This window comes from Danaus plexippus (assembly GCF_018135715.1).
Source record: "Danaus plexippus chromosome 13 unlocalized genomic scaffold, MEX_DaPlex mxdp_15, whole genome shotgun sequence".
NCBI lineage: Eukaryota > Metazoa > Arthropoda > Insecta > Lepidoptera > Nymphalidae > Danaus > Danaus plexippus.
Window position 1 is genome coordinate 5991215 of NW_026869849.1, and position 139269 is coordinate 6130483.

General features: G+C 30.7%; 4 protein-coding genes across 4 annotated transcripts; 3 read left to right on the forward strand and 1 right to left on the reverse strand.

The window, feature by feature from the left end:
• Window positions 1–30277: 30277 nt before the first annotated feature.
• On the reverse strand, window positions 30278–102808 carry LOC116770062 (uncharacterized). The gene is made up of 6 exons (XM_032661406.2): window positions 102354–102808; window positions 33269–33454; window positions 32727–32914; window positions 31928–32144; window positions 31440–31668; window positions 30278–30983 (listed from the first exon to the last, which is right to left on the reverse strand). The coding sequence occupies exons 1-6, from the start codon at window positions 102586–102588 to the stop codon at window positions 30515–30517; spliced, it is 1524 nt and encodes a 507-aa protein (XP_032517297.2). The 5' UTR covers window positions 102589–102808; the 3' UTR covers window positions 30278–30514.
• LOC133320220 (mucin-2-like) lies at window positions 92528–96206 on the forward strand. The gene has a single exon (XM_061527873.1). The coding sequence runs from the start codon at window positions 92963–92965 to the stop codon at window positions 96155–96157; it is 3195 nt and encodes a 1064-aa protein (XP_061383857.1). The 5' UTR covers window positions 92528–92962; the 3' UTR covers window positions 96158–96206.
• Window positions 102809–103694: 886 nt separating the features above from the next.
• LOC116770064 (GTP-binding protein 128up) lies at window positions 103695–108520 on the forward strand. Its single transcript, XM_032661407.2, has 7 exons — window positions 103695–103876; window positions 104000–104120; window positions 104613–104788; window positions 105882–106121; window positions 106693–106861; window positions 107304–107556; window positions 107991–108520. Exons 1-7 carry the CDS (start codon window positions 103835–103837, stop codon window positions 108091–108093), a joined length of 1104 nt encoding a protein of 367 aa, XP_032517298.1. The 5' UTR covers window positions 103695–103834; the 3' UTR covers window positions 108094–108520.
• A 1974-nt stretch (window positions 108521–110494) lies between these two features.
• Window positions 110495–113734, forward strand: LOC116770405 (centromere protein S-like). The gene is made up of 4 exons (XM_032661868.2): window positions 110495–111150; window positions 111416–111573; window positions 111743–111809; window positions 113484–113734. The coding sequence occupies exons 1-4, from the start codon at window positions 111076–111078 to the stop codon at window positions 113643–113645; spliced, it is 462 nt and encodes a 153-aa protein (XP_032517759.2). The 5' UTR covers window positions 110495–111075; the 3' UTR covers window positions 113646–113734.
• The last annotated feature ends 25535 nt before the right edge of the window (window positions 113735–139269 follow it).

The window sequence follows — 139269 nt, forward strand, 5'->3', positions numbered from 1 at the left end:
CTGAAAATAGCAAAGCTCACACAATATTTTATGTAACTTATGTATAGACATAAACAAAGTTTGAATTAAGGTAGGCTTATTATTTTGTACTTATGCATTGAATCTCCAAACGTAACACTCTATAACATCTCCTAAACCTTATATATTTTTTAGTCAATTCAAATCCTCTTTTTATTGCCGTAATCAACTCACAGGTAACTTATAGTGTGCTGTCGACTAATTGCCACTTTCACTCAAAGGACAAAATTCAAAGCCGTTTCCTAACTGCACACACAAATTCTGATCGAGAAAATCAAGTTTCAAATAGTAGTTACAAGTCTTCGCCTAGAACACTCCTAACAAATGTTTTATTAAAATTCATGTTCATTTTCGTTTCTATTAATCATTAGTATTTTTGTGTTATCTTTAAGATTTTCTTTTTCATATAAGTATACTCTATTAATTTGTATCTAAACAATAATTCCAATAAATAAAACACATTTTGGTAAAATGAAAGAACTACCATGCAACGAGTTTAACAGATAATTTTATATTTGTAGTTTTCATGTAAGAGATATCTTATTATATAATAAAGATAGACTTTATTAGTACTATATATATATATATATATATATATATATATATATATATCTATCTACAAGTCCCAATAATATGTTTGCATATTTTATGAACAATATTAATTTTACAATTAATACTTATAATTGAATATTTATCACTTATGACGCTATTTCACTTGTTTCTTTATAACACTAAAACATCTTAACAATTAGTTTGTCTTTGTCTCGTTTAATAGCAAAATGTTTCTATATTTTCAATTGCTTCGATGCTAAAACTGCAATCAGAGAGGATTAAGATCCGGTGTCAACAGAAGTGTTATATAACAGCCAGAAACGATACGTCTGGAAAATTGAAGGAAAATATGTCTTACGTTAAAATTTTAAAAAGTAACAGGTCATATTACTAATTTAAATTTATTTGGTGTGATATCACTTAAATAAATTAAGCTATCTTTTTAAAACCTTATTTATTCCGACAGTAAATTAGCATATCTAGCAGAGGGGGCTACAAATAATACTTTTTTATTTTACACTCAATTATTTGCCGTCTAACTGAAAAGAAAAGATTCAATGAGGGACAATTGTGAGACAAAAATTAAGTGACAAAATATAAATAATTTGAAAATAATAAAAATATACTCTAAGTACTCCCAGTACTATTTCAAATATAGGTTTATACATACTTAGTAATTTATTGAAAAAAATTTAAATGTTCATAATAAAAATAATAGCATATAACATTGATTAGTGAAGAAACAAATATATTCTTTACATATTTTTAGTCTATTTCATTTGTTGTTTCTCAGCGCTTTTCTTGAAACGCCGAATTTTATAAATGGAACGATGTAATGGATGAGAAAAATTGTTACGACACGCTTTTTCCTACAACCCTACTTCTAGAGCAATATGTTTTCTCTGAGAATAAAGAATTCTAGTCCATCAAACAATATCGTACCCTTATAAGATAACGGTTCAAGTTATATGCATATAATATATTTATAACTGTTATATTTACTATTATTATTTCCGTAGTACCACAACGTAGGTAACGAAGTGCAGAAATATCAACTTTTCTTTGAAGTTACATGTCTTGTCGTAATTCAAAATTACTTATGTGATATTAAAAAATAAAAGATTCAAACAGCTATAATTATATTTTTATATTGTATACTTTGTACATAATTTGATATAACAAGTAAATTTAAATCTGTTATTGAACTTCGGTTTCCTTGTAGAAATATATGGTACAAAAACATAAACAACTTTCCGTTTTTTTTTTACAAGATTTTATCACGGAAGCAAATACGACGTGACACGAGTACTCTATTTGGAAAAGGATGAGTGGTAAATAAAATGGTTTGGTATATTTTTTGTATGATTTTTGTTTACAGAAACTTTAACTTTCTTATAGGTTTAGAGAAGTCGTGGTGGCCTGAAGGTTAAAAGGCCCGCCTCATACGTAAGCGCGCGGTGTCGAAACCTGGCAAGTACCAATGTGATTTTTTCCGAGTCATATGTACTTTCGAAGAGTATTTACACACCACTGGCTGGAGCAGGCTACAGCAAGCCTTGGGGTCTAAATAGCTCCAAAAAAGTGCTGGTGCAGAAGGCATGGGGAAACCACTGCAACTATCTCTTTCCATAAAAGTCATCATGTATCACGGACGACTGTTACGTGAGGACCACAACGAGTCTGCAAAGACTCTTGCGACGATGAAGAATAGATTTAGAACAATTATAAATACCAATGTTACTTCGAAAAATTTTCGTATTATATTCAACTTTTTATTACTTCTAAGAGACAATGTTTTAGGTCAAAAAAAAATCTAGCTAAATTTGATGGATTTCTAATTTACACATTAATCCAGAGAAATAACTAAAAACAAGGATTCTATTATCTTAAAATAATTAGTCATATACTTCAAAATATATAAAATTACACTATCAACGTTAAAAATACAAAGATGCAACACAAATACTTAAGTTATATGAAATAAATAGCACTACATAGTAAACCATGTTTCAATTACTCATTAATCTTGGAAGAAAGATACGTTTAAGGCAACTGACAATTGGCAGGGAAAGACGTGAACAATCAATAAGCGGTGGAGCGTATTCGACGCTGCGTGGAATTAAACAATAAAACAGTTTCACGTGAAAAGAAAAAATACAATATACTTTGTAATAAACGTAATTTCGATTTTGTATCATTATTTATAAATTTTCCCATTACTTACAAATTTGAGATGCGAGTTTCAATTCAAACAATTGAGAAATTATTACATTTTCACAGTGTCATTACACTAAGGTTTTTTTAAATAATATTAATAATTATAAATAAGTTCCGTTGGAGTCCTTTACGAAATCCGTATATTTTAATTATATAATTTCTTAAAACAAATCTGTGTTTGACTGACAGACGGAACAATCTTATTGAATTTAAATGAAAGTAATATTTTTCGGATAAACTACGCGTGCTTTATTTTTGTAAAAAGCTACATACTCCGGACGTTTCGGTTACTTTTCAGCAACCATTATCACGGGCAGACGACATTTCGTCTGGACGTAGTATATCCGAAAAATATTAGTTTCATTTAAATGAATAAAACTCGCGGAAGTCTTACATCTCATTAGTCTTATTAAATGTTATGAATTATTTTTAATTCATCAATTTTACACGAAAATACTATTATAGTTCAAACGTAATATAGGAAGTAAATTTCTAAACAGAAAACGGTTGTTACTGAAACGAAACACAATTTTTCATTTAATTTTTGGTTTCGTAAATAATGTACGTATAATCCTAATAATAGTTTATTTTTTTGGTATATAATAAGTATTTTAATATAGAAAACTAGAAAAGCGCTGGGAGCCTTGAGTTTTGTTTTTATTTTATCTAGGGCAAGTGAAATGGAGCATGGATTGATAGGAATCATTTTCCTTCTCTATCCTCAACAGTTTTCATAGGAGTATAAAACGATTTTGAAGTACATGTAAGTCTTTATGTTAAATTATCCAAGTGTCTTGCATTTTTTTATTATTGCTACATCTGTACAGAGGCAGCAATAATAAACACTCTTTTGTTGTGAAAACATTTTTAATTATTTCATCTTTTCTGATTTTTGCGAATGGATATTAGATTGAAATCTTTATTGTATTTAGGTTGGAAGTGTAGGTTCCTGAATAAATTTATTAAATTTAAAATACTTGACTTGTTAATATTTATATTGATCTATTATCTATATTATAATATGGAAGTAATTTTTTTCCTAATTTTGGTAGTTTTTTTTTTATTTAAGTCTTAATTTTCTTGGGAACTATTGTCATAGACTAAAAGTTATGTTACATCAAATATAACTGTTTCAAAAATTACACCATCTCTAAATAAGACATATGTAATATGTACTGTCTATTGAAATCTAAAGAAATTATTTTCTTTTACCGTGGTCGTGTCTTTGATAAGTTATACAAAATGTCATCAGTTCTCATCACTCTCACACTCAGCTAAATTAGTTTCCTTTAAGTTTTTTCCTTTTATGAATACTTATATAAGGTATATATGTAGCTTAAACCTGACTGTTAACTTAATATTTAAAACAGTCCTAATAATTCAAATACAGTTTAAAAGTTAATTTAGTGTAAAAGTTACAAGTCCACGTTTAAATTATATACCACCCCACCAAAATTTATCCAACTTCGCCCATTACTTTCTAAGATAAATCCCAGTCACTTCATAAATAAAATAAAAGTTCTGTATTGAATACTATGCTTCTCTTCTAGTTAAAATATAAAAGAAGAATTAAATATTCTTAATTTAAAGTGATAACGTCACTTTTTAATAGAAACTTGATGACGAAAATGGTTTTTTTCTCTTGAAATTTTTACTGAAAAGTCATCATATATATTATATTATATATTAAAAAATTTCTTATATTATGTAGATTTATAATAATGTTTTATCCTCACTTTGATATTTTTCGTGTGAAAAGCTGTTTAACAACTTTTCAAGGTTCTTAATTAAGGCAAAGGCGCAAGAATTTACACCATAGATTATTAAATAATTAAGTTCAGACGGAACAAATTTTGTATAATATTATACCTGAAAAAAAAATTATAAGGATAATGTTTAAATAAAACTATCCTTTTGGCTCTACTTGGCAATTTTATTATTTTAGATTTTATAAGACTTTTCCACTTGTTTGCAGGAACCGTGATCATGGGCAGACGAGATGAGTGGTTTATGTATATCAGAAAATGATAGTTTTTATTGGTAATCATGAAAGTTTTAGATGTCATAAAACAAAATGTTATTAAGACTGAGGTTTTAAAATTATATAAAATAACTAGTGATTTTTTTCTATGCTTCTTACTTTTTATATAAGGTATTGAACACTTTGGCTTGCGCTATTTGTTACTTAAACTAATAAAATTTTAATGTTGCGTATTTTTTAGGATAATTTTGTAATTTTTTTAAAACCTTTTATATTTCTTATATCTCTTGAAGTATCTTACATGTTTCTTAAGCAAAAACACTGCACAAACAAAGACACAGCCAGACACACGAATAAAAAAATTAAAAGGTATTATCTTTTTTGTTTTCTTGTAAAATTTATAAACAATTATATATAACGTAAGTTTATTTACATTAATTAATTTAATATTAAAAGTATAAAGCAACTTTTTTGTTCTTTTCCTTTTTATAACGTTTGTGGATTTATGAGGAACAGATTGTTTTCCAATTAACTGTTAATGATTAGAAAAATATTTTCAACACCAGCGTTTTTGAAACCTAAGAAGATCCTATTGTGCCCTGGAATTTATACATTTTGTTCAGCTTCTGACACATTGAAGGATCGGAGACGCTATTCTCTGATATCGACAGCCGATACCGGCATCTATTGCCTGTTCTTAACAACAGGTAGAATGTATGTCTCTTTTTACAGACGACATAATGTAAAAAAACATGTATAGTATCACAAATGTCTACTTAGATAAAAATCGTTACTATTTGTTTCTTGCATATACATAAAGGACTATAAACTAACAACTTCTCTGCTATCTCACGCCTTAAATGGCTGTGTAAATTTGTATTATTTTTTTACAAGTTACATAAATGCGAAACTGCTGCTAGAAATTATGTCCCTTATGTAGATTATGTAAAATTCTCTCGAATGAAATAACAATGAACATTTATTAACAAGGATAAATGAACAACCAGGAATTTAATACTTTCTTATATCACACTCCAAACCAATATTTTTAACGATGTAGAATTCCTCTATACTAAAAATAAATATCTATAAAAGAAGTACAAGCCCAATAAAATTTTAGGAGATACTTCAACAAGAGGTCTTGTCACAAAAGACCCATTTCTGACAGGCATCTTATCAGAAAACCGAATAGATGTTTTTTTTTTAAATAGGACGATCAAAATACGTGTATCGGTAACTTTTTAGTGTCGTTTTTACATTACATGTACGTTTTGCTACCTAATATTATAAGGTGTGCTTTCTTTAATGATCATTTTAACTTTAAACAATAGATTTTTCGGATAATGAAGTTAAAGGATTAATTATTATTTGTGAGTTACTTGAGATAAAGTTCATTTACTTCATCTGATACAAGATCTCATATATTTAACAAATTTAAAAGCATAATATTGCAAATTGTATTAACAGCAAAAATTATAATTTCAGTCATAAGTCAAAACCATCGACATAAGTCTTGATTATTAAGTAGGTTTTACCAACTTTTTTGCAAACTATTGTAGCTTATACTTTTTTCCCTATTTGAAATGCTATCTACCAAACTGTCTTTCACAACTTCATGCTTCAGAAACTCACCAACCCTACCAAAATTATTCTAGCAAAATCTCTTCCTCGTATTTGACTACACCAACCCAAGTTAAATTGATCTAGCAGTGGACCAACTTTACAAATTTAAGAGCTTTCATAGTCATATCATTCGATTCATATTAGACTTGCTTGAATATGATATCATATCTCTATATAGTTGTTAATGCAAGTGCACCCGCATAGACTTTTTGGCGGAAACTTTGAGTTTCATAACCCTTACATAAAGTTGTCAGATAGAATGATCTTAGCTTTTACTTTCTCAATTTTCGTTGTCTTTAAAAACAATCTGTGCAGATAAATAAATTACTTTGTACGATGCCAAATTAAGTAAACTTAAACTCGTGTTTAGGTCCCTTAAAAAATATCACTAGGTTTAATTGCACGTATCCTTCATGAGTACACAATTGTGTTAAATATTATTTAATATAAAGTATTTATTATTATTATCAATGTAATTTTACTTTGGATTAGATATCACTGTAGGTGATACAACTGTTTCTTTGTGTTTTGGATTGTGTTGAGGTGTGTTTTTGGTTGTTTGAGGTGTGATAAGATGAGTGATAGGGAGGATGATGGTGGGGGGTTTGCCCGGGGGGGAAAGCCGGGCATTTTAATGGATGAGTGTTTTGGAGTTGACGACCCGATGTCGTCGCGCCCAGAATCGGAGTTGGGTGCCAAGCGCTTCTTTTCGGAGGTGTCTGGCTCCGACACCGAAACGGGGGGTGGCGTAGTTCGAGGGTTGGATATGGTGGGAAAGCGGGGCCGCGGTGGCGGCCTTGCTAGAGCCCGGAAATACCTGCGCCAGCGGGAAGAGGAGGAGTCGGAGTCCGCCTTCGACTCCTGCCTTGAAAAGAGTTTGAGAAAGGAGAGGGTCGGGGGAAAGAAGGCAAAGGGGAAGGAAAAGGAGGTCCCTTTAGATTTGGGATCGATGGGGGCAGAGGCGATGATGATCGAGGCGGAGAAGAGCCTCGATCTTATCAAGGGTCTGGTAGGGAAGAGTACCAACCTGAAAGGGGGGTACTCTTCCAAAATCATGAAGGCCTCCGCCTTCGTAAGGGATGTCCTCGACGTGCTGGTGGCGCGCACTGAGGCAGAAGAGACCCGCCGTCTCAGAGCTGACATTGGTCGGCTCCAGAGGGAGAATGCGAGCCTCAAAGAAGAAGTGCGCGCACACCGGCAACAGTTCGAGGAGATGCGCCGGGAAAGGGTGGCGGCGGTACAGGCGGCTACTGACGGCCAAAGCAGCCGGGACAAATTCCAGGAGATGGAGGCCAACATCGCCAGGTTGGTGGGCAACCTGGTGGATGGACGGCTGGCTGCATTGGAGTCCCGACTCAAGCGGGAAGAGGTCATCCGTCCTCCCCTGACGGGTGACAACTCGGCCGTCGCCGTGGCCGCCAGAGTGGCGATCCGCCGTGCGGCGGTGCAAAGGGAGGCCGGTAAGACGGCCTCGTCACTGGCGCCTTTGGCGCCGGTGATCTCAGAGGCGGATTTCCCTTCCCTCCCTGCGCCTTCCAAAGGGAAGGCCAATAGGGCAAAGGGAGGGAAGGAGGTTGTCTGGACCTCATTCGGTCCATCCACATCAAGTGGTAGGGCCGACCCGGTTGCTGAGGGAAATGGGGCCAAGGCGGGATGGACGGAGGTGGTTCGCCGCAAGGCCCCTAAGAAGAAGGAAGTGGTGCCGGTGCCAAAGACATCGGCGCCACAGCAAAAGAAGAAGGCGGGCCCTAAGGAGGGCCCTAAAAAAGTGACGCTCCCGCGCTCACAGGCCGTAATGCTAAAGTTACGGCCTGAAGCAGCGGCCAAGGGAGCGTCGTATCTTTCAGTCCTCCTGAGGGCCGAAAAGGAGGTAGACACCAAGGAGCTGGGCATAGGGCCCCTGAGGATCCGTTCAACGGCAACAGGGGCCCGCATCATTGAGGTGCCCGGCTCCACCAGTGCGGACAAAGCCGACGCTTTGGCCGCAAAGCTGAGGTCCGCACTGGCGGAGGAGGTGGTGGTGTCGAGGCCCGTGAAGTTCACGGACGTGAGGGTCACGGGCCTCAACGATGCGACGACGGCGGACCGGCTGATAGCCGCAGTCGCGCGAGAGGGGGGCTGCACCGAGGCCCAGGTCAGGGTGCGCAGTGTGCGACCTGGGCTTCGCGGCACAGGCTCTGCCCTGCTGGAGGTGCCGGCTATGGCGGCCAAAAAGCTGCTGCAGCTGGGCGGTATCTCGGTAGGGTGGAGCCAGGTGCGGCTTTCCTACATGGAGGCACGACCCAAGCACTGCTTCAAGTGCTTGGGAATGGGGCACGTCGCAGCCGCGTGCCCCAGTCCTAAAGACCGCAGCGGTTTGTGCTACCGTTGCGGCGAGGAGGGCCACAAGTCCGCCCAGTGCTCCGCGTCACCGCGCTGCGCTGTGTGCGCGGACGCGAGCAAGCCGGCGGACCATGTTATGGGGGGTCATTCGTGCCGCCCCCCATCCACCCGTGGGAAACTCCCGGCCCAGCCACAAAGGGCGGGGGTTTCGAGGCGGGCGTCGGGAGCTGAGATGTCCGAATAATGGCTGGACATCTCAGTTTCCTGCAGGCCAACGGGAACCACTCCGCCGGGGCTCAGGACCTCTTCCTGCAGTCTATGGTGGAGTGGGCCGTTGACGTGGCGGTCATAGCGGAGCCGTACTATGTCCCTGCCCAACCTCATTGGGCGGGAGACACGGGCGGCTCCGTGGCGATCGTCACGCGGCCGGGCGCCGTGCCCCCCCTCGCAGTCAAGGCGAGGGGCCACGGGTATGTGGCGGCGGTTCGGGGGGAGATTGCCATAGTCGGGGTATATTTCTCTCCGAACCGCGACCTGCCGGCCTTTGAGAGATTTCTCGACCCTCTCGGGCCGGTGGTAGGGCAGTTAGCGCCTCTCCAGGTGGTTGTGATGGGGGACCTCAACGCCAAGTCCACGGCGTGGGGAAACCCCCTCACAACACCCAGAGGAAGGGAGCTAGAGGAATGGGCGCTCACTGCCGGACTGTCCCTACTGAACACGGGGACAGTTCAGACGTGCGTGCGACGGTCGGGAGGTTCAGTGGTGGACGTCTCGTTCGCCACTCCGACCATCGCACGCAGAGTGGAGGGGTGGAGGGTTGAGGCAGGAGTGGAGACGCTTTCGGACCACCGCTACATACGGTTCGAAGTGTCTGCCACTCCTTCCGGTCGCCGGAGTCCAGCGTCGAGTTCCTCGTCGTCCCGGGAGAGAAGTCGGTTTCCGCGTTGGGCCCTATCAAGGCTCAACCGGGAACTGGCTGAGGAAGCGGCCGTTGTCGGCCGCTGGAGTCTCCCGGGGAGTGCGGAGTTGGGGGTGGACGAGGGGGCTAGTCGCTTTGGGGACGTACTCCATAACGTCTGCAGAGCGGCGATGCCCCCCGTTGGACGTCCACCCCCACGGGGTGCGGTATACTGGTGGTCGGACCACATTTCCGACCTCCGGGTCGCCTGCAATGGGGCCAGGAGGGCATACACCCGCAGCAGGCGACGCCGACCCCAGGACGAGGAGCGTGATGGCCGGCTGTACAGGGTCTACGTGGCGAAAAAGTTGATCCTGCAGCAGGCCATCTGCCGAGCCAAGGAGGCAGCCTGGCTGGAGCTGGTGGAGGGGCTCGATCGAGACCCCTGGGGCCGACCGTACAAGCGGGCGCGGAACAAAATCTGCGCCCAGTCGGCCCCCATCACGGAGGTGCTCCAGCCGGCTGTTCTGAGAGGGATCGTCGGGGAACTCTTCCCCGACGCCCCGGCGGGATTCACTCCCCCTAGAATGGCTCGGCAGATGCTGGAAGAGGGCGACCGCGTTCCGCCCACCGTCACGGAGTCTGAAATGGAGGCGATTTTGGCTCGCCTCCAGAGTAAGAAGAGCGCACCGGGTCCGGACGGGGTGCACGGGAGGGTTCTGGCTCTCTCCCTGGTGCACCTCGGAGAAGCCCTCAGGGAGCTGTTCGACCTCTGTCTGAGGTCCGAGCAGTTCCCGAGGGCCTGGAAGGAAGGCCGGCTATGCCTACTTCCGAAAGGCAGCCGGCCTCCGGACTCGGCTTCTGCGGTGCGACCGGTGGTTGTGCTGAACGAGGCGGGGAAGGCTTTTGAGAAGATTATAGCCACCCGTCTCGTTCGGCACCTGGAGGAAGGCTCGGGACCGGGTCTTTCAGAGTCCCAGTTCGGGTTCCGAGCCCACCGGTCAACCGTTGATGCCCTCAAACGCCTGAGGGCAGTGACGGAAGAGGCGGAACGCAGAGGAGAGGTAGTGTTGGCGGTGTCGCTGGACATCGCCAACGCCTTCAACAGCCTCCCACACAGCGTGATACAGGCGGCACTCGTATACTTCGGAGTGCCCCTGTATCTGAGGAGGCTGTTAGGCAGCTACCTCTCCCAGAGGAGGGTGGCAGTCGAGAACCGGAGGGGGTCCATAGAGTGGTGGACAGTCGACAACGGCGTTCCACAGGGTTCGGTATTGGGACCTGTCCTATGGAACGTCGGGTATGACTGGGTCCTGCGGAGCCGCCTCCTCCCCGGGATGGGTGTCATATGCTACGCTGATGACACCCTCGTCTTATCCCGGGGACGGAGCTACAAGGAGGCGGCGCGGCTGGCCGAGGTCGGAACTGAGCTCGTGGTCAGCCGCATAGAGAGGTTGGGGCTTCGGGTCAGAATCGACAAGACCGAAGCCCTCCTCTTCCGCGGGACTGGGCGGAAAGGACCCCCGCCGGGTGCCACCCTCCTCATAGGAGGAGGGAGGGTCAGGGTGAGCCCTACCATGAAATATCTGGGGCTCACCCTTGACGGAGGGTGGACCTTCGTGCCCCATTTCAGAGAGTTGGGGCTGAAGGTCAGGAGGACGGCAGGTGCGCTGGGGAAATTCCTCCCGAACCTCGGAGGTCCCAGCGCAGCTTGCAGGCGGCTATACTCTGGGGTCTGTCGGAGTATAGCCACGTACGGTGCTCCCGTTTGGGCTGATCGCCCGATGAGCCGCGGGGTCAAGGCCCTTCTGCGCTCGGCGCAAAGGGCGCCCGCGGTGAGGGTGGTTAGGGGGTACCGTACGGTCTCCTGGGCCGCAGCGACGGCTCTTGCCGGCGATCCGCCTTGGGATCTTGTGGCGTCGGTTCTCGCCGAGGTGTTCTCCTACGTCTCGGGTAGGAGGGCTCTCGGAGAGAACCCTTCGACAGAGGAGATCCGGGCGGTTCGCCGGCAGGGGGAGTCGCGCCTTATGCGGGAGTGGGGGGAGGACCTGGCGGGCCAGCCGTACGGTAAACGTACAACGGCTGCGCTCCGGCCGGTCCTAGAGCGTTGGATGAGGCGGAAACGCAAGCCCCTCACTTTCCGTCTGACGCAGGTTTTCACCGGGCACGGCTGCTTCGGTGACTACTTGTGTCGGGTGGCCAGGAGAGAGCCGGAAGGAGGCTGCCATGAGTGCGGCGCTGCGGTGGACTCAGCCCAGCACACCCTCGAGGTGTGCCCGAGATGGGCTGCGCAGCGCCAAGACCTTGTGGCGGCACTCGGCGGAATGGACTTGTCGCTTTCGAGTGTCGCTGAGAAGATGCTCGAGAGTGACAGGTCCTGGATGGCGGTGTCCTCCTTCTGTGAGACGGTCATGTCCACGAAGGAGGCATCTGAGCGGGAACGGGAGGTTGCGGCTGATGCACCCTCCCTCCGCAGACGACGGGGGGGGGCGCGCCGGAGGCGATATTCGCAACGCCTCCAATAGCGCCCCTCCACTACGGGCTGGGGTCGGGCTGGTAACCCGGCTCCTGTGAAAGCCCGGCGTCGTCGGGGCGATCCTAATTGCCGGGATCGCCTCCTTTCTCCGAGGGAGTAAGTCCGGTCTTTGCCAGGACCGGCCAGTCGCTGGTGTGCCCTGTCGCTGACAGATCCGGGGTGCACCAACATAGCGGCCGATGGCTTTCGCAGTGGTTTTAGTGAGTAGGGACCTGCCCAGGTCGAGTCTCACACATCCTCTCCGGCCCCACCAAGGCCGGTGAGACGGCTCGTAAAAAGAGTTTCCCTGCGTCATCAAAAAAAAAAAAAAAAAAGATATCACTGTAACTGGGATGATTGTCACTTTAGACTACATAAGATTTCGAAATTAAAAATGGAATTTGGTCGGAGGCAAATTCAAGTATACACCATTAAACGTAACCCTCTGCCATTTTTCATACGATAAGAAATAAGATCTACTAGTTAAAAGAGATAGGAATGCTTTGAAGCCAATATTTAATTTAATTAAGAAATTAATCCTAAATCCAAAATCCTATTCTAATATAAATAATAATTGATTTTAAATTTTACGTTATTCAAATAAATGTTATAAAAAAAACCGGACATTGTGTCTCCTCTATTCTACACGACACTGGCAGGATATATTGTGCACGTCTTTTCACGGATGAATGCCATATTTAAACCACCCTAAAACCGCAAATTCGTCCAAGATTTGCAAAATTGTAACAAAGACTTAGGTTTCTCTCTTTTCCAACGGTATTGCATATACACGCATCAAAACATATGCGCTCACTGATAGAAACGACCATCGGTTCCAACGTAGAACTTAAAGGAAACATTAAAGATATCAGACAAAAATAATGAAATTTTATGTCACTGCATATCGACCCTAAAATAAACGTTTCTAAATAATACTGTGGAATCGAATGGCATAATTTTATTAGACAGTAAATTACGCCGTTTGATTGGATTCTGTTTGACTTTAAACACATCTTATCATCAAAATGTTATCAAGCCCAGCTGAAATATGTGTTCGTCAAGAGATTTAACACTTGAAAGTATTGAAACCTATCATGTGATTGAATCACATTACATTAATATGTTTTAGTTTAACTTATCACGAGCTTCACGTAACGACTATCGTATAACTCGGTTCAGTGTACTGGCAGTTATTGAAGTGCACATAAATGTTTTCATCACAGCACAAAGTTTTGCAATTTACGTCAGCGTTGTATGAATGTATACTTAGCCAGATATGTAATGGCAGCACTAAATGAGAACAGCTTACCAAATAGTTTGATGGACAGTGAAATAAAATAAAAAAATCATAGAAAAGTATTTTAGATTGATCTTACATAAATAGGTGATTATCTTTCGCAAGATTTATAATCTATGTAACGAAGAAAGCATGTTCAGTTTATATATACGTTAAATGATTTCCATAACGCCATTTTGAGTATTCAACTTGAATTTTAATATTGAAGTCAAGATAGGAACAATCAAATTTTGATGTCTAAAAGCGTTTGATTATATTTTGTAAATGAAAGCTCTCCGTTATTCATACGATTCTGTATTTGGCAGATTTCAAGTTACTCATTAAACTTTAATCAAACCTACAAATCCTGAATCCAGCGTTATTTTCTTCAAATACTTTTCATTTATTTTAAATTTTCAATATTAAATTACATTATGAATAGAAAATGTATTAAATGATCTGGAAAGGAATATTTGTAATATTTAAGTTATAAATCAGAGTACATTTTATCTATGTCTATTATCTAGTTTGCGTTCTGTAAGCAGTTCAAATACCCGTGAAATTAAATCAACTACAGTGTAAACACACCTAACTATCACGATCATACTGTGATCAAAGCTTATCTTAATATAAAGGATTCTAAACGAGGCGCTATAAATGTTAATGAATAGAACAATTTTAATAGTTCCTTTATTAGATTCCTAATAAATGTACCTTACTGTATTTTTTAATCTTTAACTCTAGACTAGTTTGTAAGGGGTGACATGGTTTTTATTTAACGTAATATAAATAACGTAATATATTTAACGTATAATAACGTAATATATTTAACGTATATAAACGGCCTGAGAGGCTATTTTAGTATCAGGGGTCTTGGCCATAGAATTTGAGTATGGTAGCTTACTGCAGTACAACATTGCAATGTTCAAAGAGAGTTAAAACTTAATAAACGATAAAATAAAAGAATTTAGTTGTGTTTAAATATAATTTTAATTTGGAACTCTGTCTTTACAAAAAGAGTAATCTTGGCAATAAAAAAATAAAAGTGAGTGTAGCAGTCTTGCAGTGAAAAAGTGAGTCGAGCAGTGAAATGAATGATTGCTAGTTATAAAATTAAAAATACATAATTTTCTATAAAACAGAAACTAAATACATAACTGGCAAACTTTGTGATTATTGTTTGACAATGAGGGTATAATAGTTTATACACTGCCAGCACACATGTGTTTTAAATAAATTTGGGCGGGCAACTGACACGAGATTTTTTGTGTTTCCTAAATTAATGTCAAAACACTCCCGGACGCAACTATCGGAACCATTTTTGCCTTTCCACTCACTGGAGACCACTCGTATCGGCCATTGGTCAATATCACTTCATTGGCTGTCAATATTTTCTGAAGGTCCGAAATCCAGTCTATCTTTTAACCTGCACTGTCAAATGAAGTGCTTAGAGAGTGTTGGAATTATATAGGATAATAGGATAATTCCGAAAGCGGAATGAAAGAAATATGCAGTTTGCAACGTTGATATCATAACGGCATCAGGATAATATATATGTATATATACAAATTGTTTCTTATATTACACTCACTATCGTGAATTCCTCGATAAATGAAAAAAACCTACGAGTTGTATACAAACCATATAAGTTTCCAAAAAACCGAATTAATAAAATAAGGGAAATTCTACGAACGTTTATTTATAAGTAGTCGGAATTGGGTAATGGATATATTAAAATAGGTTTACCTCTCCAGAGTCCATTTATTGCTTATTTTTGGCTTAATATAGAAAACGCTTGAAATAATTCCCGCCAATATTAGACGGATGCCCACTTCTTTAAAGTAATTTAAACAGTGACTTGAAGTCTGGCACAATAGTCTTCAAATAGCTTTGTAGCGTGTTCTTGCTCTAAATGATGTGACCTAGTCCCTCGAGATTCAATTTTCTGTCATATTAAATTTTCTTGTGTTATTAACATTAAATGAGCTAGTAATTATGTTTATAAAAATATATTATATTTAATATCATTAAGACTTTTGAAGTTGTCGTCTGGATTAACTTTACAAAAGATTAAACTAGTCTGATGATCGAAAGTCTTATAAAATGTGAATTTTAACCTAGGTAAGGCTTTGAAATATTAAACAATACATATATATATATATATATATATGAACAATGAGCAGATATGCAACAATGTGGAACAAAAATGATATTCTTGAAAATATGAACGAGAGAAAAATGTGCAATGGAGTGTAAAGCAAAATATCTTATTCGCTCTATTTAAAGCAGACCAAACTCAATCAAATCCATTTACGCACTCAGGTAAATGTTGCTTGTAAATACATAAACTTAAGAAAGATCTTATATATCAAAAAATAGAAGTTGGGACTGTCTGTGACTGATGTACTTCTTATGTGTATCGAATAATAAAATATTTTCTGTTAAAGATGCGATGTACATTACAAACGCTGGATTTGTATCTTATTAATATTATCCCAAAATAAAGAGTGTTTAGAACTCTTTGTAAATTGTTATATAATTTTTATAGTGGTAGAACCTAGCTACGATCAAGTTACTGCAGCTTGAACATGGGCTGTACATACATACTGTTTTTTCCTTCATATCTAACAAATAGTAAAATGTGGTTTAAATTCATTTTGTATCTTGTCAAGAGACACTCCAATGTATGGCAGTGACCGTTATATGGACGCCTAACAATTTAATCAAGCTCACAACAATATACAGTTAACTTCGATACTAAAGTTACGAACGAAACTTGCTCCAGCTCAACGATATAAAGACGTCGAGACATGATGAATTTTTAAAAACAGCGAGGACAAAGTCACACTCATTGGGGACACTTTAAAATTTATTTTCTTCCAACCATCGTATGTTTTTATTTAATTAAGTTGTTGAACTGTGTTGTTATTTAAATTTTGTTGTAACTTTAATATAGTGTTATAAAGTAATTAGAATAAATGACATGAATTATTAATCATTAAATTTATCTCGGCAATTGTTGTAACACAAAATAATTTTGCATTTGTTAAAAGCAATTTTTCGTAAAATAAAAAGTGTGCACATGTTTTTAGTAAAGTTTAAAAGGATTAAGATACCTTTTCAACACCGATAGGAGTGGAAACATCAAATATTTACAGCCGCACATAGGTAAATTGTTTTGTCATGAAATGTTAAGAGAATGGAACTACTCGTAACTTTATGAATCAAAGTCTGTCTTATTTGTTTTTATTAAAATCACTCTTCAGAATTACTCTAGTAACATATATATATTTCAATAACAACATGCCAACCAATTATTTCAAAGTTTTTCTTAATTGAAAAATTTGTAATTTGACCTTATATTAAAAGTTACTACAAGTAGTGGAAAATTTATTCCTGAAAATATATTATTACAATTATAAGTTGGTTTCACAATAATTTTATACTTGATTTTATTTAGGAAACACACGAAATGTTTTTGTCAGCGAGGACCCGAGACGGTTATACCAATTTGGAGGTATTTTTCTAATATAACAATATAATAAAATGCTAAAAAAATAAGTAATATCCGCTTGAGATACCTATATTTATACATAATAATGTTATCACGTGAACATAGAATTAAATTATGTTTACCAATTATAATTAAATCATGGCCTGCTAATAAATCAGACAAGAAAAATGTTAATAGTTAGAGGAGAAACTAAAATTGGAGACAACAAAATAAAGATGTGTAGAGTAAATATAAATTAATATAAAGTATACGCTTAAAAGCTCCTTTTTGAATTTTATAAAGCTTTAGTGGAAATTTCATTACGTAATTGTCTCATTTTTATGTTATTTTATTATTTCTTTTTAACCATAGCATTATATATGTACATAAACCCAAATGTATAGTGAAAATTGTTTGAAAATAATTGTTTTATTACTGCTGCTTTTCAGAGAAACTCTCGAGGAAATTAAAGCAACATTTTATATAAACTACTATATAGCATGAGTTTCAAAATAACAGTACTAAAAACAATTTTTCACTGTTATTTTATAAAACTATTAAATTTATGTGTCTAAGCTGTTACTTAAATATTTGTTGATTTATTGTTTAATTCATAATAATTTTGATGAATTTAATATGATAAGTTTGAACGTCAGGACAGCTTATTTAAGCTTCTGATTCGTGATTTCAAATTAACTTTGTTTTCATTAAAACTCGTAGTTATTTACATTATACTAAGACGACTTTTTTAGTCTTTCTTCTTTTTTTATCTATTATTTATATTTGTTTAACGTTCGAAACAGTCTATATAATTTTATTTAAATAAAAACGTTCCTACATATTTTGTTATTTTGGAATCATAATATATGTTACGTACGCGCTACGTCTTATAAAATTAATGAACATCGCCGGGGCAACATCGTTGTATGGATAAGATATCATATAACAAGTAACGCCGCTGTCTCCGCGGAAAGAACACCAAGCCGTGTGAACCAGAAGATTCCTGATACCAAACAAGCTATGGAATGGCATTGCTATCCTAACATCGGGACAATCATGTAGTCTTAGGTATAGGTTATAAGTTTTAATATGTAATTTTTTATTATAATATACATATAAAAATGTTTCGTAGTTTTCCTGGAACTTCCGGTTGCCACCTTATATAATTTATAAGCAAATATCTTCGTCGAATCGTTGTCTGTAAATACAACATTTTTGTAATTTATCCGATTTATAATATTAAAATTACTTTTTTAATTTAAGCTAAATAACTTAAAAATGTGAATGGAAATCTTAAACCAATAGTAATTTAAGTTAAAAGCAACACTATCCGTTAAATAATTCAAATGATGGATAGGTATTGCACATGTACCTACTGAATTTTATAAGAAAATTAATACTATTTTATTAAAACAACTGTTTCTGAGAATTCTATTTGCACAAGCTAAACCTTTTAACATGACATTTTTAAATTCATGTGGTGTTCGTATTTTTTAAATATAAACACATATATTAAAAAAAACATTAATTTATAACTCCATTGTTATTTTAAGTGTGCAGTGATCAAGTAATAGTTATTTATCTATATATATATGTATATATGTTAGATATGAAAGTGTACAACAATTATCAAACATGCACGCAAATAGTTAAATAAAACATCCCACACTATTCTTGAATATCTCAGTAAACTGTGGTCTAATAATAAAACAACAATTTGTTGAAAGAAATGTGAAATACACACGTCACGAGTATAAAAGCCGCAAAAGGTTTTGCTAAGCTTATAACAGAAAGGTTCCAACATTATGTTTATGGTATTTATTGTAGTATCGAAAGCTTAGTGTTTCACTTTCCCTTGGCTTCTACTCGTAATATAAAAAGAAAATCTTATAACCATGGTTTAAAATATACCTTATTGTATTAAATTGTGATAAATTAAATATTTTTATTTTATATTACATAAGAAATACTTAAAGTTAATATATATTAGCGGATGAAGTTATTTCAAATACGAAGCTCAAGAAATATAATAAAACATACGTTTTATAGAAAATGTCGAGAGACTAAATATAATATCGACTTACACCCAACCCATCACTGTTATTCTATTCCATATCAACCATCTCATGTAAGCATCGTTCCTGTAATGACTACACATAAGAGTCGTTACCTTTAGATTAACTCGGTTTATCTTTGAAATCTGAGATAGCTATGTTAATTGCCTCTCTACTATCAAAAATATACGATTTATGGGTTACATAATGAAAATTCTTCGTGTGTTTATGTAGGAGTATACGAATTTAGATTTTCTGTATAATGATTTCTTACGTTATACGATAGATGATATTTATTATATTAATGTGACTGTTACTAAAATAACATAAATTCCTTCAGTAACAGAATAGTTGATTATGTATCGTGTCCCTGTTGGAAGATTTAACTTGATATCATACGTCTTTAAACATGGAACTTAGGAAAAATATATGTTATATTATTCATTCCTTAAAAAAATTTGTAATTGAAAAAATTTCATATGAAAAAAAAATTCAGAAAATTTCTATATTCACTTAGATAAATAATAATAAAAGATAGTGGTAGTTGGTTGGATTTCTTTTATAGTTAGTTTCTTACTACAAAATAAGAAGTGCTAAAATCGAATGTTAATTTACCAAATGTTAATACTAATTTTATAGAACAAAAATTTTATTTTTTGCTTTTCGTGTGACTGAATTCAACATAATTAGACCAAATGTGAAAAATAGTGGGCGAAGTGATGAAAATGATAAGTAACGTGTGTCCGTATGATATAGCCTGTGTAACCGAGGTTTTAAGATCTTGTTACATTATCTTTTGTGCTCACAAGGTCTCACAAGGGTCGTGTTGGCTTGAGTGAACATTTTTGTGTTAATTTCGACGTCGAGCATAATACTGGCTGATGTAGAAAAAATAAATTTATTTAATATATTAACTAGAGATACTCTTAAGTCTTATAAGACGGGTAAATTTCATCTTCGAAATTCTATAAACTAAAGAAAAATATATATCATATGGTTTATTTTATAGCCTACCAGTGACATATGGCTAGTTGCATACATACACTTATATTACACTTAAGGTATCATATACAAAGAATAGGTTCTATAGTCATAGATTTAAGTTTCTGAATACATTATATTAAGCAAATAAAAAAATATGTTGTAACGGTTTTAAATGGCTTGAATTACTATTTATCTGTAACTTGGTTAAGGCTTTTTGTGGGAGCAATAACATGAATTTCACAAAATAAGAACACTCTATGAACCTTATCTTATTAGAGAAAGCCGATTTAGATCTCCAGGATTTCAGGAAAAGTGCTTCTCTGACAAAATCAATGGACATGATATCAAAAATAGTTATATGTTTGACGAAAAACAGAAAGCAAAAAAAAAAGAATACATGTATTACTATAGATCCTATCAAAACACGCGTTTTTAAGAGGAAAACTTTTGTTATATTTGTAAAATATGACATAAAAAGAAAGAATATTTTTATACACTGCGTAAAACTTGGACGAAGTTCTTCAATAAGAAAAAATACTATATTATTACTATTATTTTTTCTTACGCATTTGTCTGATACCAAATGAAACATTATAATATATGTAGATTCTATCATAATATTTAAGTACAAGTCTTCTCTCAATACTGTAGTATTTTATTATTTCTGAAAATATAGTGTTGTAATATATTTTAACCTTTTATTGACACATAAAATCTCTTACAAATTGAAAGGAAGCATATTTTTACAAGTTGATCCAAAGGCAACCTAGTTTTTTTAAACGATTAGTACGTTTATTAATATTGAATCAAAAAAATCTTTTTAAGGACCTGCCTTTATGGTCACGCATAGTGTGTAAAGGCTAACAACCGTTTATTTATCTGTTCTTTACCTCTGCCAACGTTTTACGAGTTGGCATTCTCGTAGTATTATTTTTCAAGTATTATTTCCTCCTTGCTTTCCGTTCAACTAAACAATGTGCTCTCGAATGTAATAATATCGGTTGACAATCAAATATTCACTACCATCAGTTGTATACGGCGAGGGAAATATTTTGTTGCTATTAAAGCTACAATTTCTATAACTACAGTGACTCATCAAATCCTGATATTGATAAAAAAATATATAGAGAATGAATAGGATAAACCTATAAACTTAAAAAAATTCACAATCTATGCCTTACATATGTTTTCATGTTATATAAATTGAACATTTACCTAGACTTTGATTACTTCGTGACGTAAATCTCACTTTTAAACTCAACATTATTGTCCGTTCTATATAAGATACCGTTACTTTATTCTCGTTGTCAACTCCGCTCTTTACATAAATCTTTAATCTCGTTTCTCATTCGTAAGCTTCTAATAATTAATTTACTCTTAAATCCACCGAGTTGTAAAAGAATCGTCTTATCAAATATTATTTCTTATTGATTAATTCGTTTGCTTCTTTAAGTCTGGTTTATATCTTCTTAAGTGTCTTTTTATTGATATATATTTATTAAAATATAAATTACCGTTCTTATTACGAGTGTATTGAGACTGGAATCGTTTGTAATTTACACTTTCGGGCGACTATTTAAACTGTCATCTTGTGCTTTGGCTCGTGCCTCGTACGCGAGTGTAAATCCCGGGTCAAGTGTTAGTAAGAATGTTATCAATTTTAAGGGAAAAGTAACATATTGCAATTTCGAGCGTGAGCTTCGCTTAGATTAGCTGCATAAGTATGTTTCACATATTTATGCTTAGGAAGGACTATAGTTAAACGTCTTTCTCGGTCAAGAGGCTAAAGATTTATAAAAACACTGAATTAGATCACAATAAAGATTTGCAGAGTTAACTTTAGGCCACATAATACAGTAGGATCTTCTGTCTGGTTCGTTATTAAGAATATTATCTAGGAATCTTCATAAATGTAAGACATTAAAGAATAATTACGAGGATTTCGCTTGAAAATTTCACGTAATTGAATTATTTGCAAGAATGTTAGAAGTTTTTTAGGTTTGAACACACCATATCTTATAAATACATCCTGTATGTATGTATATATTTATAGCGTATAGATCTCTAAATTTATAATTTTAGAAAAAAATCATTCTGGTATTAAGAATATTTAATAAGATAGCAAGACTATTTCATAAAATACGTTGAACTATCATTTTTCCTGTACTCTAATCAAGTTTAATTTGGTCCATGTCACCGACTTTTACCGGGGGTTGTTACAGCCTTTAGTAATTTAGCTAAAAGAGGCCGTGTCAGCTTAATAGGCTATTTACATGTTAATCGTGATTTCACGCAGCTTCGAAGTATCAAACCTTCAAATATCTATTTTCATCAGCACCTACCCTACAGCACCCGAAAATTGCAAACGTAAAATAAAATACCGTAAAAGAAAATAATAAAAATAGACAGGAATGTACCAGGAGTTAATTTACTTATTTTATTTTAAATTTTTTTTCTATAAAATGAAAGTGTATTTTTCTATGATATTCTTTTAGGTGATAAAATTCTAATTAAAAATTTAAAAAAAAAATCATTATTTCTTAAACTTTTTAAAGTATTTGCATCGATACAAATCACGAATAACGTTTTAAATAAACATTATATCAACTGTCACGTTTATTTCCTTGTTTCTTACTGAGATAAAATAATTTTATTTTATTTTCCATCTATAAAAAACAATACAAAATTTTAACACATGAATAAAATTAATCATAACAATATTTTTTTTTATTTTTGTGAGTTTAAATATGTCGAAATATTTTAACACAAAAATAATGTTTCTACTAACTTTTTTTTTAAAGCATGACTCTACTTAGTAACTATACACAAGTAAGTAAAATATAACGAGTGGTGCGTAACAATTCCAGAAGTAGTATTGAATTGAGTTTTTATTTATTTTAAGTATCTACACTTATCTAAAATAAGAAAATATCATTCAAATTATGTGAAAATACTTTTTAAGCGTAACTGATGAAACGTTATGTATTTATTGTCGAAATATTAAAAAAAAAAAACAACTTACCTGTCTTACCTGTCTTTCCATTGCTCTTAATAATAAAACGGGACGAACATTTTAGAGAAACCAAGAAAGGCACTTAAAAACCTTCATTATTTATTAAGGCTTCGTTCGATTAAGTTAATCTTATATGAATTTTCTGTAGAATTAGTTTGTACGAAAACATTTCCTTGATATATAGGTACATCATTAAAGATACGTATCATATAAAGTTATAAAATTAAGAAACAAGGTTTAATGTAAATGAAACAAAAATTATTAATTATATTAAAATTTAAAAGACTATAACATATAAATATAAACATACATTTCCGACAGTAAATATATGAGAAAAATGTAATATAAAATATTTCAAGTTAAATCATTTTGAACTTTAAGTTAAGTGTGACACTCTGAAACGCAAATTCACGGTTAAAATAATACTTTCCGATAGGTGAGCAAATTGGTTCGATTTCTGTAATGACGTTGGTATTTGACGTTCGTACGCAGGTAAGTGTAAAACTGAAGTGGTCAATTAGAGGCTGATTAAAATCGACTAACGAATAAATTATTGAATTTTGGTTTAATATTCTTCAATTTATTTATCGGTATTTAAGTGACTTTATTGGTACGAATTTTATGCTAAATAAAAAATTTAAACATTAAGACATATATATTATATACTCGTGTATATATTTCCCTAGATAGTTATAAGACAAACAATATTCCCTATGTTTTGAATACTCTTCTAGAAATATATAAGTAATGTCAAAAATAATTAAATGAATCAATATTTAGAGTAAGTACCTACAGATGATACAATCGATTGGAAATTCAATATCATCTTTACCTTGGAAGCTATAAATTTATTCAATTGAATTAATAATTTACTTCATTAAGCTCAGTCGTCTGATATCTTATCCTATTCCCTGTGTATTTGTTAAGTAATTACAAAGTTTATTGACGAAGTAGTTTAGTTTACAAACAAACCAGCAATGTCTAGTTTAATCATTCAAGATTTAAATTTGACGAAGATATGAAGAGCCATGATAACGTTAATCTAATGGTTGTAGATTTGATAAGTATTTTTGAACAGTTCATAAAATATAAAAAATCACGATCTGATTTAGGCATAAATTGCGCAGAATGCATGAAACTAAAACAGTATTTTTTTTAATATTTGATATTAATAAATTACACATGATTTAAATTAAATGAATCTAATTGAATACAAAATAATTAATTAATAACTAGTCTGGCGTGACGAGGTTAGTAACTGAACGTAATGCAACTTAGCGGATAATTAATATTTAAGAGATTATTTTTCGAATTTCCAGTTATTTCCATTTTAATTAATATAAAGAAAATCTTATTTGATAGGTATTACCACGCATCCTCACCTTAATAGATGTCCATGAAAATAACATATGAATATAATAAAAGTTGATAGAACACAGAAATAAATAACTGTAATAAAATAACCACAGTATACGCAGTGTAGCTTTTTTCGTTTATATAACTTTCATGTCTTTGCTTTGAAAGTGAAAAATTAAAGAAGTTGTTAGATTATCAACTTTATTTTTAATAGCTTTTGTACATTTATTTCCTATCAACTTAAATTTATTAATTTTTTTTAAATATAAGAAAGTATTTTTGGTTATAGCAAATTAAAATTATATGTTTAATAAGTGTAGTTTAAGTATTCTGGCATGTTTATAAGCATATAAAGAACTAATTACATTGGATTTAAAATTGTGTTAATGGATAAAATTATTCTTCAAATTGTTCTGAATTATTTGATTAACAGAGAATTATCCTTATCTGAAATTCATAATATCATTATGTATCCAACCGGATATTACATCAATGACAGTGTCTGGATTGACTCAATGAAAATATATGTTTTATTAATTTTCAACCAAATTTTCAAAATCAGTTATTAATAGAAATATTATTTAAACTGAAAATGTTTGTCATGTTTATTACCACTATAAATAATATTATATATATATGTGTAATTCGTCCTTTTATTTTATTTTTTTTAATATTTTTTTAATATAACTTTCTTATTATACGAGACACATAAATGAATTTTATATACATTCGTAAGCATGAGAATTAATTATTTTGCTGAAAAACTTTCCTCAAACCGGTTACCAATGAATTTGAAAGACAACGTAAAATACAAATTAAAAAGTAAACTGTAAGAAAAAAGTACCATACTAAACTTACGCCTTCCAGATTTCTTTAAAAATTATTGATTTTTTCTGGAATCATAAACTAACTCAGGATTTTTTTTGTGTCTATAACATTTTCTGTGTACTCACTTATGTTTTATATGAAAGATTCAAAGAACATTAGACTTAAAATAGTGGTATCACCTCGTTAAGTCTTATCCCTTGAAAGCTCATTGAATAAAAAAATATATCGCGGAAGTTGTAAGTGTCCTGCAATATACTCGATGATTTTATGATGTAAAATACCATCTATAACATTTACCTGGTTATAAGTAAGAAATCTTCCGATCTCAATTACTTAGACTAAAAATATTATTCTTAAAAATAATCTTAAATGGTTTTTACGGAACAGAAAAACTACTTGTACTTAAATTTAAGTTTTAAATTAATATTTGTTTTGTTCTTTTATATGCGACTCTTGATTTGAATGTATTTATACCAATCTAACAAAAATACTATGTTTCCTTTACATTGGTATATATTCCCAAAAATTCAAAAAACATTTATTCCAGCATCATTACAAGTATGAAAAGGACAACTTTTTTAATTTTGAACATTTAAAAAGATATCTTCTTTAATGCCTTAAAGATAACCAAAAGCGCATAGGTGAACTTAAAAGATTTTTAAATCATTAAAAATATGTCGATTTAAACTTACAGAAATCATGAGCGGAATCATTTAACAGAATCAATAACATTCCATCGTAAAGTCAGATCCGTCTAAAATAATCGTTTAAAACATGAATTTGGAAATATTGATATCGTGGCTAATAAATACGTAAACCTCATTGACATCGCAAATTTTTTACTTCTAGTAATGTAAGAAATACATTCCATTATAGCAGTTCTAAATATTATGATATCTCATAAAATCTTTGAACTTAAATATAAGTCTAATAGAGTAATGTAACTGGTGTTCATAATAGTATTGTTTATATAGAAAATTACACTAAATGATTTTAAATATTATTGTCCCTCTTGTAAATAGAACTATCGGGGGGTGTTTATGAAATATGAGAAGAGTTTTACTTAACTATCGAGTTCATCGAGTAACCTAGAGGGTTCAGACAAAGTTTGAAATGGATTCAGCATTGTATCCGACTTGGGCTACACTAATGAATTCTATTGTGGAAGGGCACACACCGCATCCGACGAAGCAACAAACTGTCTCAAAACGACCAAAGGTTTCCTTACTTATTATTGTTTATCCCAATAGTAAATATTTAACATCCACAGACAAATAACATTCCAATAAATGATATTAAATTTGCTTCATTAGGCTTATTTTAAACATGACACTAGAACATTTCACTTTATCAGAACACTAAGTCACCATTTTTTTTTCACGATTTTATTAAATTACCTTTTTGTAATTTCGCTAAAAGGGACCGTGTCGGGTCGGACGAGCATTTATATGTTAATTGTGATTTCCCGCATCCGCTCTAGAAATGGTCGATACAGAAATACCTGTTAAGGAAATAACAATTCTGGTTTTAAAAGCTCTTTTTAATAAGTTCAGTGCTTTATTTTTACATATTACTTTTTCCTAACTTTGTCAAAATCTGATGGAAAAATATAGGACATTTTTGTTTGATTAATAATATACAATATGTAATCAGGAATCATTTATGAATTTGTATATTATTATGGAGGGATGTTGCGTCTGTCATTGAAGGAATGACAGCCTTCCAATAACATCGATATACAGTTTACAAATGACAATAAAATTGTAATATTTCAATCCAACACAAAAATATCTTTCCCCTGAATTGCTGTTGGAATATTTATTTTTATTTTTCGTTAAATATTTGCTAATAAATGTAAATATTCAAAATATTAATTGAACCCAGAAATCATTTTTAATGGATAACAAGAAGAGAAAGTTAATTTTTTAAGCATAAAAATATTTGTGACTTTTATAACAATCAAAATTATTACAATTCGACATATATATAAATCTATATATATGTTTCATCTAATAATTGCAATCAACGACACGTATTTTTACTGTAATAAAAAGGTCGATCCAATCAAAGCAGTAGGTTCGGACCGTATAAAATATACAGCATGTCCCCGAGTTTTACAAGATCATATTGCCTTTTGTAATTCCACTAAAAGGGGCTGAGTCAACTTGAGTGAACAAATGATATGTTAACTAAGTTTTACCCGCGCTTGAGATAGCGATAATAATTATTATTCCGGATGCTATAGGTTAACAGAAATTATGTATAAAGCAGAATTTCCCAACCAGCTTTAATATACGTATGTGTATAAGAAACTCCTATTTTAAGGAGGGTAGAGCAGACAAAATGCATTTCAAAAAAAATATTTATACGACTTGGTAAATTAATTATTCTAAATTACCAGTCAATTTTGGTTCCACGTATTTCAAAGAATCCAAACCAAGACAATTGATGAAAACTTTGAGGAGAAAACACTATTCTAAGGAGACATTTTATTAATGTTAAGACAAAATTAATTAACTTAACTCTTGTCACCCAATAATATCTTTGTATAGCACTTTATATACTCTGTCATAAAGCGCTGTCTAGGTTTCAAATTAAATAAAACAGTGAGCTATTATAGAAAAATTTATTTGTTTGGAAAAACTATTGTAATATAACATTTTCCAAACATCCGCCACAGTTTCTCAAGGTGCAATTTAATTGATGAAAGGGTTATGTTGGCGTTGAGGACCTCTCTGATTTGAGGTTTTCCCATATACACCTGGGACTCAAACAAACCCCATTAGAACTAACGGGGTTAAACGCACGCTTATATTTTCGGCATATCGTGCGTTTTCTCGACAAACGATTATGAATCGATCGCTTAGTGAACCAGACGTTTCATAACATCCACCCCATAGTGAATGATCTTCTAAGTACCACCATTATAGCTACTGAAAAATGAGAGAAACGGACTGTACGTTATCAGAATAGAACGCCCTTCTTAAAGACCAGTTTTTTTTTTATAATTTAGCACTTACTTTACAATATAGTTATTTTTATAACAGACTATAAATGACACAAATCTAACGCACGTTTTGGTTTCATCTGAAAATTGAAAAGTAAATATTATTTTGACGATTTTATTGGGAACGGCCAATTCAAACGTTAGTCGTGTTAGCACCCGCAATGTGTGATAAACGGAGGCCGATCTGGTAATGGGATTATCGAATGGTTTCCCATACTAAAAGACTCGCAAAAAAAAACTCCCTACATCGTTAAAATCTACATTTAGTTTCATCTACGAGGGTTGACTCTAATGGAGTAATAGTATCCTCTCGCACAAGATTTACAAAGACATTTTTTCATATCAAACATCTATATAAAATGAGACTTAAGGAATCTTATATTTTCGTCCCTTATTCCATTCCGTCTTCCCAAATCCTAACATCCGATGGAAACATTACGTCCTTAATATCAAAATGTAACCATATTCTTTCTTTTTGAAATTTCATTTAATTTTATTATATTTCAAGTTAAAGTAAACACAAGCAACCAAGGAACGTACATGAAGATTAGGTCAGACGTAGATATGATACATACGGTTGTTACATAAACGATCATCTAATATTCTCAGATAAAAAATAATTAGAGAAATTTTAAACATGCTAGTTATACTTATCAAATTAAATATTTTTTTTATATTCCAGTTCCTGTGGTAGGGGAAAAGCAATAATTTCGAACCGATCGAGTTATACCTTATGTAATCCATGACACATGTTTCACGGTGCACTGAATCTGATATCGGCTGTTTGGTTTACTGATGAAATGTTGTAGGTAATATGGATATATATTGTACGTAGAACTATTAAATATCATCATCATCATCATCCTATCGGAGCCCACATGGAGAAGGATAGAGCATTATTCACCACGCTTGCTCAAGACGGATTGGTGATCTCAAACTTATAATTTGAACTTTTATGTCCAGGTTTCGTCATAATGTTTTCCTTTACCGTCTATCAGTGGCATATAAATACTAATAGAAAAAACATATGACTCGGAAATGCTCGAGAGGCGGGCCTTGAATCTCTAGGCCACCGCGACTTAAGTTTATAAATATATAATTACGACTTTGGTTAAATAATTTAGTATATTACACTGTTCACGAATAAAACATGCTAAGAAAACAAGTTACCTATTCATTTTTGTGTCTAGTCAATCGGCTGTTAATTTTAATCCCATAATCCCATATTGCTGCGTAATAGAATAATGGGATCTTGTTCATTAGTCCGAACAGAGTTATATATGTGTAAAGACTAATAAGTAATGTATATAAATTTGCTGATTTTAGTTCCGTTTGTATGATATCTTTTTATGGATTTTAAAAATCAATCTTATTGAATCATTTATTTAAAATCCTAGGGCTTTCTGCGTTCTGTTTTAGAATATTGATTTAAAAATTTATTATTACACGTTAAAGTGGATTGTTTTAATGCTAGTAAAGTTTATGTAGATTAAAATGCACTTAGGAAACCACAAATTTGAAACCAAGAATTTGTAAATGGAAGAAATGGAAACCAAGAATTAGTATAAAAACAGTAAAAATTTATTTTAACCTTACTAAAGGTAAAGTAGATATACCTGACTTAGCTGTTGGCAAATAATGGTTTGTCATGTTTTTTTCTCTCTCACAGCACAATCGTACGATAAAATTATCTTTTTTCATTTGATTTATAAAAAAGCCAAGACTCAAATCTAATGTGATTATTCTTATAATTATTATATTATTAAAAAAAAAAACATTTGATTATATACAAACTTACTCAAGACAGAAATTCAAGTGTATAAAAACGTAATAATCTTATTTTTTACCTTTTCATTAAAAAAGCGATAGCGTACGTTAGTATTTCATTATACGTATACGCAAATATAGAAAAGTAAAATAAACAAAATAGTAACACTTGATACTTTTAAATCTCTGAAAATTCTGCGTAATTTTTAATACGTCATAATATAGATTTAGACGATTTCTTGGGTAATGTAGTTAACGTGAAAGTCTTAATAAAAATACTCCTCATCATTAGATTACTATACATTTTATTGTACAAGAAATAAAACAATGTTACAATTCACACAATTTTATTGTATCATTACAATTTCAGCCTTGCTTTTATGAATATGTTTTTATACATTATTTACATCACAAACATGTTATAAGGAAAGGATACGGTACAAAGTTACATTCAACGCAATCATTTCGATTTATTGCATATTTTTAAAATAATATATTATATAGATAACATTAAGAAGTGGTACTCGACGGTTAAAGTGTCTCAGTACAACAATAATCATAACATCCTTAGCCGATTGTCCGCAGAGCTACATTCGCTCTTCTGGTAATGTCATTGTCTCGATAGTCCCAAAATATTGGCTAACTGCGTGCACCTAGACACGACCTCGTCCTGCACCAAGCTGAACGACATCGCTATCAGGATGAGCCCGAACACGATGTAGGCACAACACGCTATTATCTGCACGTATTCGCTCCTAGAGTTTTCGCTTCCTTGTTTAGTGAGGAAGCTGGTGGGCACGAAATCTCCGAAGCCGATTGTGGCCAATGCGATGAAACAAAAGTAGGCAGCGTCGAGGAAACTCCAGTCCTCCCACACGGAAAATATAATCGCTCCGACGCAGATGTACCCTAACAGTAGGAATAAAACGATACCTATTGGAATATGACAGTGTTCCAGATTGGGATTCTGATGATTAACTGTCTTAGACGAGCTGCTCGGAGCTGGACAGTTCTTAGTTTTGTGATGTTCCTCATTCCATATCAAAGGCACTCTTGATGGCGTGTCGTGTTGACATATTCTGGAAATAAATCAATACTGTTATTATTAATATGTTTCTACGTAATATTTTATTATTCTAATAAATTAATCTCGACTGTAATTCAAAATTACTTTATATTAAGAGGTTTTGTATTAATAACTTTGTGCCGCTCGTAAATCAGCCGAGTGATTTGATAATCTAATAAAAATCTGAGTTATAAATGACAATTATTAAGTTATTGTCTTCATTGGTGTGTAACATCGAGAAAACACTAGAGTAAGATTTATGTTTCCAAAAATAGCGAAAGATTAAAGCATTATATTTGTAAGAGAAATCTCTAAAGATTATGAAGAATTATTGATAGCTGTAACATATTAATATAAGTTACTGTTAAAGCTCTATAATATAACTTTTCTATAATATAAATTTTCTACGAAACTCTTCTTCGAAACTCTATAACATTCAATCACATAGTGAAATTGTATATCATTTCACCTTTCATCAGCGTCTTCGGAGTCAACTTCCTCCTGGTTCTTATAAACTTCTCCACACTCTTCCGCTATGAGTTGTTCGATGACTGCCCCCCTACTGCCTCTCCCTCGCCTCACCCCCGCACCCCTCACGCCGCTGCTCCCCGCATGTCCGTGGACCGTTGCCAAACACTTCTGACCGGTACGTTTTCTATCTAGAGTCTGTGTCTGAAGAGCTGATGATGTATGAGGTTCTGAAGATAATTAATGCGTCATTATTTTAACCGTCTTGAATAATATGAATTTCGTCCCTCTGATAGATCTTATCCATTCATAATCGAATACAGTAAGAGCCGTTAATCTTATTGAGAACTTTTAGATTATTTAGCATGACCTTTATTTAAATATTAAACTACTAATTGAGTTACTAAGTATATATTTATTCCTACTATAGTAAAGGTAGCATATATAAAGTCTGTTATGTACTAAATTCCCAGCTATAGAAAACAATACCTTCAACAACGGCTCTTCGTTTCCGCCCCAAAGTAGCCGCCCGTGGACTAAGAGGAGCCTTCTCGAAGACCTGGCAGTATTGTCCACGATCTCCTGCCCTGGCCTTGACCGTGCCTAAAGACCTGTGGGTTCTTGGTGGGAACGACGTGTACTGATTGTGTTCCAGCGGTTGGGGAAGTAGACGCTGTTGTTCATGTAACTGGAAGTGGTTCTCCAGCTGTATATGAATAACACCTGTTAGACACTGTCAAGCTATAAGACGTATGGTTGAAGGAAGGCTTATTATAAGATGTGTTTTTGATTACTTTAGCGTGTTATCTGTTTGAGTAAGTTTTATTTGATTTTGCGTTACATATAAAAAATTTAAGATTTTTTTTTAAGATTTATCCATTTGATTTCAATTGATTCGGTTTCCAATTACTAAATAATAAAGATTAAAGACCCGAATACATAATAAAAACAAAGAATAAAAAGTAATTATCATATAAGAAATTGTATGCTAAAGAAATAATTATATAAAAAGTCAAAACATTATTTGCAATTATATTTTTTCTACCACGCAATTGTATTATTTTAAGCAAGATGTCGCATTATTAAAAATACTTTTTTTTATTATAGCGTTTTAATCAGATTATTGTTCAGTATAATTATTGAAGCATATTTTCCGACATCAAAGCGAGTTTTAATTAAATTAATAAAGCAGCCTTATAAAACTGTAAACATTTTTCAATTATATTAATAAAAATTATATTCCATGTAAAGAATTGTGATATATGTTAAGCCAATATAGTGAGCTTACCTCGCCATCTTTTCTCCACGTATTAGGTACTTTGTCTCCAGTTGCTCGTAGCCAGGCTAATCTCGCCAGTCGAGCTAAAGACGCTCCCAGACCGGCCAGACATGCCAAGGTAAGTGGCACGCCAGCCGCAGCGTACGCTACTGTCGCCAATCGCCCGGCGGCCGTTCGTGGCGATACATTACCATATCCTTTTGGGATTAAAAGACTTCGTTTTCATACCGTAGATTCTTTAGAAAAATCTACTATAAGCTTCTTATTACTAATAGAATATCGTCTTTTACGGCATCCCTAACATAATACATTATATTTGTATTCCATTATAAAAGAAACCATGTTGAAAATGATTGATTGCGTTTTCTTTTACAAGCAAAAACAAGATACATTGAAGATGTTCTTATTGAATAATAAAGTATTATTGTTTATTTAAAATCTTTACATTATATGGGTTTATTAATATATCACATTTTTTTTTATATTACTATAAATTTGAAATAATTTCAAAACATAAACCATTTAACTAGGAGTACAGAAATGGGGCTAACCTATTGTAGTTATAAGAGTTATGCAATAGATGAGAGCTCCGGAGAATGTCCATTTTGAGTCAGAGGCTAGTTCAGCGGAATAGGCATCTGTCTGTCTTGCAGCTGCCACTATTGATGACTCAAACTTTCGTAACTGCTCATGCACGAGCCTTGTCCAATTACGTTCATACAGAACGTTCAGACGCTCTGAAACAACGAAAGGTATATGTAAAATATACAAAAAAATATTTATCTTACATATTGCTTCTATCGCAATATACCAATATAATCTATTGAAGCATGAAATTTTTAATCGATACGGTTCTATATTAAACTTTTAGTTAATGATTAAAAACTGTAAAGAGTCAGTATTATAATTTTTATCTATTTACCACAGTTTTTGCTCCATTTTGTTCAATTTCAAAGTTAATTCATGATATTATTTTTTTTATTAAAAAAAGTCCGATAATTTAAATCCCGAGTCTTTTTGATACTTAATTAAATAGTTCACTATAGCTTGTTTCCAGGGTGAAATATTTGACAATTATAGGAAGAGAAGTATAATGAGAATATTTTAGGTAATAAATATATGCGGTTGTATGAAATTTGTTTTTCACTGTGACAGTGACGACATCCATCAAGCAATCTGTACAATCTGCACAATCGTATGGGTAATTAAAGTCTCATTAAGGAATGGCGTTGTTTTAAAATATATTAAATTATAAAATTCCAAAAATATATTTATATCTTGGAAAATATGTCTTGTAAATTTTTCGTTGCTAAAATAAAACACAATTTTATATTTTTTATTTTTTTCTCCTTCAGTATATATCGAGAGTTGTTTACAATCCTCATGTTTTTCAAAGTGATTTTATTACTGTTATACCCCTCCCACATTTAAATTTGATTTTGATCATATAAATTAGTATCATTATAGGATTGTTTTATGTATTAATACCTCCTGTTGGTTACCGACATCGCACTGATTTATACAATATCGGTAAGCCCGAGTATATGGGGATAGTAGAAGCAAAAATATAAGGATCCCAACTTAAAATATAATACTGATTATTATGTCCCAGGAAGCCGTCTCTACTGTTTAATATAATTTAAGTATTTTTGAAAGATCTCCATAATCAAGTACTGGAAAAATTTTTGAAACCTCGCTTCATCTTGCTGTTGAATGTCACTTCACCTTTCTTCAACACATCATTTGTCTTTTGTCATCGTCTTTTACTCATTCCTAGTATTATATGTAAAGTATATGCCTAACTAAACGGACAATGCAACAATTAGTTAGAGCAGTAAATAATATTTAGTTTTCGATTGCGTAAAAATTATCGCTTTTCTATTTACACAGTTTGTTTAAAAATAACACAGTTCTTCGACAATATTGAATTGTTTTGGCGTAAAATTATTTCTTCTAAATTAGAGTTGTTTGTCATCAAACATTTATTCAGGTTGTTTTTGTACCACTGTTGGTGTTTCTCTGACAGTTTGGCCCCTTTTTGATTCGTAAATTTTTGTTCGACCAAAGATTGAATCCAAAACTTTTTGACCCTGTTGCTTATGTTTCCATTATTATTATTTTAGCGGATAACTTGTTGTGTGATCATTCACGTGTATCAAGAGGATGAACGTTAAAATTATAAAATGTTCTCAATTATTGATACATAACAAAAAAGTACCAACATTTATAGTTTTAAAAAATTAAATTCATTTGTAATATTATTGTAGTTATTTTAATGTATACAGAAGATAAGATGTATATAATATATTAAAATTATGCATATTTCTCCATACTTTTTTTATATCTCTATGATAAAAATTAAAACAATTTCTTAAAGTTAAAATAGACGCCAAAATAATTAGAAATTATTAAAAAAAAAGTTAATTGGTCACGAATTAAATTTACCATGAAACTTCTTAGCATAAAAACTTTATTCATGTGAAAGGAATATTAAATTTAATAAATATAAAATATTAACAGAAATATCAATAAGTATTATTATTGATTTATTTATTTTCTTAAACTAGAAAAATTATTGGAAAACAACAATTGTATATGAAATGGAATTCAAGTCAAGAGGGACAGTAAAGAACCCAAATTATAGTTAACAAGATCTTATTTCTAACAGGCTGTAATGTTAAATAAATAAGAAATAAAAATAACAAAACTTTATGTGAAAATTTATTTCATTTAATATTAAAATAAGTGCAAGATGAGATCTAAGACTTTCACGAGTTTTATTCATTTAAATGAAACTAATATATTTCGGATATACTATGCGGATTTTATTATTTTAAAACTACATAATCCCGACGTTTCGGTTACTTTTCAGCAACCGTGATCACGGGCGGACGAGATGTGATCACGGTTGCTGAAAAGTAACCGAAACGTCGGGATTATGTAGTTTTAAAATAATAAAATCCGCATAGTATATCCGAAATATATTAGTTTCATTTAAATAATTGCAAGAACTATGAGAAAAAATGTCCGTGTAAAGGTGTTAAATAGAGGTTGAGAAATAACTGCTTTTGTTTTACAAAGAGCATAAAATGTTTTATTAATATAAAAAATACGTTTAGATACATGAAAATTACATAACGATGAATATAAAAAAATCTTGGATCCATTTTTGTAGCAAATTGTTTGTCATTTGTCAGTCACGCGAAAGAACGCTTCCCTTTTGTTGTTTGCTTCGACCAAACCTTCTTACAAAGTAATGCTACCGTTGCATTATTTACAAAGAATTATTTCGCATATGTATATTTTGCTTCTTTGTATCCTTTAGTTTTTATTTTTCAAGTATTTAAACTGATAATTGCAAGTCTGATTAATGTCAAGTATAAGAACCATAACTTTTACTATATATGTATGTATTATGTAAATCATTACCACTAACTTTGATGTAAGTAACCCGAATTCCATTTTTTATCATTGTGTGTAGATAATTTTATAAATTTCGTAACTAAATTAAAGTTTCACTAAGGTCTTCTGAGGTTCAATTAAAAGTTGGGAATGTAGCAAATAAATCCGTAATTTTGTGTGTTGGTACAAGAACAACTTGTAAGAATAATGTTTGAGTTACAATTTAAAATTTGATGATAAAATAGCAATTTTAGAAGTAGTGTTAATTATAAAAAATATTTTCCTGTTGAGTGTTGAATATTTTTACTCCTATATTTTATTCCGATTTAAAAAAATGTTGTTAATAACAAGATCCAATTTTATATCTCAAGATAAATCACGTTCCTTATTTAGTCAGAACGATTAGAGTACCAAGACGTAATTAAACTATTGACTGCATATATCTATACACATTGTCAATTTCCAAAAAAAAGATCATAGGATTCAGAGGTCACGTATTCAGTTACCACGGTATAAATATTGGCAGAGCGAGACTCCAATAAAGATTGTATCCAGACAAAATTTCGGTACAAAAATTGTCACACTAGCGGCACGAACCATCCTATCTCTGTCCTAACAGAGGCGATCTCGATTGAGTTCGTGATTCTGCATTGAAGTTTGTGTATACCTACATAGTGATGTTGTTAATGTGCGAAGTACTTTCAGGATTATATGAAGTCTTCAATGATCCGACAGATCGAAGATAAAACAGGTTGAAGGTCGTAAGCTTGTTTGTATCACTTTATATTTGTCCTATATATAATGTACCGCACATTTATTTATGCCTTAACGTACATTTCACATTACTCTCAAATGAAAGTCCTAATAAATTGTTACTGTAACTTATGTACTATTTGACAGAACCGAAACATTGAACGTAATTAGAGTTGATAAAAATAAAGTGCTTGCTTTCAATTTATTTAAGTAAAAAACCGGTTTTTTCTTCTAAATTTTACGAGTAAAGGCATAACTTGTAATCGTTCCGCTGAAACTCGGCGAACGGTCTATAAAATGGCGTTTCATAGTCGCTCGTGAGTTTTATAGTTTTGAATTAGTGAAACGGTTTGTTTTTTAATCAACAAGTTACTTTAAAGATATAAATAAAAATACTTTTAGTTATCATTGAAATAAACAACACGAATATGCATGAAGTAGTCATAGCACTTTTATATTCATGTGATTATTTATTCACAGAGATTTAACCTTTTTGATTTTAATGGTCTTAGATTGACCGTAATACAATATCTTTTAGCCACAAACTACTGAAACTGAATCATAGCATGGAAGTATATTTTTTCTGTAATAAATATAAGATAATATCATTAAAGATTTACACATACTTTGCTTTAGTGTTATTCATAAACTAAATGTACCTCTGATTAAACTAAAAGAAATATAGAATTTAATACAAAACATAACTCAATGGTTAAGAGAAAGTATTATTTCTATATAATATATTTATGTATAAAATAAGAAAGTCATAATACTTAATAAACATGTCATGATACGCAATATTTCTTATAAATATTTCGAGAACCCTCAGTTGAAGCGGCAGATATCAATTTCATATCTGCGGACATTCTCTTTGTATGAATTCAGTAAGCTCAATAAGATGAGAGGGAACGTGACCAAAGAACTATACTAAAATATCCTGTGATATATCTAAATAAAAACAAAGTAAGCTAATATATGTATAATTAAGTGCTACAAATAGCACATTAATAAAATCACGAATAAAATTCAATTGACGTATAAATTGCAGCTTTTAAAATATTCAAATAGCGTACAAAATAACGAAACAATTTTTCATAACGACTAGAAAGTGTAATAACGAGTATATTCCACCGATAAAAGTTCAATGGTTATCCATAAATAAGCGGCATGAAAGTTTAAATTGCGTGCAACGTTCTATACAAATTGTGGCTCACAATGTATATGAGGCACCATTGTTGGGATAAGTTAACTCTTCCATAAGTTTGTTATGTTATGAATATTGACGTTTAATTTTTTAACATTGAACGAGTTAATGTTCGGAAAAATCTATCAACCACATTCAAAATTTCACGTTCAATTAAAAGTTGGACATGTGGCCGTATTGAATGTTCACGTTCAGCCGGGATGGTATTATTATGCCACGACAATTTCCAATAAAACATTTTCGTTACTGAATCCGTTTTTAATTGAAAAGTTAATCAAGTTAATACCGAAAGTTTTGTTAGTTAATTGAAAATCATTTTATTACTAAGCAGGGATCATTATATTTGCAACATACTTAAAAAAATATAGTTCTTAATAATTTCAACGAGGACAGTTTTAATAACGATTAAAACAAATATAAGTTAAATAAATATTATATAAAATATACTTTTGATAAGTCTACATTATATTAACCTAGTTTAAGTCCGAATAGCTCGAATTAAGATAAAATTCATTTCTTATTTAGTGGTTTAGGAAAACCTCAATTGGAATAACGGTTGAACAATAACTTAATGAGAAAAATATATTTCTCTCGAAATCATTCTACTGTAATGGAGTAGATAATAAACAGAAAATTTGTATTAATGACACCTATAATTCAACCAAAGTAATCGTTTATTTCTCTTATTTTAAATCCTTTATTATAAATTTTGAAGTATTCTAATACAAACCTTATGTATAGAAGCTTTAGATTGAAATTGAAATGTTAAGTACAAAAAATGTGTATTAACGTGTTTGATGTAAACACGGAAATTGTTGTTTTCGACACAAGGTAAAAGGTAAATGTCCGGCAGGACACAGTATAGAAAATTTTGATAGAAAATTGATGTTTCTCCAATATAAATGTAATAATATGAGGTTAGATTGAATATTAAACAGTAGGATTTTGGAATAAAATACAATAAGATTTAGGCAACAAACCCAACACATATATTATTTTATCAGATTTTTTTAAACCAAAAGAAAATACTCATTTTACTTCTTTAATTTTTATAAGTATTTGATTAGCGAAAATGTAACGTTTTCCTAGAAATTTTATTGTTTAATAAAAAATATATACTTATTAAAATAAGCGACTTCATTTCTACTATAAATGAATATCATAAATATTATAAAAGCTTATTTAATTTACAATCCTTAGATATTTAAAATAGGGTGAAAGTAACATTTGTAACTTAGTAATTAATGGATTGTTTTCGTGATGTCTCTGTACCAGACGATGTTTAATTAGTATCGGATAAAAACACAAACCGCTACACGGAGACACACTCACGTTTGATAAGCCCTTCTAATCCAGTACGTCAACCCGTGTTCCGATGCCAATCAATCGAACCGCTGGAGCTTTCTCAACACAAATACGAGGTGCTTGGCATTCAGCCAACTAATTATTCATGTGTATGCAAATACACAACAACAATTGCTCTACCATTTACCCTTTTCTGATTAGTTTTCATTATAATCACAATTACGGTTTTCATGTTAAGTATATTTTTTTGAAACAGACGACATTTTATATGTAGATCGGGACAAATGAAAAATATCTTAATTAGCAGGAGTTCTAATTATGTGAATATATGATATTATTTGGAAAGACAAATACATTTTATTTGAATACTTAATTTAAAATGTATTCAATTCATATATAAGACTAACTAATATCGAACCTTATCACCAGTGATAAGGGAACCCCATTATTGCGTTATAATTAAAATAATTCATTGCTAATTTAACATTAACTTGACCTTTTAAATTATTTTAACATCAAAGAGAATTAGATATAAACAAACTTATTTTCACGTTTGTAATGTTAGGTTATACATGTGTAGGTAAGAGATATTATCAAAAGTTATTACAAAGTTGTATTCCAACAACATGGAGTTCTGCTTACAAAGCCATGTTACACTAAAACATATAATTCTTGTATTTAGAGTTTATGTGTTAAGTCTGGTCACACTACAATGTCTGGTCTACTAAGCAACTTGGAAAACCTCGTACCATTAGTTACTTATATTCATAGCAAAAGTTTAGACATTCAATGTTTTATGCGTTACAACTTAAACTTGAGATATGTACATAATGAAAATAGTTATTTACCATACCATTTTTACTATAAAATATTGTGCTAAGATCCTAAATATTAAAAATCGTCAAAGATATTTATTGAAACACTCTAAGATGTTTAGGAACCGAGAAATAAAGGATATTATAAGTTTAAACTCAAAATAATTTGAATAAACCTGCAGTTAAATAATCTAGAAATTAAGATAAAGTGGTAACAGAGTCTTGTAGGAAATCAATTAAAGCTAACACATCTGTCTGCATTACATCGGAAGATTGTTTCGATTCTGTTCATAATTAAACTGCGAGCTGCGAGGACGGATTGGTATTGGGATTGCCACTCACATACAAGTGCCATTTTAATAGTGAAAGTTTAGATTGACTGATGAAAACGATAGAACGAGAAAGAATTGGATGCATTTGTACTGGAAGTTATAGTTGTCAAAAATATCAATGTAATAGTTATTTCAAACAGAATACAAAGTGACATAAAAGATCTCATTCCTTGCCTTAAATTAAAAACGTTAAATTTGACTAAGGGGAACTGCTTAGTTTTTAATAAAATTAGGTGAGTTTATTTTAAACAGAACGATTAGTGGGACTAGTCGTAAAGTAGATTTTATTCTAAAAGAAAAAATTAGCAAAAAGAAAAAAAATATAATAGAATACATAAAAAAACGAAATAACTATTTTACGAGAGATATTGCTTTATATGGAAAACATTAATATACTGACTGACCTATTTGTCAATATAGCGACCAATTTTATTGAAACGAAGGAACATTGTAATTATTTTCGAGCGTCATGATTTTTATTTAACTAACTGATATTTTGTTTCAATTAAAACGTCTTTGATCGGAATGTCTAGCTTTAATTAAATGAGAAACATTTTGCAAATGTTATTTAACAATCAATACAACGGGAAATATATTTTCATGTGTTCAGAGCATAACATATCCTATACAATCATAAGTATACAATAATTTGAACTTTTTAAACACAAGTCAGCCGAGCGTTTTACATGGCGCATCTGTAAACTCTAAACTAAAAGCATAAAGTTACCTCTATGAATATAAATGTACAATATTTTTAAAATGTTATACAAGTCTTGTGCTTAAGCAATTGTGTGCTTAAAGTGCTTAAGCAATAAATTTATGTATGAATACACGAATGTAATAAATCTAACCAGCGCAACTAATGAAACGAGAATGCAAATACGCAAATTGATTCTTATTCCACTTCAGAACTCCTGAACAAATCTGAAATTCAAGTACGGAACTGCATTACAAACAGAGTCTGTAATCGAACCTACGGAATAAGTTTAATATGTATTCCGACTCACTTCTTAGATCTTAATACTAGTTTTGTTATATATAATTTTGAAACAACTGATTTGTTTTTAAAAATAAAAATAAGTATGTTTTCTAAAATTTGTAAAGGAATCAGACAAAACTATAATAATATGAATATTTCCACTCTAATTAATTTATGTAAACTGTGACCATCCCAAAAGTTTCTCCCTTATCTATTTAGTGAATAACTAACACTCTATTAAAGGGAAGAACAATAGGCATCATCGCTTAATGAGGGTCTCGCGTTATTGATCTTACCCTTTTAAATGCCATTCTATTTATAATATTCAAACAATCATAACAACATTTTCAGGCTGAATCGTTCATCGCTTCAACAAAATAGCTCTAAATGCCTACCTACTACAATTAAAATAATATCTTAAAGTTCAAAATAACATGTAATAAGACTTCTCACTTCTACCAGAAAGCCACATTGAAGCTTTGTTCGGGGATATGGTTTTTATTCTTGAACAATACATCGGCGAGTATTCAGAACTTGGGGAAATTGCAATCTATGAAGATGACAATATATATTGTGTTAGCATTGATGGACGTTACAGTTGTATGCAACCTACTTTAAAACTTTGCAACTGCTCGGAAATCCAGAACGCAATAAAAGCTTTATTGGATCGTAAATGGAGGATTTTGTGGAAATGAAGTGAAAAAAAATGTCGAGGCTATGAAGACAGGGAAAGAAAATATTGCTGCATCTAAATAACCATTAAAACGTTAGTGTATATTAATAAAAAATATATTGTAAAAATATATATAGTTAGTGCATATTAATTGAATTTAGCAGAAATATGTGATTTATTTACACAACTTTATATTTAATATTTGATACGAAATTATTTTATACATCGCGAACTAAAATAATAGTATCAAAGATGGTAGAGCCTAGCTGTGGTCAAGTTACTGCACCTCGAACATGGGCTGGCTCGACCGGGGAAGCACCACCCTCTCACAGAGGATCGGCGTGAGGTAGTCTTTAATTGCTGAATTTCGTCAGATAAGTGAGAGAGCCGGTTGCCCTTTCCCTTTTCCCACCCTTTCCTACCCGTCACCTTTTCCCTCCCTTTCCCACTTTCCTCCTTCTCTTTCCTAATCGAGGGTGAAAACACATCCGCAAATCTGTACTATCTACCGACGGTACTACCTCCATCAGGTAGGCCATCTGCTCGGTTGCCCCCTTTAGCATAAAAAAAGCATCTTCAACAATAGTGTGTACATACGTATCAACATATATTTACTATATGCATCCATCAACAATTTGAAAATAAAAATATTAAGTTTACAAAACTAAAAAAGTATTTGTTCAAAATATATTTTATTAAACAAATGTTTAGCTATTGCTTAGTATCTGTTGATACAAAATAAAATATAATGTTTTGTAAACCACAAAACATTCTTATATCTAAAACATAACGTGCCCGCTACAAACAGGATGGGATTTTCTAAAGCCTCGGACGATCAATTTCTGTTAAAAGGAAGACAAACCTGCCAATTATCTTCAACTAAATGAATAAACTTTTATAATTGCAACTCTAAGTTTAGAAAAACTATGAAAACAAAAGTATATCACCTAAGATTACCAAATCACTTCTGAAAAAAAAAATACCGGTGTATAGACGATCCAAAATGTAAAAAAGCGACACCTATTTGACAATGAATTATCATTAACTGAGTTTGATTTATAATATCTTAATTAAGAACCACTATCAAAAATAAAGATTAGCACATAAACTAATTATATCACAATGGTGTCATTTAAATTCTAAAATTTTTTTTATGAAGAACAACCCCTTGGTGATTGAATGTACAAAAAATATTTGTTGATTCCATGGAATATATAAAATATATTGAAATAATGGTTTTATTCAATCTTTAGCCCAGCGAATAATATAGTAATTTAATTCATTTTAAGAGAGGAATTATGATTTATGACCCCTAATAACCACTGAAAGTTCAACTTAATGCAAAATTTACGCTCAGAAGTAAAGTTTTATTTCAATGTATAATAGAGATTAAATTACTTTACGATCTTATTTAGCTTCGCTTATTTAAAGTTACGAGATCCTGAGGGATTGTAAGGGTTGTAAAAGGACAATAAATATTGTCCTAACGCTCTTTTGGGAACTTTTAACAAAATGTTTATCGAAAAATTTCCTGTTTTTTAACCGCGACACATTAATGATATTTATTTTTAATTAAGAGCGGTTTATAAGAAGTCACATTCTATATTACTGGATTTCATTCAGCGTTTATATGTAGAGTAAATAGGATATTGAAATACCATTATATTAAGTAATAAAAAATAGAAATTAAATTAATAAAATTTATTTAACAACAATAAACGTTAAATTCTACGGTTAGGAGTACACAATGAACAGTAAAACCTTCTGCAATGGACGCTGCTCTACTCATACCTTTCATTGTTTTCTATAAAACAGTTTCATCATAAGTTCTACAGTGAAATGTAGCGCGACAACAGAAGTCAATAAATTTATGGCGAGCACAAAAGGCCTGAATGTATTCAGAGAGGAGTGTTACATTGCAACAATGCTTGTGAAGTTTTTTAAATGAAACGCACTATAGATATTACTTTATAATTTAATATAATTATGTAAATTTCAATACTTAACTAACCTGACGGTATAGATGATTTTTTAGTGCTGCCGTCTATCTTAGTCAGCAGCTATTACTAAGTCTTTCGACCCCAGGGTCTTTTGGGATGTAAAAATAATTAAAATCAAATCTATTGAGAAAAGAAAATCCGTAGTAAGGGGAAGTATCGGAACGTTAATGGTGGTATTTCCCCCAGCTCTTATTTGGACTACAGTCAGTTAATCCCCCGGGATTTAGTTTACCAGCCACTGTAATTATAACAACGATAGTACAAAATGGTTTAACCAAATAAGATAAAAATGATATAATATTTCTAATAGGCATTCCAATTAATTACCGAATTATCTTTCAGAATTGCAGACATTTCAGAAACGGAACTCACTCGGAAATATTTTATTCAAATGAAATTACAAATTCAACACATCAAAGCAAAATTTGTTTTATATTAATATAAATCTACATTTCCCTGGTGTATTTCAGTATGAACTACGAATCCTGTCGCAAGCATTTTCAATAATATATGCTATGAATTTTTAAATGAAAATCGATTTTACTGTCGTTATTAAAAAAAACCCACAATATAAAAAATAATATAGAAATTTCCGAAGCTTCTGTCAGTTATTAAAAAGAGTGTTTTAAGTCAGAACCTGCTAGAGTAATTGAAAGCTCTGGGGTACAGAATCGTTTAAAATAATAAACTTACAATATTTATTATTAAAAGTCACGACAGAAACGAAAATTTATGAGAAGTGAAGTAATAAATCACAAAAAAAATGTTTAATAACAAATAACATTAACAAAAAACTACTTTAAATTTTTATTATTGCAACTTTGTACTCTCCTCTTTTTGTGATCAAGTGATGATTTTAAATGTATTGATTTAAATCAGTTTGAATGCAATATAATCATTACCGTGTATGTAAAAGCAGAATATAAAACAAACAATCGAGTAAAATGCCACCATGAATTTTATATGTGAATGTACTGTTCTATACAAATACTAAATATTAAAGGGAATAATAGATTTTATATGAGGACCTGAAGATTTGAAATTTTAAGTCTACTACAACTCCAATCCCGCAGAGAATTAACCGCTCGTTCACACGAGACCTTCGCTCCATTTACCTCTTAAGTTGATGTTTTCCTTAACTAATGAAAGAAAAAACAATAAACCTATTAAGTTATTTTCTAAACCCATCAATCAGGTGTGGTACAAACTCAATTACCTTCATGCTAAATAAAACGTTAATTTGTTCATACTTTATACTGTAATAAATCAGATCAATATCTAACAAGCTTATGCGTGAAAAAATGCTTAACATGTTTCCTTATGAAATAGAGGCCAAACACGACCGAAGTTTGATAACAGAGTTTGTTCATATAACATGTAAATTAAGTAAAAAAATATTTGAACCATATATATTATAAACCATTTTCTCCAGTCTGCTTAGTAAGGTTGCAATCGATTAATTGTATGACCCTAAAAATAACATAAATACAATTTACTTATATGTTTTATGTGTACGAACTCTCAATAGAATACGATTGGTACTTGAACATCTTATCCTTACTTGAGTATCTCAATACTTTTATTAAGCGTCTGCACTGAAATGAGTACAATAATTAATTATTTTTATCTGTACAAGTAGCAATGTTTCATAAAAAGAAAACAAGTAGATTTGAATTGTTCTAAAGGACATGAAATATTTATAATTTAATTCTATAGAAAAACAAAATGTTTTGTGCTAAAACAATATTAAATACAAAGTCTTACTTACTATTCACTTTTTTTAACTAAGTTATTTTCTAAGATACCTCTTCTTGCTTTTCTTCCGTAAATCTACGCAATTCAATAAACATGACTTGTTGGTTATGATAACAAGATATTAGTTAGTTATTAATTAGGGATATATAGACTTAAAATAATTAAGGATCATTTACAAACACATTAATGATTAAAGTAAAGTGGTCATTTCTTTCCTTTATTATTAAGTTACTTCTATATATTATATTGACTTATTACATAAGAAAATAAGTTATAAGTTACACTACATAACCTCTTTTCTTATGTAATAAATGAATAAACGAAATGTTTTGTGTTTAGATATATGAATCCTGTAGTCCAGTAAAAAATATATACTGCGACGGGCTGGAAATTTTAAAAGCTATTAAGTGTGACAACATCCTTGAAGTAATAAGGTTTTCTAAAATTTTGAAAATTTTTATCTACTTGTAATGACGGAAGTAGCATTAAAATTTTAAGCTTTTAATTCCGTATTTCAAATGCAAATAAGGTTATTTTAATTGAAAACGTTATATGGGAGCGACGACAAAAAGCGCTTACGCGATGCGTCACTTCTCATAAAATATGAAGGTTCTTATTATAAAGCATGTATAATTTCAGTATAACATATTCCTGTGAACAAAGTGAAGTCATTTCCTTTTGCTCGTTCTATCAAAGAACCATTTGTAATATGTTTTATTTTTGTAATACCGGTAAAATTTATTGAGTAAATTTATGATTAAAGTTAATAAACGTTATTGTTTATAGAATATTTATAATTAAATTCCACTTCTTAAATACTAGAAATTTTGTGTGATTTTACAATTCAAAATAATATATCAATAATGTAACGTTTATATAAAAAGGCACTAAAATAATGTAAGAGCTAATTTGATAGCTAATATTCATGATAAGAATATTGGAATAGAATTAAAACTTGTATCATGTATGTACTTATCAGAATAAAAAAGTTCTATATTACAATGCCATGAATGAAGCAGTATCTAACATTCGTACACACAGTACGATTATCATCTCTTGTGTGATAATTTACATATGTTAACATTTGAAAATTAAGGTAAAAGGCTGATTAATAAAAAACATTATAATGTATACTTAAGTAATAGATTTTAGTTTCTTAAAATCAATATACTTATCAATGATTATCATAAAATTTAAGAAGAATGCCATCGTAATAGATACCATATAAAATAAAAATTATATCTACAAAACCCTTCAAAATGTCTATATCATGACCATCATAATAATTAAAAGCGAACTTTTTATATTACACGAAGTTAGAGAAGGGGAGTTATAAAATGATAACTTTGTGGGAATCACGCCAAGAAAGTTCTCAGCGGTGAAATTTTGATTAGGTGAGATGAAATAAAAACTTTTCAACTTTCCCCCAGACCAATTAAAGGGTCTTCTTACCAGTATGATTAATGTTATTTATAAATTATTTATACATATAAAAATATTTTAACCTTAACACGAATGAATGGTTGACAAAAAATAGTAACTGTCTATGTAGCATGAGGTTTAAAATATTATAGTATTTATTTAATTAAAAGGTATTTTTTGATTACATAAGAATGTTTTCTTAGAGTAATCTTATGATAGTTCAAAAATAGACAAGAGAGTGATAATGAAGGTTTGGTGTTGAAAGATTTTACTTATTTAGGTATAGTACACAGCACTATTTATACTATACTTAAACAGTAAGTATCACTTTCATTTTAGAGCTATGATTTTTCAAGAGATTATTTTATTTTAAAAATAATACATTTAACTGACCGCTTACCTACAGATGTAATATTACGATAAAGGGAATAATAATAAATACTAGTTTCCTTAGCACTTAAACGAAGTCAGTTTTAAACGATTAAGTTGTCGTATGTACTGTGATTATAATAATGGACGAGGATTTATGGAGCCATTACCTTGTATACGTGATCAACAGTGTTTACTGAAATTATAGTGTATCTGACCAAAAGTTATTTATTCTCGTATACTAAAACTGTATTTGGTGGTATCAAAGTACTTGAATTATATATGAATATTTATTATTCATGAGGATATTTTGTATATTTACGCGTAATAAACTGGTTTTCAACAGGTTTCCAAAATTGTAGTTTGTCGAATATGAATACACGTATTCCATTTTCAAAAAAATTTTTTAGTATCATTCTAATACCATGAATTAGATAAAACATTGGATTCGAAAGATGAGAAAGTATTAAAAGATTCTCGAGCTCTTTTTATGATATATAAGGAATGACCAAAGGACAACCTCTTTAATATATCTTTGCGTGAGATGCTAGGGAATATAAAATTACAACTTGACATTGCAGAACATTTCAAATAATCTTAACACTTTTTGTCTTTTTGTTTTCTAGCAAAAGTAAAATAAGTATTCGGAAATAAAATTCGACCATTGCGTCTAAACGATAAATTCATTACTTATGTTATTATAATTAAAGGTTTTTGGGATATTATTGGAAATTTAAATATAAAATACAAGGATGTTCCTTCGGGATATTAAAAGCTAGCTTTAAGTTAATTTTTATTTGGCCGTTTTTGTAAATTCTTTTATAATGGCTTCAAATAACCGTACCGGCTATTATTACTCAGTATAATGCTGGCTTAATCGAAGTTGCGTTACATTTACATAATAACCGACATTTAAGCTTTTATGTTTTATATATTTTAATGGAATTTTTAAAAGCCTATTTCAACAATCCTTGTTTAACAGGTGAATGTGCATTTTATGAAGAACGGTATTTAAATAAAGTAAAGAATTACTTGATAATCCTTAAGTAACTTGTTTATTTTACTTCTTCATAAATACGTTCATAATCGTCGAAATAGACTATTTTAATTCATATAATTTACATGATAAAATTTGTAATTAATAATCAGATGTCATTACATAAGCTGCCAATTAGTTCATATTCTATTTTATATGACTTTATACGAACATAACATTTTTATTTGTTACTGAAGTTTCTTTGTAATTTATTCCACAAATCAAAGGCATAGACGGACTTAATCTTGTAAACACCACGACTTAAATCTTTTGTCAGTAGAGTCGTGTAATTTTTCACGTCGAGTTTTAATAGCAACATAATTATAATAAGCGTGTCCCCGCTTTACCGACGAAACTTAATGAATCGCTACTCGTTTAATTTGCAAACCATAACGGGGACGTTTCAGAAACTTTATAACGAGTTCATATAACTTCAACGCTTCGTCACTTGATAATTTTCTTACCTTTGTAAAGATACAAATATGGAACCGAAGTTCACACCCTAATTAAGTGAATGAATTCAAAGTGCCAAGTTTGAGTCTCGATGCTAGTTCCTGTTGAAAGTGTTATAAATTAATAATTAGCTTAGTTCTGCAATTTGTCAGCTTCGAAATTTATACATTTATAAACTGTTCGTGTGGAATTTAGATACTATTTGTGAGTTATTCACTGTGTACACACACATATGATACAATTATTTAAAGAAAAATTAAGTATTTTTAAAACCGTTCCATCCTCACTTTAGTTTCAGCTGGTTATAAAATAAATGTATTTTTCTTTTTTATCTTACAAGTATGTTATAAAATATTCAACAATATGATCTACTGCATTATATTATTGTTCAAATAATTATTTTCCGGAGTTATAATATACATTTTAACTACTTAAATTGTTCTTCATACACACTATATATATCACATATTTTTCGGATTATTAAACGTATTTTATTATTTAAAAAAACCGACGTTTAAGTTTGCAGCAACCGTGACCGCGGGACAAAACTTCGGGAGTATGTCGTTTTTAAAATAAAAAAAAATTAATAATAATATGCGTAGTAATCCGAAAAATATTAGTTTCATTTAAATGAATACTCGTGAAAGTCTTAGATCATTATATATATATATATGTATATATATATATAATCCCATATTTTATCGTATATAGGATACATATTAATAATAGTGCCCCCTAGAAGTCCATTGCATGCTAGCCATCTAAATTTGAAGTTGTCGTCTGTCTGTGACTTGTGCAAACACTCTCCTTCCTCTTTGAAGCAGCTTTGATACATTGAACATGAGGTGTAACTTACGAAATTAAAGTCTCGATTAATTTATTATATTAGGTTATATGACATCAGTTGTCATTTTCCTTTTAAAAACTATGGTAAATAAAATGTTGTGACAGTATACTGTTGACAGCTTCGATTACTTTGCAAAATTGATGTTAAAAATATAAAATTTCATTTATGTTCTTGTTTCAAACGTCTTACATTTTAGAAAAAATCTACAAAACGGATAGAAAACCACAACGTATAATACTGTTTAGAAAGACATATTTGGACAAACTTCTTTTTAAAACTAATATTTGACTCACATTTTTTAAGTGTTTCTGACAAAAGGTAATGCTAATTACGCTACCAATATTTTCATCTTAAAAATTACGAGAATTAAGACAAATGTAGGTACCTCTCTGAAATGATTTTACCTTTAAACAAATTTCTGTTGTACCTCAACATATTATATATGTATAAGGTGGAGGGCTCGTAACAACAAAAGTTACACTCTATTCATCTGGGGAATAAAACATACAGCAAATAAAGAAACAAAAAGTACGGATAATAATAAAAAAATACTGAATCATAGAGATCATTTTAAATAGAACAAAAGAATTGAATAAAGTTTATCATGGTCTTTGTCTTTCAATGCGATGTTTATCCAATGTAGATTAAAATCTTAGGTTTCTTAGGTTAAATTAGTTTTTAACTTTAGGTTTACGAGTATGTTATCATGCTGAAACTATATAAGTATAAAACTATATGAATACATAATAACGTAGAGTGACCAAAACTATATAACTTTATTAAATGATCTGTATCAATAAAATAATTTCACGTTTATTGTTAACTATCAGTATTTAAATCTAAAAACATAATTTACAGTATAGCTAAGAACATTTTTCAGTTTATTACCTTTTAATGAGGAGCATGAAAAGATTTACATACAACGAGAAGGAAACTAAAGCAGATTAATGTCTATCAATCGAACTAATTGACATAAATCCAGAGATAAGGTTAAAATGGGAAGGAGGATACCGTTAAACAAATAAATGCAGGCCTTAACATTGGTCTATAAAAAATTGGTCTATAAGAAATATATAATATTAAATTAAAGAAAATCAATAAGTTAACTTACAAAATGTAATCATTCAAAAAATAAAACTTATTTAATTTCATTAAAAGAGAACTTAATAAATAAAATTATTATATAACTTTGCACGGATATGAAACTTAAGGTGAACTAACATTTTGTCGTCTCAAGGAAAATTTTTAGTTTACTAGATTTTTCTATCAGGTTCTGTCACATATTTGAAGTTTTCCATTTTAAACATTTATGTAGCAAAAAGTAGGTAGTGTTCCAGCTTTCCAGCTAACAAAACAGAAAAATAAAATCCACAGAACTTTTCAAGTTTGACTAACAATAAAGCCTTTTTGTATATTCAGATAGCAAATTCTCCTCAACAGAAATGGACACAAATAATTATGTGTAATAGAAAGTCTTGTTTTTAAATAATCTATTTTCTGGATAATCTTGCTTAGCTCGTTACTTAGTAATATTCCCTCAGAAAGTATAAAAAACATACGAGAAATCTAGAACAAAGTTTAATCAATCCCAAAAACAGTATAATTACAAAGATATATATATCCGTCCAATGCACTGATTACTATAATCGTAGAGGGCTAGTGGCCCAACATGGAAGAGTAATGAACGTTTGAACAGAAAAAAGCTGTCAACGTGCGTTCTGAATGCTTTTCTCAAACAGTCAAAGCACAAACAGATATATTATACTCCTCTTTATGGAAGTTGTTTACTTCTACTGGAAATATTACAATTTTATACGCATTATACAACACTTTATTTACTTAACGGCAAAGTTATTAGAAATATTCACATCTCTATGAGATGGTATTTTTAATAATAAATTGTAATCGATCATTAATTATTAAAGTCTCTTTTACAATCTAAAAGCAAAACTTCGAAGGGCTAGTAATATACATAGAGTGAACTAAGATCAATATCTTATTAAAAGCGAGACGAGTTCATTTAATAAGCTTTTGAAAGAAGACGGCGAAAGGGAATGTCATCGGTCGAGGAAACTTGTAATATTTATTAACTTTACAAACTTGTCGCTTTTGCTTTGCCTTACTTTGATTTATATATTGTAAAGTAAAATGAAAATATTTTAAAACTTATTTCCATTTCACTGTTATTCTGTATATGGGTTTAGATTGAGTCCTATGAAACTAAAATTGAATACTCAATGTATGAACAAAGCATTGACTGACAAGTTGTACTCATATTTAATTTATATTGTCATAACAAGTCAATAGTCATTTGGTCAACTGGTACTATATTGCTTTTTTTCCGTTAAGAGAATGGCTAGAACATTTACTTATATTTCTTGTTTCGCGTTTTCTTACCTATATCAAAATTTTCTCAATTCATCTTTTATCCCAAGAGTATTGATTTAAAAGACCCTGAGAAGAATGTAACTATATGGGCAAAGCCCATTGGATGCGCTGTTTGATTTTATTTCATTTAATTAATTTGAAATTTCGAAGTAATTCTTAAAAAAACAAAAAAAAAATAGTTTTATGTATAATATTTTAAGACCATGTTGTTGGCCTTCGACTATGCTTCTGGGATCAATTTCTTTCACACAAATATTTTCAGTTTTACATTGTCTTATAAAGATGAAGATTCAAACTATTTACTATAACATTTTGAACACAAAGCGCCCTTCAGACAAATTGTAGCTTTGCATAGAGCATCATAAAGAAAAAGCTCTTTGTTACATACAAAGCTATCGAATTTCAAGTTGCCTCTCTACAAGACGTGAGCAAACACACTCTAGACAGCGCTCACTAACTTTCTAACGTCAGTTAATTCAGATTCATTCTTATAATGTATATTTGAATGACAGTGTAAGTTACTAATTCTTCTACTATTACTGCTTAGTGTTAGTGTAGTTAGTTAAAACAAACAGTAACTATAAAACTATTTTTACTATGAATTTACTTGTAGTAACAAAAACATTGTATTTAATACAATTTATATACAGATAAATAACATAAAACATTTTTTTTTTCATTTGAGTATTTCTACGGTAAATACGTTTGTATCGAATAACATTGTAATCACAAAATATATTTCATGAAATTTTCAGTTAAAAACAATTTCTCATTTAAGTCGTAATAATAAATGTCTGAATGTCATGATTTTTTCATTCCAAATATAAACTTTATATATATATTTTTTTCATATTTATTTTCAATCAATATTCTGCTTTGTACGAAACCGTATACAAGTTTGTTTTGTTATCCTTCACAAAATCGTCTATAAAGTTGTTCGACTTTCAAAAGAAAAAAGAAAATTAATAAATACTCGTCAATTAATAATATTTTTCCTTAAGAAAGGAAAACAAATGAATATGTTTCAATATATCAAATTAGAATAAAGTACACCTATTAGCTTTTACATATTATACATTCATGGTTTACTTCGTTGCTTGGTTCGTTGGTTACCTCACATTTATTTTTATGCCATTTAAAATTCATGTTGAAAATATTCTGAAACTACCAATTTGCGGATACTCTCATGTGTAAAAATATAAAATTTCAACAATAAAATAACGTATTACTTTTATAGAGCACTTTCAAATAAAAAAATCAACAAATTTTATAAAATAAATCAACAAATATACGAAGAATGGGAAAGCTTTACTTCGAATGTGCTCCTGTATTCTTTAGAATATAACATAATAGTAAATTTTAATTATAACTACATATCTTAATAGAAATTATTAACTTATAAAATGGACATAATTTTTTTTTTAATTCTAATAATCTATTTTTTTAACACGCCGAACTTTTAATAGTAAAGGAATACGCCGTAATCGTAAAAAAATATGAAATACATTGGAAAAAGTACAATCAAAATACGTACATACCCCAGCTATGAAAAAGCAATCAGTTTTTAGACACCACTTTTAGAGAGAATGTCTGTGTCTGTATGATTTATAGCCTATAGGTGAATATGTTCGCGTAGTTTAAAAAAAACAGGAAGAGAAACGAAATCTAGGCCTTTGGTTGTTATAATTAACAAAATCTTTTAATATTTGCTCTCACTTTTTTCACTTGTTAATATGAAAATTTTCAATTATTAATGTCCAAACATTTTTAGCTGTTTTTTAAACATTTTTTGTAGCATTATAAGTAAATTAAGTCCAACCCATGTTTAAGATACATGTTACAGCGAAGATTTATAAATAAAAATTCTTCTTAAATTATTTGGATGTTCCCTTAATTAGGAGATACTTTAATGTCATTTTCCTTTCTTGATTTTAATATTTTAATAACTAATTAATTTTTAGGAAACATTTCAGATCCGATTCCTTTTTTATAATGCGTTTATTTTTTTTATAAAAGATCTTACTCATGAAGCATTTAACTAATTACCCTATATATTAAATACGCAAGACTAGAAAAATACTGTAAGCAATATAAGCTTAGATTGATTTCTACAAAAGCCAAATAATAATTTAATTACGCATTAAATATAAAACTAAGTGAAAACATTATTTTACAAGTCATAAAAAAGTTTCATGGGCAAATCGTTTATTTTCTAGAAAATTGTGTTCTGAGACACTGCTCTGAATTAATTTGAAATTCCTAGATATTCTCGGAAAATGGGGACCAAAAACTGATGACACTTTTATCATTAACCAGGAAGTTATAATGAATCTAACGTTTTAAGCAATATTTGTGACATACTCGAAGTTTGAAAAAATAACATATAACATATTTTCAAAACTAAAATAATTAACCGCATTTTATCCCTTAATTTCTACGACTGAGAGCAGTTGCTTAAGATTTTTATGGTTGTCAAAGAACACAATAATATGTCCTTTGTTGACGAATACGTAAATTTTGTTTTAGCCTACGCCTTAGCTTTTTGATTTGATTAACCTTTATAACGTTAATTCAGTCAGGCACTCCAATTAATTATTATCTAAATTTTACAGTAATTTATAATTGAGATTCATTCACATTCCAGAGAGTCTTGCATTCGATACTGATAAAAAAAAGTTTAAATTAAATCGTTTCCTTAATGTTGCCTACAACACTCGAATAGTTGAAATTTATCCAATAAAATCTCATTATTAAGCAAAACAGTGAAAAGTAAAGTATATTGTCAAAATATACTTTAATAAATATGAAAACACTTAAATTTTAGTATATATACCGAGTACAGCACAGTACAGTTTTCATACAGTTTGTATATGTATACATATAAATAATATTTTTTTAGAATTTTTTTTCTTGTTTATACCGCTATTGTTAAGTCCACTAATGGTATATCAATTGCTTAAGGACCTCGATTTGGTTATAATTTGTTTTGCTGATTTATAAGACAACAAACGGTATATAGACGACAATAAATCAAATTTCTTTCATCTCGGCGATTTATATCCAATGCGAAAAGCAAATTCCTAAAATCCGTCACTCTATCGGCTAGTACTTCAACGGTACTTGAAAAGATTGGATCGGAATAGGAAATATGTCGGGCTCCCACCGCTTTTGTATTGTAGAGGTAAATGCAAGTCGGTCTACTTTAATATTTATTTTATGCTAAGCGATCTTTTGGTTTCACGTATATTCAGGTAAGCAATGGCATGGAAATGCAGAAATATACGAATAAAATAAAACATATTTTTAAAAAGTACCAGTCTAATCGAAGAACTATTTTATATATTTACGAGACTAAAAATAATATATTTAAATAAATAAAAAGGCGTCAAACCACTTCTCCCTATTAAGTTAGGAAAAGAAATTTATATATATACCTTTTAAAATGATGGTGAAAAGTTTGGTCTTTTTCAAAACGGTGTAACAAAATACCATTGATTGTGCTAAAGAAATATAAAACAATACTAAAAAAAATCCATACTAAACGATATTATTATGAAAATATTGTACGCGCATAACATTATATTTTTAATATTATATTAAACATGAAATAGGTCCTTAACTAGGAATAGAAGATTAATGACAAAAACACAGACACTGGTTATAGTATTATAGATTAATTGGTGAAACGACTACACAACGGTATACCAAGACCCAGATTCAATCCTACTCGTGTAGATTATTTTTTTATATATGTATATATTTTTTTAAATGAATGTTAATTCAAGTTTGATCTATTATTGTCAATATTTGGTACAAATATTATTTTGTATTTGAACGGTCTTAATTAAAAATTCGATGACATCGAACCAGATAAATGTCCTTTATTAAAATTAATGCGGTCATCGAGAGGCCACCGGCGCTTAAATCAGTTCTGTTGTAAATTTAGCTAAAGGAGGCGTAAACTCAGACGGACGGTATTTTTTTTTTCATACAATGTTCTTCAAGATAAACTATTTTGTTTGCAAAAAAACTATTTGATTTATGTAGCATTCCTAAAAGCAGTACCTTCATTAGATTAAATCTTTCAAGATATACGTGCGTATATAAAAAATATGTAATCTAATAGTAACTACCTTTCATCATATTAATAAATATCTGGCTGTATAACGTCTGAATGAATGAATTTAATAATATCCATCTTCAATGTTAAATGTATTCCATATTAAAGAAAAATATTATTGGTTATAAACAATATATGGCACTCCTTTGTATGTTCATAATCTCCAAAGAATCAACTTAGGTTCTCTGAGGATAAGGATAAGTATGCAACAAACTTTGCAACCTAATGCCTAATGATAGATGTATATCCTTATAAATAGAGCCTGTTCTTCATATAACATGTATGTATATTTAAGCTAAATAGAAACTTATCTTGTAATTTTTTAATCAAAATCTATTTACTCGTGGGTAAAAGTAATTCTTGTAATAACTTTAATTATTAACGTTTAATGGTTGCTGTAACTTTATAACATTCTTTTGTAGGCCCCACAATCGGTTTTTTTTTTGTGATAAGAATAAGGCCCTTTATAACTGTTTCACCTTTACGTATGTGAGGTTTATTAAGTAAAAACTTTGTTTTTCAATAACCAATATGTTTCATAAAAACAAAAATATTATGCCAGTTACATGACAATCTGATCAAAGGTTTCACAAAGGATAGAAGATAAAATATATTCAGATATAAAGAATTAATACAAAAAAATCAACTCGGATAATATAATAAAGAGTACTTTTTGTTTCATAATATATTAAACGTCGATTGTGCCGGCCATCTCAATAATTAAATTAATTATTCATTACATATCCGAGTTCATGGAAAATGCAACGCGGCAATTAAACAGAAATTCTTTGGATACTAGAAACTAAAAAAATATTCTACAATTATTAGTCTGCAGAATTCAATATACTTTTTTTATATAACTAAAATTTTAAATTTCGAATCAATTATTTGTTAACCGTCTTAAAATTGTAGCCGTTTTCACTCAATATATTCCCATTTATAAAAACAGTTAACGAATTTAAATTACAAAAAGTATTTGTTTTCTTTTTTTTAAGAGTAGCGTTAAAGACGAGCCTTAATTGCTATTTGGACATGTATGTTTACAACAAACAAAAGGTTCATTAATAAATAAAATACACGGAACAACTGGTGGACATGGGATTTTAACAGAAATGTTGAATTACCCTGTCGGAAGGGACTAATGCTGATTAATTATTATTTGGTTAAAATAACACACATAGATAAATGTATGTGTATTATTTAACAAGCTTATATATTATATAACTTTATTAAAAGCTTCATTCTAATAACATTTAATTATAGTTATTTTTTCCTACATATTTAATCATTTATTTCTTGAAACATAATACGCTTTCATATCTTATTTAAATTGAAATGTTATACATTAATTTTAATTTATTAAATGCAAATAAAAATCACGGGGATTAATAGAAGAATGTATTTTATCGGAGCAAAATTTTCTCCACGAACATCTCTCGACTCTAGATTTAATAATAGTTCACTTTCATTTATACAGTTTTTTATAAAATTAAAATCTATAGAAATGCTAGCTTGACAAATAACCAAATATGATAATGTATAATAATAAATAATAACAGGTGAATAATGAGAAAGCATGTATGAGCATGAGAAATTGCATATGTAGTTTTGTCTAAACATTTAAATTATAATTAGATATTTTATAAGAAAATGTGTTCAAAAGTAGTGGCTTTTAAAAAATCTGGTTACTTTAAAAAAAACTGTTGTACATTATGTAGAACAAGCCTTATTAAACAGTATTTAATTATTATTCATCTATTTAATTATAAAAATACATAAATAAAATTAAAATAACGTAGATTTTTCACATTAAAACAAAACATTGGATAAACACGACTCGTGTATTGTTCAAATATTTGACGAGAAACCTTCGACTTCTTTATAATATCAATACAATAATTTTCTATAATACATCTATATGGCTTCTGACAAATGTTTTATAATTATGCGAAGGCACAATAGCGAATAAATTCAGAGTATTCTCTATTCAGATTTTTCTTTGTAAATATATTGAACTTCGTAACGACGAATTCTAGACATACCTCGCCTTTATCAAGTGTTAAACTTAAACAATAATATTTATATTTAACAAACCTATAAATATTTAAGAAAGTATATCTGAACCCCTATTATAAAATAAATACGATTGAAGTTTTGGAAATAGTATAAATTTTATAGAAGTCTTGCAGATGAAAATATCCTTTACTTAATTTTCAATTCAAAATTTATTAAAATTATTGTAAAGACATTATAATTTCGTCATCTAGAGAACAGAACAAAATTGAAATATTTTTCATCATTGTAACATAACATTTGTATTTTTTAATGCCATATTGATTACTTAAGGAAAATTTTCCATGTATCGTTATAACAACTTTTAAGTTCTTTACTTCATCTGTATTATTTTCAAAAAACTTAGTTTAAGACATGAATTAACTAGATATGAAGTCACAGATCTCGATTTTAATTATAACATTTAATTTTATAATATAAAATCATTTTGAAACGATTTCTTCACCCAATTATTAGTTTATCTATGGGTGGTAGAGCCTAGCTGCGGTCAAGTTACTGCAACTCGAACGTGGGCTGGCTTGACCGGGGAAGTAGCACCCTCTCACAGAAGATCGGCGTGAATTAGTCTTTAATGACTGCGTTTCGTCCGATGAGTGAAAGAACCGGTTGCCCTTTCCCAATTCTTAACCTTTTTTGTCATTTCCTTATTCCTACCCCTCCCTCTTCCTAAACAACCAAAATTGGCAAGGCAATGTCCCTGAGCAAATGTCACTACTTCCCACTAAGTAGGCCGTTTTCTCGTTTGCCGCCTTTTATATATAAAAAAATAAAATTTATAGTGTTTCTACCATTGCATGTGTATATACATGTAAAAAAATTAAATCTTAGGTAGGAAGAGGATCTTGGACAGTGGAGGTGAGCGTTTAACGTGCGTTAGATAGGGGCCCCTTAAACCTACACCTGGGTTGCAAGTCCCAGGCACTGTTAAAGCTCCTATCCCTGCAACGCGATGGACCCGGCTCCCGCACGGTGGATCCATTGAATGCTAAGAAGTTTCGTCTCTCATTGTAGTCTTATAACAATTAGTCAACAAATCATTCAGACTCTTAACAAAATATACAAATTGAATAAAAAATACTTTCTCTTTTTATAATTGAAATTTATAATGTATTAAATATTGTTTTTATAAGTAATTCATCATCATCATCATCATCATCATCATCAGCCTAACGGAGCCCACTGCGGTGCAAAGACCTCTTCTCACATGGAGAAGAGTATTAATCACTACGCTTGCTCAAGACGGGTTGGCGATTTCAATCTTATAATTTTGAAATTACAAGTACCTTTCATTTATTTTGGATACGAATGAAGAAGAGCTGTTAAAAGAAAATTACATTATGTTTGTATCTCTAATTTTGTTTTAAAACTTGGACAAATATCTACTTATTAGTCTTTTATGGCTATAACATATATTAAACCTTTTAAAATAGACAAAACTTTTCAAAAGTTTAATAAAATGAACGATTTTGTGTAACAATTTTATAAAAATTTTATCCTACTAACTCTATATACTCTATGTATATATATTTCTAGATTATATTCTGATTTTAATTATAACTGGACCTTTCCTAGGTTGAAAGATAAATTAAAAGGGAACGTTTTGGTTCCTTCCAATCATGCCAAACCTTAGTTTGAAACTTATTTAAAATATATTCAGAAGATGTGAATGAAACCGGCAAAAGTCCCTACTATTACCAGAACGTATTTTCGTCAAACGATTGTCGGCTGTCGAGAAATAACCTATTTTTGAAGTAGTTGTATTGACTTGAACATACTATTTGACCATTCAAAACTGACTACTCGAACAAAATATTTTTTATGCTTAATTTAAAATATATATATTGTTTTGTTACGAATTCACTGAATATGATACAACCGCTTCGTTTATGTTGCAAATTTTTATTGTCTACAATTTGGAAAATCAAATGTTGCGTCACTTTTGTATGAATAAAGTTTTGCAAATAAAAATTGTAACAATAGTTCCATCAATATCTAAATTTGAATGACGAAAAATTGTGTTCTGTTTTACGTTGAATGCAATAATTTTAGAGTTACGAAATAGAAAACCTTTTAAATTTTCACAGCAACAAATTAAAGCGTATCGAACTTAGAAATTTCCGTATTATATGCAAAAAAACATGATGCTATGTAAATTTCTTCAAAATCCTACGGAGTGAGAGAGAGAATTATTTATTTTTCAAATTAACATAGTTCTATTATGTGTTTTTTTTTTATAATTTTGTGTATCGATAAAATAGTACAAAATATTCACCGAAGTGACTTCCGCAAATTGCTACGTTGCATTTTTCATGAGCTGGAATATAAGATGAGCCACTGATTTAATTATCGAGGTGGTGTTCACGATATAATTGAATTCTTAAGAAATAATAGTTAAAAACTCCTTTCCTTATCTTTTTCTTGTATATTAACTATAGTAATTATGTTTTTGTCTATTCTATTAAAGCTTTTTTAGTAACCTATTTCAATATATTAGGGAAATTTCTCAAGAAACGTAGTCCAGGGACCAATAACACACGGAATTAAATGGACCATGTCAACGTTATTACCGATAAGTCGTCCCATGGAAAATAGGACTCGTTCAGCATCCATTGAGATGGATCTTATTACCAAAATTTACCAAGTAATGTTTTTATCTTAAATGATATACAAATAAAATGTCTATAAAGATTAAAAATATATTCTTAATAAGGACATTTGTACTTATAAGAACAGAGTGAATTTTATATAATGAATAATTCAGAACTAAGCCATCGATATTAAAGAAAATTTGACGAAATCCGTTCAAATCAATTTATGCGAAAACGTTGAAGAGCCCGCTCGTTCAACGAGGCGTCGACTTCTGCGAATGATTTGTAAAAACGAGAAAGTAAATTGTTATCGGCGCGATCCAATTATAAAAACCGAAATGGTCTAAGAGTGTCTTTCACAATTTATAGCTGCCTTCAATAGTTGTAAATATTAAAAAATACTTTCCATAATTTATGAATTATAAATAATAAATCTTGACTTATGAATATTAATATTAATTTTAATGTTACTTTGATATTAAAAGGAGTATTTGAATATGCACCTGTATTACAAGATCAAAGGAATTCAATATATTTCGTATTCTGGTCCAATCTATTTGGAGTGCTGAACAATCGTTATAGATTTACTTCTCCTATTGGAATCGATAAAGAAAACTCAGGCTATACAGATAGGAGCTATTACTGTAATAGAAAAATGTTTAAGCAATATATTTAGAGTTCAGTGTCAAACTACAATAAGAGATTATTTTAATATATATTGTCGATAAAGAATATATATATTGTTTTATATTATACTGTATATATATAGCTATTATTATTACTCATTTAGATGAAACTAAGTTTCCCAAATACCTACTAAGCGCTTTTTATTATTTTATATCTACATGATGCCGAACTTTCGGTCCCTTTACAGCAACCGTGATCACGACCAAACAAGATGAAATTTTCTGTCAGAAATTCTATTATCAAGTTAGTTTTATTAAAATATATTCTCATAGACTGTATACGATTTAAAAAAAAGGAAATATTCATCATTCCTGCGCTTCAATTACTCTTTTTCTCAATAATATTTTAATTCCACTCATACCCCATTTCATAATCAAACGAATTATATCGTCTTTTACTCATATATTCACGTAGATTACGTAAAACTTGCGGCATTTCATTACGTTTGCGTTTCTGTCTAGATTTATAAAGTTTGCATGACATTCGCAGAATGTATTTTGGTAATGAGGGGTCGTTCATGGCGAGTATAAAACATTACTATGCTATGTCGCCTTTTTGCTGACACATAGCTTTCATTATCATTACAAAAATATTCATGGATCCTATAAAAAACTGCTTTGTATTAAGCATAACATAAAGTATATTTAAACATATATTTCAATAACTCTATAATGTATATGTTATAATAATAAAATATAAAATTAATTTTGGTAAACAAGAAATAGGTTTATATAAATTTATATAATTTGATAATTATCTAATTAATTTATTAAACAACTTAAAAGAAACTTGTATTTCATTGAAAAAGTAGCAGTTATTAGTTATAGAAGCGCTAGTATTAAAATAACTAACAATTGTTATTCAAAGCCCTTACAATACAGTAAGTCTCTTAATGGAATACCTACTTGTCTACAGAGACGTGTCTGCACGCGATCCTTATTTTAAGTCAACTTGGCGTTTTCCTTTTGATTTATTACTAATACTATATGAAAGGAATTTAGGAAATTTGCCAGAGAAAAAATATCAAGATAAATATATAAAAATATTATAAAAATTAACAGTTTTACAAAGGAAATATAGACTTTAAAATTTCTCCCCTTAAATTTTCAATGTTCGGAATAAACCAAAATGAAAACAATTTGAAACTCCATTCTAAATTTTAAAAAAGGGCTTAAGATTAACCTATTTCTTTATTAATGAATATTTTTGCATTTGCTTACAATTTTTAAGCCATGGTTGCGTTTCGTACCAGAAACCTTTAATTGAGGTAGAAATTTCTAAAAATATTTATCTATTTTGACCAAAAATATAAAACTGTTAAATGCATGCATTTACGTTAAGAAAGTTGTTTTTAGTTTTTGCAGTCTTCACAACTTAAAATTACCAAATAAGAAAAAAAGGCATAACAAACAATGTTATATGTTTTAAATATATATAGAAAAGCAACTTTTGGGCCACAATAATAGATTAAAGTGAATGATATTTATAAGTAAATTCTGCACAATTTTTGTGACACACACACAAATACAATGTACATATACACATATACGTACATGTGTGTATAAGAGAAGATTTGAAATTGCCTAAGGACGTACTGTATGTTTACCGCAGTAATCATTATGCCATTTATATATCAGTCAGTGAGAAAGTAAGCTTGAAGTATACAAGCTAAAGCTGTGGAAGTAATTTTAGTTAGTTGACTTACTTTATCTCATATAAATACGGATATTATATCTGTTATTGTACTACACAAAACTAACGAATATCCTTTTAACAAAGACACTCGCAGTAATGAGTATTTTTTTTATATGAATAATTAAATTTGTAAAATAAAACTATAACACTAAAGAGAAAACTAAGTTATTAAATGAGTTATACAGCGTGGTACGCTGCCCAATCTTTCATCTAGACTGATTCTTACAAGGCTTTTAAGGGAGCACTCAAACTGGGGCAAAATAAACTTATCGCAAATAAACTTGGACGTTCTATATCAATCTTCTTATATACTTTTAATAATTGTGCATTACTATAATATTTATATAATTTTGAATTGAATTTATATGTATACACTTCTCTTATTAACGCTGGGAGAATATTTTTTAAAGTCTTTTCAAATTAATCAGCCCATATTACAAACAACTCAAAGGAATTTATAATATATTCAATTACTAAAATAAATCATTATATATTTATAAAATACTTAAATGTAATGCTATAACATAACAGTTCTGCAAGATTTCTTATCAGCTTATGATTTCATTGCTTAATTTCTTAAAGTAATAAAATTCGGGTGTACTCTAGAGGTGTTTATCCTATATTTAGTGACAAATATATAAACACCATAATTACTGTTCCAAAAATGTGATTTTATTTTTATGTTATCTTTATATTTTAAATATTTTAAAAAAAAATTAGTTTCCATCTTTGTTAACACCAGCATAATGAATCCTCCACAATTCAACCTTGATCAAACATTTAACATCCTTTGATATGTAAATTATATGCGTTTTAAAGCGGTTAGATAACCATATTTCAAAGCTCTAAGCTTTCGACAAAGGAGTGAAATATAAACAGACAATGTATTTACTTAAAAATATTTCACCTTATCTTTCTAGTGACCGGGATAATATACCTTGTAATCAGATGCATTTATTTAAGTAATTTTAACAAAATATAGACAACTTTCTAATAGATAACCCATTTTTTTTAATAAATTTTTTTATTCAGTCGTACCTTATGTTAGTAATATAAAAATTTACGATATACATAATTTCTATACGTTTCCCAATAAATACAATAACTTAAGTATAATGAGAAATCTTACTTTTTGAACTGTTAGTTAGAGTAATTGTTTTTATTTAATTCAACTTAGGGTATTTTATTTCAATCGATTTAATTGTTGTGAACATAATTTTAATTAAGAGATATATTTTTATTACTTTAAACCGCTGTAAGAACTTTTAAAATTTATTGATATACTTATTTATTCACGTTATTAAATTTTCTTTTATATAAAAACTTTAAACGTAAGTCATGTACCTATATTTGAGAATTATACGAATACCTGATATTTGAGATATTTCAATAATATTTTAATACAGAAGTCAGCCCATATGTGTTTAAAATGTGTAAATTATAAATAATGTTGATGGTTAAGCTAGTCAGTTTATACGTGTGCGTTAGATTGTGTTTGACTGTGTACGTGAGCGTGCGCGTGTGATGAATATTGTGTGAAAAACAAATACAAAGGAGGACGGGCAATGAGTTCTTCTTTTCGATTCCTTACTTAAGTATAAGCTCTGGAATGGTTTTTGATTAATATTATTAAAATTCTTCATAAAATATTACCATGGAAGTCCATTTTTGTTAAAGAAACGTTGATAAAATTACAAGTTAGATCTTTATGATCTGTTTTGTGATTTTTCAGGGAACAACAAAATATTTTTTTTGCTCCGTTCCATCATGTATACACGTAAAATACCATATAATATGCCCAATGCCCTGTTTGAACCAATTGAAAGTATGAGCACAGTACACATGTACATAACGACATCTGCTGGCTCCATAAACAACATGACACATCCCTTCATTGTTGTGGGAGTGGGGGCAGTGATATTTACTGAATCAATTACTGCTTCTGAATCCAACACTGTATGACAGCCCCATTCCTTGGCAAAAATGAGCCAGATATCTAGGTGTCACAGGCGCACCCTGATGCATGAAGAACTCCGATCTCCATAGGGACCTCCAACTTTCTACGATAGCAACACACTTCAAGATGATCTCAAAGAAATTTTTCGAGACAGCGATTATATATCCCAACCCACTAATAGTCAAAGCGTCCAACTATTCCCCTTCTCCAAACAACCTGATATGTAAGAGGCGTCCTAAGGACGCCCTTTTGGACCCTAAGGACAAAACAAAAACCGACAACATAAACATGAATACCCTCATGACGCACAATGACAACACCAACACACACGGGCTTGAAAACGAAGTCACGCTTTATTCTCGTCGCTCCAGCGTTCTGCCATCGTGGGGCGTCATTGTAGAGAAGGTTAACGTTACGTTACGTTAACGTTACTTCCTTCTTTATTGAATGGCACTGATTTTGTAAAAAAAATATCCTTTTCCCTGGGAAACAGTTGTGTTTTACATATAAATATATAGTGAACCATTTTACACTAACAAAGAAAATTAAGGGATCCAAAACAATAATCTAAAATTTTTGATGATTTTCAAATAACATATAACTTGCAATGTAAATGAATATCATAAAGGTACTTTTTTGACATTTCCATTTTCATTTTCGTGTGAAGTCTTTAAATGAAAATTGATGATTGTCTCTTCGTTAATCGATATCTCAAGTACCAGTAGTGACACAAAAATTTACCGTAGGTTTTACGTACTTTATGGGACCCTCTACAAGATCCTCGCCTCCTCCTCTTGAAGATATTTTAAATTTTTAATATGACTTTGAAAAATCGCAAAAATAGAACTTCCATAAAATTACAGGCCACATAGAGACTATCAGGAAAATGAGTTATATTCAGTCTAAAGGGTACAAGTTATCATATAAAATATTCTCTTAAATTGTGTTTTTTTTTTCATAAGTTTATATTATTCTGCCTGCAAACACCACATTATGTGGTAGTTTAAAGAAAGTTATATAAAATATAACAACTAGATAGGTATATAAAACATGACTCTTGATATTCTTGGATTTATCATGTTGGTCTTCTAATTAATTAACAATACCATCGATTTCTTCAGAGTTGCTAAAATATACATATAACATACTGTTTATTTTATTTGTATTAAGGAAGAGTAAGCTATTTTGGAGAAAGTCATAGCCAAATACTTTTTAAATATAAGACATACGGTTTGTTCAACAATCATTACTTTTATTAGGCCAATGATTGCAATTTTGCATAGACCATCTATATTTATGAGAAATAAAGCTATGTTTAAGGTCGTCCTAACATTTACCATGAAGGAAAACTTATCTTCAATATCAAAACTAAGATGACCCAGCAAGACCAACTCCCAAAATAAACTTAATGTAAGTGAATCCACAAACTAAACAAATATCTATTAAGCCAGTGATTTTGCAAAAATCTTAGTGGTTGCTCATTCCTACCCTCATATGCTCTTCAATTAGAGGATACTGGTAACCACTAAACAAGTGTCATATTAAAAAGCCGAAATAACCACTTCATAACTTTTTAATATTTTTAGACTTTTTTGACCGTTTTGCCTTTCTTATAACTTTTCAAGACACGCAACTTATTTTTAATAATTAGAACAAATTTGTTTCATGACGAGTATCAAGAAAACAATTGATTTATCATTCCATAATCTGATACATGAAGGTTGTAATAAAACCTTTACGTGAATAAATTTTAAAGTGGAAAATAAATGAGGCGAATCTCAAGAACCAACAACTTAATAAAACCCAAAAAAGGAAACCGCCAGAACTGACAATGCTCAGGTTATTCTATTAAATCCCGAAAATTGGCATTAAGGAAACAAAATATAACATTCCATTTTGAACCTTATATTTTATAAATACGGATCTTTACATAATACTCAAGTTAAAGTCCTTGAGTGGAGTGTCGTTATATTATGAAGCCCGGACAGAACACTCTTTATCGCTGAAAAAGCTAAAGTAGACAATTTCAGTTTTTGTTAATAAAGTAGTGACATTGTTTTATTATTCTGAAAAGATCAATTGAATGTTTAAACTAACTACATAACTGAAGATCGTACAAGAATGATGATACAAAGTCGCCTGGTTAACGAGATTATTAAATTAAAGAACACTTTATCTTTGTTAAATCTATAAGGAAAAACATCACAAAGAAGTGTCTTTGTTAGTCGGTCCCGGGTGACGTCTCAGTTTTAATAAAAGCCTTTCTTTAGTTAATTGAATGTCTACTTTGAAGTATAATTAGAAGTCTTTATTATATAAAAAAGGATTATCCTATCATGTAGATAATGTAGATATTGTTTGCGTTTAGATCTCAAAGCTTTATATATAATTAATTTTCGAACAGTTGCCACTGGAATACTTTTTACAACCAAAGAAAAGTGTTCAGAAAGTCATAATAAAGTTAAACTAAAAGCTTACGAGTGCTTCTCTTCCATAAAACGTTATGGATACGTCATTACATATCTACATTTACGGCATCCATGAATTCTATTTTATTGAAACGTGCTCATAAAATTGCGTGTCAAATGGCCCAAGGAATACGATGGGTCGGACTAAAACTTTTTTGTCCGACCGTACTTATCCGTCTTAGATGGATTTTATTTTCTTAGTACGAATATTTTCTTAGTTCTATTGGTAAATAGGAGGCATCCTTAAACGTTATAGAATACTCCATACAAAAGTTATAAAAAGGTATTTGGAGTCGAATTTGTTTAAAGTTTTCATGATATGTATGTATATCGAATCTTTTTAGAAATCACGCCAAGGGTACGTAGTTTAATATTTTTTCATTATCTCACTAAGTTATTGCTATTTTATAAATAATAATAATCAAGATATTAAAAAAAACTAATTTTTTTTTCATAATGAAAATGTCATAAATTTCACTACACTGTTGGCACCGTGTTTGTTTATACAAGTATTTCAAAGTAAATCTCAAATCACTTAATTTTCCAACAAAACACTGTAATGATCATCCGATTCCCTTTAATAAGACGGACGGGATTTCCCCGTGATTTCATTACCATCCCCTGAGTAAATCGCCCATTTAGATGTAACGAGCGACATTTGCAGATCTCTTCATCTCGCCGAGTTTCTTACACATTTTTTTAGTGTCTGTGTTTTCAGAATATAAACATATTTCGTAGACTTGAGGAAAATAATTTACTCTTCAAAAGCTCATAATTGTGCATAACTTGAAAATGTCATAAATGTATAATTTAAAATATATTCTGTGTCGTATTGGTTATCTTGTATTTTGGGTCTTTTTCTAAAGCAGTATAAATATTTGTATGTAAATCGCACAATTTTCATATATTATTTAAAAAAATGGTATTACTGTGTATATAATGTTATTTTCATCTCGATCACAAATGAAATTACACGTGGGAGAAAGGAGACGCCACTGACACAGCTTCAAATTTACATGATATTTGCATCACTCTCATACTTTCTTAATAACATTATAGACGCGAGGCACGGCTTGTTGATATGTCAGTTGTTATACTGATATTCAATGGATCTACCTTATTGCCAAGACAACTTTATTTTTAATACACCTCACCAGTTAATAAATGTTAAAAAAAAATGTAACAAAATCACAAACTACTCCAAAAATTAAATACATTACCTTTTTATACATAAATAAAAAAATTCATTCTGTTGAACTCATTACATTACAAATACTAATATTATAGATTTTAAATCCATAAATCATAAAAGAATCTTTGAAATCAGAATTATTTTAAGACCGTATCCTTGTTCTATTGTAAATTTAAGTATTTTCGGATGCGGTTTGTTTAAAATACATCCCCCCCAATACAATTTTATAAAATTTGTATTCTATATTCAAATCAAACCTCTGTACACTACAATCCAAATTTATTTTTTGAAATCTAAAATTGTATTTAATATTTGCTATAATAACAACATGCACCAGAATGTTTGAATATTCAAGTCTAAGGAAGTAATTAGAACCTCCCTAGGCTTCGTACTAAACCGCTCTTAAAAATACCACATAACATTTTCTTTAAAGATATTTTAAACAGGAATGCTTCGCAAGGCGTGACAACGCGACACTTAGTCCTTTTGAGAGAAAGGAATTTTAACTTTGCATTTCTTATTTATGATAAAATATAAAATGTTGTTATATTATAAAATATCTTTAACACTCTTAACAATAAAAAAGGGAACTTTTTGTTTTCAAAATCACATAATGTTGTAGTGATTTTTACGTAACAATTTTAAAACATATTACTGAACAAGAGGTTCATTGTTTGTTTGGAATTGGGAGATATATAGCGAACAGAAATTAATGACTGTCTGCGTAGAACAGGTCGTCTGATAAATATGTTCCGACGAAGATGGGCGTGAAATATCAGATCCTTCAATACACATTTTTTATTAACAAAAAACACAGGTCAAAACATATATTATATGTATATACATCTAAAACATATCAAAGTCTACTTACTTGAAAATAAAAAAACAATAGAAGAATTGTATGAGGAAAAACGAACGAATGGTTGTGGAAAACAATTTTTGTGGAAAGCAGTTTTTCTTAATTCGAAAACATATCGATACAAAAAAAGATCGAAGGACATTTGAAGAGTAGTTTGCCAAAGTAATTTGCAGTAAATCCCCTTTACAAGTCACGTTGGGACGGTTGATTTGAGTTTATGTATTGGACATTACGAAGTACATACCTGGGATCAAGAATTAAAGAACAAAGATTAGATCTTTCGATTTTCAAAGGTTCTGACATTGAGGTGTTTGGACGTTTTCAGCGTAAATTGAATTAATTTGATGGAAGTATCGCTGTCGGGATTTCAATTCAATATTGTCCATATAAAGGTCACGCCAAAGTTGTCGAGACTTAAAAAGGTTTGAATCGTATCGCCATTCTACTTAAAGAAGTTGGTAAATTTGAAAATTCTTCAAACTTTTAAGAGCATCGTTTCTACTTCATATAAGTATATAAAAACCATGTAAAGAAATCATAATTAAGGCCATAGGGCATTATAGTAATTTTAGTATGTAAAATATAGCTCTAATCTTTATAATATAGTCTCGGTAATCGAAAATGTAATTGGAACAGAGTGACAGCACATCATTAATAAAGGCTTCTTGTTCCTGTAGACGTGTCAAAATCTTTGAAAGGCTCGTATTTGCTTCCCGACCTGACAAAATTTTATGTCACAGTTATGAGATTTATATGCACGGTTCATTTACGTTGAATTAAATTCCGAGTACATATAATAAAACGTTAATTCCTCTAAGCATTAAGAAGATTCTTGAAGTTTTAATTATAACAGAAGTTGGTTTACGTATGAGTAATATAATAAAATTTAACAGTTTTAGCAAAGATTTTAAAGACATGATAATATTTTCCGACTCATAAATTTGAAGATCATTTTATGTAATTTAAAAATATTTGTTGTGTATATTTTTAATATATAGACTATAACTGGAATATTCTGCGTATGAAAAAGAGGGAAAATTCTGGTAGTATGAAAGTTGTTTATTAAGAAAACTAAAATGAATATATACAAATATACTCCGACTAAGAAATTTAATTCTATTCCTTGATCATATACAATGACTATTCTTCAACCGAATTTGTCGTAATTATTTAACTATTTTTGTATTTATTTTTCATGGAAACTAAAAACATTTTCATTTGTGTTAACAATATAAGAATTAAAACACATAGAAAAAGTTCAAAAAACTTTACAAATACAACAGCAACATTTAGAATTTATACCACGGACTCAGGTCCCTCTGCTGATACAAAATTAATGCACGCCTTAGGATTTTAGAGTCCACCATTGTCCTTGCGTTTTTTGTCACCATTTATCCGACTTCTAGAAAACAAGGCTATATTGTCGAAATACACAACAAACTTCTTTCGTGTTCTATAAGATATTGTTATATAGGGCTTTAATAAAAATAATAAAATACACTATCAAATCTTATCAAATTATGTAAATGGCAGAATTTAAAAAAATTCTTTTAAATTTAAGAAAAATTAGCCTATAAATATTTCAGAAAACTATGTTATTAAAACATATGAATTAATAATTATCTTTTAGAGAACGTAACGTCCTTCGATTAACCAGATCAATTTCTGTTAAATGTATATCCACAATTATTTACGTGTTGACCAGAATTTATAACAGTAAGCACCTAACACATGTTGATGTGAACTTATAAAATATTCAGGCGACCAGCGAACATTGTACTTCATGACTATGTTCTAATTATTTTTATTAGGCTATGGCTATTATCACGCGACGAAGGAAACCAAAACAATCGATCAAATGTTTGGCTGTAAAATATTAAGCTTCATCAGTCAAACTCTAACAAAGACAAGTTAAGTAATTATTTATCCAAACATTATTTTTTTAATACTTCCTTGTTAAAAAACAGTATTAAATTACCCCGACAGTCATACTCCTAACCCTTATTAGGATGGATTCTTTGAAATATGATTAAATTAACAATACATAAAATTCTATATTTTGTTTAAAAAGTATCAAATCATAAAAATATAATATTTTGTTGCAATAAATTCTCTTGTCTTTCATATATAAAAAGAAAAATTAAATATCGATATATGTCATTAAAATACTAGTAGTAAAATTTTGCAGACAAGTTTGTAAACAGAATTTGAAATGAAACATCCACATAGAAGGTTGACATGCGACTGAAGCTCAACACAATTCATTTTCAGTTGGAGGAGATTTATATACTTTTCTTCTAAGTTTTCGTAATGTTTTGGCAAAAGAGAATTGCGTCTTTTACTAATCTGCTTCATAAGCTATGTGTTCCTATATTTTTGTAATTATAACAAAACAAAAATTATATCTCTAATTTCAGATTTATATTTTAAAACGATATCATTTTTGCATCACGACTGAAAAATCAATATAATTAATTTATCTTGTCTGTTTCAATATTTTAATATAAACATCTAATTTAAATTTTAAAACAGATGACAGAACAATGAATTATTTCCATGATAAATATGTTAGTGATACCTCATTACGCACACTCATTATGATTCGTTACAAATTAACGATCGTCTTATTCCTGTAAACATTTCTTTGATAAATGACCCGTCTCTAAGATTGATTGGAAGCGATATCATCGAACCGGAGAAGGGTAAACTAGCGTATTATTATAATACACAGATACATTATATTTACTTTCTAGTTATAACTATAGCTTAGTTATTATACAAATTATATTTTCATACTAAATGTATAGTAAGAAAATGTTTACGGAATTTAAAATGTATACTGTTTGATGAAAAAACAAAAAAAATGTAAAGTTAACTTGATTTCATATTTAATCGGTTTAGTTCCTTGAAGGAGATCAAATTTAATAAGTAAAAAAATTAAGAAAAACAACAACAATGTACCATCTCTTATCTCGTTGTCAATTTGTTCTAAGGTTCTTTTCAGTCTATTGTCACTTTGTTTAATCTAATTAAATTTCCCTTATTTGCATATTAATTATTTTTTTTATCTTACACTTTTAAAATAAATAAATATCAATAAGAAAACGATAATATATTATAAAACGAAATTAAAACATTTATGTCACTATCTTACAAGACCAGGAATTTTAAATATAAAAATACAATTATAGCTGTCACATACAGAAATAATAAGAGCATGGCAATAAATTGTCACAGAGAATTCTAATGGTTACTGATAAAGGGAGAAAATCCTATAAGGATGTTTCGATCACTTAAATGTTCCAATCAAAAATAATGAAGGGGATTATGCAAATACCCCCCGCATTAAAATTGCGAGGTTGGTAAAGTCTTTGAAAGTTAAGCCTAATTAATGACTCCGGTGCAGATGGGCGCAACTGATTGATCAGAGGATCCTTATCGCGATGGATTTCGTTATCCAACCCTCAAGGGTAAGTCCATCTTAATTTTTTACATTCATATAGACACACACATATATGTATGTATATATATGTATATGTGTGTGTTTGTGTGTATATATGTTTATCTCCAACGGCGTAAAATTATGCTTATTAGGATTATTATTATATTCAGGTGATTTTTCGTTTACCATTTTATTCCAGCTTTTTCATCGCGAAAGCCATATTTTATACCTTTCGAGGACAGCCTTTTTTAGACTACAAGGTTTATAATTTCTGTTTAACACCCTTGAGTAAAGTCTCATTATGATGTTCTCAGGAAGTGAAATTGTTAGAATAATCAAATTAATTAAGTTTTAATATTATTTTTGATCAAATAAAAATGATTGGAAATTTATGAGAGCATCACAATGTTGTTTTAATGTTAAAAAGGTAGGTTGTAGAATCGTGAAAGATATCAAAGTAGTCACTCAAATCGCGGTTTCATGATTGCAAGTGCTTCGTTGCTACCGCCTTATTACGCGGTACAGTCAATCGTCTAAGTGCTGAAACGAGGACGCCTTCACCAGTATCACTCATGACGACGGCCACACATTTCTTTATGAACACTACCAACACAACATTTAATAGAACAACAGGATTTCTACTTAAATACTAATAATATATTAGATGTGATGTATGCATTATAAAGTTTTATTAAAATGTGATGAATATAGGACAAATATTAGAGACCAAAACTCTTCGTGCAAAATCAAATTATGTCACAGTCAATATCGAACGGATTTGAATAATATCCGGAACTTTCATGTTCGTATTAGTCAGTTTCTATCTATCGATGGAGAATCTTTCAATTTTAAATTAAAAGTAACAATTGTATATACGATTTAGTCTAATATTTTTTTTAATTGAGTATTAATTTTACGTATTTACTTACTTAATATTATAAATCAATAGCAGTAGACGAATATCATTTCTGACTCGTAAATATTTCCATTTTGTTCTCCCATGAACACGGTATGAAAATAAGTCAAAGCTTTCGGTTTAAAAATGTAAAAAAAATACTTTATTCAAACACGAAAATATAGTTTTTTAGCATAAGTTCCAGGCCCGATTTTATTTTGCATTGAAACGATGATTGCACAAAAATATATTGGAACGTAATATTACACATTTCGTTATTAATAATTATCTTCAGACATTTCGATTACTTCGAAAATTATATTGCTGAAACAGACAAATATAAATATTTTGAAAACACCTTGTATTTAATCACGATATTTGTACAATTCTAAAGTCCAATGTAATTTTACCTAAAGGGTTATTATCTTTCGTACGCTTGTCTTATCCCATATGGCTACATCCATTTAAATTAAAAGATTAAGGTAGCCCCTATTTGAATATCAAATTATGATATTGCCTTTACATTGTTTTAGGTAAGTGAAATAAATTAATTTTAAGCTTCTTGTTCGAAAATTGGTACCATCGCCTCTCATAATAACAATAGGACAAGACTTCTATTTTACAACAATAAGTTTTAATATTAAGTTATTTGGATCAATATTATAATTCTGTTTGGTCCCAATCGTTTATCTAGTATACACCACATATTTTATAGATAATTTTGGAGAACAACGGTAAATATAGTTTCACTTGACACGTGAAAAGCTTTCAATAGGGTTACTACACGATATCCTAGTTGGAAAGCCTTTTATTTGTGGAAAATTCTCTGAACGAATTGCCTAGATTTCTACCTTTCTGAAGGACCATGCTTTACGAGTTAATGACTGCTCATCTTAACCAACGACAGTTAATGCAGGAGTTCCTCAGTAGGCCGTTCTTTCCACAATCCTTTTTTGCTGAACATGAACAGACTGCTGTTGGCGGCTCAGTAGATATCAAATAAAGTTGGAAAGAGATGCTATGGCAGAAAGTTAATTTCACATTTCAGGCCATCTCTGAGTGGGTTGATGTAAATTTTGTAAAATGTAACGAAACCGAAAACCTACCGCTTTTTCTTTGGGACGCTAAGAAAATATCGTTCACCTTGACTTTAATTTTTAAGAATATATATTTTGAATAGACCGACCACCTTCAATTATTTAGGATTAAATTGTCATCGAACCTTAATTTTGGGCTGTTAATTTAGTCCAAAGCTAAGGCAGTAGCTTGGAAATGCAGCGTCTATTCAAAAGAATGATAATACTTCATACCGGGACAACTTCTTTGTCTATACTACGCACAGGTTCAGTCGTGATTAAAATACTGCTGTCACTTTTGAGCAGGCGCTGGCAAATGTCACATTCTTGATTTGGACTTACAAGACGAGAGACTTAGGAGACGTGCAAAAAGACTTATTGGTGATGAAATCTTGATTAGTAACAATTTCATCAGCACAAACAAACAAAGTAGCCAGTCTCTTGGTATTCTATCGAATACACTTTGGAGGAATTGGACGGTTTAACTTCTATATCCCCTTTTTATTATAGGACAACCAGCCCCAATGGAGGTTCGAATGAAATTTCTACACAATACAAAAATTTTATCACATATTTAATTTAAATTTATTCTACTTAAACGCTATCCTACGGTAAAATTCAGAAAAGCCAGATAATAATTACTCTTTACATTTACAATTAAGTATTGAGTATACATAATATATCCATTGTTCAGATACTCCAAAATAAAATATCTCTTAATTTAAATTATGCTCCGGTTCCTACCATAAAGTAAATGTTGAAGTACTGAATATAATACTGCATCTATATAAAAGCGGTCTATTTTTCCGAAACACTGTCTGTGCTTGACATCAATGGCACCAAAAGAAATAAATACAAAAAGGCCCACACTTAAGGCCCCTTTGCGATTTACAATGACGACGTGTTTTGAATTGTACAGTCTACATTTTCAATAGTATCGTATTTCAAATATTCGTGCCTATTTTATAGCTGAAAAGTTTTAAAATATTTTTTACTAAGAGGTAAAATTAAATTTTCAACTATGTAACTTGTATGTTTTATAAATTTTGTTAAATTTTGAAATGAAAATAAAAATTAAGCGTGATAAAAATTTTTGCATCCATGATAACATCTTAAATTAGCCCAGCGTCACATATCTGCAAAGCCTTCTCGACACTCTGAGGGCCTCTTTCACTATTTTCGCTCTACCGGTCAAGGCTGTCTCTAAGAATTAACTATTTAATATAAACATTTTAGTTTTCGTGTAAATTTTTCCTTTTATATCTGTTGATGGTATAAAAATAATATAATTTGTCATAAAAATCAAGATGCTTCTAAAAGAAAGGTTTAAAATCAGACAGTTCTATAACATAGAAGTTGACTGGTTTTGTTGACTTTGATTTTAAATAGATTAATAAATGTTTTAATCAAAAATAAAAATAAGCTTTTATTTTCATGAAATAAAATAAGATTTTGTATAAATGTCAAATCAATAATAACAAAAGGTTAAAACATCAATCTTATTAGGTTATAAATAATAAGGGTTGGATTCATGAGGGAACTGTATTTAGCTGTCAGCTGATTTATTTCCTTTCCATTTTGCAATAATTAAACGAACAGATTGTAGACGTGATGGATGGTTAAGTTTCAAGTATTCAGGAATTAATGTATTTGTTTTCTTAACCACATCTTGAAGTATAATTTACAAGTTATGATGCAAGCTTCGTACGGTTGTAATACCATTCGCTGCTTTTTTTGAATTTCAGTGCTGTCGACTGTCGTGAATTTCTACACCTATTCAAAATATATGTAATTTAAAAGGTTTAAAAAAAATTAAAACAAGGCATTTTACAACACTAATACCATGTAAATAACCTACTGGTCTGAGAAATTTTCACTTGAGTGTTTTATTAAAAAATATGAAAGATTTGTTTCGTTGTATTTTTTTTTTAAAAGAAATGATAGATAAATCTCACGTTTTATGTTGCCTACTTTATAGTCCCATAACCTCACAGTGAAAACCAGAACATTCTCGGTGCCATATTAAAAATAATTTTATTCATTTCTATCCAAGCCATCAGATTAGCTTAGATGTTTATAAAATAAATTTTGTGTTAAAATGATATAATAATATTAATAAAAATAATAGTATATATTTTTTCGTGGTTTTCTTGAAACCCCGTGTGGGGTTGATACCTTTCAATGAACGTATTATTTTTTTTTAAAGTTTAAATTAATATAAAAAGGTAGAGAATAAAGTTATTTACCTATAATTGCTGTACATGTCTTGGAGCTTTTTTGGAACAGAAATACTATGCTGATTTATTTAAAGAAAACTTATACCGAGAATCCATCACCAAGTAATAATTGAATATTAAAACTTTCATATAACTTAGAACTCTCTTCGAAGATTAGGTTTTCAAATTATTCAGTTTGAAAGATAGTTGTTACGTATTTAAAATTACTCTTGAAAAGACAAATACTAAACTTGATGTTAGGTATCACCTTTGTTTAGATACAATGATTTTATTTCTGTATTTTAGATGTAAAAAATAAAAAGTTTTTTTTAAATAAGTAAAGGTTACAGGACTACCATATGATAGTAGTGTAACTGTAGTAGCTATACTTCAAAATCAAGTTAATGTTTTCGGTTTTCAAAATATTTAAATCCAACGGAATCAGCATCCATCGCAAATTTTTTTTAATCGATATCACATGAATAAATATAGAATTATGCTACTCCCTAGGTTTTGCAATTTTGAGTAATTCTATATACATACATACATAATATTATTTATTAAGTTGTTCTATATGATGATTTTAAAACTACCGGGCAGAGGTTCCAGGAAAACTACTAAACTTACATAGTTATTTGTATATAATAAGATTTAAATAAAAAAAAATTATAGCCTTTACATAAGACTACATAATTCAGTAGAGTAACGCTATTCCATTTCTTGTTTGGTGTCAGGAATCTGCTAATTCTCACAGCCAGGTGTTCGTTCCGCGGAGTTAGCAATGTCACGCGTATATTTAATCCATACAACAATAAAGCCCCGGCGATTCGTTTATTTTTAAATAAGTTTTTTCAGCCTTCGGTATGTAATGTAATTCGGAATATAAATCAAAAGAATGAAATTTACTTTAATTTATGAATTTAATCAATACCCTGTATAATATACGACAATAATTTTATACTCATACAGTATGTAACCGCGTAAGTAGGTTCTTGAGTTTTGAAACAGTCGGAAAAAAAATATTAAAATGTAACCCATCTCATATTTAACAAGTGTTAGTCACGTACTCGGATTTTGTGGTAGCCCGCAAAACCTTTGAAGTTACTTCTCGGTTTGCTGGGTTTTAATCTTTTTTAGAAATTGCGGATATAATATTGAGATAAAAATGGGTTTAATATATTGTACATGTGTTGGATTTAGACAGGAAAGGCATTAAGCAACAAAGGCGCTAAGGCCTTTCTGCTCTTTCACTCATTAAATCAATCTCTAGCATTTAGGTCATGGAAATAGTCTGGCTTGACCCAAAATGAGGAGGTCTATTGATATCTCTTCTTCATCTTAATGTTTCGTTCCTTGTCAGGGATTTTATCATGAGCGACATTGCTTCATTATCTAGTCAAACGATCGAAATCTTTAGTTTGGTGTTGGAATACGGATATGTGAAGATAATATTTTATTAGTATCTTCTTTCTTTAAGAAGGGAATTTTTGAACACGTCAACATACAAATCAACACAATTTTATGTACTCTAGCTTAGACCGTCTATTTTGTCGTAAAATCCTTAAACATCGGAAAGTCAACGTTTATATAAACATAACATACTTATTTTCTGTCGTTCACTTTCAACGTCGATTTCAATACATTTAACCACTACAAACTACTCGAAAACCATTCACTGTACATAGTACAATAAAATACAATAAAGAAATAGCTGTTTCCTTTTTATAGACAGAAATCCTAAAACAGTAATTTTCATTGTGGGACAACTCCCATTTCTTGCAATTTTCTCTGTTTTAGCGCACACGTAATAAACATGTCGTGATAAACTACTTAATGCACCGTAAGATACGTACTTTAAGAGAGTTTATCTCTTATAACACGGTATTTAACATTTATAACATTTTCCTTATAAACATTACAACCAATTTCTCCTTTATTCATCCTTTTTCATATATTTGTTTTTTACTGTAAACACCTTATACTTTTTCATTTAATGAAAACAAAACAAGTCACAAATAGGCATTGCATTTAGCATAGGCATTAGGCATTACCAAACGGCCATATCATAGAAGAGACGCTGAAATTATAAATGCTTTCTAGAAATAAAAATAGCATAAAGTAATTATAGCTTTCTATTAAATAACCTTCCTCCTGTCTTTTCAACGAAAAAAATATGACATAGAAACAATGATTGAATTGTTATAGACTAATGATAATTAAGAATTTAAATCAGGTTAATGATTTAATTTAAACTGTATATTCTTAATTAACGCAATTCTCTTGTGTTCAGACCACATTCAAAAGTGACGCAGTATATTTCTTGCCCACTCGCTAATCCAGAGGGACTTGGCGAAACCAACTATTCATCATAACTGTTGACAACACATAAACACTGCTACAGCTTACAAGCTGAATCTCTGGTAATTAAATTGTCAAGTTGCAAAAGTATTCTCCAACGTATATTCAAATGCTCAAGTATTTAAATTATTTTAGGGCATATCTCTTGTGTCATCTATACGTATAATAAATCTGTAGAGAGGTCAATTCTGTAAGTGAAATATATTTTCAAAATAACTATCAGGGGGTGATTGGTGATCGATACTGATGCCAAAAATGCAATCACTAAAATGTTGTCTGTCTGTTTGTATGTACTTTATAGAAACAAAAACAACTCCACGAGTTTTAACGAAACTAAATTCAATTATTCTTCATACCCCTAGGTAAGTTCTAGTATACTTTTCATCACGCTACACTTAATAGGAGCAGAGCAGTGAAGGGAAATGTTGGAAAAACGGGAGAAATTACTTCATTTTTTAAGCTTCCGACGCTTCTGCAGCCTTAATAGTTAAAGATAACAATAACACAATAACACGTGTAACTTCCGATAGCTTAGCAGTTCGGAGCTTTCTGATTATATTTGTTTACTCTTACGTTTATAATAATCTCACGCATCCCTAATTAAAAAAAAATAACACCCATTAAATAAAAACTATCATAGTAATCGGTATAGAAACACCAAGTTTATACACGAAATACGCTAATAGGCCATCGCACGTGAGTACTGAAATCATACTATAAGGATTATTTTTGCGTAACAGTAACAGCTATTTATTATAATATTCTGCGGTTCCTTATATTTTTCAAAAGTATTGTGAATAGTCATATTATATTGTCCAACTAAAATATGAAAGTTAATCTGTCTGTTACATCAAAACCACTGAAACGTGAGGAAGGACATATGCTACTTTTTTTACGAAAAACGACGGAATCGCGGACGAAGTCACGGGCAAAACCTAGTAAGTAATATAATTCTGATAAAATTATCATACTTCTAAAGTACTGAAATACGTGTATGAATTGTTGGAGACTTAATTTAACTATGATATCAAATATCAGCTAACTCTATAAGTAAACTGAGTTCCGTAACTCCTAATAGTTAAATTTCAAATCTAATGTGCTTTGTAAATTTCAAATGTTGAAATTAGTTTTGCCTTTCATTTGAAAGTTCCAATAAAGTAAATATGGTGTGAAATTCAACGAAATGAAAAGTGCCGTCGTGACTACTTACAAAACGAAATCATGATTGCCTCATTTCCAAAGGATATTATGCGAATACGAGTATTCCTATATCGTAATTCGCATTTCGGTCTGTGCTTTTAACATAAATTGTAGGCATGATTTATGGGATAGCTGTTTAACATTCAAATTATAAATTAACTTGCCCGAGGAGATATTACATGTATAAGGACGTTAAAAAACTTACTCGTAATATCATGAAATTTATTTGTTTAATAATAATTCAAGTAAATATTACCGAGGATAGAAATGTTGTATCTACTTTAAAGATTAAATAAAAGCGAAGTGTTGAGAAAAAATACAGTCTTTGATATAAATATTGTAAGTTAATCGTCACAGTTAACTCATCTTTATTATGTTACGTTGTTAAATATTAGGTATCAGACAAACTTGGCTTAACGCTGTGTTACAACTAATTAGATGAGAGACGTATCATCACGAATATTGTTTAAACTATATACGTACATATTTCAGTTACGACTTAACAGAATCCCGCCACTGGCTTATAAATATTTCTGCTAATTGAGCTAAGCACAATCACATTTGCTGTTCACAACGTACTAATTGATTCTAGTGAAACTAAGTACTATAGATATAAAGCAAGTAAATTTTATATCTTATTTTACTAAATTACTTTACTGTAAGCTCTAGATCAGGAAAACTTATGAAAACAATATTTTGAATAGTGAAAAAACATAATATCTGTTATACTAGGTAATATAAATATAGATCAAAATTGACATGGACGAAATATGACAAATATGTTATGAATTAAATTACTAGGAATATAGTTTTTGGGTTTTCTCTGTTATGGTTTTTGTAAATTTATTAAAAATATAATAGGTATGTTTAATAAAAAAAAGTCTTGGAAAATAAAATGAAATAGTTATTAATTGAGTTTTTGAGTATTTATTGCAAGAAGTTACATATACGATAACTACGATTATGTGATTAATGACAGCTGAGCGTTTAACGCGCTTTTGATAGGGCCCCTTAAACCTACACCAGTAATTCATTATAATATTCAACTTATTAATTGGAGTAAGAAGTGACATTTATTTAGTCACTACTTTCAGAATGAACACTTTTTACCTAGAGTTTAAATTATTGGTAATATATACTATCGTAACTATAGGAAAAAACAATAGACATATACTCCGATATTGATAGGAATAAAATCACTTACTGTTTGATAAATAATATTTAAATCATTAAATTTATTTCAAACTCTTAATATAAAGGTAATATAAGTCTATCTGTCTGATGATGCCTGATAACCACAGACCACAGTTCAATTCTTCTGTATCAGACGTTCCAATGAAATATATAAATGTTCTTCCTAACGACTAACCGCATATTTAATGAGACATTTTTCCCAACATTTATCTTTACCATGTCCTACTATGTGGTAAAACATAATATAATATGACTTATGACTTTTTAAAGAAATATAAAAAATAGGTTTCTTTTTATGAGGTGACATAAATTGTAATGAATCGCGTATTAAACTATTGATAGATTCTCGCAATCGTATTGCTACTACCACAGAAAAATTTATTAGAATAAAAAAAAGTGATTGTCAAGAGATATCAAAACAACGATTGAATAAATAAGTGTAATAACTGATATAGATAGGACCTTTTGTTTAGACACCGTCTTGAATTCTTAAGGGCAATGGAATGGCAATGTAAATTTACAAACAACCAACAGGCGTTTTTATCCTAATACATTAAATTATTTTTATAGGCGTTACCGTTTTACTATATTTAAAATAGATTTTTAGTGTTTCGACAACATTTTTTTATTTAATGTGTAAATAGATAGTATTACGTCAAATGTTCTTTATGTTGTATACAAAGTTCAAGTTTCTGTGTTATTTCAGCACCAGATTTGAAATTCAATATATTTAAAATTCAATCTTATTAAGATGCACGTAGAAGGAAATAGCTCATGAATAACTTGAAAGCAACTAAAAGATTAGAAATTTCATAAAACTAAGCTTTAAGTTTCGCATACAATTAATTAAATGTAAATAAAAGCTAAAACACATTTCCATTTTAACACGCGAACAAAAATATAAAAAAGCTATGCAACTCACATTTCAAGGAAGTCTTAGTACTCAATCAATATTGTTTATATGAGTGATGATTCACCATTTTTAATTCATATACAACCCAAAAACTTTTTTATAATGTCTTAATTTTATAAAGACAAAATTCAGTAGATATGGGCATTAATAAATTAGACAGCATTGATAAGACGTCCTTCAAAATAATTTCAGTTTGTCATTCTTCTTTAGAAAAATGACAATCAAAGTCACCAAACCTTGTCCAATTAAAATAGATACTACAGAAACTACAAGAATGTAAGTCAAGGTTTTTGAAGTAGGTCAAGGCACTTGAATGGGAAGTGACGTGTGACGAATTAGTTTTGGAGATAGCTTGTCAGTATTTTTTCATTGTGGGCACATGAGACGCGATCCTCAATTTTCAACTTATTTTTAACAAACTTTTTTTTATAAATCTAGTTATTTTTGAAAATTTATATGAGTTTCTAAAGCTATCCTTTTTTTATAAATTCTTCAAAATAGATTCAACATGCAATTTTAATCGTATATTAATAATTTCACCAAAAGTCAAAATTTCGTAACGTTTATATTAATTTAATAATCGCAAGACGTTTCCTTAAGGCATTCTGATCATAAGGTAATTATTTCTTTAAAAATGTAGTTTCCAAGAATCATTTAGACTATTATAACAACAGCTTTTAAAAAAAATTTATAACTCTTAGTACTTTGAAGACATTTTTCGTATTTTAGATGAGAAACGAAACATACATAACATTCACATTTCATTCTTACTTACGGCAATATTATAACCAATCGAAAAAAAAAATTACACGATAAACTTTAAAGTTCATTACATTTCCTTACAAAGATAAATCTTCATAACTATATTTTATCATGTTTTGCCTATTGTTGCCAGGACAACGAACTGACTACCAAATGGCAAAAAGATAATATAAAATGTATTTAATACAATCAATGTTATTTAAACATAAAGTATACGAACAGTGGCTCAATCAAAAATAAAAATCAATCATAATAAATTGTAAGCCAATAAACCATTTCCATTAACAGAGAATTACTTGACCCGACATGATAACTGCAAAGCCGAACATATGCCATCGGTTAATAGCCAATTAGCTTTCAAATTACACTTAGAAGGTATTGCTAATACGTTTAAGAAGGCTGAATGGAATAGAAATGTAATCTGACTTGAATTTATAAGTGTTATAATTATAATTGAAGGTAAATTATTGAATCTTTTCGGCTAATTTAAATTAGTAAGAAACTCCTCAAGTCAATCCAGCTTTTTATTAACTAATTAGTTAGTTTAATTCTTATGATCTACCATAACTCACATCGGAAATTAAATTTAACTAAAACAAAAATGAATGTAGAAAAACATGGATAACTTTAAGAGATTTACCAAGAAAGAGTGAATCGATATAAAGCTTTTTCATTATAATAGGATCTGTCTTTCATGCTGCCGGCAACATGTAGGGCTATTTTCTAAATTAACTACCTTTGTAAAAGCTGGCATGAAAAATAGTTAGTTTAATTGTCACTACAAAAAAGCCAGTCACAAAAAGTAATTTTGAAGTTGCAAGATATGGCAAAACTTTGAGACAGGCCGGTATAATTTTTGTTAAGTGCTGTTTATTTTTCACAGAGCGGTTAATTTTTTAAATAAACTAGATGTGAATTCACAAATTACTTTGTATAAACCTTCAGAGTTATCAACATTTCGTAATGAAAGGGTTAATGAATACATTAATCAATATTATCTATCTCCGGGGTTGTGGAAATTGTCTGTAGGTATGTATATATAACACTAGTCTAAATACTGAGGTTTTTTTTGGTTGACCTAATATTTTTTTTTGTGAAATGAAAGGAAATTAAATAAAATGAAAATGAAACATTTCTGTTTTACTATTGTAGCAAATGTATGTAATCAATTGTATTTTTTTTTTGGCAATCAAGCTCTATACTAGAATGAAAAAATATAATTTCTTTAAGATTAAACTCTGATATGAGATGTGGGATATATTTTCACAATTTTAAATATTGTCTATAGTTCGTTGTTCATGTTATTACTTACTCTTGATATTAATTTTAAAATGTGCCAAATTATTATTTGTAACACGGAAAGTATGTAATATATGAGCACAAATAAATGTTTTGTTAAAATATTTCACACTATCAGATGTATCTCAAAAATCTCATTACCAAAGTTCATGAAGGCAAATATGGAACACATTTGAAAAAGCCTTTGGCTGGTTTCGATGGCTGGCCCGTCGCCAACATCTAGCCATAATGTTAGATATCTCGTAACTGACATTCACATTTAGGTCATAATCATAACTTATACGCACTAGATATAAGCATTAAGATGTGAGACACACCACTCTTATAAAATTTAACAGATAAAAGTATAAAAATTACCTTCCCGAGATATTGCATGTACTATAGGGTGAGATATAAAACATTTACGACTTTTTTAAATAAAATTTACAAATATTATATGGCATGTGTATATAAAATTAAGTTAAATTTTTATAATAGCAAATTTGTTTAAATTTAAAGTTCTTAATTTATTGATCCAATTATAATTTCCCTGGCATAAGCAAGAGCATATCAAATTTGTAGTACAATCTAAGATAAGGAGATTTAATATTTCAAATCTCCTCGACAGCTATAACAACTAAGTTATGTTTCAAATAAACTTAGTTCGTATTTCTTTAAAAACTAAACACATTATTCCTATGATATTCTCTATAGGTTTAGGTTCGATAAAGGTTTCTTTTAATAACGCTAAATTATGACACAATTTCAATGTCATTGTTATTAATAATGAGTTTTTAATTTTAGTATATTTTGTTTATAAAAGACTACTGTTTTGCAAAGAGCTACCTAGAATATATTATTGTATATTCCGGCTACAAATTTTATCATCTATAACGGGTTTGTAAAATGTTATAAAATCGACAAAAAAAATTATGCATCAAATAATTAAGATACATAATATTAATATAAGTTAAATAGTTGACCAAAACGTTAATATTTTATCGTTAAATGTATGCGTGACATGCCTATTATTATGTCTTGAAAATTAATGGTTTCCAAAACTATAAGTTTCTTTTATATTACAATAGAAAAGTTCTCACGGTTCGATTCTAATAAGGTGGTTTACTTAGTAATGTTTAAAATTATAAATCAATTTGGGTGATATTTTTCGGCCTATCATTAAATGATTCGGTGGGGAATACAGTCAGACCTTTTCGTATTTACATAGTTATTTTAAAGATCCACATTGTGAATAAACAAAATCTATGATGCAACATAAAACAGATTTAAAAAATAGAAATGTGAAACGAGAACAATACGGCTTTTGTTAAGGAAATATTCTGGTTTTAGTAACTGGTTCAAAAATAAAACTAGTTTCATGATTTTACCAACTTTATATGATAAAGTGGAGCGCGGCGCCGACAATAAAACACAACCTTACAAATGTCCCACACCTTTTGTTTAGTAAAGCATGACCTTTGTTTAAATGAAATTCAGAAAAACATAATCAAAACTAAAAATAAAAACAATCTTAAAAAAAATATGTAAACTCATTTAGACTTTCAATAGAAAAAAGGGATATTTTTTACAAGATGTTTATTTTGCTATGAAAAGTATGCTTCGTTAATTCTTATAAACCATGTTTTTATGCAAATGATCGTAGCAGATAATAATATATATTCAAGCAAATGTCGTGGTGGTGCCTGGAGGTTAAAGGACCGCCTCTCATACGTGAAACCGAAACCTGGCAAGTACCAATGTGATTTTTCATAGTCATATGTACTTTCTTCTTTCTTTCATGGTCATATGTACTTTCTTTCCGATAGGCTGATGATGATTCAAGCAAAAACAAGTGACAAATGTTAAGAGTTTTTTATTATTTTTATGAATCTTATCAAGTTAAAAATATATTTAGTATTTAACAAATAATCATACTATTCCATATTGAAAGATTTTAATCGTATTTTTATATTTTACTCTGTCATATAACGTATGGTCGCGTCGCTTCGGGTAGAATTTAATAATTTGTAGGAACATACTTACTTCACACAAAATTTTATATAAAATTCGTAGGAAATGTTATACGTATAAATGGTAAGTATAAATTATAATGGTTATCCACTTTAAGATAATTTTACTCAAAACGGGCTTAATATAACTAAATAAAAAAATAAATATTCCTCCTTCAATGTAATAAAACTTCTAAATTAAAAATTTAAAAGTACTGTAACAAGATACGAAGAAAAAAAATTAATCATAGTTCCAATATTAATAGCAATATATTTGAAAATATTGTAGGTCAAGAGAAAAACTATATACCTAGTAAAAATATTGTACCATCCATACTTAATAATACATTTTTTTGTTAATTACAAAACTCATTTAATATTCCTGCGAGCCTATCAACTATGTTCATTCACATATATACATGAACATTTTACAATGTAACGAAATTCGCATGTTACGTTTTTATTATAAGATAGCAAAAACTCGTTTTACTTTTATATTTATTTACATTACAAATAGTTCAAATATATATATATATATCTACTATATAAAATTCTAGTGACACAATGTTCGTTCCCGTACTCCTCCGAAAAGGCTTGACCGATTCTCATGAAATTTTGTGAGCATATTGAGTAGGTCTGAGAATCAGCAAACATCTATTTTTCATACCCTTTAGTGATAAGGGTTGTTTACCCTTAAACATTTTTTTTTTAATTTTTTAACGATTTTTTTTGTTTTTATTTTTTTATTGTGGCATCAAAACAATACACACAACCCCTATTTTTTTATATACATATATGTAAACACAATACGAGTGTATGTTTGTTTCGGCTAATATCTAAAATGGCTCAACCGCGTTTAACGGGACTTATTGGCAGGTAGCTGGATGTAATAAAAAGTAACTTAGGGAGGCAGGGCGCATACGGGGCTTTAAAGTTTTATCATAGTTTCTTATTATTTTTCTTACGCAGACGGAGTCCCGGGTAACAGCTAGTATGTATATATATATATATCAACTCCGGACTCAAAAAGGGTATTATTAGTATGGCGTATGTTTATGTGTGGCTGTCTGTGGTATCGCAGCTCTTAAACGGATTTATTGATTTCGATGAAGATTTTTCGTTTGATAGCTAACTAACAAGCTTTCCTTGCGGTAGTTCTCAGCTATGTTTGATTAATACAAGTAGAGTAGTGTAAGAGTATTAGCCCGTTTCCAAAACGTTGTAAGGCATTTTTTTTTTCAATATACTAATACAAATATTTTCTACAATATAAAACTATAACACTATACCCTAATACTATAATGCTATAAAATTGTAATAGTATAATATTATTTTTTTAAATAGGATTTAGTGTTCTTTTCAGCATGCTTTTCAGCATGATCAAGTTTTTTTTTAATATTCAATCAGAAAAATTTTGTTTTTTTCTTAAATAAATTACATACAATTTGATGGCGACAGTTATTGTTTTTTTAACTAGTTAAAAATAATAATTTAAAAGCTTAATTTTCCTTTTATAAAACAGTTTTAAATCAACAATACTATTAGGTATTAATCACCCATTCTTGTAAGATAATAATATTATATATAAATTAGACTCTTGTTTAAATATGTTAATATTACAAATACAATTATTGCAAACCCTCATTATTAATAATAATAGCAACTCGATAAGAACCATTAGGCTTAAATTAAAAGAATCTTAAACTGTATAGAAGTCACTAGTTTCAGGTTGTTCACCTCTAGTCATGTACTTTGCTTTTATTATTATCATTATATGAACCATAGTATATCATTAATTGAAATTATTACTCTGAGTACGTAATTAAATTGTTAACACATGAATTTAATTACTAACAAAAACGTTAATATTATTTAATCGTCCTATATTACCCAATTCACAATTTTTTTATTGTGATAACAAAGCAAAATTGTCACATAACATTCGTCCCTGAAATTAAAAAAAAATTGATAAATTATTTGATTAAAAAAAATTTAATAATTCAAAAACTATCGTTTTTATCGTAAAAATAAAAGACGGTCAAGGATTGCGAAATAGTAAAATTTTCGACAGGCTTTTTTTATTGCCTCTATTTACATTGCTGAAATACTACTACTACTACTACTGCTGCTAATACCTACCAATCTAGTTTAAATTAATGAACATTTGTAAACAGTCATATCCTGCCATTTGAGAATCTTTGTCGAATCGATGGTTTAATTGTAACTTTCGAAAAATTCGTAAGCAATTTTTCTATTGCCTTTTACAGCTGGTTGTTTATTTTGAATTGAAATTTGCTGTCGAGATTGTGGTGTCATTATTGCATGATAAATGTCTTAAAATAAATCTGGAGTCCAAAAAGTATAAAAGGATTTTATTATTATGTAAAGTATTATCACCATAATATAGCATTTATCAACTTCAACGAAAAAAATAAATAAATAAATTAAATTTTAACGAATCATATGTCTTGTACAATATTTTTGCATTCAACTGTGTCCTAAATTCCTAATTGCCATCCTACTGTTCCCTTTTCAAACGTTAATGACTTACCCAATTTTTGCTCGAGTCCTATTTAAAAATAAAACTTTCCGAATCTCGTTCTTTTGTCACAATAAATATGACTTCAATGAAATCGATTTTAATTTTATTTCAATTACATTTAATTCTCACATTTCAAAAATAGGCTGGTTTTCATAAAGAACAATTAATTCTTATCGTTTATATTGCTAATTTAGTTTCTCTTTATATCACTTATTAACTTTTAAAGTGATAAAAATAATGCCCCATAAAGAGTAATAAGTTATTGAGATATATATGTATCTATTATAATGTAGCCTTGAAAAATATACGATATTAAAAGGGAATATTAATGTTATAGCTATTCTTTTAACTAATTCCAGCTTAAACTGCATTATCGGTCATTAGGCTTCGTCACTAAATTCTCGATGAACGTCCGCTTCAAGCGTAAAATATGAGAAAATGCTATTATCAGCTTTTCATGCAGCTTGTTAAGAACACTATTGGAAATATGCACAATATAAATTAAATTTAACGTATATTTAAATATGTTATTGAAATAAATATGCACTATATTTATACTATCATCTAGAGTTAACAAAAATGTAATACATTATATGAACAATATGACCGTAAATCAAAAAAATTACCATCCCAAATCATAATGTTTAATTTTATAACTCCGAAAAAAGACCTGTAATACTTCCCAGACATGCCATGGTTGCATTTAATGGCTTTATTATCATAATTTTACACAAAACAAATAGCTATAGAATTTCATTCGTGATCTACTCCCACTAATATTGTTGAAAAATGTGCTTTCTTAATGAGATGCGTGGTTAAATGTTATTTTGGTAATAAAAATTATATCGTAATATTTCATGGCAGCTAAGAGTTTTTTTTAATGTTTGAATAGCCACTATATGAACATTTGAATAGCCACTATAAAAACATTTGTTCTTTTTATTTAAAGCTAACACGAAAATTCTAAAAATGATGACACCCACGTCACTTATGATTATTTCAATAAGTCTTCTAGTAGCTGTAAGCACGGAACACTGTTGTAAGTACGTATTAATTTTTTTTACTTGCGATATAGATTAGATTCTAGACAACTTATGACTGAATATTTGAAATTTTAATAATTCTTTAGTTTATAGCTATTAACATAAACATGTTTATATTTATTTATATCATACTTACAAGTTCGTTATACAACGAACAAGTTTCGTATCAATATGAGTTTGTGTACTATTACATTTTTTTTGCTTGTCGCCTTAAAATTAATCGTCAGCCAAAAACAAATTATTATTTATTCTGACTTTATTAACAAAAATGACTTAAATTTTTTTCAAACCACGTTCCCTTGGATAATTGATAATATAGGATCGGAGTTAAGATTAAAATATCACTTTAAAGACAGTGGAAAAAATTCGGGACCAAGACAGTGTGTTCTGATGCAGTTGAATAAAAATACATATCTTCAAGCCGAATATCTTAAATGTGAGGCATCAGGGAGAGAAGCCACTGATTGCATCAAACTTTTCCCAATAAATTTTGGGAAATACAATAATTGCCTTAAAAATAAAGTACACTATTTTGTTAAGTTAGCAGAACGAGAATTCAAAAAAATAAAGTCAACCTCATCGCCTGTAATCCTTCTTCCAAGAAATCAAGCCATTCATAATGTTGTACCATTAGATGTGTTACGTAACATTTGTCAATTATATCCACGGAAAAAGCCGAATGGGTGTACCGATCCAACCCCAGCTCCAGATAATAAAAGCGGAACCAACAATACTCAGGCACCAGATACAAATAATTCAAATTCAAATAACGAGACATCTACAACAGTCCAAACAGAGAATATTAACTCGACAAGACAGGAGATCCCGGGGCAAGCTTCTACAGCAAACACTGAAGCAACTGAAGATAGCCAGACAGCAACAGGATAAAACAACAACCTGAATTGTAGCAAAAATTAATTTCAATATAAATATAGTAGTGATCAATATAATTAATCTAATACATTTAAGGAATCAAAATTACAATCAAGGTATATAGCATTGTTAAATCTTACACTCTTCTCATCTACTCCTGAATATCTTCGTATTAATTATATTTAGTGAAAATTTAGAGAACAAAACTTTTTTTATGTCAAATGTGCAATTCAACATAATGAAAAATAAAACATGTATATTAAATAATATGTTTCATTCAGAATTTAAATCAAGCTGTATTTTAAGTATTATAATAATTTCTTAAGAATACATATTTTTATTTTATAACCCATTTCAATTGCCAAACTTATACTAGTATAAGAATTACAGCATTAAATGGTATATTTACGACACAATAAAAGGTGTCCGTTTTTGTCGATAGAAGCTGACAATGAACAGGTTATATATTTTTGTTTTACTAAACTAGTTCTCTCACTATCTATAAAATTTAATTTAATTACTATAAACGTTTCTTGATAAAACAACACTTAAAAAGTAATAGGCTCGTAGTAAAAGTAAGATACTTATTATATATAAGCTGGATTGCTACCTGTTATTTCTCATCAACATGGCATTTCGAATACAAGTTATAATTTTACTCGTTGCAGCATCATTTACCAGTTGCCATAAACTTGTGACTATATTATCCGATTTTACAAGCCCCTCGGACTTATTTTTTTTTAAAAGAACATTGCCCTGGATTGTCGATAATATTGGTTCTGATATAATCTTAGACTATCATTTTAAAGACAGTGGAAAAAATTCAGGTCCAAGAAAGTGTGCTTTATCTCAACTAAAACATAATGCATACTTGCAATCTATATACCTACAGTGTGAAGCGCAGAAAAATTTAAGACAGGTATGTCTGGATGAAGTATTTATAAACAGTAATGAACTACACAAGTGCATTAGATTTAGTGTCAACAGTTTTGTAAATCAAGCTGAAAATGAATTTAGTAAAAATAATCCATCTAAAACACCAGCAATATATGTTTTGGGGAAGAAAAATATCATGGACGTGAATCCCCGAAATGTTTTAAGAGAAATTTGTAATTTGTTTGGAAAGATAAAGCCACATGGTTGTGTGAATCCCAGCAGCATGCCAAAAGATCCTAAAAATGGTCCAGCAGATTCCAATTCAAATATAAAACCTACTCCTAAAAATAAAGAACAACCTCCTCTAACAACAGAAAGTGAAAGTACAGGACAAACCATAGAAACTTCCGGTGTGACAACATCAGAACTTTCCACATTTCCAGATAGGAGGCCATATTCATTTTCAAGCACAAACTCAACTAATATTGTAACCGAAATGTCTTCGTTAGTAACAACTTCAGATCCTGAAAATAATTTTATGACTGAAAGAAGTTCCATTATCAATGAGGCTGCTTCCCTAGGTCCTGAACAAATAACAAATCCCGAAAAATCCGGATTAAATGAATTACCACTTGCGAGTACATCCACAACTTTAGCTTTAGAAACAAGCCCTTCGGTCACAAAGTCTCAAACAGGTGCACATATAACAAGACCTCATAAAATAAAGCCGCCGAAAACAAAACCACATATAACAAAGCACCCAAAACATAAACCTTCAGTAACAAAACTACCAAAATCACATAAAACAAAACACACTGTAACAGTACAACCAACAACTATAAGTTCAACCCCTATTATAACTGTTGTAACTGAAACTACGCTGTCTCCTTTAGAAACATCATCACTCGACCCTATGAATCGGCCGGAAATATCTAGCCTAGCAACAGAAACCTCATTTACACCAATTTCAACACCGAGAGTCACTGATATGATGACAGAATCATATATAACTTCGAAAAACCCAACTATGGATACTCAAAATCCCAACATATCTATTACGACACACGAAACTTCTTCACCAAGCGACGCAAAGCCACCGATTTCAACACCAGAGATTACTAATATAATAACAGAGACACCTTTAACTTTCAATCCTATTGAAACTACCGCCCGGGGAGAAAATTCATTACCAAGTGTGACTATGACATCCATGAAAATTTCAGGCGATTCTCAAACACCGACAGTAACGACTATACCTGGGGAAAATCCAGCTAGTGGAACAACTGTCTCACCCGGACAGACTCCTTTACCTGGTGGGACTCATCCACCAAATCTGACTTCTCTTCCTGAAGAAAGTCCAGATTCTGAAGAATCTGCTGAATCAGAAGTAACACATCCACCTTCAGTAACGACTGCCCCGGAAGGAACATACAAACCCGAGAATGGAGTTACTGCCTCATCAGGACAAACCAGTGCACCCGCTGAAAGTCATCCACCTAATATGACTTCCATGACATCCATGACAACGTCAGGTCATTCTCAAACACCGATAGTAACGACTATACCTGGGGAAAATCCAGCTAGTGCAACAACTGTCTCACCCGGACAGACTCCTTTACCTGGTGGAACCCATCCACCAAATCTGACTTCTCTTCCTGAAGAAAGTCCAGATTCTGAAGAATGTGCTGAATCAGAAGAAACACATCCACCTTCAGTAACGACTATACCGGAAGGAACAAACAAACCCGAGAATGGAGTTACTGCCTCATCAGGACAAACCAGTGCACCCGCTGAAAGTCATCCACCTAATATGACTTCCATGACATCCATGACAACGTCAGGTCATTCTCAAACACCGATAGTAACGACTGTACCTGGGGAAAATCCAGCTAGTGCAACAACGGTCTCATCCGGACAGACTCCTTTACCTGGTGGAACCCATCCACCAAATCTGACTTCTCTTCCTGAAGAAAGTCCAGATTCTGAAGAATGTGCTGAATCAGAAGAAACACATCCACCTTCAGTAACGACTGCACCGGAAGGAACAAACAAACCCGAGAATGGAGTTACTGCCTCATCAGGACAAACCAGTGCACCCGCTGAAAGTCATCCACCTAATATGACTTCCATGACATCCATGACAACGTCAGGTAATTCTCAAACACCGATAATGCCTGGGGAAAATACTGCTAGTGGAACTACAGCCTCGCCTGGACAGACACCTTTACCTGGTGTAACTCATCCACCAAATCTAACTTCTCTTCCTGAAGAAAGTTCAGATTCAGAAGAATCTGCTGAATCAGAAGAAACACATCCACCTTCAGTAACGACTACACCGGAAGGAACAAACAAACCCGAGAATGGAGTTACTGCCTCATCAGGACAAACCAGTGCACCCGCTGAAACTCATCCACCTAATATGACTTCCATGACATCCATGACAACGTCAGGTCATTCTCAAACACCGATAGTAACGACTGTACCTGGGGAAAATCCAGCAAGTGGAACAACTGTCTCACCCGGACAGACTCCTTTACCTGGTGGAACTCATCCACCAAATCTGACTTCTCTTCCTGAAGAATGTTCAGATTCAGAAGAATCTGCTGAATCAGAAGAAACACATCCACCTTCAGTAACGACTGCACCGGAAGGAACAAACAAACCCGAGAATGGAGTTACTGCCTCATCAGGACAAACCAGTGCATCCGCTGAAAGTCATCCACCTAATATGACTCCTATGACATCCATGACAACGTCAGGTAATTCTCAAACACCGATAATGCCTGGGGAAAATACTTCTAGTGGAACTACAGCCTCGCCTGGACAGACACCTTTACCTGGTGTAACACATCCACCAAATCTAACTTCTCTTCCTGAAGAAAGTTCAGATTCAGAAGAATCTGCTGAATCAGAAGAAACACATCCACCTTCAGTAACGACTGCACCGGAAGGAACAAACAAACCCGAGAATGGAGTTACTGCCTCATCAGGACAAACCAGTGCACCCGCTGAAAGTCATCCACCTGATATGACTTCTATGATATCCATCACAACGTCAGGTAATTCTCAAACACCGATAATGCCTGGGGAAAATACTGCTAGTGGAACTACAGCCTTGCCTGGACAGACACCTTTACCTGGTGTAACTCGTCCACCAAATCTTACTTCCCTTCCTGAGGAAAATCCCGATTCAGATGCAACTGCTGAATCAGCAGCAACCCATCCACCCACTGTTACAACTGCTCCCGAAGAAACAACAGAGTCTTGTGGCTGTTCCGATTCAGAAAAATCTCACGAACCAACAGATAACGAAGAGTCATCCAAAAAAAAACCTCTTATAGACATAAATCTAGATGTTTTACTAAAACCACTACTGGGAAATATCTTATAAATTATATCTATTTACGTGAAGTTTTATCATTTAAACCGTCCTACTACCTTTGCCTACCGACTACCTGTACTACCTTTTTAATAATTAAATTAGTAATCATACATTTTCATCTACCATTGGTTGTATTTATTTTATTTTTAAATGGTTTCTACTCGGTGAAAATCCGCAATGTTAAGCAAATATTTGTTCAATATTTGTGGGGTGCAGATAAGTTCAGTTCATTTGTTTTGTCGAAATGTAACTTTATTTTTATAGAGTTACAAAAATATTTAATTAAAAAAAAAAACTGTAGTAGGAGTTGGCCTTGTCTCTTTTGCCTTAATAAATGTATTTACAGATCCTTTACATAACATTAATACTAATATTACATCTAAATATATAAATATAAAATATCACCTATTATTTCACCAATTTAATAGTAACATTGCCAGAGGGAAAGTCATAGTAATGATTAACACCTATAGTTCGTGACAACGCTTTATTCAGATTAGTGGAATATTTTGCACCTGCCACTATAATTCATCTTGCGAATAACATGGAACTACGGGATACAAGTAACAAATGTCCATTATATTTCATAAAAGAATAGACAAAAAAATCCACAAAATACTTTTAGTCCTTAGTTATTGCCAGCAACAACTTACATATTTTGGAATGACAAATAGATAACGTTCAAATAATTATGAGAATGTAAAGTACAGTCAATATAACAAATATTTGTGGGACAGATAGGTACATCTACTTGTGTTGGTGATAATATAAATTTTGTTTATGTCAAAAAAGAGAACAGTCCTCTGATGCAAATAGTATTTCCAGGACATGAATATACGAAGGAAGGGGTCTTCTGCCTCATAAGACTAAATGCAGATATGTCAGCATCCTGTAGCTGGTAACCATCAAAAACAATCTAAGATAATTAAGACTCCCTTTAAATTTGTTTGTATATTTAATATTATTTGAAGACAAAAAGAAAATATATGCATATAATATCCATTAATATCAATACTATTCCATGTTACTAGTTGGTCCTGCAACACGTATATAATATAATATTTACATTGATTTAATTGTCTACATACGAATTGAATTCTCAAATATATTTTCTTTAATATAAAATAGGTACTCATTATATCAAAATTATGATGGTAGATTTACACTCGCGTACGAGTCGCGAGACGAGGCACGAGCCGCAGCACAAGGTGATAGTGTAAATAGTCGCTCGCGTCCGGAGGTGCGAGCTGTGATACGAGACGAAGCACAAGACGAGGTACGAGGCGAGAGTGTTAATGTAGTATTAGGTGTAATAGTAGATATTTTGTAAGAGGGAAAAGTTCAATTCTGACGGTTCCAAGTTAAGAGAAATTTGTTCATTTCTTTCTCTACAGCATTAAATATAGAAATCCTCCAATTTAGAAATAAAAATAATTAGATTTTGATTAATTATGTTTCATCTACCGTCTTTTCAAACATTATGAATCAATAACTAATATCAATATTACGTAAAGATCGAAGCGATGACAGCGACTGCAGGACTTGGGACATCTCAATTTTGATGGTACAATTTTCTTCTACAGACTTTTCGAAGTTAAACCATTTATAATTATAGAATGATTGTTCCAATGCTATGTAAGATTTAATATCCTGATTGGAAAGTCGTTTCGCAGCGAATAATAAAAAACTAGGAAATCATTTAACACATGTATTAAAAGAAAAAGAAACGTAGTAATAACTTAATTTGTTATGAATTTCTTAATCTAAAAGCTACTTTTATTTTTGGTCATATAACTCAAATTTTATTGTTAACGGAATACCTATAACGCAAATGTAATTATTTATTTATCAACAATACAAGTGACTGACTATTCACATGAAATAATAGTAGACATTCATTGAAATATGTACATTTAATAAATTACCAATTTGGTTAATGCGTTAGCAAAACCAAATAATTTACAACATTATTCATTTTACCATCATGATTATAAAATCGCCAAAGCTATCATTGTTTTGTCATTCAGTACTTGAATATCTATTCTGAATTTATCATCCATTCGCTTAACCCAAGTATGCATCGACATTAGATTTACGTCAAGAGTTTTTCATTGACAAATCTGCGCACTTTATAGTATTAATGTACATCATTGAATAGAAAACGAGGAAAGTTTCGTATGTAGTATGACGAAGCAAACTTGTGCTAAGCTTACTGGTCAATCATATACTATTACTTCTGACTTCGTAGTATTTTTGGATACATAGTATATAGCATGCTAAAACCAACAGACATGGGATTGTTATGACATTATAGTTTGATAACTACGAGAAATAGTCGAGGTTCGTTGTTGAATTCAATCATAACTGAAACGTATTTTTTCGACGGACGGACAGAATTGGTTTCAACTCACTTTTAGACAACTCGACAGTTTTAATCAACTTAAATTGAATACTTTCAGTCAAAACTACGAAAAAATAGTAATAACATCCGAAATTTCAAATTAAACTAAACTCAGCTCAAAAAACCTTTTTTATTGTAGTGATAAAAACATTTTAACTAAAAATTTGTGAACTTAAACTAAAAATATCACACTTAGCAAAAACATTTCACGTATTATCAAAAATATTGTGTATAGAGGACGAGATATCATTTTGTCATCTAATATTAATTCGGATAATAACTAACGAAGTTTTATGAGAAAAAATGTAAGGAGTTTGATATAAGAAAATAAACCTAATAATTTTTTTTATTAGTCTTCCTCCGTCATTTAATATTTACTAAATTCCAGCTTATTAGTAATAAGTCAAATCGATCTATTAATTTAAGTTTTAAACCTTTAAAAAAAGCTTCAATCGTTTTTTTTTTTGACAAAATAGATTCGTCACATTTGTATAATAAATGGACTCAACATATACAAGTATCGTTAAATGATCTCTTTGTAATATCGTATTCTCGTCAATTTATTTCAATAAATACAAACAAAGCGAAGAGCCGAGCCGATCGCGGCTATCTCTTCAAACAAATCGCTGTAATGCTTGGAAGATTCGCTTGGAATATTTGACAAATCATTTCATAATACCCATACCAACTTCGCAAAAGAAAATGTAGATGGAAATATTATAATGATACTGTTTTTTTTTTTCTACAACGCAAATAAATAAAGTCATTCTAATTTTTGTGAATCCATCTTTTTTCCTTGAAAATTTTCCAAGGGATGTCTGATACTTGGTACTATAATAAGAGGTGTGACAATGTAACAAAACATACGCCGTTAAGTACATAACATCTTCTTTAACAGACACCAAATTGACCATTTCAATCTTTGGGAGGTAAAATTTGCTGAGTCTTATTTACTTTTAATGTACGTTATATTAATTGAGATATTTCACATACAGAAATATTCAATGCTTTTATCAATTTTCTATTATTATATGTCCTTGATACATTAATAGGATTAATAATGACTAAATATTTTTATCATTCCTACCATATGCTGTGTATTAATTTACAGTAATCTTTATATGAATATATATAATGTATAATTCTTTTAAACCGCTGCCGCGCTGAGACAGATGGAGCCAGACCGTTTCCGCGACGATTATACGTTTTTAATGAGCCCACATCGTTAAAGTTATGTATGGAGTTCTCATTATTTATATATATGGTATGAGGTAACTCTCTGGCTTCATTGTTATAATTACTACGAACAAAATTTACACTTTCTGATATTGCTTTTTAATTATTATTATTTTTTTAATTATAACGATTTCCAAGCTCAAGGTTCAAGCTTTGGATTCCATCTATATGTAAATTAATTTAGATTGAGAAGGAAACAAAAAAGGGATTTTATTTTTTTCAAATATGACACCGATAAGAAAATAAAAAGTTAGAAAGCTTATAAAAAAACAGGATAGTTATGTTCCTATTACGAAAATCCGCTTTCATCAAAGCCGATTTAACGTTGGTATAGAAATATTTTATTTATTAAACATATGTAGTCCGTTAACAACTTTCAACATTGTCAAAATTATTTTATTTTCGATTCAATTCAGTCTTTACATTAATAGAACGAAACATTAAAACAAGATTATATTATAATAATCATCTTTGTTATATGACAAAAATAAGACGGTAAAAAATAGGTGTATCTTCGGATAAAAATGTAATATATATAAGTATGATTTTATTATAGTAATCTGTAGGAAATTAGCGGTAACAAATTGTAACTATTACAATATGTTACTGCTAATTTCTAAAATACTGAAAAAACAAAACGCTCGCGATACGTCACAATCTGAAACGCGTCTCACAGATGTATACCTAACTATGTTTTGTTCATAATTAATTACAATTAGCTTAACTAAATAGAATATTTAACGTAGTAATTAAAATAGTAATTCAATAAATATATCACAACCAAATCGTTTTATTAATATATGACAGATCAATTAAAATTTGATATTATTTTGTAGCCTATTTGATATCGGTTAATGGTATTGCTTTGTGGATACCAACAATGGGGGCGGTCAGCGCCATCTGTCGGTTATTAATAACTTTGAAACAAAAGTTTTCGGTTTGAAAATGGAATCTAATTACTTCCTTTCGGGCCTTTCAACGTGTTGTACGGTTTTAGAACGTGATAGTGATTCTAAGTTTTGATTAACTGTTTTACATTCAAATAAAGAAAGTTAGTATTTAATCTTTGTTAGCATTTTAGTTTCTCTTAATTTTAACACGCTTTAGATACTTAAGACACATAGAAACACAGTCTTGTTGTTTTAAACTTATGTCTTAAAAATTAAATTCATCTCTTGTAATTAAATACTTGTTACATGTAGTACTTACACTTAAAGATTTTCCTTTTTTAGTTAATTTTATCCGTTATTTTATACCTCACGAATTGTTACAATTACAGACGTTCACAAATAAAGAAATCCTTAATTATAATAATAGAAAAATGTAAAATCGTTTCATAAAAATGTTCAGTATCCAAATTGGAATTTCCAAGTTAATTACCAAAACACATTCGTACAGTAATTGGCAGCCAATAGAAAAATTGCAATATAAATTTTAAACTGAAACACCGTGACAATAATTAATATCGTTGAAAGGTCGGATTAAAGTAGCGGAACTGTTTAACAAGAACTATTGTTCCTTATTAATCTGTCTGACTTTATTACTGTAAATTGTAATTACATGATGTAAGATCTATATTTTAATTTAATCATTAAAATAAATAAAACTGTTTTCTACTTCGTAATAAAATAGCAATCCTCTATACAGGTAATTTAATAAGATCTCCAAAAATCATTATTACGTAGAGCTAGAATATTATACCATCTATTTTAGTTCTAACCATACTATCGATACTCTTTAGAGTATAATATAATCAGTTGCACGTAATTCCTATAGGTTATAACGGTGTATCATACCATTATTTGCAGAAAATTTGTTAAGGGGCCCTCCAAAATAAAATTACAAATACTTTAACTTATAAATTTGCTATTATAATAAAGCGATCAAATCACAAAGAAGCTCATCTACATATAAAAGTACAATAAAAAGTTTCTAAACCTTTTTATTACTTTTAAAAGTTACACTATCTAACATAAACTCCTTTAACTTTAAAGCGGCCATTTTCTTTGCGTGCTACTTCTATATTAACCGACGTCGCTGAATATTTTCTATATCAATTAAAAACTACATGAATACGAAATCGCAAACAGGAACACTTTTTTAACCTGTTGAGAATGGTTCAGCGGTCGTAACATAAATTCCTTCATACATTAAACATGTGTTATCGTAAAATCCAACAATGTAATGTAAAACATCGTTTTAATATTTCTTAGTGTCTTACGTTAAGGCCTTTTTCTTAATTCAATATACGAAAGATAAACGAAAAAAAAACACAATTCTACGGGTTGCACAATTTCTTCGGCCAACTTCAATTTGAATTTTGAAATAAGGCCGCGTATAAAATATTCAGGCGTCCATCTTTCCCGCGCAATCATTTATGTCGCGATACGACATCCTAAAACAACTTTGGCTGCCCAGATAATAGTAAATTGTTTATTCTTGAACGGCAAATTGAATTTTTATGGCTGACAATTTTGCAGACGTTTTAAATTTTGAATTTTTGCTTTCTTTAATGAATAAATTATATTTTCATCTATCCTATTCTTTTTTTCTACATATTATAATTACCTGTAATCGCCCATAGTTCTTTTAAACATTCTTCTCTGGAACGCTGTATGGCTGATCGCTTCTGAACCTCCGGCACCGACTCCAGATATTCGAAAAGAAATGCACCAAAAAGCACATAAACTATCACTAAAATAACCAAACCAATCTGTGAACACGCTGCCCTAATGCAACCCGTACTAAATCTACGAAGAAAAGTTGGTCTATCAAGTCCGTTCAATGATACTTCTGAAGACATTGTTCGATATTCAAAAAAATATTTTTAAATTAAGAAACCCCATAGCTAAGGCAATGTATTTAACACTTTTTCTGGAGCATTATTTCTTTAAGATTTAATCGTTCTCTTTATGGCCAGTCACCACGAAGACTTGAATTCATGATTTAACTTAATTCATGCTACACAAATGTATTTTTTAACGTCAGGTTTTATTATAGGAAGCCGATGCACAGTATAATTTATATCTGAAACAATGAAAAATACTTTTAAGTTTCTGTAAAGCAAACACTTGCCTACTTACTATTACCTACTGAAAATATTTAATAAATATGATTGCAAACACATCTAGAATAAAACTGACAATAAATTATATTATAAAGCACTACTATTGTTAATAATAATTTACGAAACAGGGTATAAAATATTACTTATAAATAATATTAAAAAATGTATATACATACCTAAATTGTGTTTTCTGGCAAAACACAATATTAGATCCCTAAATTAAAGCCGCTCAAAACATGACTAAAGTATTTGATACGAGAATAGTAAATGTTCTTAACTAACACTGAACTTATTTAAAAACATACAAGATATAAATGATCCCAAATTCTGAGTTAGTAAACTTGGTATCGTTAACTACGTAAACTTGGAAACAGCGCGGAGCGCGACATACATCCAACTGTACGAACAAGGTGTAACTGAAGCATGTTTCTAGCGTCCCCTTAACACTATCCCAGTTTTCCCACAGTTTCTTCTTCACCGACTTTGTATGATGCGCAAACCTGCGGCAAAAGCATTTCTACGTGGTTTGTTACAGATTATTGTTATTGAAATAAGAGTCCTCTGTCGATTAGCAGTTATACTTTTAGTCCTTTCAGGTAGAGCCCTCTATGATATATGTTTGAAACTACTTATTTCCGTCTATCAACAGACAGAAATGTAATGATATTTGTTTTGCAATAAAAATATATTAATACAAGGTTAAAGAGTTAATAATTTTTTTTATATAATTTAAATTACCGTAAGATGTAACAAAAATTATTAAGTTTCAAAGATGATATGTGATTACATCACTATCAAATGTCAATTGTATATCGCTGAAGTGTGAACTGTCTCCGCGCCGACTGCCAAGTTTCCAGAACCGACAGATTAAACAGCTTGACACGCTTCCTCTCTATTTCTAAGCTATAACAATAAGAATTAACAATAAAACTTATTTATTTTTATATTGAGCAAGTTATAAGTACTAGTATATTTTATAAAAATGAGTACTATATTGGAAAAAATTGCCGCTATAGAGTCTGAGGTTTGTATGAGGTTATAACTTCTTCACATAAATCTGCCTGGCATTTCAGACGTCTTCGGTTATTTAGTGTCGAATATCTGATATGTGCAGACTAATAATCAAAGTGATGCCTTCGTTTTACAGATGGCTCGAACGCAAAAAAATAAAGCAACGGCTTTGCATTTAGGGTTACTTAAAGCTCGCCTAGCTAAGCTAAGACGTGAACTTATTACACCTAAAGGTGGCGGCGGTGCCACTGGTGAAGGTAAGCTGATTAAAATAAAATTATTATCATAAAAATAATATTAACAAATTGTACTATTGTCTTTCTCTCTTATATATAATATATAATAATAAACGACAGTAAACTATAGTTTTGCAGTTAGTTAATTAGTAAAGATTAATGGAAATCTACTTTCCATTTAATTATATTAAACACTTCTAGTCAATTTAAATGTTCATACATTATGTATTCATATATATTTAGATTTACAAATATGACATAGATGATAGTTCACATGTACCTAATTATTGTTTAAAAAAAGCCTATTACATGTTAGAATATTTTATGATGTTAATTTTTCCTTAAACTACATTTAATAATATATATTTTTGTCAGTAGCTAAATAATAAATAAAAATGAAGTGGAACTTCTATATTTTCTACTTAAATACTTAACATTCCATATTAAGCTTTGTTAGAATAGAAATCATTATGTAATCAGTAAAAGATCTATTTTACCTTGTGCCTTTTTAAGGTTTCGATGTCGCAAAAACTGGTGATGCTCGTATTGGTTTTGTTGGGTTTCCATCGGTGGGAAAATCCACTCTCCTATCCAACTTGGCTGGAGTTTACTCTGAAGTAGCAGCTTATGAGTTCACAACGTTAACCACCGTCCCCGGCTGCATTAAATATAAAGGAGCTAAAATCCAGGTTGATTTAAATATTTTAATTTGAGCATATATTAATATAAATATAGACAATATATAAAAACAATAGGAAGAAAATCTTTATCCTTTCTTGTGAATAATAAAAAGTACATTAAATAAGATTTCTTGCATGCTCAATTCTATCAAATATCTTTAGAATTAAGTCCATAAATAAAGTTAAATGTCCATACATATGTAATTTCTCTATATATAAAAATGAAACTAATATATTCGGATTACTACCCATATTTTATCAAACGTCAAGCCTTACTCTATTATTCAAGTGGCTTCGGATTGGACTTTAATGATGGACACATATGAGAAGCAATATAAGATCCCAGAGGATATTTGAGCATCGGCCTCCAGACCAGACATATTTTTATATCCGCGAATTTTAAAGCGCGTTCTACTAATAGAGCTCATGGTTCCTTGGGAAACCAACATCCCCAAAGACCATGCCATCAAGGTCAACAAGTATTAGGAGCTCACTAACTCACTAAGAATATGTTCGTTGTAAATTTGTACGCGGTAGAAGTAGGAGCGAGAGGTATAACAGCCAAATCTCTCTACAACCTGCTAAAAGACTTAGGCCTGCCAAGAACTAATATCAGTTCATTCTTGGAACGTGCGTCGAAGGCAGCCCTAGCAGGTTCGTTTCATATTTGGTTAGATAGAGAGAAGAGCTTGGACAGTGAAGGTGAGCGTTTAACGCGCGTTAGATAAAACCCTTTAAACCTACACCTGGGCCCTTTAAACCTACACCTGGGTCGCAAGTCCCAGGCACTGTTGAAGCTCCTCTCCCTACAACGCGATGGACCCGGCACCCGCACGGTGGATCTATGGAATGCTGAGAGGTTTCGTCTCTTTAAAATCTTCTGTCCGTGAACATGGTTGCTGCAAAGTAACCGAAACGTAGAGAGTAGGTAGTTTTTAAAAGTAATAATATACACGTTGTAATCCAAACATATTATTTTCATTTAAATGAATACTCGCGAAAGCCTTAGATTACATTCACTTTATATATCTTTGAGTTTTATTTAATAATAGCGTAATTAATTAACTTCATGTAATAAATGTATTCTATATTCGTTTCCCAGTTGCTTGATTTGCCCGGTATCATCGAAGGTGCTAAGGATGGTAAAGGAAGAGGTCGTCAAGTCATAGCGGTTGCTCGTACGTGTAGTCTTATATTCATAGTACTTGACGTTTTGAAACCCCTTCAGCATAAGAAACTTCTAGAACACGAGTTGGAAGGATTCGGACTGAGATTAAATAAGCAACCTCCAAACATACACTTTCGAAAAAAAGACAAAGGAGGAATTAACTTGAACAACACAGTAAGTTCTTGTTGTATGCTGATATGATGAAAAGCATGTTATTTAATATCTTTGTTAATAATCTCACCTCTAGAGCAGAAATTAATATTAGTGCCTTGCTAAGACATTTAAACAGTGTGTGGTGGGATGTTCGATACATATAACCATCAAACGCCTTAACAAGACATGGCTTAACATTGTTCGGCAAAACATTGTCTTTATTATATAAAAAGGAAATTAAAACTCTAGAAATGATAATATGATATAAACCTTCATCTTAAAACTATCTAGGTAAATATTACCATACAGTAATCTGTTTGGAATTATTACATATATTGTAGATTAAGTTAAAATGACCAGATTAACTGATATATGAACTCAAAGATGAATAAGGTAAATGATATCATTTATGTTGAATAAAGTTTGTAACATAAAAGCAATGTTGAGCCAAAAAGTTGTATTAGCAGTATTTGAACCAACTACCTCCGGAATATGGTATCCTATTTGCCTTAACATTTGAGCCATCAAGACCTGACATGTCAATGAACTTTTCATTTAATAATTCATTAATAAATTCTTCATAAACTTCCAGTGTCCACAAACAGAGCTAGACTATGAAACAGTTAGAACTATTCTCTCGGAATACAAGATTCATAATGCGGATATAACTCTGAGATATGATGCGACTAGTGATGACCTTATTGATGTCATCGAAGGAAATAGAATATATGTACCATGCATTTATCTGTTGAATAAGATTGGTGAGTCTAAAGCTAACGTGTGTGACAGAAATAGAATATATATATACATATTCTATTTCTGTCTATATATATATGTGTTTGTGTGTGTTTAACATTATCAATATTATGAGATCTAAGACCATCGCGAGTATTAATTTCCATAAAACTAAAATTTTCGGATTACTACGAGTATTTTATTATTAATAAAACACGCGTAGTAATCCCAAAATATTACTTTCATTATCAATATTCTTTCCATGTTCAAGTATTTGTGTCATTTTATGTAGAATCCCAAACTATGTCACTCATAATGTAAGTTTTAAAACATTTTATTTAATAACAAATATAAAAACATCTTGGATAGTGAGACAATAACATAACAAATCTTTTAAAGAAGATTTCATTTAAACAAAATAAATATACCGTCATAACTTTTAAATTTACTAATAATTTAATTTCATAGATCAAATAAGCATAGAAGAATTAGATGTTATATACAAGATACCACACTGCGTGCCTATATCAGCTCACCATAAATGGAATTTTGATGACTTGTTGGAGAAAATGTGGGAATACTTAAAACTAATTAGGATATACACAAAGCCGAAGGGACAGCTGCCTGATTATAATGCACCTGTTGTTTTACACGCTGATCGAACTAGCGTCGAAGACTTCTGTAACAAACTGCATAGATCTATAGTTAAGGAGTTCAAATAGTAAGTTATATTTTATTAAATTACATATGTATTGTGGTGATTAGCAAGACTGAATGACAGACACTAATATAATAAAGTGATCTACCCACATTACACTCGACATAATACTACATAGCAGTTATACAACCTACTTATGTAGAAATATTTGTATAATTTTTTTTTATATTTGGTCAATATCCATAAGCTACCATTATTAATACTTTTTATAAGGATGACAAGCCTTGAAATTTGATAACAAATATGTTGTCATATATTTTATGAGATGAAGTTAAAATAAAAATAAAATCATCCAATCTGAATAACCTCTCCCATATGTCATGATAGATTCCTAACAAAATGTATAGCAGAATCTCAATAGTCATATCTTTTTGCTACACCCTGTATAATATAATATTATTATTCTTGAACTTAATCACACTATTTATGTATTTCAGTGCCTTAGTATGGGGTTCATCTGTCAAACATCAGCCGCAGAAAGTTGGCATCGAACATATCCTGGCTGACGAAGATGTTGTGCAGATCGTGAAAAAAGTCTAACCTATACCAACCTATATAACCCATATAAGTATATATGTAAATCCTATTGTTTAATAAACTCACATCTGTTTGTCTTTATTTTTATAGTTATAGATGGTAAAAGAGAACTATTTAAATATACATGTTCAAGATTCAATGTTATACAGAATTATTGGAGGTTCATAAAAAAATAATTTCGACCATAGCTTTGATTTGTATTCCATTAATAATTTTTTTTTTTAATACTCTGAATATTTTTTTAAGAGCAATAAATGATGCACAATAAAAAAAAATATTGTTTTCCCTCACATAATGATTTGGTTATATACAAGCAACGAAACTATATGCATATGTATATACAAATGTATTTTTATTATTAAATAGGTACAGTAAGATAACGCGTGGTTCATTACAGTGTTACGTAATAAAAGATTTTGTTTTATACAAATGTTTTTTGTAATTATTCCAATTCTAAGGAGTAAGAAAACTGACAGTATAAGAAAGCATTCTTAAGGATACATTTTAAAGTATGTATATGGTGTCATAAAGCATTCTTGTAATACAATGGAAAAAATATAAGGCTTTTAAGGACATTAATATTTAATAATTTAAATTTAATAGTTTAATTGACCGAGTAATGAAAAAGATTTTATGCCTTAATCAAATACAGCCTTATTTTTCATGAATACAATAACATTAGAAAGTTATCTACATATTAAAAATAATAATTAAATCGAGATAATACATTATGACAGACAGACATATCTATTAAACTTATACATTATTTTGCATTGGGGCTTAAAAATTATAATGAAAAAGTATGCACATCTGTAATTGATACCTTAACAAAAGAAAGAAAAGTAATAATACCTTAACAAAAGAAAGAAAAGTATTAATACCTTAACATAAGTAAAGAATTAATACCTTAACATTAAAAATTTTCACATTGTAATGAGTTTAATTTGTTTTTAATTACCTTCCAAATACTATGCAAAATATTAAGTTCTCTAGAAAATGTGGAATATATGTATATATTACTTATGAAACGAAAAATATAATATTATTATTCATAAAATAAATTAATTTTGATTTAAAAAAAGTATTCATGTGAAAAGGAATGAGAATGTGATTGTTCATAACATTATAATGGTAATGTAATGTAGGTTACATGAAAATATTGCTGTTGTAAAAAAAAAATCTATCCGCCAGCAAATAATCACATGTCTTGTTCAGATCGAGTAAACTTTTTTTATTATAAATTCAAAAAAGATTTTAAAATACTTTGACACAGTTACTGATATAATTTTTGTTTTAGGATAACTTCGAAAATTCGTTGTTTTGTTTGAAACTGTATTGTAATTTAAAGTTCTTATCTCAATAGTATGGAGGTAGCTTATTTATCCATGATGGTTTTCATACACTATAGAGTAATTATACCTTAAATAGCAATATGATTTTTCTCACCCTACAGACAGAGACGAAACTTCTTAGCATACAATGGATTCACCGTGAGGGAGCCGGGTCCATCGCGTTGCAGAGTGAGGTTGAGCTTCAAGCTGTAGGTTTAGGGAACCCCTATCTAGAACGCGTTAAACGCTCACCTCCCTCGTCCACGCTCCGCTCCCTACCTATCCAAATTTGAAAACAGCCTACTAGGGCTGCCTTCGAAGTACGGTCCAAGAAAGAAATGAAGTTAGTTCTGGACAGGCCTAAGTATTTTAGTAGGTTGTAGAGAGATTTAGCTATTATACCTCTCGCCCTCACTTCTACCACGTACAAATCTACAACGAACATATTCCAAGTGAGCTCTTAATACATATTGACCTTGATGGCATAATCTTTGCGGATGTTAGCTTCCCAAGGAACCGTAAGCTCTATTTTCACAACGCGCTTTAAAATTCCCGCAATTGTAACGGAATATGTATAAAAAACTTTGACGTAATTAAGTTAAACTCATAAAAATACTTCTAAATTATAATTATCTACATAAATGTGTTTTAAGATCAAAATGCGCCTAAATTTTTTAGAGGTTTATGTATAGTAAAACTAGGGTGATAATTGTAAAACCACCAAATATTGTTTTTTTTACTTTTACATGATATCAGTCGCGGACATGATTAACTATAATCCGTTAAAACCCGAATATATTTTATTTTGCTGTTAGGTACTATAAAACTTAAACACAAAGAAATAATGTTTTTCTTATGTAATATAATCTATGGAATACACAAAATTATCTATAATATCTAGATACTTTTGACCGCTGTCAATTGTGACACGTCTAAGTGTGATTGGTTGCACTTGTCTTTACCAACTGGCAATAATGAATAAACTTTGTTTTATTCTATTAAGTAAAGCGGTTCATGAAATATTATTAATTTTAATCTGTTATGTATGTACCATCCTTCACAACATATAAGATTATATTCTATGGATAATAATTATTGTTCAACTTGACAAAACAGAAATATTAGATATATATAAATAATTAACAATCTCTTTGGAGTGAAGAGTGGTTGACGCGTAAAGGGAATCTGTGATAATTATGATTTAATAGATAGATCTTATATCATTTAATTTAGTAATGTGCTAAGAATTGTTTAAAACTAATTTACAAAGTATTATAACGTATTGTTTTATTCAAGGTTTGATAATAATTGAATAAAGAAAAAGAATAAGGATTTCGGTTAAAAGTATTGGATTGGATTATATAACCGAAAGTTAAATATCAAATAATAGTTTGGTCTTTAAATACAAATTATATTGCTGTCTTAATATTATAAAACAAAATACACGTTCACGGTAAACCACCAACGGCTAACGTTTACTTGACTTAACCATAGACAAATAGCTTTTCGTATAAGTATACTGTAATCTGTATAGCCATACTGTTTATATAATAAAAATACTGGGTGTATTCATATCTTCAAAACTTAGGTTATGTTTTGTTATTTTGTTGTTATGATCACAAACCTGTTGTTAACGCGTTTGTTTATTTGTTGAATGCTTTATAATTTGTGTCAAAGCTTAAAAAGGTCATGTAAAATGACTACATATGAAGAATTAACGGCCGATAAGGTAAGTTTATTACTGTTATATTATTTTTAAGTCACGATATTATTTGTACGTAACATACTATCGACGCTCTTTATTTATTTTTAACTCAAATATCATAATTATAATTCTCATTAAGTACATATCTGGTTATTTGATATTTTATAAACATTAGAAGATAAAATATTTTCTTTGTTTTCTTTGACATCTATAAACTTCTTCCTAAACTATTGGTGATAGTGATTACAATCTGTGATAACAGATGGCGGTATTATTAATTTTGTTTCAGAAAGTAAGAGTCGCGCTTCACAGAGACGTCAACAAGATATGTACAGACACATGCCACTACAACGGTTTCTCTATAAACTCAGGACCAATGGCCATAGTAGCAGGACTTGTTTATAAGAAATTGATAACATATGGATTAGATTTGGAGGCGTTTGCTAAGTACTCGATATATTGAATATAAAATAAATTACATAAATACATGTCATTATCGTATAAGATCATATATAAATAATTATCGTATACAATGAACGCATAAGGATAATATCAAGACCATATCTTAAGTCTAGTAGAAAAAATCTTAAAAAAAGTTTTTTTTTCTTTACCACAGACACGCATCACGCTCCACAATAACCACAGACGATGTTAAACTTCTAGTGAGACGGAACCCATCACTGGTTTGTATTATATTAATTGAAACCAAATTTAATAACATCGCATAAACTTAAATCTCTACTTATTATTTATATAAAAAATCCCTTATGTATATAACATTATTTTACTTATATTAAACATTTAAATACGATTCTCTCGATTTAAATAAAACAGCTGACTTAGCAATGTTAGCGCCGCAATACATACAGAGCGTTTGCAGTTTTATGTTTCTCAAATATTTTTGTTTAACTTTTATATTATGTACTTTAATTGAATGAGGTCGGAAGTTTAGAAAATGGTTGTTGGGATTGAGTTGCTATAATATGTATAAAAAATATATTTGTTGTATAATTAATAAAATATATTAATTGTATTCATAATTTTATATATGTATATGTTTTTATGTATTTGTATAAAACACATATATTTTTTGGAACTAAAATGAAACTGTGTTTTTTGGATAAATTATGCGAATTTATTATTTTATATTTTCCCGTAGTTTGATTACCTTATAGAGTTTAAAGCGACCGTGATCATGGACAGACGAGATGAAAGTGTCCGTCTGTAAGTTTTTTATTTGTCATCTGCCGCCAATGATTTCTTAAATTTCTTGCTCACTCTTCTGGATCCACGCAGAATGTCCTAACTTGTGTCTCGCGTTGTGGTCACAGTCATGAGGTTATATATTTTTGATGAGGGTATCCAGATATCACATAATTGCCAGTCATCGTCGCTATTGAATTCGGGATGTTTTTATAATTTCGATAGCTTCACGGATTAATCACGGTATGAACCTGTTTTCACGAACGAAGATCTCTGGTTTGTAAAACCGAATTTAGTTCCTTTTTTGTCCATTGTGTTTGCACACACTGCTGACTTCGACGCTCGCCTGTTTTTAATGTCCGAGATGTGTTCCTTCACCCTCGTACCGATGCTCCTCTCTGTTTGTCCAATATATGATAAGCATCAGTCACAATCGAGTTTGTATACACCCGCTTGTTGCAAAGGAATGGTACTATTGATATCTCAAGAATTGGCTCACTTTCTTATGTGGTTTGAAAAACTTGGCTTGATTGAAACCTTCTTCAAGATGTTGCCTATTCTGTCCGTAACTCCCTTCACATATGGTACTATCTACATACCGTTTATATATAAAGGGTTTATTTGGTAGGAGTTTAAGGGGAAGGTTGGTATGGGTTACTTAAAATCTATAAACAAAATGTTTCCTCACAACAAAATAAAAAATGCGCGAAGTATATTCGAAAAACATTGTTTCATTATAATTGGTACTCTCTATAGTCTTTTTACGATTATAACACAAAAAAGCTTTATTTCTTTTTAACTCAGTATATGAAACTTTCATTTGAGTACCATTCATATAACATTTTATTTGGCACAATCACATGTTTAACCGTAGTCACTATAATAACCAACCATATATTACAGTACGAATCTCTTTTAATAGCAATTTTAATTTAAATTCGATTCTGAATCCCTAACTAGCGAGGTTATGAATCTTGTTATTTATGCAATCGCTATTTTCAAGTTAAAATGATATGCTTAATTGATATACGTTCCCAACTCAGCACGTAACTAATCGTTCATCTGTATTCTGTAATGTTTGTTATTTATAGATTTTATGTAATTAACCGATAAATTCTATAAATGTTATGTATGCATTTTATTATGATTCGCAGCTGAAACTCGTCCGTTCGAAATCCAAAATCGCCCAAGTACAGAAGCGACGAATTTCAACGCCGAATTCGAAATTGGAATCTAAACAAAAGAAGCCAAAAGTAAATCAAATGGAAATAGAAAGAAATTATAATCCGAGCTTACCTTCGACGTCTAACGGCTGAAATAATTCACGTAGTGCTTAAGTGTTATTATTACTTGTCTTAAAATATGTTTGATATAATCTGAATAAAATATTTTTTATTTTTGTCTATGGCTGTCTTTATTTTACAAATTATTGGGACAAAGAAATCGATTTGTGGTAGTATATTAAAACGTTTGTCTGGTTGATATTAGTTTCTGAACTTTACTTATTTTTCCGAATCTATAGTGGACGTAACAAAAGTGACAGCAAACCACGAAGGCGCGCCCAAAAAACTCGTTACACGAAACACAATTACCGTTGCACTGAGCCAACCGTGGAATTGCTTTTAGGTAACAAATTCAACACAAGAACTAAGTTCTATTCAGAAATACTTCAACAATTGTTTACGGGCGCCATTTATGAAATGTTTGTTTGATGTTATCGTTTGAATTGTAAGATTAGCAGTTTTAAATCTAATGTACTAATGCTTTTGTTAGGTTACTTTAAATTTTGTTTTCTCTCCATGGACAGGCAGATCACCACGAACATAACACAGGAACAGTTTGTAGACATATATGAAATAAAAAAAAATCTATATATTGTTTTCGTACTAACTGAAGCTGTGGATAATAAATACTTCGATAGGACCTCGCCACCTTTACTTATGGGTGCGTATATTATTGTAGTATTATTGATATTAGAAGAGTGATTAAATGGAATCTTTCAGGTATACAAGACGTAAAGCAACAATCAAAATGTTTTTTTTCTAGGAAATATTTATTTAACGAGAGTAGGTCATTACCTGTTTGCCCAGTGTTTTTCATTTTGCTTATGAATTGTAATATCATATTTGCTGTTCCTTTTTTTTATTTTTTTCTGTATCCAATGTCTAGACTGAACAGCATCAGAAATAACTTGGTGCTCAAACTAATGTCGTAACAAACATAAAACTAGAGAAAAAGTATACATATTTGAAATCTTGCATGTGATATTATCTGAAACTAGTGAAAAAAATACTAGACAAAGTGTCCTCTCCACTCACTGTGCAGGATAGTTAATTACTTTTATAACGACGGTTAGAGCATAATGAGATTTTTGCAATTCAACAGTAGCACATTACGGGGTTGATGTTTGTCAACAACGCCCCCCTCCACCCCCGAAACCTCTTCCCCGGGGGGTAGTTATTAGGTAACTCTGTTAATGAATTTCATAAACCGTACGTAGCATATTTTTTTTTTATTTTTAACGACGTTTTAACTTGACCGGCTAGCACTACGAAATAAGCGACCATTAGCGAAAAAAATATGTCGAAGTAACTGACATTTACAGCCCCGAAAAATGATTCAATAACAATTCATTCACATCATTTGTAATTAATAACATATGGTTCACTGGTGTAACATAATCATTCTAGAATAAATCTCCCACACTAACCTACTTTCATCAGCTTTACATAAATATTGCATTATCAGTTTTAGTACTGGGTAGGGTATATTGCCTGCTATTAATCGATTTCGAATTAATTTAACTATAATTCTACATTTTTATAAAATGTAATGGCGTTTTTATAAATCCATTGACAACAAAATCTCGAGTAATACTAACTCGTAGATCAAGGACACACTTTTTGGCTGATAAAATTATAAAATAAATTATTTCTAAGTAAAAGAATTTATCATGTGTTGCATATTTACATCGTTTCTTCGACATTTATTTAATAAAACGTCAGTAAAATATATGCCAGTTAAATTAATTACATTTTTTTTTTAATTGTCAATTGATATATACATACGAGTATAGATAACATATATAATATTTTAAAAATATCTTCCATAACCTTACTAAAAAAAAGTAATGTTTTCATTTGTGTATATAATTTTAACATTTATAAACATATAACTTATAAATGAATACAAAATCCATTCTTGTATTAAAATAGAGTTTCGTTTTGCACCGTTCAATTCTATAATTACAAATGGTCATGATATCAATGAATATTCAAGGGTTCTGATGTACTTACAGATATACGAATCTGAATTATTTTATGAATATTATTTTATCAATATTCACTCTACTATTTATATCGAGGTTTACTTTGAACTTAAATCTGGCAACACTTGAATGGTTTTATTAATTTTTAAATAGTTTTTAATCTTCTCTATTTGTTAGCAGAAAAATTAGAATCTATTAGTAAACAACATATTTAAATAAATTAATATACGTATATAATTCTGAGAAAAACATTTAGTTTAGCTGTATAAAGTATCATAGTATCATAGACTACTAATAAATATCATAGTATATCCATGCTAAATATTTAATCTGTGCAACTTTATACCTTTTTGACAACTTCAAATCAAAGTCCGAGTTCATCGTGGACTATCAATTAAAGTTTCACGATAATAGACAAATAAGAAGTAAAACTGGTAGTATTCTGTATGCTATGCTATGCTATGATCTAGACTTTAGACTATACTCCGTGCGGCGATAGGCCTGCGGTGCTCATTAAAATATGTAAATGTTGCTCAGACATTACGCAGATAGGTGCTTCTGACTTATTGACTGGACCACGTTATGCAACACGTCACCGAAACTATCAAATAACTGAAGTATAATTGTATTTATTATAAATATTTTTGTATAATGTAGAATTTATTTGGTTTTATCACTTTTTAGCATGATATATATTAACGCTTTGAAGTAATTGAAATTTATTTTAAATACCTGCTTTTTGGTTTTTTAATATTTTTCTGCTTAATTCATAAGATGTTATGATAGCTTTGTATGAGGTAATAATTTTATTGCGATGCTAGTTTCCTATAATCACATTTGATTGACAATACTGTTTTTTTTTGTATGAAGCTCATTCATAATTTTATATAATACTTATATGATAATGCATAGAGCGGTCCTTACATAGCGAACGCATTACTTCGCGGGGCACCTACCGCGCGCTACTATTAGTATCATTACAAATGTCGCTACTACCGCGTGTCCGTCTGCGAGCTACCGTTTCTTATTAATAAGGAACCTGGCACTATGGATACAGATTTTCATTTGTTTTTATAAAATTTAATACACTTGTTAGTGTCCACGTTAAAAATTGAAAGAATACATTGATATATTGATTCAATAATATATGGATTTCAGCTAGGAAATAGTGTGTATGTATTATGAATGTTTGTGAACTATTTCTTTAGTACATAATATATTAGATCTACGTTTGTTGTATTAACATATAACTTATATTATGTAAAGAAGCCGTCTCCTGCTATATCCCGCGGTTCGTTACTCCGAAGCAAGTGTTGTTTTGTTCTGTCCTCGTCATTACGTACCTTTCAGCTCATTACAGTTACTGGCAACAGATCACTCGCTTAATTTGTGCATTTCCGATCCAAAGATATTCAAATTTCAACCCTAATGACGCACGGGAAATGTTAATAAAATGTTAATGCGACCAAAGCGGTTGTTTCGTCTCAATAAGTGACAGATTTGCTTGACAGACAGACCTTGTTTGCGATGTATGAATAAGTTGCAATCGTTTTTTTGTCTATTCTATTATTTATGAAGCTTTGTCTGGATCAAACGTTGTTGTGGACATGAAGCGTCCCACGTTCGTAAGCAGAGATTAAGGCTAAGATTGTTTCACGGGGACAACAGAACTTAGTATTGTAATGGGAATCATTTTCCATTGTACAATAAATTATTACAATTATTATTTTTCTTAGCTATGCAATAATTACAACAATGAGAGCACTATATTTTGATTAGAGGACACTTTCACAATAAAGATAATTGCGACCAAACATAAAACAGCTTTCAACATCTTGAGCAATGAGTTGTTTTTAAATGGAAGTAACGTTCAACTAATTAATAGTAGAATGTCTTAGGAATATTGATAGCACATTTGAATGGAAATGAAATAGGAAACTTTAAACTTAACAATTTGTATATTAAACTTATATTTGAACATTATATATATCAGTTATCTATTATTTAATATTCTTAGTCATTTAAAACAAACATAACTCGATGTTGTGATACAAATAACTTAATTCATTGTAACCAAACCATTAGATGGTTTACAGTGTGTTATTATTAATTTTCTGCTTTTAAATATGTTTGAAAAAATTATAAAACTAAAAACACTTCGATATTTTATAAAGTCACTATATATGTATATATACTCTTACTACTTACTCTTACTACTATACTACTATTACTCTTTATCTTATATATCTTATAAATATATAAGATAAAGAGTAATGTTATTATTTCTTTCTTTAAATTGATTCAAATTACTTTATTAGCTTCTCAGCTTAACTTAATCGTAATATCTTGCGACAGATCTGATTTGAATAGAAAGATATTTTGTTTGTTAAATTTTATTACGAAAGTTTTGTTATATAGTTTACTGAATGAAACATAAAAATTAATATTTTTTTTCTTTATTAATTTAGACCCAGGTCGTCTTTAGCGGCCTGTATCAATCTTATATGTAATATTATATCCTAATTATTTTAGTAAATATTTAAAATATTAAAAGCAAAAGTATTTAAGACTTGGATTTATACAACGATGTAATGTTTTTTTTACCTATTTGTATATCAGAATTGATAATAATAGAATATATATATTTTTATAAGGTTATTAGTTTCACATTTTTATTCCGTGAAAACGATTGATACGAAGTCTACGTTTAGAAACAATGGCTAAACAAAAAAAAACACATTAAGTAGTCTACGTGAGTATATATAAAAAATCTGTAAAGAATAAAATTTTATACTGTCATAGCTTTAAAACTTTTCTAAAAGTCTACATGCTCATCAATTAATTCCCATTTAAAATAAACGTATTTTTTTCATAAACCACTTAAAAAATAATCGTTCGGCGTAAAAAAATATACATTTTATTGTAAAATTTTAAAACATTCGTTATTATATTAAAGCTGTATTGAATTAAAAACGTATTACGTCGTCGCTGTAAGTAGCCATCTATTAAATACGATTCAATAGTCGCCGACTGTTGTTGACATTTTTGGTTATGGACTTAATTATTTACAATATATGAAAAACTTTTGCACTTCTGAATAAATTTAAAACATTACACGTGACATATTTACAACGAGCTATTTGAAATATTAAGTTCTATTACGATTTGCTTTGCGTCGTGTTAACAATAACAGACTGTGATACAGACGCATCTAATGTAGGGATAGATGTAACGTAATATATTTTTGTTCATCAAATACAAAAACGATACAAATTAAATGTACGCTCACAAAATAAACGCCGGCCGACGAAACTACGCTGAAACATAAACATCATGATATTGAAATGAATAATTGTTATTTTATTTTTCAATTGTCAGTGCGGTCCGAGCGGGACGGCTGCCCAAGAATTAATAACGTAGGTACACAGTTCAAACCGCGACAATCTGCGCTCTTTTTGAGTGGGCATTTTTGTTTTTTTTTTTCCTATTCACTGACGATAGTTTTTTGCGGTCGATGACCACTACCCTTTATGACTACACTGGATGCTTTTAATAGGCTTCGACAGGTTCGGTGTGTGGATGAAAAGATATTTTTTGTCCTTTTTTTTCTATTTATTTATTTGTCAAATTAATTGAAAATTATTTCATTTGATTTTCATCGTCACAAATTAATTCAAATTACACAAAGACTGTTATTCCGTTCCGAACAAGTTATAAGATAATAATTTTGATTAACTTAAAAGTACTTTCATATTTAAGACGGGAAAGATTCTACGAATCGACTCTTTAGTTTGTGTTTGACTCATTCATTACAAATGTAACTCCAAATAAAGATAATATTACGTTTATAATTGATGGAGAATAACTTAATGGCATCGTAAATCAAATCGAAACATATTGGGAAGCAAAAATTTTCGATCAAATGTGGTCGGCGTGATATGCAAATGCATCGAAAATAAACGCTTAGTCCATTCGATAATCAATTCTTTAACATATATGCATTTCCGATGTTCGTCAGTTTGTCACTTACCGACCCTTGTGGGGTATGAATTTATTCGTAGCCCGCACTGTTCGCCAAGGACGAGTTGTAACCTAAACATGGACAGTATTGCTTTATTGCGTTTATTGTTTCGTGAAAATAATCTCAAGGAAGAAACAAAGAACAAATATCTTAAGAATTTTTTAAACTCATCACCACACATGATTCTAGCTATTAGTTTAATGAATATAAGCCTTATTTTGCAAAAAATTAGATACAAATTACATTGCATAGCCATGAAACGGTAAGTAGCAACGGAGGGTAACGCGGAGACTACATCAGCAACATTGCCGTTTATTTTGACTTTCAATTTATTTCTGGCATCTGATCGCGGTTGAGGTGTATTAATGCGATATAACGTTTAATTTTTAATGGACGTCCGATACAACCTCCTCGCGAACAATTGCGGTAACAGTATTGAATGAAAATCGAAATCGGAGAGCTCTACGAGATAAAAATATAAATATTTATACATATAATTTTTTTACAGCCGCTGCTCTGGTTGTGTAAGCGTTTATATTACGAATGTTCACTGCGAAAGGAGAATCAGGAATTGGTGTTGTTTAAAAGGTTTCACATATTTAAATTATATTCTGTTATATTTTCAGCGATGCGTTTATCTGGAATGGTGAGCAGGAGTTTTATCTATATAAAATAATTAACATCTACACGGGCCGGGAATTATCATCGGACACGTATATTAACTTAGCTATTAACATATTTAATGATGTTGCAAATGGATACCATACAAACAATATTTTTGAATGGCAGGTAAATGTCCATTACGAGATAACGGCTTTAATATAGAACAGTATATAGGAAAAAAAAAAAATATTTTCACATATCACATTATTTAATTATTATTTTTTTGCTTTAAAATTTAAATAGGAGAAAGTATATATGTTAGAATTTTATATGATTCTTAAAAAAATCATATTTTATACATGTTCTGAAACTAAAATTTCTCTACAATTCTCAGTTGACTGAAACACGTATTGTGAATTGATTTAAATGTGTTCAAAGTTCAATTTAACATATCATAAAGCTATGTAAATAATAATGACAATGATATATGAAATTTAATTTTGTAACACATGAGTAAAAGGAATGCGGGCTCGGTAGGTAATGGGATAAGTTGTATTAATTACGTTACGTTATATAATTATAATGCTATCGACTCCCGCTACCAAGGGGCGAGTCGCTGAGAAGTATTAAGTGCATTACCATACGTAATTACGAGCTTATCGGCCGCTTAATTGCACTGAGAGATCACCTGAATATAGGATTGTTCGCGAACACTTTTAAATATTATGTTAAGTGAGAGAAAATTTAATTATTAGTATTATATTTTGATGTTAACTAGTCTTGTGTACTCTAACAAAGAATGAAAAGGATTATTTTTTAAATGTAGATTTTTTTTTTATATTAAAGGATAGATATTTTCTTCTCTTGTGCAATATCTTAACACGATTCCTTTATCAAAAGTGTTACTTGTAGAGATCTGTATCAACAAAAAAGATATCCTTTGTGCATATTTTTTTTTTTATAATATTATCGTTTTTAATTTACGTTACGTTAAAAAGTAAAGAAATAAATAAACAATGACTATACTTATACAGACTTAAAACATAATAGAGCTAAATAAAGATTACGATACTTTTATAAAAAATATAAATATAGATAATTTGAGTGATATATTTAGTCTTTATCGTCATTACAATACCTCTATAAAGTAGTAAAGTACTATAATATATTGATCTTTATTCAAAAACAGCTTCAACAATTTACATAGTTACGATGTGACGGTTCTATAAATAAGTGAATTATAATGTGCCATTTAATTTCTGCCATAAATATACGTCTACGATCAGCGCGCACGCACGGACTTGACCGTGTTAAATCTTATATTGCTTATGTGTATCAACATATTTATAATAATAATAATAATGTTATTGGATACTATGTACGTATATTATGTTATATCGATTGCTACGATCAAACAAGTTTACCTGTTTCATAATAGTTCTTAATGAAATAGTTGATGTGGAACAAAACGCGTGTGCTCTATAAAGGTTAGGTCACAATACTTTATAAGGATATATTCACATTGGCTTTTAACCTAACTTATCTATCAATAAACTAACATGTCAGTGTGTTGAAATCCTAATCCAACTCTGCTATGTAAGAGCAAGCTAGAAATCTATGCCTAGAGGGGTAGACGAAAATTATTGGGGTGGGGGTGTGTGGTGGTGTTGGGGGTAGGGAGGGGGATCGACTGATATGTGACCGGGAGTCTTGTTCAACAAACGATGACGATGATTTAAGCTTGGCCGTTTTAAGTGTATTACGGAGGTAGAAATCCGGTTTCCGAGACTAAAACTGAGGGAGCTGTATATAAGGAAGATTTACGCATTATATACATACCACACAGATGTTATTATAAAGCATACGTCATAAGTACCGTCACTGAATATTAAAAGAAATCCGGGAATCCTTTTTAAAGCGGCGCTAAGTAAATTCGATTGGGTTTTTCTGGACTTAATCTTGTATTCAAATTTTAATTATATCATTCTGGCGTTTGAATAAAAACGAACTCATTTCATTTGGACGGTGAATAATAATATCCTCACGAATTATTGTGGCGTGTCTCACACAGTAGGGGATTTGTGATAGCGAAATTTACATTAAAACTAACAATGTTTATATGTACCTTATACACAAGTTACGCTAAAACCTAGGAATGTTATAACGTAATAGTTAACATTAAGGAATTTAATTAAATAAAATCTGTATTAATGGCTTTACATTTTTCAGTTAATATTATATACACTAACATATTTTCTCATTAATACAATACAAATTTGTACCAGTTTCATTAATATATCTTATTTTTTTTATATTAATAATAGTTATTTAAACAGTCATAATTTTTTTTATATGATAAAATAAAGTTTCCACTGCGTGTGTCTAATGATTGTATTTCGGTGTAAGTGTCGTCCGTGGTTATGGAGATCAACAATTAATTCGTATATCTGAATCCGGAAAAGCACTTTCATCTCATATGCATGCTAAAATTATTCTTTGTGATTATGTTTAGAATGTCTGTTTCATTTGACGTGCTGTTTGGTATATTGTATTATAGATAAGTACATTGTTTATTCATTGCATATTTTTATACAGTTGACAAATGTATGAGCAATGACAATGTTAGAGCGTGCATCTAGCTTTTGTATTTGACTGAAATTATACTGCGATTGTGATAATAATGAATTTTTATTACGTCTGTATAAAAGAAATAGGCAAAAATATATCCACTGACATTGAGTTGTCGTTCGCAAGTAAAACAACGCCGGTGAAATGACCGAGGCAATCTCGAAGGCGCGCTCGCTTATAATAATAATCGTCAATAATAAATTTCATTAAAATGTAGATCTAGTTAAAAGCATTTTTTCTGATTAATTTTCAGTCGCGTACCCGGTCTTCTTTTTTTAATTGAATATCAGGCCACTTTGATGGCGCGTCGAGAGAAAGGGTTGAAAAAAAGTTCGCCCTCATTTGAATAAAATAACAGCACTCGCGCTTTGCATTTACGGAGATATTTCAAATTATATCTGGACTCTTTTTTGTTTAAGTTTTTTTTTTTTCGTTCGCCGTATTTATTTTATTTTCCCATCAGCGCTCCTACCTAATTGAGTTAGGCCTCCAAATCGAAAATGTCGATCGAGTTGTAATTCAATTTATTTTTGTTTCTAATGGAGTCGAAGTTATATTTTTTTTGTGTTTTAATTTAGAAATATATTAAGTTCTAGGGGTTTAGTTTGCGGTACAATGGCGATACGTGTAAAATTAGGTTATGTGACGATCTTTTGAGTGTCTGACGGAGTACCAGCACTTAGCGCAGTGCTGCACTGGACCTAAAATGATTTGTCCCTCAACTAATGCAAGCTTGATAACAAAGATGCATACGATATTTTAAATTTGTAATATACTCAAATATAAGCCAGCAGTAAACATATTATTTATATGATGAATATAGTATAATTTAAATAATAATTCAACCCAAATGTATATAACGAAGCAAGTATAAATAAGATATAAAGTAGTTCGTATTAAATCCAAACAATCTTCCCAATAAGATTGTTGTATCCTGTCAGTGTACATACAATTATTGTTTTACAGACAGGAGTTGTGTTGTATCACACCACGACACTCTAACGCCCTCGGTTTGTACATGGAATCATTTATCTTGATAGTATTCAATATATTTTATTTAATTATGAAATGTTAATTAAAACTCTGTGCTGTTTCTGTTGATAACTCTTAAAATTAAAGCTTTTTTAAGGTAACCAAAAATTTACCTTCAAATGAAACCTCCACTACTATTCATATTATGCATTTTTTTATACGGAAAATATTGATTTATATCTCTTTATCAATTGTTGTTTTAAAATGTAATATAGGTTTGTAATAAATACTTTAAAATTGAATTTAATCATTTTATTATGCATTATATTTTGGAGATATTCTCATTCTATATTTCTGATTCACTATTTTTATTTTTAGTTTTTTATGATTCGTAAATTTTAAAAGTATTAAAGCGTGCCGGTCGCAGTACAATGCCAAGAGCGTTTAAGAGAGTGAGAAAAGCCCGGGCTATTCGTTTCACGGAGGGCAGACTTTTGTCTTTTCGTACCAAAGCGGTTAAGTTGTGTTTTTATCTTTTTATATTTCTTTCTTTTTATCAACTTTTCTCTCCGCAAAATTGTACTTTCATTGACCTTTGAACGTTTTCCCCTTTAGGATTTTCGTTAGTTTGACTATTTCGTTAGTTGATTGTCACTTTCATAATAGATTCACAGTTCTTTTGCACAATATTTAATACCAGTTTAATGGCGTTTGTTAAAGTTATTGGAACACAATGTTGTCCACATATTGTATAATTAAATATGTATATATATTATTGTAAATAAAGAATGATAGTTAATAAAACTTAATTTTAATTTACGGGTGATACAATCTATATTTTATTTTTATAAAATTTTAATAACTTTTAAATAATGTCGTAACAAAATATATAAAAATGAGTTACAACAGTTTATCGTCGACACGAAATCTCAGTAGAATCTCAGAAGCAAGTGGCCCTTGGGGGTGGGGGTTGACACTTATTTAAGTAGCACATAATTCAGTTTATTTAGTCGAATTGAATCAAGGAAGGGTTGAAAAATACTATGTACAAGGAGTGGGGGAAGGGGTGAGGGGGTCGATTTTCCTTTTTATTGGAATAAATTAGTGGAATTGTATTCCAGTTGATGCTAATGAACGTCTTTTATGAAGTGGATTTTAATTAAATGATTTTATTTGTTTTTAGAAATCGTCTGATTGTGTCCGACAGTTAAGGTTTAAGTTTGTTATATATTAAAAAAAAAAAAATAAAGTTTTAGTCCGATTATAATTTTTTGATTCTGATTCCATTAGTTTGGAAGTTTGATGAAAAAAATATATATTAAAGTTATACAAATAAACTGTCTTATAACTTGCGCACGATGTTTGGTCAGAAAATTTATTTTACCTACTTCCTCTGCTTCAACTTCCGTTACACTTTGGTTATTGCACAAATTGCATGGGTAAACCATTAAATTATTATGCATTTTAAATATATATTTTTTTTTATCTATATCACGTATTGTGTCTACAGAGTAAAAATTTCTAGTAATATTACTATGTTAAGAAAAAGGTAGACACAAGATTTATATGAAAGCCTCTTAATTATTACAAGTAAATAGCGTATATGAAATCATTATAATAAAAAAATATTAATTAATTTGATACTGCTCTTAAAAACAAAATCAGGGTTAAATTGTGAGTTTATACCATTCAATCAATTTATACCATTTACCAATAATACATATGTATACAAAAGATTGTTGAACAGAGAATTATTCTTAAAATCTTGTAACTTTTAAGAACTGTTTTTTATACTGTATTATAGAGATATCAATGGTTTTATCGATTACTTTTTAAAATTGTATTAAGAACATGGGATTTGACTAGCACTCTTTAAATAGACTCAAAAAAATTTATGAGTATCTACAAAAAATATTAAGAAAAATATGAATAAAAAATAAAAAATTATATATAATATAAAAAAAATATGTAATATACTTTTTTAATGTAACAGATGTCGAGTATTTTATCATGGCAACAATCAAAACGAACGTTCCCGGCCGCAAGTTTAATTATGCAAACATCAAGCCTTGCCAGATTTCTCATTAGAGCCAAGATAATGACGGCGTACACTGTCGCAAAATTAGATAGCAAACACGCACCCAAACAGATATACGCGGCACATTAACATAAACCGAATTTGCATGTAAATTACATTTTACAGCATCTTAATTAAAACATTTTGGCATTATAAATGATCTAGGGAGGCTGCCTCCCGGCCCGCGCTTAGTTCCGTCGATAGTTTAAAATGTTGCATGTTCCAATGTTACACTGATATATTGCTATCCAATTTAAATTATATAAAAGTAATAACATTTTTTATTAACATAAATGACATGACTTCTACAAAACATTGTAATATAAAAAATTTAAATCATGTCATCTGAAAAAGTATTGTTAATTTTTTTTTTAGATTTTATTAATATTCAAATTAATAATGTATATCCTTTAAAGTTATCCAAAAAATATTTAAATTATGGCAAAGCCTATGAAAGAAAGACAAAACTCTTGATTAGATTTTTTATGACCCTTTCCATTAGCAACCCCATCGATGAATCCTCGGTAATAACATTTACATGTAATTTAAAGAAAGGAAATCTTTGCCGTACAAAAGGGCGTAGGGAGAAATTAACAGAAACCTCTTTAAATAATTTGGCAATTAGGGGTAACATAAAATCTGCATAATTGTGTAAGTTGTGTACTGTTTATGTTTTCGCAATAGCATTTATCTATTAATTGTTGTGTTGACGGTTTTAATTTCCTTCTTGTGATAATAATATGAGAACCTTTTTTGTCTTTTTATCTTTATAATTAAAACATACAACGTAAAGTTGACATGAAAATTTACACATAGCTAAAATTCTATTCAATGAGATGTAATCAATTCTGCCATTTATCTTCGTATTGATGGTTTAAACAGTATTACTTACCTAAAAACTATCTTACGTTGTTTTACTGGCCTAATGTCAACTGATGTCAATAATAAGTGACCTTGAGGATGACAAATCTTGGATTTAATGTAATTAAAATTAATCCAATTCTTTACATAATACTGTACCATATTTAAAACCTGACTTTGATAATTTTAGTAATTATATATTCTTTTAGTGTTTTTCAGTACTGTCCAGATAAGGGAATTAGATGTACAGCCAATGTATTTACTTAGATTCTTTTTATTACTTCAGAAAATAAATTACATGAATATTTGAACATGTTGATTTATAAAAATCTTGACACAATTTTGTTTCTAAGCGCGCATTGTCTCAGAGAACAACCAGAATTAGTTATGAAGAACTAAAGATGCCGTCTTTGTATACAGTTTAGCCGCAGGCTAGACATACTCTAAGTAATATAACATTGTTCCTGTCATACGGTAGCTAAAAGTGCTTCAAAAATAATGAACACGTGTTTTTCCAGAAATAATTCAAAATTATCCACAAACAATGTGAATCCTACATGGAAGAAGGTTCTCAAAAATAATGATACAAAGCTCTTTATTTCACACAATTACTACAATATGTGACTGAGTGACGTTACATACTTAGTGCGGAAGATGCCACAGAGTAAGATATCACAAAGTGAAATAAATGCGACACTGGCGGACTAACAATGTACTTGATTCTAACTAATGTTGCATGTGACTTAAAAATAAAAGAAGGAAGGAAAGTAGTGAAAAACAGTCGTCTAGTGTCAAGTGTAAATCGCCTTGTTAATTTCGCTGGCCCTGCGGCGAATTTCGCCGAGGACGCATTGTGTACGCCGGCTTTATGTCGCGTCTTCCCGTTGTCTGTACACCGGTTTAATTGCGCGTCATTGGCGCGCTTTTTGAAAAAAAAGAATGACGTGTAATTAACGCGGGAATATGGAACGTGACAACGCGGGTCCTGAAGGGAGTTTTTTTTTAATTTTTTTAATTAGGCAAGGGAAGGGTTTTATTGGTGAAGTGCGTTTTGTATGTTCAAATGTTTATACCTACCTCATTACCGTCTGATGCTTAGTGTTATACCTTACCAATAATAACACAAAAAAGTCACAGATTTAATGAAAGCCTGTAACGTATTTGGACAATTGCTTGATTTATGGTGATATATTCGGGCGCACATTATCGGACAGAAATAAAGAGTGCGTTCGTTTAGCATTCAAATTAAACGAGTGGCCAAAATTTTTACGGTGTGATTAATTTGATGTATACTTTCGCTGTTTACCGTAGCGTAGGTTGGTAAATAAAAAATAATATTTTCAGGGACAATGACTGGTCCAAAACGGCGATGATACATGATCCTCGTTTGGCTGGTTCGTGTATTTTTTTATTATTAAAAAATCACATTAACGGCCTTCATTGGGGCGGCGATAAATAATGCTCTCCTTATTCAAATTTTTTGTTTTTGTTTAGCTCCCGCGTTATAAATGAGCTTATTTGGAAACGGCTGGTACGATAGCCAGATAAAAATATAACTACGTCAGAGGGATGTCGTGTGTGATCGAATGTTTTATGAAACCTGTTTATATTTAATATACAACATTAATATTTCTTATATGTTAATATATATTTGTTGAACTTTTTATTTTAATTACGATATATAAAATAAATTTAATTTTCAATAATTTCCGAACGATTTGAAATCACAGACTGTCTCAATTGTCATTTATGACGTAAACATAAAACCAAATGATCATATAAAAATCCCTACGCATAGCTCGTAGGATTATTGCATTAAGTTTTATTAATACAACCTTTAAAAAACAAGGTCACTTCTATTATGTGTTTCTTCTCTTTATCCTTCTTATCTCTATCTATAGATGAGATGCAAATTTATCATGATCGTAACTGACTTATAAAGGTCGTGATTTTACAAATTACGTTGAGGTGTTGCTTCGAATGAGACAGCTGTATAGTTCTGTCCTTGTCATTGGTATGTTTCTGCTGCGGTACTCCTATTTCATACTGTGGAAAAACAAAACGAAGTCGAACGGAAAATTTCTTCTAAAGAACACATTAAGTAACAATTCCATGTTATCTAATTTAGATTCGGATGTTTACAATTACATTTCTAATATTCATGAATTTATAACAAAATCATATTGTTCTTGAAAATATTTCTAGTTGCATAAGATTGATTGAAAGAAACATGAAGTGTAATTTTCATTGGCTTTAAATAGATAGTATGTTCTTAAAAATCATGTAAGCTGTTTCGTTACTTTTTTAATATAAACACAAAAACAACAAGCGATTTGGCTGATAAAATAATAGAGAATTACCTTTGAAGAACATGCCGAACCAGGAGCAGACTGCCCGCTCCCCATACATAATGTATGTAAAATTAAAGAAATGCAATGACAAAATGATGGCCCCATTGTAGATAAACGGGCCATTTCCTCGCACAATTGAATGATGAGCAACCATTGTGACTATGTTTAGAGTTCCTGCATATAATGCCAGGATAGGTGGTGCTATTTCATCCACTTTGAGATCCATTATTGTGCTTTACTGGGTCAGCTCGCGAATTGAGAGGGCATTGCAAATACTAAAATAATATAATGGCGCTGGACGTCACAGATTATATAAAAGCAATGATGAGTCTTATACTGCTGAGGTTTTGTATGAGAGGTACTGCTTAAGAATTTATTTGTGTATCGTTTACGCAACAAGCTGTAGAGAGGCTGATAAAAAATGTTAGACTTTCTATATTTAAAGCCTTTTAAACTGACTATTGTATTTATTTCGATATAAAATGCCCTAAATTGGATAGGATTAACTCTTACGGCTTATGTAAGAACATAGAATAACTAGATCTCGGCCGTAATCGGTTATGTAGTATTTAGGGTAATCATTTTGATGTTTAGTTTCCGTAGATTGTCCTTATAAGAATAGCTGTCTTTAAAAAATAAATCGTTAATACTTATATATTTGAATAAACTATAATTTAGTTGAAGTATACTTTCGCCAGACACCACAGACTTAACTACGAGATATAATTTTTATGTCAAACAAACAAATTGAAGAAACAATGTATTTAAGGTGATAGAATTCACTTTTAATTTACGATCAACATAAACGTGCAAAACTAATTAAAAACGTTGTCTCGATGAGAATTACGGACGCTACTTAAATCTTTATAACACTGAAGTGACGTTTTCATTAATATGCATAAAGCATTAATTTATTGTTATTGTCAATATTCGAGATTCATGAAATTTATGGATTCAGAGGCGTGTGGTTATGTTTATTTTTATATGATATATTGCGTCTTGCGACAGATTTAATTTAGTCTATTAATGATATTTAGAATTTCGTTTACTCTATTAAAACTTGTCGTAGAAAGAACCAAAGAAATATTTTTTTGTATTGATGTATGTAATACATATCGGGTATTTAGGGAATATTTAACAAGTCAGGTGTTTTGTGACAGAGAGCTCCGTGGGATATAATCAAGGAGATTTGGATTGAAGAGTTGAACAGTTTTATATTTTAGATGAAGAATTTTTTGAAAAGGCCAAAGCGAATTGACTATCCGTTGATAGAAAAACTGAAGAGTTTAAAAACTGAGCGTTCCCTGCAGCTTATTTTGAACTTTAGATTGAAAGACAAGCCTTTATGAAAACTACATGTAAACAAGGAAATTAAATTCTTTTATCCATTAGCGTAACAATTTTAAAGCACTATCAATTAGGGAGTACAGCAACAAATTAATTAAAACTAGTATGAGAGCTGTGTCACAAGTAGGCCTATATCGTTTAACCCCACACCGGACCGGGCGTTCGATAAAAAAGCAAGAATAAAAAAAACTGCCACCCCCGGAGCGACGGAAAAAAAACAGATAAAAATGGGCCCCGCTCGTAATTTAAATGTCCTACCAGTTGTCTGTAACCTTCGATTCGCGATTTGTTTTTATAATAATCAAATATGTTTTAAATACGATTAACATTGTCGCGACAAACACGGTCTGCTTTTGACTTAGCGCTTTACAAGTATGAGACTAGAGATATACATCGGATGTGTTTATTAAATTTCAGAAGATATTGTTGTTTGAGGAGCATTAGACAATGTTTTTCGTAATAGATATTCTTCCTAAATGATATATGTCGTTTGTTTGAACTATCGAAGGTTTAGAACACGGGCCACATGACGTAATTTATAGAGTACGTATTGCAGTACGTGGTGTGTCCACGCTAAAATGATTCTACTAGATCGTGATAAGAGATCACAATACGTCTATGTCGATGCACTAATTTTTGGCTGTCTGGAATTTTAATAAATCTTCATAATAAAGATTAATAAAATTATATAATGTAGGGATTCTTTTGATACACATCTTTTCCAGAAGCTACTCTTTCGATGCCACATTTTATATCTTAAAACTATGTTTTAAGATATAAAAATTTATATGCCTTTTTACATGACAAACCCAGCCATGATAATTGCAGTACTAACTCTTCGTGGTCGGTAGAACCGAAAAAAATTTTCACCACAAAGACTGAATTTATAAAAAATATTTTACCAATATAAAAAAAAAATGGTATCTTAAATATTGCTAGTAAATAAAATATATATGTTATTTTATAAGCAATTGTTACATTAAAATCCATAATAATGTTTCTTGATAATTTAAAGAGACAATATGAATAATAAACGCTAGGACGCTTTAAGTGGATAATGAAACCTTTTAGCGAAGGTCATTTAAAAGTTTCTGATTGTAACGACATTTGAAACCTGATCCAGTGAGAAACGATCCGCTATAATAATGGCTACTATTACATATTAATTTAATTCTCACTTGATTTATGTTCAATACACACGAATTACAAACGACGTGAAACAACACGTCGTATATTATATTATTTATAAAATGTTTTCAGCTCACGCGTGGCTGTTGTATATAAATTATAAAGCATTTACTAAACCATGTTTTAACAAGATTAAAATGTTTACTTGCAATCAACGAAACAATATATTTTCCACCAAATTTTATAGTAGTTCAATCGTTGTAATATATTTTCTTTTCGTAGCACATAAGGAACATTGTGCTGGAGATAGTATATCTTACGAATAACATAAAATCAATTTCAATAAAAAATGCTCTTATAATATTGAAGCAATCAAAATAATCATACATTTTATAACGTTACAAAAGCCAATCTGCGCACGATCTACCGAAGGGCTTTGTAACTTTCATATTCAATGCACTGACAGCGCTCTAGGGGTGGCGGTAACTTGTTAAATTTAACAAAAAACACTTCCATTACATACAAAATTAGTGATTACATAAAAAAAAATGACAAAATTAAAATATAAGCAGCTTTCCTGAAGTTCTAATCGAAGCAAGGCACGGCTAATGTAATAAAAATTAACTTCATTTAAATTAAAATCCCCTTTTTAATAAAAAATACTTAGTATATTTTGAGCTAAGCCTTTTAAGACATTCGATATTTAGCGTTTATAATATCAATATAATACTGCCAATCCCTTGTACTGATTATTATCCAAAGGTTTATGAGATATCAGTACTGAAACTATCTCACCACACTCAGACATGATTCTCTATTACTGTATTTAAAATTATCACAATCGATTCTATTCTTCACTAATCCAACGCTTGGCTTCGCTTTATCTTTTTATTGTTTTACAACGATCATGACCTACATTTAAATACATGTGTATTCAAAAAAATAATATTATAATTTATTTTTAAAATATTTATATGAATAATTAAACGAATTATATTTTTATTAACATTTGCATAGCCGTAAACGGTTTCGAAATAGCGAAATAGTCCAAACTCTATATACATATGAATATTAGTAATAATCTTGAGAAAAGTATTTGAATAAAAAAAAATTGTCCTCCCAAAATTATAAGACAGTATTTTTAATGAGTACGAAATAGCCGGCTGTAAGCAGCCCTGGCGCCGCTGACGAGCAGTAGCGGCTATCGACTTGCCTTATTAATAAACATGCGCTAACAATAAATAATTGTTTATAATGAACTTTATAATATATTAGTGCAGATACTTCATTATCTCGCGGCTACCACGCACACACACGCACACACACAGACAACATTTAAGACGCGGGATTCTAGAGACTGCTAAACTTATATCGATAATTAATTGTTGCTTCACTAATGCATTGGATGCTTATTTTAACGAGAAAAAATATTTCGCGACTGTTCTCTAATTATCGTTTTAATTTTTTTTTATTGAATAATGTTATATAGATTAAATAAATCTATTGTTTATCGATATTATCTTAAAGGCTCGTAAGATTCTTTTCTAGAGGCATTGATGAATGCGATCTGATAATATTTTTTGATCTACTAAGGTGTAATTTGTAACATAAGCTTATCATTTTCGAAAGGGATTTTAATATAAATAATACAAGTGTATCTTCTAAGTTATTATTAATACACGAGGGTCTAAGATGTTACTGTACATATGTGAACGCCCGGCGTTGCGTGCATGTTAATTGCTTACCTTGTATACGTTTATAGTGCAGTCATTAAGTTTGTTTATTTGTTGTCGCGATCAGACTTAGTTATTATTCAGTTAACTAGATTTTTGTTGATAATATATTTATATATTCGATATCCATCTCATGTTGGGGTGCGTGTTAAATGCAGTAACATTTTGTTATGATTGTAAATTTATTTACGAGTAGCTTTAAGAAAGAATGAAACGAGACTTTGTGACTCCAGCTGTTATACTGACTGTTGATCCTTCGAATATTTGATGGGATCTATCCCGGTACCGAAAAAACATAGTAGGGATATGGGCTTCGTTCAAAATTAATAACTCTCTCTGTACCTACTGTATTTCCAAAATTCCAATACACTATCATTACAATTTTCTTACGTATCTTATAATATGTTGGAAGTCAGCATTCAAATAGCACTTACTTTTTGAAATATTTGGATTGCAAAGCTTTGATAATTTTTAAAATTGGGCGAACTGATTTCATACATAACAATTTTTTGCGCCTGTAGTCTTGTTACTATGTCTAGCAGTTTCGTCCTCACAAGGACTAATATTCTCATACCTGATCCAGGGCTCTTTACTACTACCTGACTCCTCTACATTGTTCATAAAACGAGCAATGAAAATACTAGGTGTCTGTAATTCATAGATGACTCAAAACCCAAAGATCTTTGTACAATTGAGTTACCATTCAGAGGAATTATAAAATGCAGTACCACCCACTTCCTCAGGGCACTCTTCGTTATTTTTTCACATCACTCTCATCATCGCTACGTTTTTCATTCCAACACTATTGCTTACTGTGATCTTACTGTTATATCTCTCTCTTGAGTTCCCAAACAGTTTATACAAAAAATATACTGAAATTCTATGAAAACGACTCATATATAGAAGTTTATATAATGACATAGAAAAAATAAGCACAGCAAAAACTGACAAACTTCGGCAAGTTTCAAATATTACACAAAATATCAGATGGACTGTCGACTGTCTGCTGGTTAGACTTTTGTAACTTTAATACATTCTACTAAATATCATAGAGCATACCGTATAATATCAGGAGGACTGAACAGTTACGATTGTATTTCAGCTATCGACTTAGTCCTTTCAGAACCATCCATTACACATACATACGTTCGGTAAAACTTATCTGCAGCTAGGAATGAACGAGTCCAATTTCAAACTAAACATAAATATGAAGCACAGTTGTTATATCTATGAGCAAACAAACATATAATTACATATATATAATTTGTATGTAAATTTTCATATAACCGTATAAATTTAATCTTCATATACATATTAATTTTTTTCTAGGTATGTCAGCTATAAACAGCTGTTGTGTAGTCGGTTATTATCAAAGAATATTTTAAAACGTATTTATAAATTAATTTGTAAATGCAACCAATAAAACTCCATAAGTAGCAGGTAAAGTCTGAAACAAATACTAGTTTCTGACCTTTTAAAAACACTTGTCTGTTATTTGACTGTATTGTATTATTAAGGTAATTATTGTAACAGTTATGGGGAGAAAAACAGCATTCCACGCATCTAAATGAGCTGTTCTAACAAAACATTACAAATGATAGTGTGATTACCATAAACATGTTCTTCAAAGCGAGCACGCTTTTGGCTCATTCATTCTTTTGGAAAAAAGTATAAAACCTATCAAAGTTGAAAGCTGGCAGCACCATTACGTGAATAAATGTCGGGACTGGCTTCTATTAGGGGCTGATCTGTGTAAATAAAAATCAATGTATGAATCTTTGTTTGTTTGCGGTTTGAAAGCATTGACAACATAATAATGAAACTTTGGTACAGTATTATAGGGATGAAAAAGAGGCTTAATGATCAAGGAAATTGATGTTATTTGTCTTGTATTTTTTTTTAATTCAGACTGTCGCTTTTTAATAAAAAGTTCTTATTATCTGAGTATTGTATTAACAGACAGATGAAACTCTGTATTATAAAAAATATATTCTAAGGTTCATTTAGAAAGTTAATTAACGTTTGTGAGTTTACCTCAATGTGTTTTATAGTAGTATTAAGAGAGTGTAAAAACGGTTCTAGGGCTATAGAGATGAAGCAAAATACTTCTGTCAGAGCTTTAATTCAAACGAATAAGTATTTAATTAAAACCATAATTTTATGAAAATATGTCACATATGTAAAGAAGGAGCCGTTTGAAAGCTATGTTAAAATAAAATATTTAAAAGCAATATTCAATTTCAGATCAACATAAGTTAGAACATTGATAATGATAAGTTATTATTTGGGAATAGATAATAAATGTAGAATATAAAAGAAATATTTTTAATAAATTCTTAATAAACAAGTTATCAATTTAACTGGTCATATGTGCAGTGAGCTTCATACAAATATGAAGTACTTTTTGTTTTACTTCATTCCTCTTTTCTGCGTTTGTTCTATTCGTTTACAAACAAATTTTCTTGTTTTAGTGACACACGGAGTATCTGGTGAAGAGCGGGCTACGGTTGCAAAGATTATTGGGTTTTTCAAAAGAAAGATCTATGAATCGGAATGCAGCAACTGAAACGAAAAAATGAGTTATTTCTGCTACTCACCGAACGGACGCAGTTGTAATGAATATCTTACGTCGATCTTCAGTATGGTAATTGAATAGAAACGATAAACGCTTCGTATGTCGTGGCACGATGCAAACCTGTGGTAAACTGCTATTGGGGGATAGCATTGCCACCAGCCAGCTTATCCATTTATGAGCTCAAACATTTCGAGTTTTTGATTTTCCTCTCGCTTAATCCATGATTTATTCTCGTCAGACTAATCTTAATTTTTACTAAATTTAAATATAATAATTTTTTTTGAAACCTACTCTAAAAATACCAATTTTTCCCCTCTGAATACTTAAGTATACACTAAACCAAGTAAAATTATTCATACGTATTATAAAAACTATAATATATATAATAATTTTAACATTTATATGATTCAAAAAGTTATAATAACATTCACATTATTGTTAATGTGTAATAAAGCGAACATTACTCTCCTACAAGTACAATGTAGCCGTAAATTACTAAGTGTCGCCAAATAGCGCATCAACGAATAGTTTGTAGTTAGCCACAGACGTCGACACGGATGTCATGTAACGAGAGCCGGTAGCGGTTAGAAGGATTATACTCGTATAGCACGAGAAAAGGTTCTCGAAAAATAATATTAACGACGATTTACACTAAGATAAACAAATTAATAACACGTAGATTGTTTGTAATATAATGGCGAGAAACGTTGAAAATGTAGAATTATTTTATGTTCATATATTATATTTATATACTTCTTAAAAATATATTTTCTGTTTTGATCTGTGACAAGTCACAAGAGGTCTGGCTGACAAATAAATTTACTTATCCGTTAAAATTCTATGTTAATTTTATAGTTTAATATTACTGTGCAAGTTATTTCCTTCTTATATAATATCCTCTAAAGCTTTTGCTAATGTTTTTGTAATGTATTGTTGTCTAAAAAACGTTTTATTAAAATCTCTTTCACACCGTTAATGTGCTAAACTGACTTAATATAACCACGTTAGTCTTATCCGTGGAAGACGTAAAAATGTGAAATTTCAATTAATTTAATGTATTTGTGTCGGTGCAACTGTAAATAGCAGACGGTCCACGAACTTATCCTATTGTGTGGACTTGAAACAATGATCTGGAACTGTAATAATGACTCCACGAAGCAAAGCCGTCTACGATGCGGCTATGTTGGTGACAAAAATAATATTTGTACATTTCCTAACCTTAAATCATATTATACACATTATTTTCTTACTGTCAAAATTTTTACGTAACATATTTTGATTTTATATTAGTTATGAACATTTAATTATAAATTTAGTATTTTTATTTAAAATTTCATATTTATGATTTAAAAAAAATGATTAAAACTTATTATATGTTTTGGAGAATGTTATCTGAAGCTGGAGTGAAAAAAACAGTATTAGGAAGTATACTTTGACTCGTTTTCTTTTGTAGGTTGAGCGGTAAAACCTGTCTACATGTAAGTATCCATGAGCGATCACTGATAAGTAATATGTTCTTCTTACTTACACTAATGTAATACTTAAAAAACGAAGGCTTTCGGAATTTGTTGAGTATAGTAGCTTTGTATAAATCAGTAAATTTTTGGTTGTTAGATCGACTTCACTGTAACCTGTCCATCAAACTGGAAATGTCACTAGTGGGCGGGATCCACGCTCATAGCATACGTCATAATATTAAACAAAGACCAACATCTATTCAGGTAAGCTAAAAATTTTATTTGAATGAATCGCACTGGACCGTTATTTGAGTACTGTTGATTTTTTTGGCACTATGGATTAAAAACTTCATTCGCTGAAAACATGAGCCGAACTATTTAAATGCCAATAAAGTTGTGGAAGCTTCCATAAGGTCTGATTCTTAACATTTTACCGTAAGTAAGAGAGGATTTCAACATATAGTTTGTTAGGGCTAAAGAAACGGGAGCTGAGAGATGACCAATTGCTGAACAGAGAAGGTGGCCTAGATAACAGGCCGTGAGTTTTTGGATGACCTACTTAATACACATGGAAACTTTTTGTCCAGTTTTTTAAAAAACCAAGATAATTATAATCCAAATTCTTCTCTTGTGGGATTGAAACAGAAACCGTGTTTTGGAACATATTGAAAATATTCGGCATAATGAACACTTTAAAAACGCTGGTATTAAACCGTAAATATTCTTCCTTTTGACTTGTCTATAAAATAGAGTCCAGTTAAAACTTATGACTGAAAATAACCATCGGATGCCGACAAGGAGAACAGCTATCTAATTATTTCTTTAAACATATATTAAGCTCACAAATGTTCCGTGAACTCATTTGTAATACATTATTTTTCAGTTTATAATTGTAAATTTAAAATTCAGGCTATATTTTTTACTGTACATTGGATTGCATCACCTTGCCTGCGCACGCGCAACAATAAAACACGTCTCTGTCTTACTAAATGTGAATATTTAATGTTTGTTATAAGTTTTCACATATGCCATTTATTTTTGTAATTCTATTGTGTTGTGTCATTTTATAAGTTACTTTAATTAGAATTTTGTTAGAAAATTAAAAATATATATATTTTTATTTGATACTAATCTGTTCAAAGCTAATATTTTATATAAAATCAAGAATTAATATAAAGATAAGCATCAATATAATATTCTTTTAAATAATATATATATATAAATATTTGTATTCTTTTTTATTTAATTTTATTAAAACACAATTTTCAAAGTTTTATTTTTAAACAATAGCCTCTTAAGTCACCAAGTGGCCCTATCAATGAACATGCTCATTTTTAGCCAATGATGCGTAATTTTATTTTGTTTAACCTTTCCGTCAGCCATAAATGGCTTAATACAAGAATTTCTATAAACATCTGAATGTCACATAATTAGCGCCGTCCTTAAGCCCAGTTTGTTCTTATAAAAAAATATCAACAAATATTTATAGTTAATATAATGCATTTAAATTGTATTAAATTGACATACTCGTTTCAAAATATGCCCATTGTAGAAAACCCGCAAGGTCAAAGGCCTGACTTAGCTTCTTATGCAGATTTAACGAGCGGCGACTGTTAAGTAGAATTATTAAATTGTGTGGACGAGACGCCGGAGAACAATAATGATTACGTTACATACATACAAATCATTTTAAATGAGATAACATATCATTAAAATAAAAACCTTAAGCTTCATTAAACACAATTAAGTGTTAAGGAATATTTTTTACATATTTAGATGTAAACATCAATGAAGGATATAAAAAAGGCAGATCTTATACATATGTGAGATACGTAAAAGCTATGACAAAATTATGAGTATAATCATCTAGATTAATTCTGAATTCCAATTTTAAATACTGCTTTAATTTTTTTTATTAT

Excerpts from the sequence above, each read along its gene's own strand:
- LOC133320220 (XM_061527873.1), top strand. The coding sequence starts at position 92,963 with ATGGACGTGAATCCCCGAAATGTTTTAAGAGAAATTTGTAATTTGTTT.
- LOC116770062 (XM_032661406.2), bottom strand. The coding sequence starts at position 102,588 with ATGTCTTCAGAAGTATCATTGAACGGACTTGATAGACCAACTTTTCTT. Across the intron at positions 31,669-31,927 it reads ACGAAGAGCCGTTGTTGAAG|AACCTCATACATCATCAGCT; the intron begins GTATTGTTTTCT and ends AATTATCTTCAG. Across the intron at positions 30,984-31,439 it reads TCCGAAGACGCTGATGAAAG|AATATGTCAACACGACACGC; the intron begins GTGAAATGATAT and ends ATTTATTTCCAG.
- LOC116770064 (XM_032661407.2), top strand. The coding sequence starts at position 103,835 with ATGAGTACTATATTGGAAAAAATTGCCGCTATAGAGTCTGAG. Across the intron at positions 103,877-103,999 it reads TTGCCGCTATAGAGTCTGAG|ATGGCTCGAACGCAAAAAAA; the intron begins GTTTGTATGAGG and ends TTCGTTTTACAG. Across the intron at positions 104,789-105,881 it reads ATAAAGGAGCTAAAATCCAG|TTGCTTGATTTGCCCGGTAT; the intron begins GTTGATTTAAAT and ends TTCGTTTCCCAG.
- LOC116770405 (XM_032661868.2), top strand. The coding sequence starts at position 111,076 with ATGCTTTATAATTTGTGTCAAAGCTTAAAAAGGTCATGTAAAATGACT. Across the intron at positions 111,151-111,415 it reads AAGAATTAACGGCCGATAAG|AAAGTAAGAGTCGCGCTTCA; the intron begins GTAAGTTTATTA and ends ATTTTGTTTCAG. Across the intron at positions 111,574-111,742 it reads GATTTGGAGGCGTTTGCTAA|ACACGCATCACGCTCCACAA; the intron begins GTACTCGATATA and ends TCTTTACCACAG.